This window comes from Chenopodium album, chromosome 12 (genome assembly GCF_948465745.1).
Source record: "Chenopodium album chromosome 12, dcCheAlbu1.1, whole genome shotgun sequence".
In the NCBI taxonomy this organism is placed as follows: domain Eukaryota; kingdom Viridiplantae; phylum Streptophyta; class Magnoliopsida; order Caryophyllales; family Amaranthaceae; genus Chenopodium; species Chenopodium album.
The window spans coordinates 29,379,660-29,523,838 of record NC_137845.1 but is presented as its reverse complement, the minus strand read 5'-3'; the positions used below and the strand labels follow the sequence as shown (position 1 = coordinate 29,523,838).

Genomic DNA, 144,179 nt, shown 5'->3' with positions numbered 1-144,179 from the left:
AAAATTCGATTGCAATCGAATAAATAATCGAACAAAATAAAGAAATTGTAAGAAATAAATTCGCAATTTCGATTTAAAAAAAAATTAACAAAGAAAATGAAGAAGAACGCAAATGGAGATAATAGTAACACAGTTTCCAATTAAATAGTATATGCATAATATGTTAATTTGAAAAAATCTATAGTTTGATTACATCCTTTTACTAGTTACAACCATTATTCTACTAAAACTAACATTATATTTACATTAACAACATATTAATAATGAAAAAAAACAGATTAATATGAGTAAAAATAAGAATAGAAATACAAAGTAAAAGATATTATTCAACAACACTTTATTATTGATATTATCACCAAAGTACGTACAAAATTATTAAGTATTTACAAAGTACTTAAACTGTAGTATGTATTCTCATACAGTATCAAAAAAGAAACCTAAACATAATACTCTTCATATCACTGTAGTATGCATTCTCAACTCTCAAGCCATTTGAAACATCACGTCGGAGAAGGAAGTCAAGTGTGAGGACAGCGGTGGCAGCGGTGAATCGGATAAAGGCAACGGCGGTGGTGGCATAAATAATGAAGGAGAAGAAGATGATGATGATGAGCATGATGAGGATGATGGGGTGGGAGTGGAACGAGGAAATCTACGGTGGAGGTGGGGCTTAATCATTATGTCGTAGATTATGTCTGCATGAGAGTAAAATATGGTCACGAAATTCTTTTTGGTTGACTGTATGCCACCCATTGTTTTGCAACAAGATTATATGGTTGATATATAGCTTGGATTTGTGGAAGGTAGTGGAATCTCGTATTCCTATGCATTGTTGCAAGAACCAAACATATAATCTTCTTTTTTTTGAAACAAAAACTTCAACAACTAAAAATTAAACTTGATGTTTTAATACGGTGAAATTTTATTTAAATAAGGGATGTAATTATCTCGAAAAAGAAATTAATAATTACTATATAAAATCATCTATAAAATAACAAATTAAACAAAAAAATTAAATAATTAACAAATTACGTGAATTCACTTACAATCTATAAATATATCCTAAAGTCAAAATCAGAAAGGGAAATTCTCTCTAGTAACCACAAACTTTTATTTTTTCTCAGTGGTGAAGTCTGAAACTTTTGATTATCAATGGTAATCACAAACTTTGTTAAATAATTTGTTAATTCTTTTTCCATAGTTTAGCAATTAAAGTGCAAAAAGACACAACTACCCCCATTTAATTAGCCCCAACCCCCCTTTCTTCTTCCTTTCTCTTTCCCCCTTTCTTCTTCCTTTCTCCCCGCTACTACTCCCTTTCCAGCCACTTGCGCCGTTGCCAAACACTCCCGCTAGCCGTCGCTGCCTTACCTCCCTTCCCCGCCGCTGCCTCACTTCCCTTCCCTGTATCCCTTGCCCCACCTCCCTCGAAAACAACTTAAATCCATACTCAAAATTAACGAAAATCGACCCCAAAAATCAACAAATTCGACCCCAAAAATCACCCAAAAATGAATCAGACCCTCGTCTCTTCCCTTAATTTTCCTTACTGCTCTTCATCATCAAAACCCATCATCACAAACAAACGAGCATCATCAAAACCCAGCATCGATCACAAATGAGCATCATCATCAACATTACACAGTCGTTCGATTAAGACATTTGATTTTGCTCTGAAATTGAAGCTTGCAGCTGCAAACTGAGTGCGACGGAGGCTGTTGTAAGACAAATTGGAGGCGCTGGTGATTAATTTGGCGGATGAAGGTGGTTGTAATCATGGTGACGAGGTGATTGCGGCGGTTAGATGTTGTTTTGCTGCTAACCATGGTAGGAGCATAGTAGATGGAGCGAGGGAGCAGAGGTGCTGCTGAATGGTGGTTGTAATCATGGTGGCGAGGTGATTTGATGGAGTGGATTTGGAGGTGATTTGGTGGAGTGGATTTGGAGGTGGTTGGTTGCGGAGGTGGCGAGGTGATTTGGTGGAGTGGATTTGGAGGTGGTTGGTTGTGGTGGTCCGACACCGTTGTTTAGGTCAATTGACGAAGCTGGTGGTGTGGGTGTGGTGGTAAATGAGGGATCAAGCTGGACGGCTCGGGGAGGGGGTTGGCAGTTGGCTGGTGGTGGGGAGGGGTTTGGATTTTTTTGTTCTTGTATATTTTTTTTTAATAATTTAAAGGGTACTAATGTAAATCTATTATTACTTAGCCAAGATTAACCCTAATTAATCGTTTAATGATGTTTTAATATCATTAATTAATGTTATAATTTGTTTAGTAATATTAATTTGTGATTACCGTTGATAATAAAAAATTTCAGAGTAAACCAGTGAGAAAAAATAAAAGTTAGTGATTACCAGAGAGAATTTCCCAATCAGAAATGACACATGCCATCTCCCGGTTAAAAATTTTCCCTCCTAAAGTAACTTATTTATTTATTTATTGTCAAAGCTTCTTAGAGAAGTATTTAATAAATTACTTATTATACAATAATATTTCTCTTTCTATTTGGTAAGTATTTCCATTTATACATGTTCAACAAAGATATTTTCTTTTATATAATAATATGCAATGATATTTTCCTATCTATAACTTTGTGACATAATCCATAGTTATTATTATTAGTCGTGTACTCGTGGTATGTATTTCTCCTTATGTTTTCTTTAGTGTAATATAATTATTTCATCCTATTTTGTAATTTAATATAAATTTTTATAGTTAAATAATAGTGTTAAATACTACCTTCGTTTTTTGAAAATTTGAAAAATTTATTTTATCACCAACTATTCCAAAAAACCTTAAAAATTACCACCTATTTACCCAATGGCGTCATAGTGGGCCCTACTATTCAATTTTCCTCCCTTTCCCTTTCTTTTCTTGATTTTTACCTTTTTAATAGCAAAATTATGGAATTGGTGTTGCATTGTTGTTTGGCATAAATAAAAATGGTGAATTAAAACCTTAATCGCCATACTAATCGCAATTTTTTCGCAAATTAAGTGAGAAAGAGAAGAAGAGGGAAGAACAAAGGTGAGAATCGAGATAAGAGAAGGGGGATAGGAGGGAAATTGAAGATTATGGCCCACTATGACATCTCTATAAAGGAGCTAGGAAAATAGGTGGTAATTTTTAAGGTTTTGAACAATTATTGGTGGTAAAATAAAAAAATAAAACTGTTGTTTACGGTTAACTGTATGCCAGCCATTGTTTTGCAACAAGATTATATGGTGTAGGATAGCCATTATATATATATAGAGAGAGAGAGATAGCTTGTTGAGGAAGGTGGTACAAAAATGGAGGAGGAAGCTTCTTTAGGAATCTGGCCGGATAAAAAATGGAGGAGGAAGCTTAGCTTGTTGAAGAAGGTGGAAAAGGAAACTAGCTTGTTGGGGAAGGTAGATTAAAAATGGAGGAGTAAGGAGGAGGAAGCTAGCTTGTTGGAGAAGGTGGATAAAAAATGGAGGAGGAAAAGGAGGAGGAGGAAGGGAAGAGGTGTAGGCGTCGCTCGAAATGCGCCTACGTTAAAGCATGTTGTGAATATGCTTGGCACTCATAGGAAGTGGAAATTGACATAATACGATTAGGGACAAATAAAGTAGGGAGCCGCCAAAAAGTTTTTAAGGAACTTGTAAACCGTTCACGGATCATAAAAGGCAACCACGAATAAGGGACAACGATAGGCAACAACGATTGACCCGTGAAGGTTACACCCCATTCATAATCCATGAGATTACTAACTCCATATGGTTCGGAACCACGAAAGGAGGATCGGGGATGATGGTACGAAGTGAGTCATGGAGTCATGTTCGCCTGTATTGGCCTCTACTCGATTCTTGTAGTGAAAAGTGATTCTTGCGATCTCAAAGGCATACAAACAAAGATTCAATTCGCTCCAAACTATTATTAAGCTAAATTGGTTGAATATTAATGCAGCATATAATTCTAAAATATTAGTGATCACTTGATTTAATAACAAGATTAAAAAGGAACCTAGACCGGTCGTCCAAATTATCTTATTAGGCGTGATTTTCAATTACATATTCCCTTTAACATGCAATATGGTGATCAGAAATAATAATAGAACAAAAATTAATATTGGAAGCAATTTAACAATAATAGCGTTAGTCAAATCGAATATAAAATAACCTAATCATGATACTAGCAATAAAAATAAAATAAGTAATTAAATTAATTAATTACTCACATAACGGCGTTCCTTTAAATTGCTACATCATGAATAAACTGTTAGTAACTTCAATAAATAATAAATCAAATGGAAATTAAATTAAATAAATGTAGATTTGATTTGGTCCAAACCCTCAGTTATTTGTACCTTTCACGCCTTGGTTTAAGGACAGAACCTTGGGTTAAGTATGGACTCCTTAGAGTGCTTAAGGGATGAATGGTGTAATTAGGAATATAGGTTTAAGGCTTAGAATATGGGAGAAAGAGAAGAGAATGATTTTAGGTGTAAAAGAGAGGAAGAGAGAATGATTTCATGCCCCGAACTGCAGAAAGGAGGGGGTATTTATAGGGAAAATGAGTAGGGGGAACACACGGAACCCTAAAAAGATAAAAACCCTAAAAATTAACACCGCGACACGGTGCCAGGCACCGTCAGACGGGGGAAAATCTTGTGACGTGGGGAAAATTTCTGTGACGCGGGACATATTTGACCTACGGGAAGTGAAAACGCGTGAAGGGTTTACGCGGAAAAGACACGAGAAAATTCCGTGACACGGCAGTGTACACCATGGAACGGTACAGTACACCGTGTCACGGTAAAAAGAAGTGCGCAGAAATTACACGGAACAGCCCCGTGTCATTGAATGGGCACCGTGACACGGGAAATTGTACCGTGACGCGGTGCAAAATCCCGTGGTGCGGCAATATTCCCGTAACAGGGTGGATTAAAAACATGGAAAAACGCACCGTAACACGTTTTAAATTACCGTGTCACGGCACCAGGCACCGTGCCACGTCATCAGGCGCCGTGACACGGTGCTTTTACATCGTGCGCGGTAATTCCAGTTTTTTACACGTTTTTAAAATCATCATAACTTTTGATCCATAACTTGGAATAAGGCATATAATATACCATTGGAAATCTTATCAAGTATAATTTCCAACCCAATTAAAATGAGGTCAAAATCATTTGTATATTTTAAGATATGGCCGTTTTAGTGGAAGGGTGTCGGTTTTGGGTCGAGTTTAGTGTTTGGCTCATATCTTTTTCGTTATAGCTCGGAATTGGGCTTATGATATATGGTTGGAAAGCTTATTTCAAGGCCTATACAATAAAATAATAATTGGATCAAAATTATAAGACTAAAAAATCAGTTTCTCTCGGTTTTGCGATGTGGACACGAAAAGTGGATAACAAGTTATGGTTTGGGGAAATGAGCTAGGAAATGGATTGGATTATGAAATGTATTGGATAGAACATGGATTTAAGAACTCCAAAGATTAAGTACTCAACCCAACCAATAATGGCGGTAAAAGGTGTTCATCATCGGGTTTGGTTTTGGGGAGACATTTTTAGGTGTCTACAAGGGGTCACCGGAGGATGGACTAGGATTTTATCGAATAAGCGTTTACAACATACTAATTTGTCATGGGTTTTTATCGAATAAGCGTTTACAACATAATAATGTTGTAAACGCTTATTCGAAAAAAATTTAGTACATGTTGTAAAAGAAGGTGGTCTCACGGTGGAGAAGCTTTTACAACATGTACTAAAATTTTATCGAATAAGCGTTTACAACATACTAATTTGTCGTGGGTTTCCAAAATCCATTAGCATTTTCGATGATTGGGCTAAGCTAACTAGGCCCTTTTCCAAGTGTGATATTGATACCGCTGTGCATGATATGGGCTCCCTTAAAGCCCCAAACCCAGATAGTTATCATGCCTTGTTTTACCAAAACAATTTAACGGGGCCAAGAAATAATTGAATAAATCAAAAAAGTACTTCACCCATTCTTAACCAAGGACTACGTATGGCTGACAAGATGTTTTCCTTGTAGTGAATAAGGGTTTCAAATCTAGGGCACTTGTCACATTTTTTCACTCTTTCCATGGCGTCTAAATTCATGCTCGGCCAGTATTACCTAGATGGGTAACTATCTCAACTAAGGCTTGTGTGCCTACGTGTGATCCGCGATGCCCCTGGTGGAGGTCATCCAGTACCACATGCCCCCTTTCGGGCGTAGCACATTTCAAATAAGGCTTTATAAATGATTTTTAAACAAGTCCTCTCCCTTCATCTCAAACCATGCCGCCTTTTTCTTCATCAGCCAACTCTACTTTGGGTCGTCCAGAAGAACTCCATCTTTGAGATAGGAAATTATTCCATTCAACCATGTGGAGCTTCTGTCAATGATTTGCACGGGCTCGGCATCGATACTCCTCTTTTCCTGACTTCCCAAAACATAGATCTCAAAGTATTACATGATGCCGAGGAGGCCAGCCGCTTGATGATTCTCGGACCGAGGGACTTATTGCAGCGTGAAATGTTCTAGGCTCTCAGCCTCATATTTCATCATTTGTAGATACTTCATCATCGTCAGATCCCTAGCCTTATAGTCACCATTCACTTGGTTCACTATCAATTGAGAGTCCGAACATGCATCAATTTTTGTTGCTTCGACCACCTTACACATTCTAAGGCCGCCCAAAAGGGCTTCATACTCGGCCTCGTTATTGGAGGCTTGAAACTAAAATCTCAAAGCATATTCAAACTTATCTCCTTTGGAAGATATATATATGATACCAGCGCCGCATCCGGCCGCTGTTGTACTTCGATCCACAAAAACTTTCCAGATCTGATCCCTCGCCGGTTGTAAATCTGGCCGTTTGATTGCTTTTCCCTTGATTGCTTTTCTAGGTTCAAATGTGATATCAAATCCTCTCAATTTTAAGGCCCATTTGAGCATTCGGTCGCTGACCTTTAGTGTCGTGAACGACTTCTTTAATTTTGGTCCGTGTAGACCACAATCGAATGAGCAAGAAGTATGACCTTAGCTTTATTGATTCCATGAACAATGAGCTGCCTATGTATATTAGCACTCGTCTGACCTTCAAATTGGAAACTTTCAAGATGAACATCATGGGGTCATTATGGGGGGCTTTTATTTTGCCTTGGTCGGCCTCACATATCGTGACCTCTAGAAAGGACTCGACCTTAACCCTTTCAGTGTGCATGACATTCCCCAAATTTCACGTGTCTTTCTTGTTCCCTTCATGGATGGTCCGCCTACAGCAAAGCCGCATCATATAACGGCCAGAAACCCTGAGTCTGTGCTATTTCCATTGTCATCTTTTTCTTTTTCTTTCTTCTTCTCGGATTTGTTGTCTGTCCGAGAGTAGGTGAACTTGGACTTTAGAACATACGAGTTGAGCATGCCCTTCTCGGTCAACTTAATCAACAACCTCTTCAAGTTGTTGCAGTCGTTCGTGTCATGCCCCACATCCTTGTGGTAATGACAGTACTTGTTCATTTTTCTTTGCTTGGTCGATGATAGGATAGATTCGTATCACCTAATCAAAAGAATTACCTAATTCCTCTAACTAAATCAAATAGGGAAGTAGGGTCGAATCCACAAGGAAACAAGTCCTTCTATTCCTAACTAATTAGTATAATCTATGTTATCAAGTAACCAATTTGTTTTTATGAGAATTAAACGAAGGAAAATAAATAAACTAAAGCGATTTAAACTAGGGAGAAATCAATAAATCAAAGCCTAGGGTATAGGTTCACCAATAAATAATATTCCAGTGTAAAACATAATAATCATTGCATAAATTAATCATATCATAAAGGGTTTTTTCTGCGTATTACAATCACAAAATTAATGTACCGGTATAAAATCGCGTCTCATGAATCTTGACTTTACTATTTATAAATTAACTTGCCTATTGAAACTAAGCCTAAAAATCAATTCTCATCTCTCGAATCTCGAATCAATATTGCACAAATAATACAATTAAACCTAGCCAAATCTAATTGCATAGCATTAAATCAACCAATAGGAAATTGATTCAAGCATTAGCAATAACAATAATAAATTACCCCTTCATATTTTTTATGGATCACCACAAACCCTAGAAATAAAACTACTCACACATATTAAAATCTAAACTAAGCAAAGCCATAAAACAAGACATGATTAATCAAAGCAATTAAATTACTGAAAATAAAAGGGAAAGAAACCGTTACCAAAATAAACGGAAATAATGAATTGCATAAACCAAAAGTGTTGAGAGAACAAGAGTATTAATCAAAAGCTTAAAACTAAAATCTGGAAATTAACTAATGAAAGACCTCATCGTTTCGCTAAACAAAACGTATTTATACTTAAGCTAACAAATCCTAATTTAAAGAAAATTAAAAGTCGCTAAACACTCCTCAAAAACACGCGCCCGGTCGGGCGCCATCTCGCCTGGTCGGGCCCGCCTTAGGCTGGTGGACTAACTCTCGCGCGCCGGATCGGGCGCGCCTCCAGGCGAAGGGTACTCCTTCACTATCTACCTCGCTCGGCTAGCCGCGCCTCAGGGCGAGGGATTGCCCGGTCGGGCGAGCTTTCGGTCATAGTGGACTTCTTCAATTGGGCTCTTAATTGCCCCAATCCGAATTTCCTCTTTAGGTCTTTATAACTCAATCTAATTCCTCGGTCTCTTCTTCTTCGCCGAGCCCTTAATCTTCGATTTGATTACTCTAACACGGTCTTAGGCTACAGAATATGGTCATGTGCATACGATCCTACTCCAATGCTCGTAGTGGCTCAAATAAGTCCGAGAAAATGCTCCAAATCTGCAATTTCCTATAAAATAATACCAAAACTACACAAACACTAGAAAACACATATTAGTAATAAAAGTGGCTCCATAGATCCAAAAATAATCCTAAATATGACCAAGGGACGGGGGTAAAACACTATATAAAATAGACATATCAGTCGGCCCTCCAGGGCTTCTTGAACTCGAACTTGTCTTTGATTTCCATCAAAATTGAATAACAATCTTTGTTGTACTCATACTGCGGCTTGTACATCTTGGCTTTCTTTGACTTGGTCTGTTAGCAGTGAGCCACCCGAACCTCTTTTCTTTCATTGTTTCCTTCCTTCTTTTTTCCGGCCAAGTCTTGCTGAGAAGATTGTTTATTCTCGGCACCCTTAGCCGACTCTTATGTTTTTTTAAGCAAAGAAAAATCGGCTGCCTCAATATATGATTCGGCCTCTCACAGAATACTTGCGTATGTTCGATTAATCTTTCTAATCAGATCAAATTTGAAACCATTGTTCTTTAATTCTCGGAGAAACTCTAAGTAGGCCATTTCATCTGGCAGATTATGAATTTGTGTCTTCTCCTTATTGAACCTTTGTACGTATGAACGCAACCTCTCTTTCTTTCCTTTGACAATGGTTTCCAAGTTAAGACTAGTCTTGCGGGGTGGTATATTATAGGAGAAGTTTCTAACGAACAATAAGCTGAGAGTTGTGATGCAGTTGATGCATCCAGCCGATACACTATTGAACCAATCTTGAGCCACATTTTTTAGGGTGCCCGGGAAGCATTTGTACCACGTGGCATCATCCACACATTGTAAGTACATCAAGTTTCTGCATAAGGAGATGTGTTCTTATAGGTTGCCCGTACTGTCATAGGCGCCCACAAGGCCACAAGTACACTCTTCACTTTAGTTGGATGAGGAGAATAAAGAATTTCTTAAGAAAACGGAGGCGGCTTGTCGCTAAAATTCAACAAGCGCATTCGCCAATCAATAGGCTGAGATTGTGCTGCCGATCCACCCAAGTACGCGGCCTGGTTTTACGGCATGCCATATTGCCTATACTACCCATACACCGGGGTTATAGGCAACAATAATACAACATAATCATGGGGCATCTAAAGTTGAAGTGGTTGAGTTAAAGGAACGGTAGTTGGAGTACGATGAGCTTGACTCCTGCTGGTCCTGGCCGAGTTGGTATGCTTGGAGAGGGTGTTGTTAGAGAATTCATCCGGCATGGTATGAGTGGAGGCAGTGTCAGAGTAGTGTGCCCGCTTCTGCCAATTGTATCGGATATAGTCTCTAGCATCCTTTTAGCGTTAAGACAGCTCATTAGGCTATCTGAGAGGCTGCTTGGTCTGCCCCCAACCGACTTTGATTTCTCAAGAAGCCTAGGCTAGTTCATCCGAGGCACCCTTAGAGAAATCTAATGTCTTCTGGACGGGGTATTCCCGGCATCCTTAGTGTTGGCCGTCTTGCCCTTGGGTTTCTTTTGAATGCCCTGTCCTTCTCTTCTAGGTAATTGTCTAGGAAAAGAGGGAATCTTACCCTCAAGCTCCTTTTGGAGCTTTTCCAAGGCGGCCTTCAAGGAAGCAGCCATGACAGGGGAATCCTCGGCCTCATGAAATGAAGCTTTTAGAGGATCGCTAGTGTTGATTGTTGCAATGATATTCTCTTCATGTCCTTCCTCACCAAGATCGGGTGTCTGACCATCTTTAGCCATTTCAGATGTATATCCCCACATACGGCGCCAAATGTTTCAGGGTTCTTTGGAATCTCTCGGGATACATGTCGTGAATACAACTAGATGGTCTTGGACACCTGCAAAAATAACGAATATTTTGGTTGACAGAATATTTGCTTCCGATGATCAAGTTAGTGACTGGAAAACGAAGTAATGTAGAGAGAGAAAGTAGAGAGAAGTTGAAGCAGTTTAATACTCTGGAATGATATGTCTTAATCCACCCCCTATCATAAATCATTGGGGTATTTATAGAGGTGGGAATGTGTGCCACTTTAGGGTTGGTACCCTAGAAAGGTGGGCTCTAATCAGGAGAGGACATGTGTCCTTTAGGGGCGCTGTTTTGGCGCTTTTCTCGGGATTTAGGCATCCTAATGTAAAAAGGCCTTTCTCTCATTCAGGTGCTCTTAGGGTTGCCACGTGTCATCTTCCTATAGGGATAGGTCGCCTTTACATTGGGCCACGTGTCACTATGGGATTGGACCACGTGTTGGGGTATTTTTTACCCTAAATATATATGTATGAATTTGTTCCTAAGTTTTCAAACCTTGACGTAATAAATTGAGTTTTCCGCGTTTAGCTTAAAAAAAGGAGTAATTCAAGGCTTGTTTATTTTATATATATGAATTGTTTATTGAACTCTTTATTATTGAGATTTGAGATCTTGAGATAATATTTTTTGATTTATTCTTTATTCTTAGGGACTTTAATCCTCAACCATTAAGTATCATGAAAGAGTATACTCTTTTCCTACAAAAAATTCAGTTCACAGTTTTTTTTTTAAATTTTATTAATTGATTATTTAGATTTGAGATCTTAATATAATATTATGTGATTTATTTTACATTCTTAGGGACTTTAATCCTCAACCATTTTGTATCATGAAAGAGTATTCCCTTTATTTAACATCGAGTAACCTCTTAATTGTTTATGAACTTGCATATAGTTATGTGGCATATTTGAATGTGTTAGGAGTAGACTTGATTCCCGAAACTACTTTGATCCATGATGAAACCTCAATTCACCCTACAACACTTGAATTTAGGCTTTTAAAAAATAATGTTTCGGGTAAATATGGGTGGGGGTCATTAATCAACTACAATAATGATTCTTTATGGAGAATATGGATTCCAGACGATAACTTCCTAGATAACATGAATTTTACTAAGGTTGTCCATAAGAGCACGTAGGTTTTACACTATGTCATTAGTAGGGATTTGACAATACAAGATGATGCACCTTTGATAGTGTACAGTAGTTGTAGATAAATTAAGTCTCAATATGATGATCCTAGTGAAAATTCTAATGTAACATGAAGTTTTAAAATTAACTAAGGGTTTCAGTATTTTCTCTGGATCCATTTTTGTGACATTGTCATTAGAGCTTTGGGTGAAATGCATATCAATATGTATGTCATTTCATGTAGAGGTGGTTGCACATAGCTTAAACATCTCAGTTATGAGTAAAAGGTATTTGGCTACCCTTTTTTTTAATGCATTTTTTCACTCCTATTATTGTTAATAGTGAGCAACTTCATGTACAAAGTGGACCAGCTCTTTCATAAGATAACAAACATGATGTTGTATAGTATTAAATGGGCTGAAAATTTTGAAGATGGTTGATGTTTGAGTACTAAATGGGATTAGTGTTCTTCCTTATGTACCACATTTACTAAAATCTAATTTAACTCCAAAGAACAAGCTAGAGGTGATAACAAGAGAAATTATTAGGGGTTTCGTTCTATTTGTTTTTTTGCTGCCATTCTCTGTCTCTTTAGTTGTAGAAAATCAATGTATGTAAGGATGGTGGACGGGTGGTGTAGATTGGGAAAATAAAGGAAGATGAAGTTAAATAGCAAAACCAGTATAATAATAATCACACATATAAATGAAATTAAATTAATATATAATCAGTGAAAAAATATTAGCATTAGAGTAGAATGAAGAAAATATAATGTATAATATATTATGAATAATATATAATATATAGTATATAATATGTTTTTTTTTTTATTTTTTTTGAGATTTTAACCCAATACGAAAGTGTGAATATTTTTAAAAAATGATTTAGAATTATAAAGGTGTTCACATTAGAGCAATTAAGAATTAATTTTGACTTAAAGCCACTTGTAAACACTCTAGATCAGATACATTATGTATCGAGAGATCAAACAAAGTTAAATACCATTAAAAGTTTGAAACATATGGTTAAAGGGATAAAAATATATATACAAATGACGTATCATTCAATTTGGATAATTAGAAGATTGTATTATGTTTTTACCTTTGATATTCTTGTTGTTTTATATATATAACAATAAATGTTATCACAAGAACCATTTAAGAGAATATCTAGAAAGGTTGTTAAATATTGGGAAAAATATTCGGCTAAGAATACACGATCTCCAACCATGGTATTCGAGTGTGAACCAAAGTCTATCAAAGTGTTATCATCAATAGAAGTTGTATATGAAAGGTAACCTAGAGAAACTATCAAAACACAATAAAACGAAATATCACTATACCCCATTTTGAAATTAATCTACAAATTACAAGTTCTAACTGTTTTAACTACAAGATGTGTGCACAATGCAACTCTTAGACCTACAACACTAAATTTAATGATATGATGGAAGAGTTGAGAAATACTTTCTCCGGTTTTTTTTTTTTTAAAATTGCACCATTTGGACTTTTACACTATTCACACAATCTCCTTTAACCATCTTTTGTGATTTATCATAGTCATATAAGATACCGTTAGATTATTCGTCTCGACATCTACTTTTCAAATATCATCTTTTTATATTTTGTACATAAGTATAATTAAAGATATTAATGGCCAATATATTGCATTAGTAAGCGTGAAATAACAAATGGTGCAATTAAAATAAATGGAGGGAGTATAATTTAGGGAAGCTAAATCAAGCTAGATAAAGACTGAAATTGTAACATAGATTTACAATCTATCATGTTCAACCTAAGTTAATTAGAGCTGATTATACATGATGAAATTAGTGACTTATTGACATTCATAAAATTTTGGTGGGCTAATGGTAAAGCAGTTATAAGTGCTTTATGAATTATAACATATCATACAAAAAATAGTCTAGAACTCTTAGAAGCCTTAGAAGCGATGAAAGGAGTACATCTTGGACATTCCTATCACAAGCTTTTACTCCAAAGGGCTTATGAGCGATGAGGCTCATGATACTTGGTCTTCTGATTGTATGAGAGTTACAAGGCTAATGGCTAACTCCATCCCGGAAGATTAAAAGCAGAAATTTTCTTCATATCTTTTGGATATGCTCCTCAAAGCACTTGAGGACGTTGTTAACTTGAGAGTCACCAAGAGTCTTCGTGGCAACTATGATGGACTTGTGTTTTATTTGACTAGGTCACTTTCAAACTTTAAGATAAATCCACTAGAAGAAGGTTTCCTTGCCAAGGAAAGGTACCAAGTATGGTCTAAGGTCTACAATGCTTGACTTAGACTCAGTATGCCCCTTCAACCCTACCCATATAGAGCTAGACTTGAGGGCTTGAACCCACATCACTTAGCTTACCTAGCCTAAAGAGTCACCATCTTGACTCTTCTCACATCTCTTTCCATCACCATAGCCTTTGCAACCTCACCTTAGTATCACTTTCACACACTTCTTTCACACATACATAGCCATATCATCTTTCCCTTAGGAACCCTTTATCATGAAATCTTGTTTCTCTACCGCGCATGCTTCATCATCTTTCAAGACAACATTCACGCATCGCATAATGTCCTTAGCAACATTTATATATCAATGTTTTGTAATCATACAAAGCATATCGTGCGTAGCTCCTTGACCTAAGCAACGTTCATTATGCAATAATCACTTCATCTATATACGTGCTTAGCTTCCAGACCTAAGTGACGTTCAAGATAGTTTCTTTCCACCATATATGATGCTTAGCTCCATGACCTAAGTTTATTCATCTATTGTGTCACATGATGTAATTGTTCTTAGCCTCCTAGCCTAAGAACATTCATCATGCATACATTATCTTCAAGAAAAGCAATTCAATTCGACAAATAGAATATTTATGCGATTTACCTTGCTTTTCTCTATTTGCTCGACAAGGAAGTTTAAAACTTCTTCCCTTTTTCATGTCCTTTCTTTTGGGGAAGTTCAAAAACTTTGTCAAAATTTTCTCATCGAGGGAAGTTCAAAAAACAAAACTTCATTTTTCACGTTTTTTTTTTTGGGAGAAAGTCAGTACCCTCCACTCATGACAAAAATGACGGAAAATTTTTTCTTTTTGCATTGTCGGTTGCTTGTGTCTGCACACACACTCAACCATACACATACACACACAATCACAAGTCATACACATGTCATGTTATGTCAAGTCAATCGCAGTCTATACGGGTCCTTTGGCAAATTTTATTTTGCAGGTCTCATCTATAGCCCACGTTCGGGGATAAGCGAACCATCTACAACCCACGTTCAAGGACAAGCGAACCATTTACAGCTCACGTTCGGGGACAATCGAACCATCTACAGCCCACGTTTGGGGACAAGCGAACCATTTACAGCTCACGTTCGGGGACAAGCGAACCATTTACAGCCCACGTTCGGGGACAAGCGAACCATTTGCAGCCAACGTTCGGGGACAATCGAACTATCATCATTTTTCAAACATTAGTGATCATCTCCCAAAGCGAAGATGATTCACGGCGCAAGGTTCGCGATACACAGAGACTTGCAATCTCATCATCAGACAAGCTTTTCCTCAGGCATGGAAAATTGTCGGTCGTTTCCACCTCTCAAGGTAAAGAAGTCAGCAATTATATCATCTATCAACTTTCCTTAAGCATGGAAAATATCACAACAATCTTCATCCGGTGGATTTCTTCAAGCATAGAAAACTACCAAACTCATTTGCCACTGATACACCGGTGTCAGATACTATTTAACATATTTGCCACCGATACACTGGTGTCAGATAAGCATTCTATCTCTTCTCATCTGTGGAACTAACATTTTTCTGCAGGTATCAGCGTATAAAGAGTAATTTAGGATCACAGAACGTCTTAAATCATTCTCCATCCCTATCGACTACTCCGACAATCGTTTTTGAAACTGACGTTTCTACAAACTCAATCAAAGTGGGGGCTTCTGTATACACCTAAAAATGTCTCCCCAAAACCAAACCCGATGATGAACACCTTTCACCGCCATTATTGATCGGGTTGAGTATTTAATCTTGGAGTGCTTAAATCCATATTCAATCCCAATAAATTTCATAAACCAACCCAATTTCTACCCCATTTCCCCAAACCATAACTTATTTTACTCTTTTCGTGCCTTTAAACCTAAAATAATTCATTTCGTGTCCCTTAAAATCATTCATTTCGTGTCCTTTTTATAAAAACGTCTAGACTAGTTTAATTTGGTCCATAAATGGGTCCAATTATTGAATAGTTAGATATTGCTTTAAAAGATCTTTCCAACGATATATTATAAGCCCAAATCCGAGTTATAACGAATAAGTTATGGCCAAAATACTAAACTGAGCCTAAACCGAACCTAAGCCCACCTTACCTACGACCTAATGATCATGTGGAGGGTCCAAAGGCTTTATCCCATTCCTAAAACAATTAGAATTAATTAGAAGCTTCTATAAGTTTCTAAAAGATCTTAATTATCCCTTTTGAAAAGATAAGATTAAAGAGTTTGAAATTGAATAAAACTCCTCTTTTTGAAAGTCCTAATTCTATTTGAATTGAAAGACATTCAAAGATAGTCATATATAATTTTCATGCCTTATAGTTTTTATCCAAATCTTATATGGTTGGATAGCTCTTGAAATTATCTTTTCAATGATATATTATATATTAATTCAAAACTATAACGAAAATGATATAAAAGAAATACGAAACTCTATCCAAAACTGACACTATCCCAATATTTGAGGTCATATCTTTTATTCTACAAAATATTTTAATCTAATTTCAATTGGGTTTGAAAGTAGACTTCAAGATCTTTCCAATGACATATTATTTATCTTATTCCAATTTCTGGATCAAAAGATAAAATAAAATCAAAAACCTCAAAAACTGCTGCCTATCGCAAGAGTTTTATTCCAATTCGAATTCGGATCTTTTCTTGATTCTTCAACCCTTATTTTTTCTTTATAAATAGAGGTCATATCACACCTTTTTCAATCATCAATAAGCTTGATCACCAAATCATTCTCTCTTCCTCTCTTATACACCACAATCATTCTCTCTTCCTCTCTTATATATACACCAAAATCATTCTCTCTTCTCCCTCTTTAGCCTAAACACTATCCTCCTTATTTACCCATCATTCCTTCCTTAAGCACTACAAGGAGTCCATACTTGATCCAAGGTTCCGTCCTTAAACCAAGGCGTGAAAGGTAGAATTAACTGAGAGTTTGGACCAAATCAACTCTACTTATTATTTAATTTAATTTTGTTTCAACTTGATTTATTATTTATTGAAGTTACTAACATTTTATTTATGATGTAGCAATTCAAGGAAATGCGGAAGGTGAGTAATTAATCACATAATTACTCATATTATTATTCTTTATTGCTAGTATCATGATTAGGTTTATTATGATTTGATTTGACTAATGATAATATTGTTAAATTTCTTCCAATATTAATGTTAATTTTATTATATTTATTGACCACCATATTGCATGTTAAAGGGGATATATAATTGAAAATTACGCCTAATAAGATAATTTAGACAACCGGTTTAGGATCCTTTTTAATCTTGTTGTTAATTGAAGTGATCACAATATTTTAGAATTATATGTTGCAATAATATTCAACCAATTTAGCATAATAATAGTTTGGAGCAAATTGAATATTTGTTTATATGCCCTTGAGATCGCAGGAATCACTTTTCACTATGAGAATCGAGTAGAGGCCAATACGGGCGAACATGACTCCATGACTTAGTTCGTACCATCATCCCCGATCCACCTTTCGTGGTTCCGAACCATACGGAGTTAGTAATCTCATGGATTATGAATGGGGTGTAACCTTCATGGGTCAATCGTTGTTGCCTATCGTTGACCCTTTATTCGTGGTTGCCTTTTATGATCTGTGAACGATTCACATGTTCCTCAAAAAAATTTTAGCGGCTCCCTACTTTACTTTGTCCCTAATCGTGTCCCTAATCGTATATGTTAATTCCCACTTCTTATGAGTGCCAAGCATATTCGCAACATGCTTACGTAGGCACGCTTCAAATGACGCCTACACTTGGTACGCCATTTAGCCCCTAAAAAGCAATTGAAATAATTAGTAGACGGCTCGATTATGATCACGATTAGTGATAGGCCTGACCACGATCATCTCACTTGATTTAAGCGCCTAAACAATGGCTTATTACAAAGCACAAGCACCGAGGTATTGGTTCACAAGCAAGCACAAGCGCTAAAGTACCCTGCTTATTACAAAATGCGTCGAGGTATTGGCAGAGCAAGTTACACCGAAGTATTGGGAAAGCACGCATTCAGCATAACAAAGCATCAGCAAACTGAGGATCGCAAGGTATCGAGATCTTAGACAGCTTTCACTAGGGTATGAAGGTTGTCAATCAAAATGATCGATTCAAGGTAAAGACGAGATTTTCGACGATGTCCCGAGGTACAGAGGAAATTGTCTATAGCGGCGAGGTACTGTCGTGGCGAGGCACGGCCACAAAACTGAAGATGGCGAGGTACGGTCACCTTCGACGGTGTTCTCGAGGAAATGTGGAAGATTGTAACAACAAATGAAGATAGCGAGGCATTGTCACCTTCAGATGGTGTTCACGAGGTAATGTGAAGGTCGTCACAATGAAATACAACAAAATTGGTTACTCTAGAGACGTGTGCTCGACGGTGCATGATACGCGTTTCTAACTCTCTTATCTATTTAACTAACGTTAGTTTGCAGGTATCGGCGTTACAAGAATGATTTAGGGTTGCAGAACGTTCTGAATCATCTCTGTCCCTTCGCTACTTTGACTTTTGTTTTCGAAACTTATGTTTCTCCAGACTCAGTCAAAGTGGGGGTTTCTGTAGACACCTGATTGTGTCTTCCCAAAAACCAAAGCCACTGATGAGTACCTTTCACGTCATTGAATATCGAACAAGGTGAAATGTTGAAGAGTCTCGTGAATTCTTCTGTTTTCTAAAATGTTTTAATAAAAATATGGAAAATTTTTAAATTACCACCCAAAAATGTATCCATTTTCAAAATAACCACCCGTTTAATTTTTTATTTTATTTTACCACCCCTTAAATTCAAAAACTATTCAGATTACCACCCATTTCAAAATTCTGGTGGATGTCTCTTATGTGGGCCCCACCTAATGACTCTTAGTGGTGATAGGAAGAAGATGATTAGTATTAGTGGCAATTCAGACAGCAAGCTCTTGGTTTTTTTTTTAGTATTTTTCTTTCAGTTTTAGGTTGTCTTGTACTCAATAAAATAGTTTAAGGGGGAGATGGAGTGAAGACAAGGCTGATTGTAATGATTAGGCATAGCCGTTCCTAGCCGTTGGGTGGGTCCACATAACAAAAATCCACCAGAATTTTGAAATAGGTGGTAATTTGAGTAGGTTTTTTTAATTTAAGGGGTGATAAAATAAAATAAAAAATTAAACGTGTGGTTTTTTTGAAAATGGATATATATTTGGGTGGTAAATTAAAAATTTTAAGTTGATGCTAAAAAGACACCTAAACTGGACAAGCTGTAGTATATCGGTTATAACTTTTGATTTGTGACTCTGATTGGGACGAAATCAACGACAAATGAAAGATAAAACTCTGGGCTACAGATCCCTAGGTGGCACGAGACGTAACTCTTTCTAGAACTCCGGCTATGATCAAAAAAAGTTGACACTTGTGAAGGATACGAGAATAAAAATCCGGGTTGACTAAAAAAAAAGCTATGACTAGACTCTATTAAAAATGAAAAGAATTTGATGAGAGGAAAATAAAAATAAAAATAAATCTAAAAAGTCAATAAAAAATGCACATATAAGCATATTGTCATGCATGATGCTATGAAGTTCGCAACCTAAAGTAAAGTTCTATGTTCCTCTATGGTCAAGCTTTTGGGTGTCAAAGGGTACCATGATTAAGAGTTTAGATGCGTTAGCTAGGCAGCCTCTCTTGAGGGTGTATGCCAACGGGCAACTCCGTGAGTTCGTGATGAAACCGAACTCGACTCCATGGTTTGGGTGGATTTAATAACTCGGATGAACCCTTATTGTCATGAACGTTTTCGGGTTGATTGAGCTTAAATCCCCCAGGGCTAGCCACATACGTAGAACACGTACTATTGTGGCAAAAATAGGTAAGCTAAAATGTATATGCATATGTGACAATGCCAATTAAATCGCACGAATACACTTCAAGAATCTTTCAAGTCTCATCCACTCATCTCAATTAAATACCGATCACTCAAATCGATAAATAACCAAGAATCCTCCCCAGTGGAGTCGCCAAATTGTGGGCGTCATTTGAAGCGTGCCTACGTAAGCATGTTATGAATATGCTTGGCACTCATAGGAAGTGGGATTAACATATACGATTAGGGACAAAGCAAAGTAAAGAGCCGCCAACAAGTTTTTAAGGAACTTGTAAACCGTTCACGGATCATAAAAGGCAACCACGAATAAAGGGACAACGTTAGACAACAACGATTGACCCGTGAAGGTTACACCCTATTCATAATTCATGAGATTACTAACTCCATACGGTTCGAAACCACGAAAGGAGGATCGGGGATGATGGTACAAAGTGCGTCATGGAGTCACATTCGCCCGCATTGGCCTCTACTCGATTCTTATAGTGAAAAGTGATTCCTGCGATCTCAAGGGCATACAAAAAAATATTCAATTTGCTCCAAACTATTATTATGCTAAATTGGTTGAATATTATTGCAACATATAATTCTAAAATATTGTGATCACTTCAATTAACAACAAGATTAAAAAGGATCCTAAACCGGTTGTCTAAATTATCTTATTAGGCGTAATTTTCAATTATATATCCCCTTTAACATGCAATATGGTGGTCAATAAATATAATAAAATTAACATTAATATTGGAAGAAATTTAACAATATTATCATTAGTCAAATCAAATCATAATAAACCTAATCATGATACTAGCAATAAAGAATAATAATATGAGTAATTATGTGATTAATTACTCACCTTCCGCATTTCCTTGAATTGCTACATCATAAATAAAATGTTAGTAACTTCAATAAATAATAAATCAAGTTGAAACAAAATTAAATTAAATAATAAGTAGAGTTGATTTGGTCCAAACTCTCAGTTAATTCTACCTTTCACGCCTTGGTTTAAGGACGGAACCTTGGATCAAGTATGGACTCCTTGGAGTGCTTAAGGAAGGAATGATGGGTAAATAAGGAGGATAGTGTTTAGGCTAAAGAGGGAGAAGAGAGAATGATTTTGGTGTATATATAAGAGAGGAAGAGAGAATGATTGTGGTGTATAAGAGAGGAAGAGAGAATGATTTGGTGATCAAGCTTATTGATGATTGAAAAAGGTGTGATATGACCTCTATTTATAAAGAAAAAATAAGGGTTGAAGAATCAAGAAAAGATCCGAATTCGAATTGGAATAAAACTCTTGCGATAGGCAGCAGTTTTTGAGGTTTTTGATTTTATTTTATCTTTTGATCCAGAAATTGGAATAAGATAAATAATATGTAGTTGGAAAGATCTTGAAGGCCACTTTCTAACCAAATTGAAATTAGATTAAAATCTTTTGTAGAATAAAAGATAGGCCAAATAGTGGGACGGTGTCAGTTTTGGATAGAGTTACGTATTTGTTTTATATCTTTTTCGTTATAGCTCGAAATTAATATTATAATATATCATTGGAAAGATAATTTCAAGAGCTATCCAGCCATATAATATTTGGATAAAAAATATGAGGCATGAAAATTATATCTAACTATCTTTGAACGTCTTTCAATTCGAATAGAATTAGGACTTTCAAAAAGAGGAGTTTTATTCAATTTCAAACTCTTTAATCTTATCTTTTCAAAAGGGATAATTAAGATCTTTTAGAAACTTATAGAAGCTTCCAATTAATCCTAATTGTTTTAGGAATGGGATAAAGCCTTTGGACCCTCCACATGATCATTGGGTCGTAGGTAAGGTGGGCTTAGGTTCGGTGTAGGCTCAGTTTAGTATTTTGGCCATAACTTATTCGTTATAACTCGGATTTGGGCTTATAATGTATCGTTGAAAAGATCTTTTAAAGAAATATCCAAATATTCAATCATTAGACCCATATTATGGAACAAATTAAACTGGTCTAAACTTTTTTATAAAAAGGACACGAAATGAATGATTTAAGGGACATGAAATGAATTATTTTGGGTTTAAAGGCACGAAAAAAGTAAAATAAGTTATGGTTTGGGGAAATGGGCTAGGAATTGGGTTGGTTTATGAAATGTATTGGGATTGAATATGGATTTAAGCACTCCAAGATTAAATACTCAACCCAACCAATAATGGCAGTGAAAGGTTGTTCATCATCGGGTTTGGTTTTGGGGAGTCATTTTTAGGTGTCTACACCAAGGAACCCGAAATGCTGAACCATGTCCACATAAACCATATATGGAGCCCAGGAATTGCATCGCTGAAGAGAGGAAGTCCAACGCGTGGCACAACATTCTGTCGCGACACGTCAGGCGTATCGCGTCGCGACAGCGTTATCGCGGCACGATAACTTTATTGCGTCGCGATAAGGTCGCATTTTCTGGATTTAAATCCCTTCTTCTTCCTTTTCGCTACTTGCCTCATTTTATTCGAGAATTCACTCGGAACTTCATCTTGCTCGTGCTCGTTCGTTTCTCAACCAAATTTGATGAAATTTGTTGCAAATCGACGCTCTTCATCTCTAGTTTGTCGATCTATGTAAGTTTTGCTCCAACTTCTTGCCCATATATCACATCTCAAAGCGCGTACGACGCGACGTTGCTGACGATCGGGTTCATTGCCATGGCTTGGGCAACCCTGACATCAGGCGGTTGTGCGAGCTTTAAGTCCGGGATAACCTGGAGCTTTTTGCGCTTTGAAAGTCCTACGGCTTGAATCCCTTCTTCCAGGCTACATTGGCGCTTCAGCCTTTGCAGTCGAGCCGTTACTTGGTTTGAGCGTTGGTGGAGTTCTTCTGGGACACCACCAACACTTTCCACTTTCCTTGAGGTGAGATGACAGTCACCCCTCTCGACTTCTCCATTATTACCGGAGTCTACTGCAGTTCCTCTCGGTAGGGATCTTACCCTTACTTTGCCGGAGGTTTACGAGCTGCTGGGTCCTTTTTTTGCATGGTTAGCCAATATTTACTTACTAATGGTGGTACGCATATGGGTCAAGCTATTTTAGCATGTATCATGGAGCAAATAGATGCTAGGAGAAATCCTATGCCATTAATTGTTGGTGAGACAATTCTTAGTTTAGATGAATTGAAAAAAGACCCTAAAGGTCCACTTCAAGGATCTCCAATTTTATTACAGGTAAAAATTAATACTTTCAATTGCAGAAATTAAAAATGCAATTTTGTAACAATAATAACAATTCTATTTTATTCGTGCAGGTTTGGCTAATGGTGTAATTCCCGAATATTTTAGGATTTTATATAATATATTTTATAAAAAAATAGTTTATTTTTATTTATTAAAAAACTTTCCTAATCTCATATTTTTATTTTTGTGTTCGGAAAGGTTTAAAACCCTATTTTAATTTAAATATAACTCTTTATTTTAAAGCATACATAAACTATTTTAAAACCTATAAATATTCTTAACCCTAAAAAGATATTTTATAAAAAAAAAGAAAAAGAAAAAGTAGTCGTTTTCCTTTTTCCAATGCGTGATATTTGTAAAACAAAGTCAAATTTGTTTCTTCTCGTAAGTTCTTATTTCATACTCCAATAACCATCATGTCTATTGATTTGTCTGATAATTATATCGTGGATTAATAGGAAAGATGCACGCAATTTGCAACGTAGCTGGTTTGTTTCTTGCTTTGAATTAAAAGTCGTACTGCGATTGTAAATTGTAGAAAGGTAATCAAACGGACTTCTTTGGAGATGTTTGATTAATTTGATTGTATTTCTTATTATATATAATCACACGGTCTGCTTTAATTTGGAGTTGTTTATATAATTGTTTTATATATATTTGTTGTTTGATTTGCTATTCATATATATGATTAATGTATATAATTATATGACTTGATCAAATTTAATTGTTTTGTTACTATTGTTGTATATGGATTGATTGTGTTATTATGCTAGGGTTTTAATTTTATTGCTATAAGGAGTATTGCTCTTGAGGTTTTAGGATTATTAATGCAGAGTATTATTTTTGGGTTGTGATTTAATTAATTTTGGGTAATAGTTTATTGCCCTATAAAAGTTGAGATATTCTTGTGAATTGAATTATTATGTTATTTGGGAACTTGTGCCAATATTGAGATATTATTTATTATCATGTGAAAGATTACTTGATCGATGTATGTGATCAAAAGATTGAGAATTATTATTTTGTTCTTGGTTTGAGGCTCGACGTTATATACGTACCTTAGTTCTTGGCATGTTGTTAAGAGGATGATAATCATGAGTTAAGAATGAGGTACAATCTTTATTTATTTTTCTATGGTCCCCTACAATGGGAATTGGCTCGTATGTGGTCTGGTTTAAGGTGTTTTCTGGTTATTGAGAGTATTCAACTTTTTATACTTATTGGTTTGTTATTCGAATTACCCATGTCCAAGGCTAGGTATAAAACAAAGAGCGTGGCACATTTATGGGACAGATGAGTTGAGTAAAGGTTCGTATTATTATTCGAGGTTGGACATAGTACAAAGTTTTTAACCCTTGAGGCGTATATGTGTAATGTAGTGTCCAACTACATTGTTTAAGTGATCTAATTATATAGATATTTTATTATTTATTGTATTCTGATATGTGATGATTATCAGCTTTTTGCTAACGTGTGTGTTGTTTTGTTGTGTTACTTGTGTTTGCGACCATGTCTTTTTCTTATGGTGGTCCTGCGACGATCTATTTTGGAATTTGTCCTTAATGGTGAGCAGTCAAGATTTTCTAAGCAGGTTAATTAAGTGATTGTATCTAAATGAGCTTAAGTGTTTCAATTAGTATGCTATAACGAGTTTGTAAAGTTGCATAAATAGCCCACTTAGTTTTATTGAGTTGTAATTATTGGGATTTTATAAGCCTTAGCACTTGACATGTTGTCGAGTGTGGCGGTGATACCTCCGATTTAGGTGTATGCTTCTGCAGTTTTATTTAAAGGTTGTTTATTTTTCCTTTATTTCTTATTTTATTATTAGTATGTGAATTGGGGGTGTTACAAATGGAAAGACTTGGATTAATTAGTCCTCCTGACAATATTCAAAAATACACTCCAAATTGTCTTGTAAGAAAAAAGAAGCGTTTCTCTTTGAAGATAGGTCGCTGGGAGTGGAGTAATATATTTGAAGCTCGCGACTTCTGTGTCAAGTGGGTCATCCCTTGGTGGAAAATTGAGAAGATGGTTGGGACCAGTGCTCAACCTGCCTGCCGTATTCCAAGTTTATCAAAGATGACCTTTTATTTCCCCTGCAAGGTAAAAAGACAATATGGCCTTACACAAACTATCTCTTCTGGGGACCATCGTAGACCCTATGAGCATCTTGTTTCGCACGACATTGAACGTTTTGATGATTATTGGTATGCTCGTCCCTTATGGGAAGTTGTCTCTGATAGAATTATTCCCCCTTTGTCTAGAGAAGTGAAGCAATGGTTGCTTAGCAGATCCCAAAAGGACAAAGGTAAAGCTCAAAGTACAAGTGCAGAGAAGACACATATTAAAGACCGTTTAGGTGACAAGATAATCCCTGCGAAACATCATCAAGGTTCAAAAGTTGAATTCAAGACTTCTGTTATGCCTAAGAAAAAGAGTATTGCTAAACGCAAGGAGAAAACGAAAACTGACTCTACAGACAAAAAAGTTTGGGTTGAAAAGAAAGTTGGGGTTTTTGTGCCAGGGGAAACTATTTCTACCAAGGTAGCAGTTAGATCATCTAAAGGGTTTGGTGAAAGATTTAAATGATAAGGAAGAAGTAGATAAAAATTGGAAAAGGGCTAGAAAGGAGAAGGTAGATTAGAACATTGCTTTGCTTTCAACTTATTAGACAGTTTTAAATTTTTTAGTCAATTTTATTTTTAAGCTTTATTTAATTCCATCAATAATGTAATTTTTATTTAATAATGCAATTTTTAAGCTTTTTTTAATTAAATAAACTCCATTTTAAATTCTTTATTTTATTAAAGCAATGAAAACAACTTGAATAATTCCGAAAAACGCTTCGAGTACGGAAGTCGAAATCTCCCGAAATTTGCCCAGATTACCAGCAGTAATTCGACGCTGAAAATCTGAATCCAACGTGGCGCAATGATCCTATTGATGCGACGTTGACGCTGACTCGGCGTGTTGATGCGGGCTGGGAGTGCGATATTTACAAAATTTAAAGTGGTCGCATCCCATAAAGGGTTGCCTACGTATCCTTGTTAAGGAATCAGGCCAAACGTAGCTCTTTTGAGTATAGTACTCAAGTAATCATGGGTAGAATTTCTTAAGTTGGTCAAGATTTGTCATGTTTGAGAATTTATTATCATCCATATCCGTTAGTTTTGCGGCACCTCCTGATAGGATAGTTTTGACGATGTATGGCCCGGACCAATTAGGCCTAAATTTGCCTCTTGGGTCTAGAACATTTTTCCTTAATACTTTTAACACCAAGTCTCCTACTTTGATGTTTCTCGTCTTGACCTTCTTATTAAAGTGTCTAGTCATGTGAGTTTGATAACATTGAGTATGATGTAGAGCCTCTAGTCGTTTTTCATTGAGTAGAATTAGCTCTTCATACCTTGCCCTCGTCCATTCAACCTCATCGAGTTTACTTTTCAATGCGATATGTAAGGAAGGTATTTCCAATTCTACAGGTTGTACGACATCCATTCCATAGACTAGGGAAAATGGCGTATTTCCTGTAGATGAACGGATTGATGTACGGTAACCCCAAAGAGCGAAATGGAGTTTGTCAGGCCAATCCTTGTAGTTTTCAGTCGAAAAAAGAGGGTTGAAAGATTAGAAAAAGATCCGAATTCGAATAAGAATAAAACTCCTTCGATGGACAACAGTTTTTACGGTTTTTGTTTTTATCATAATTTTGATCTAGAAATCGAAATAAGACAAATAATATGTCCTTAGAAAGCTCTTGAAGTCTAATTTCCAACCCAATTTGAATCAGATTAAAATCTGTTGTAGAATAAAGGATATGGCTGAAGTAGTGGGACGGTGTCAGTTTGGGATAGAGTTTTGTATTTCTTTCATATCTTTTTCTTTATAGCTCGGAATTGATATTATAATATATCAATTTCAAGGGCTATCCAACCATCTAAGATTTTGATAAAAATTATGAGGCACGAAAATAATATCTGACTGTTTTTGAACATCTTTCAATTCGAATAGAATTAGGACTTTCAAAAGAGAAGTTTTATTCAATTTCAAATTCTTTAATATTATCTTTTCAAAAAGGATAATAAAGAACTTTAAGAGACTTATAAAAGCTTCTAATTAATCCTAATTGGTTTAGGTAAGGCTCGATTTAGGCCCAGTTTAGTATTTTGGACATAACTTCCTCGTTATAACCGGAATTAGGCTTATAATATATCGTTGGAAAGTTATTTTCAATCCTCATCCAAATACACAATTATTGGACCTATATTATGGACCAAAATAAACTAGATTGGAAGTTTTTTATAAATAGGACATGAAATGAATGATTTTTGAAATAAGAAATGAATTATTTTTATTAAAACATTTTTAAAAAACATGAGAACTCACGAGACTCTTCAGCATTTCACCTCGTTCGATAATCAAAGACGTAAAAGGTACTCATCACCGGGTTTGGTTTTTGGGGAGACACAATCAGGTGTCTACACCGTGGCATCTAAGGACTCCTTACCGATATCATTGAGTTTAACCAAGATCAGTGTGTATACCTAGTATACCTTGTGTTTCTAGGGGAATATTGATGCCTTGCTTTGGCATAGCCCATCACTATGCACATTAGTTCGGTAAGTGTTATCTTGGAATGGCAAATTTGACTCGATTTTATAGGGACCTAGGGTTTCTATGTTGGTTGATTTAAGTGAACTTAATTAATCATCACAACATTTGAAATCCTAAACATGCATGCATCTAATATATCATTCATATATAAGCACAATTATATATATATAGAAAACATAAGTAAAAGATGCATTTGGCAACTAGCATAACCCCTTGAGTCTTTAAGGGTCTTCATTGCAATTTTATTGCTTCGTCTTCTAGAAAACGCCGTCTTCAAGACATCACCATCAATTATGCAGCTACTAGTAATCAAGACTAGGGCTAATCTAAAAATTAAGGTACAAAAATACGCAGCGGTTCGCAAACCGTATTTAGATTTACAAAAATACATAACGGATCGCAGTCCGTATTTACTATTTTAATCGGGTCCCACTAGTTTCCATTTCATAAAACGATAGAATATTCATTCCATTCATCCATTCACTATATGTGAATGACCCATGCATTTTACAACGAAAACAAGTAATAATGCAATAATACGCGTAGACTAGTAACTAACTTATGTGGTTAATCCGATTAACTCGCCTAATTAAAACTAGTCAAAGTTGTTAACCAATTATGTGTTTAAACGCGATAAAAAAAAATTAAACTAAATAACGAAGCTCCCACTAAATTCCGCATCCAACTTAATTAATCCGATTAATTAAGCCAGTAAACCCAAATTTTTCCAAATAAATTTTGCAAGTACCGATAAAACCCGAGGTTTAGCCTTATTTTAATTAAACTAAATAAGCATGTAAATAAATAGTTAAAACAGCAAAAGCTCAAAATTACATAGCCCCTAGGAAGCCCAAGTGCATAGCATTAAGCCTTTAAACTCGGTGTGCTAGGTACCAAGGGCTCGGGGTGCCTTGCGTGGGCGCACCCTGCGCAGCCACTGTCGCGCCAAGCATCTAGCACGTGGCCTACAACATCGTACGAAGTGCATTATGCTGCCCATGGCAGCGCGCTCGCGACGCATGGCTAGTGCAGGCTACAAGGGGCCTTGCTGCTGTGCGAGCTATCGCTGCCTCGTAGTAGCTCGGCTCACCATTAGGGCGCTCCCTCCTGCAGCACCAAGCGCGCACCAGCACGCACCAAGCGTGCAGCAGCTCTCGCACACACACGCGCACGAGGCAGCAGCCCAGTTGGCCGAGAGCATGCTCGGTGCTATTGTGCCTCGATTTGCGTGCTTGTGTCTCGGGATTTTATCCCGATTTTTGTGTGATATGAACAATTAAGTCTAAATTAATTTTAGAACCAACATTTGAGCAAAATGAAAATAAAAAAAGTCCAACTTAAATAAATTCAATTTTAGAGCACAAACCAAAATTAATTCAAGAACTATTCTTTAAATAATTTTTGGTTCAACTTGATGCTACAAAATTGAAGGGCTATTCTCACAATTAATTCAACCAAACATAAATTAATAATGAGATTTGACAAAATCAAAAGGAGTTGGAAAAATAAACATAATCATTCAATGAAAAATTCTAACACCAACTTGTGTACACATGAGAAATTACATCTTCCAATATGAAGATTAATTAAATTTCAATCACAAGTTTGAGCCTTTATGACTTTAATCAACTTGAAAAATGATTAAATCAAAATAGTTCAATATACAATATGGAATCTAGTAAGATAAATCTCCAACCAAATAAAATAATTAAAGGTTAGATCTTTAATACTTTAGAGCTTCAAAATTACAAATTTTTCACACTTGGAGCAATTGATTTGCAAAATTCTGAAAAATGAGCCAACCAATTTAACCACCAATTATAAATTTATAATCATGCTTATAAGGGCTTATTAATGCAGTTGATTAATGATGTAGTCATACACATAATCAACAATTAATATGCTATAAAAAAATCAAGGTTTAAAGATTTAAAATTTTTCGTCAAAAACAAAAACCCCTCGTAAATAGCATTTGTGGGTGGATTTTGGCTTCTGGACAGCCGTCGAAGAGAGTTAAAACTGATTTAGAACGTCGATTCCACCCAAAGTTCACTAGTTTTGGGTCGAAATCTGGGTTCTTGAGCCAAAATTAGAATAAAATCGAGATTAAAACTAATTAAAACGAGCTTCTAATCTAATTAGCAGGGAAAACCAGAAATTTAAATCCATTTAAATCACCTTAATTAATTATTAGTTACAATAACTTAATGAGCGCGACTCCGATATCACTGTTGAGTTTCGTGGTGTCTGACATCACGTGGAACAAAACCCATACCAAAATCCGCACACAAATTAAAGTAATTAAACATGCATATTGACAGGATAAAGTCGTATCACCTAGTCAAAAATAATTCCTAAGTCCTTTAACTATGCAAATAGGGAAGAAGGGTCGAACCAGAGGAACGAATCAATTTCTTCCTAATTAAATTAAATAATCTAAATTATTAAGTAACTAATTTATTGGTATGTAAAGAACTAAACTACGAAGATTAAAGTTTTAGGAGAAAATCAAGTAATAAAAGCCTAGGGTATAGGTTCACCAATAAATAATATTCCAGGGTAAAACACAATAATCAATTATCAATGCATTAATTAATCAGATCATAAAGGGCTTTCGCTATGTATTACAATCACAAAATTAATCTACCGGTATTAAATCGCATCTTTCGAATTTGACTTAACCATTTATAAATTAACCTGCCTATTGAAACTAAGCCTAAACATCAATTCTCATCTATCGAATCTCGAATAAATATTGCTAAACTCATACAATTAAACCAGGCCTAATCTAATTGCATAGCATTAAATCAATCAATAGGAAATTAATCAAGCAATGACAATCAACAATAATAAATTACCCCTTCATATTATTTATGGATCCCCACAACCCTAGAAAATAATCTACTCACACATAATTAAGTCTAAACAAATCAAAGCAATTAAGCAAAACATGATGAACCAAGGCAAATAAATTACTAAAATAAAAAGGTAAGAAATTGTTACCAAAGTTAACGGAAATAATGAGTTGAATTAAGCCAAGAGTTGTAGAGAGAGAAAAAAAGAGAGAAGTTTAAGCTTAAGAGAAGATTAAACTAATGGAAGAAAGATAATTGTATCAAAACAACTAAAATGTATTTATACAAAACATAAAAATCCTAATTAAAATCTAAGTAAGAAAATTTCCGGAATCAAGCTTCAAGACACACGCCCGGTCGGGCGCCAGCTCGCCCGGCCGGGCCCGCCTTTTTGGTTCTTAAGACTCCTCTCGCGCCCAGTCGGGCACGAGACATGGCGAGGCCAGCTTCCTCTGTTCTTCCGCCCCGCCCGGCCGGGCGTGCCTCAGGGCGAGGTAAGCCTGATCGAGCAAGGCCACTTGGGAAATGGTTGGCACTTTGATTAGGCTTGAAAACTCGGTCCAAATGCCTCGGTTTCTTCAACGTCGATCCCTAAATCACCGGTTGGTGACTCCAACCGATCTTAGGCTACGAAAGGTGGTCGTACTCCTCCAAAGCTCGTAGTTGCTCCAAATAATCCCGGAAAAATGCTCCAAATGTGCAATTTCCTACAAAATGCTACCAAAACTACGAAAACACTAGAAAGCACACATTAGCAATAAAAGTGGTTCTAAAGAGCCAAAAATACTCCTAATTATGACCGAGGGACGGGGATAAATCACTATATAAAATAGACATATCACATATAAATTAACTACCACATAATTAATTAACTAAGAGAGAGAAAGACAAATATACCTTTGACGCATGCTTCGCACTACTCGAGCTCTTACTTGAAAGCGTTCAAAGTTGCGCACTCGCTTAAGCCTCCAACGGCTCTCACCCTCGAGACCCGACCCGAACGGCCCCTACCCCAGAGCTTAGCCGGGGCTAGACTAAAAGATACTTAGAGTATTAGAACGAAAGTGTTCTCGCTTGTGGAGATCCTTTCAAGTTCAGAACTCAAGTGAATTTCCCAATTCCCCATTGTAGACACCAAATTTTGATCCTACTTTTGTAATTATCACTAATAATTATCTTTTATTATTATAGTATTCATTTTTTGCAAAATTACTATTATTTTGCTAAAAAAATTTATAAATTTAATAATGTTTGTTTTATTGTTTAAAACGAAGAAAACGAGTAATAATAATGATTTTTATTCATAATTCCCAAAATACATGTTACAATTTGTACTTTTAAACTACTAAATTACAAAATATTGAAGTACAGCTAACACTACATGTATTTTTACCCTGCTCCACCGAAGTAATTTTCGGGCTTTACTTGTGGATTAACAAGTAAGTTAATACAACCATTAGAAGGACCACTAGCCCCACAATGTACATGAAGTAAACCCTTATCATCTTCATGTCTTCCTCAAAGGTGAAGACAGGCTGATCCTCTTGGTTTTCTTGAAACATGGTGGCCGAGTTTAATGGTGGTTTTTGTTTGGTTTTTTCGGGTAAGGAGGAAGATGAAAGAAGATAAGAGTTAAGTAGTGAGTGGAGATTTTGGATAAGGTAGTTTCTTTTTATAGTAAAAAGTAGGTATTTTAGACCGTATTTTTATACGTATATGTATAATAATCGTATAGTATAAAGTACAATATTTTTTTGTCTCGCCAGGGGAGTATGTCATTTTCTTTATAAACAAACATTATTTACTCCTTTAGAGTATATTAAGTATATTAGTATGCTCACTTAGATTGTTAGAGCATTTTTTTTATTTTATTTAGTGATTTTTGCGATTTGTGCAATACCCTATTATATGACCAGTTTACCTATAAAGTTCACTACTCTAAAGACTCATGCCCAACCAATGTAGGGAAATGACAAACATTCCCACCCCTAAATAGTTACTCCCTCCGTCCCTAAATTACATTCCTCTTTCTCTCTATTATGTGAGGAATTAATGCTAGAAAGAGGAATGTAATTTAGGGACGGAGGGAGTACTACATGTTGTAGTGCTAAAGGAATACACTTGTTAAAATGTCATTGTCTTTTTATTCCACAGTTAATACTTGTTCCGATAAATACAAGTTCGGACCAAACCCGTCGATATTTATTTAGGTATTGTATGGATAAGAGTAAAAGAGGGATACGTATGGTTGGAAATGTGTAATTGTACGTGTATGGATTTTCATATGATTGTTAGATGAATAGTGTTGGCAGCTAAAAAATAGGATCGTGCTCTTCTTAGTTTCAATGATTTTTCTTTTCTTTGCTATGAATTCATTCTGACATTTACTTTTGGTTTTTTTTCGTTTGTTTTTTAATTTTTCTTTTTCTTTTTTGTTCTTTATCTTTTTTTTTTATGATTTGTTTATTCAGTTTAGTTTGTGTATTCTTTCGTCAATTTTGATAAACATATGTCAATAGTGAAATAACGTTACCTTTTTTTTTATCCCCCGCGATTAATATTGTATCCAATAAATTTCAAGTTGGATCAATTGTATCAATATTTATCTGACGCTAATTGGGACAGCTGGATTTCATACGCGTTATATATTGCATATCACTATTCAAAACACTATTTGACACTATTCAAACACTATTTGACACTATTCAAATAGTATTTTCCGTTACGTTAATTTGCGTTGCCGACGTGAATTTGGTCTTCTGTTTTATTTGTTTTCCTGTTGTTTTGATCTAGTTTTGTATCTTATATATTTTTTTTTTACGACTATAATAAGTATAAATTTGTGTTTTAGTAGAGTAAGGCAAGATAAGAGTTCATCTTTTTTTTTAGGTCATTCAGTCAAGGGAATATATTTTACTTTTGACCACCTTAAATTTATGTCATCTGACTTAATATTGTATGATTTTACATAGTGTATTTTCACTTTGACCATGACATTCTTATGATTTTATATGATTGACCTTACTTTATACTTTTAGTAAGAGTTATTATTTGAAACGCTCGTATTTATAAGGTTTTGTCGTATGTTTAGATGTTCTTGGGTAAAATTTATATGTACTATCTAATAAGGGTAGGGGTTTTTTTTTTACCTTTTTATATAAACTCTGAAATGAAATATTATGTCCAACCCTACTAGTATTGTAACCTAATGTTTTTGTGTAACTTTCAGAACTGACATCTCAGAGCTGATATTTATTTTATAAGTGTTGTTTTAGCACCTTGGTGAGTATAATAGTCATCGTATACCATGAGTATTATTTTTGAGTTGTGACATGACTTGGTCATATATTTTCTTTTTTGTAATACCATGGCATTTAGAACCTTTTTATTATGTGAATATTAGAGTTGATTTTATTACGGTATTCTTTATTTTATCAGTTTAGGTGTTGCAAAACAGATTAAGTAAATTGTTACATATAAAACGAAAGAATTTAATATCAAGATTCTCATTATTACCAAAATCTTGATATTTACCAAAATAATCCTTGAATTTTAATTTATTTAATTTTTTTTATTTACAAATTAACCCTTTTAATTTCCTATAAATACCCCCCTAATTTTCAAGTTTTAGACACACCAAAAATTTCCTACAAATTCTCTCTCTAAAAATTCTCTCTAAAAAATTTTACTCTAATCTTTGCTTTAGTTAAAATATCTCTAATTTAGCTTTGTTTTTAAGTTATTAGCTTATAAAAAGCATCTTATAATTAAGTTGTTATTGTTATTTTTATTTAAGTATTGTTATTATCTTTAATTCCTATAAAAAAAAACATAAAAATATTTCAAGTTCAAGCATTATTTTTCTTTATTAACCCTGTTAAAAAATATTAGTTTAATTTATTAAGTATTCCTAGTCTATATTAAAAAACCAAAAAAAAAGGGTTTGTTTCTCAAGATTTAGCTTTATTTTTCAAGTTTATTTTCTATAATAAAAAAAAAAAGTTCATTAGCTTTATTTTGCACTAATTTTTTTTAATATCTCAAAATTCCAAAAAAATATCACTTAGTCTCTTTTATTGCATTTTAATTAAGGAGTTATCATCTTTTCATCCTTGATAAACAAAAGAGGTTATCCAAAAAATTGCTACATCTAGCTCAAGGTATTATCTTTATTCCATTCTTAATTTCCTTAATTATTATTATTATGCTAACTAATGTGTTTCCTTCCATGTGATGATACCAATAGGGTAATGACGATATTAGGTGCTAAATTAGCCCTGAATCTTTCATTACTCCAAATTAGAAAGCCAAGCCTATTGGTGAGGTGATATGTTACAAAGAGGGGGGGTTAATTGCATTTTGCATTGCATCTCTTTCTAATGCATTTTAAATATGAAAGGTTAATACATTCATGTGTTTGTCCAAGATATATTTTTTTAAAATAATTTCCTTCTTAAAGTGAGCTTAAAGACCTAAGGAATTAAGAGTTTATTTCAAGAGTGAAGAGTTACTTACCACGTCCCAAAGATGGCCTATAAAACAACCCTTACGTCCAGAAGCAGTTCTATTTCTTTAGCTCAAGTGATAAAACTTTTCAAGAGATTTCCAACCGCATCTCACAATAATTTTTTCGATTTTTCTATGATTTTTAATGATTTTTTTAGTTTAAGCTATCAAAGAGATGAAATAGGCATGTTTTTCTCTTAATTTTTTTTTAAAAAAAAAATTGTATTAATTTATTTTCAAGAAACTAATGGTGTCATGGAACCTATATTACACTATATCATGTATTTATATTTATAGAACTTTACTTATTAAGAGTTTTAAGTAACTTTAAATTTTATCTAGAGATGACTTTAAAAATAAGAGTTTTTCACAATCTTTAATTCTAAAAAACAACGTTTTAAAATCTTTAATCTTATTTTAAAAGATGACTTCAGAAATAAGAGTTATTAATAAACTTTAATTCAAAATGTTGTTGTTTTAAAAAAAATCTTTAATATTATTTAAAAAATTACTTTTGAAATAAGTGATGTCTTAAGGACTTTAATTTTATTTTAAGACGACTTCAGAAATAAGAGTTTTAACAAACTTTAAATTTTTTTATAATTTTGTGAACCTTCTTATTTCAAACCCTTTCGCGACACAAGAATGAATCGTAACTTTGCTTGTTTGTTTTAATAATTAATGTTAGTTAATATAAGGTTATGGCCTCATTTCCAAACATGAGGTTAAGATGAATTATTTAGTTATATAAGGTTGTAACAATTATCCATCTCCATAAAAATAAACTTATATCCGATTATAATTACCCGATGGATTAATTGACAATCGGTTATTATTAAATAGTTTATTGTTCCCTTTTATTTGGAAGTAAGGCCTTGACAGGTGTCGTGTTTTATTTGGCCAATTCCATTAAGTCTAAACACATAACCTTAAAACCTTACAAAAAATTACCCTTGAGTGATTTTAAACCCAAAGTGAGATTATATAGTGAACCCTCACAGTTTCACTCCAAAGATACCTTGACCTACTAAAAAGTCGTCAATTGGGACGCATTTGTTGAATTGTCTTGTTCAAAAGACATTTTTGGTAATCACTAATCAGGGTGATTTTCTTCAACCAAGGTGGTTCATTTTACTTTTATGAGTGAATCCGTCAAAGATCACTAAAATCCCACTAACAAAAATGACGTTTATGTCAACTACCCAATTAAAAACCCAATGGGATTGGTTATTTAAGACATGGCATCTGTCCGAATTACGAAGGTTTTGATCCGTGAGTGAATTTAAAATCTCACTATGATCGGTACGTAGTGCAACTTTGGTGCTCAAACCTACCTTATATTAATTATTATATCATTTTTTTTTTTGTGATTAATATGTCTTAAAACTTGATTTTTAACAACACAATAGTAAGAACCCGTTCCTTAGAACGGAAGGGAAGACGAGTTCCAGACGTTCAATTCTCTTAACCTAAATCCCGAACCCTGTGCCTTATTTATTTTTATGGAGGTAATAGTTGATTTTTTTTTAGTTTTATTTCTTAAAATTGACAGTTTTAAAATCCGTCCTTATTCGGATAAAAATAAGGTGGCGACTCTAAGTTTTGTTTATATGTCTTATCAGACACTTAAATGGAACCTTTATAGACTAATCTTTGTCCACTAAAAACCAGATACCACACCCATGTTGGGTATTCATAGGGAAATCCCCTCAAGAATTTCAATCTCTTATCAATGTGGGAGAGTTGGTAAAAGTGCATTTTTCCATTTAATTTTAATTCAAAAATCAAATTAAAATGCAAGTGAATCAACAATCAACAAGTGTCACATGGTGACTATGGGAGTAGGTAAAGACCACAAGGAGGACCACATGGCCTCCTTGCTCCCTAAGCTAATCCTACACAAACCGGCTCACCCCATACACGGGACAAATGGCACCGCGCCAGCTGGCTTACGTGGCCCGCCTTAGGCGCCAAAGCTGCCTCGCTGGCGGCCTGGCCCCTTGGCTGGGGTCTGCCAGCTGATCGCATGTGCAAGCAGCTCGCGCTAGCACGCCACGCATTATTGCGGGCTGTTGGGCGCTGCTGCTCTCGCACATGCGCGCGAGGCCCAGCGAGCAAGGGCTTGCTACTGGCCTCGCTGCGATGGTGCGGGCTGCGCGAGCTAGCACGCCTAGCTATTGCTAGCAGCTGCTAGCGAGGCACAGCATGTAAGCTTGTGGCTTGCCTTGTTAGCACTGCTAGCTTGCGAGCTCGCTGGCAAGCACTAGCCAGCACCCTCATGGGGTTGCTGGCCCTTGCGTGTGGCTATGGCTAGCTAGCCTATATAGCCTAGCTCTCGATTGGCTTAGGCCAAACCGAGGCTAGGGCTATACTTTGACTTGTTGTTTGCTTAATTTCTTGTCTCGTCAAATCCTAAATTCGGCTCGACTTACGACACTCGGTTTTGACGCTCCTAGCTCGATATCCGACGTCTTTGTCCATAATACTCTAATAACTCATTTAATTCTTCGAATTAATTCGTCGTTTCGGTTCGGTTACTCGATTGGGTGTGACCCGAAGGGTTAAGTCAAGATTAAAGCTGTAATATTAATTATGCATTAATATTACTGATCGGAAGCGACCTCTAGCTAGGCATTCCAATCACTTGAGCTCATTGAATAATTAGCTTTCTAATCATTCCGAACCCTATATCTGTAACACCCTAGAAATTCCTTTCTTTTAAAATACCTGTTTTGCCCTATTTAAAACTTTAAATAAGAATATCTAAGACATTATCGCCACCGTGAAAACGGTTAAGGCAACTATCAAAGACACGCAGCGGAAGACTAATTTCAAAACAATTCAAAACAAGTCAACTTAAAAAGTCAATCAACGAAAGTAAAGTCCAACCAAAGTCAAACGAAGTAAAATATAATCAACTTACAACTTGGAACCATTATAGGCCCTTTTAAAACAAAACCGAACTCAAAACCCTTTTCGTTAGTCACGCATAATAATCAAGTCATAAATAAAAGCAATAACATATTCATATACTTATAGAAACTAGCATGATTCGCTCTTCACTCATTGACAGGGTAAAGTCGTATCCCCTAATCAAAAGTAATTCCTAAAACCACTAACTAAATATAGATAGGGAAGTAGGGTCGAATCCACAGGGAAACAAGTCATCTATTCCTAACTAATTATTATAATCTAAATTATCAAGGTAACCAATATTGTTATTGTAAAAAGGAATTAAACTACGGAGATCAAGTTCAGGGAGAAAAACAATAATAAGAAGGCCTAGGGTCACAGGTTCACCAATAATTAATATTCTGGGATAAAACATGACAATCAATAATCAACATTGCACAAATAACATGATTAACAGGCTCTCGCAATTTATTAATCAACATAGATCTAACAGGCTCTCGTAATTTACTAGATCTAAGTTCCTATTGAAAATAGCCTTTAATATTAAATTAACATCTGCTCGATTCATCAATTCAATATTGCTATACTTTTACAATCAAATCACATCTGCTCGATTTATAATCTAATTGCAAAGAATTAAAACAATTCAACACGAAATTATTATGCAATATCAAATATCAATAATAAAAAATTATCCCTTCATATTAATTATGGATCCCCATAAACCCTAGAATTAAACTACTCAGACATAATTAAATCTAAACTAAACGAAGCAATAAAAGTAGTCATGATAGAGTAAAGAAATAAAATAAATAACTGAGATTAAAAGAGAAGAAATCGTTACCAAAGTTAAAAGGAACAAGAGTTGTAGAGAGAGAAAATAATACTAAGAGTTTAAGAGAAGAGAGAAAGAGAAAAGTTGGAGAGAGAAAAGAGAGAGTAAGGGAAGGGAGAAAAGAATTCCCCCCTAAATTCGCTTAACAAAAGCGTATTTATACTAAGCTAGAAAATCCTAAGTTAAAACAAATTAAACGACGCTTAAAACATCCTCCAGAAACACGCGCCCGATCGGGCGAGGCACCGCCCGATCGGGCGCGCCTTTTTGATCGGACGAAGGGCTGCTGCGATATAAGTCTTCTTTGCCCGATCGGGCGCACTATCGGGCGGATCATCGAGTGGACCATCGGGCGAACACCTTTGGGCCGCTTGGACTCCTCGTTTGGGCTCGTAACTTGGCCCAAACCAAATATCCTATTTGGGGCTTAAATCATTTGGTCCAAATGCCTCGTCTTCGCACAAGTTGAGCCCTTATTTACCGGCTTGATTACTCTAACCGATCTTGGGCTATGAAAGATGGTCGTGCTCCTCCAATGCTCGTAGTTGCTGCATAAAATCCCGGGAAAATGCTCCAAAGGTGCAATTCCCTACAAAACTCAACCAAAACTACGAAAACACTAGAAAACACATATTAGTAATAAAAGTGGCTCTAAAGAGCCAAAAACACTACTAATTATGACCAAGGGACGGGGGTAAAATACTATATAAAATAGACATATCACTCATGCCCATTCATGAACATGCTTCATCACCTGTAAAGCTTATCTCTACTCGTTTCACTACTCTCCATTAAAAATGGGTCATTATAGGGCCAAGACAAAGACAAGGCCGACAAACACACAAAACACACAATCAGCAAAGCTGAGTACATAAGCGTAATTAGCACACTAACATATAATTTCCTATCAACACACAACTTACCTCGTTGCACCTGTTTTTTTTTCAAGCATACAACATTCAATAAAATTTCTCACTAGACACTACATAATTTAATTAATGTTAACTATGCATCGAGCGGGTTTCCCACTCAACCTCCCCCAACAAATTGAGGTTACTGACACAGGAGCTACCATGCCAGCATCATTAACCACTCATAGGTGGCGGAATTCCTGCGCATAATAATAATAAAAGGAATGTACAGCTTCCTGTACTCCGGTAGAAGTTATGATCAAATATAAAGTCACATAACTCCTCCCATATGTTCATACTCAAGGTATATACGTTCCAAGAGTTTTGGTGCATAATCTCTTTCACTTTACGTTATTTACAGATTATTAAACTTGGTGATGACTCTCAAACCATAACCACTCAATCAACAGTAATTAATCAATCAATCAAATATACCAATTTAATTCTTGAATAATTAGTGACCACATAATATTTAATGTTGAATCCTTTTTAATTCTACCTCGGTGCCAAATGACACCTTAAATGCGTAAAGCGCCACAAATCCTATCCCTCGGTGTTAAAAACACCTTAAGTGCACTAAGGCACCAACATACAATTTATTCCTCATGTACATAGACATTTATATAGCTCTTTCCTCATGTTTATAGCATCAATAAAAATTATATGAACCATAATAAAATTCTTTTTCAATATTCCAAACCAAATTAAATATTTAGTTTAATTAAACATGCTCTCTAACATGCCACAAATAAATATGTGGTTTATAAATAATATACCAAACTATTATTTTCCATTCAACAATCCATCACAAATAAATTATGCTTCGTAATCCAATCACCAATAACACCCAAATCATAATTTCCAATCCTAACCTAGCATGATATTACTTGTAATCAACCAAACACATTTAGCATGCTACTACATCTATATAATTATGTTAAGTACGCGAACGTACCTCAATTAAGCCTTTAAAGTATCCGATTACACTACAAAAGTTCCCGAACCAAGTCTCCTACATAAAGGGACAATAATACTATATTAATTAACCTTGTATACACAATTTCCAGAAACTTTAACTCACTTTAGATAACTTATAATAATCTGAAAATTATTTAAAAACCCCTAAATAATCCCCTCTTTAATGGGTAATTAAACCCTTTCATTAAAATCACAATTTTACTACTTTAAATAAAATTCTAGCAACATTATTTGATTAAAACTCCCCTAAAAACTCATCAAAACCATATCTTTATACTTGGGTAATACTCAAAATTAATGGGTATTCAAAACCCCCAAATCAATTTATAAAAGAACCCTAAAATCAAGTCTTTAATAATTTTAAAAATCCTAACTTTGATCATACAAAATCTGAAAATAAAACCCAACATAATAATCTGAATTTATAATTTAAAACCCTTAAAACATGGTTTTGATACTAACTAAACAAATTTTGAACAATTAAAATCAAAACCAATAATTAATATAATCAAACTAACTAAAATATAAAGAGGAGAAAGAAGAGGAAGGTTGCCGGCAAGGGGGGGTGGTCGCCGGCTGGGTGGTCGGTCACCGGCTGGGTTGGTCGGCCGGCGGCGGCAGCAGGGCGTGGCAGCAAGTGGGATTAAAATCCCACTCACCCAAATTCCTCCATGACTCACGACAAGTCCACCCAAAAGATAATGAAAAAAAAATATAAGGAAAGGAAAAAGAGGAAAAGAAAAGGAAAAAGAAAAAGAAAATAAGAAAAGAGAATAAATATACCTCCTTGACTTCTTGTGTGGGTAAATTTTGGGGATTTAAGGAGTATTTATAGTGTAGAGTAGGTTAAGGTAGGTTTGGGCTTTATAAAAATAATAGACTTAATGGATAAAATAATTGGCCAATATGTAATAATAAGATGATTGGGTTCACAATGAAAATGGGCTACATTCGGATTGATATTTGTTGACCCAAAAATTAAACCTTGTATTACTTAATCCTCTAATTAAAATAATTTGACCCAAAAATATATTTTACAAATAGATAAATAATTTATAAAATACATTAAAAATACAAGGTATTACAATATCGGAATAATACACTTGTTTGAAGGACACCATTCCTTTCACACCCCAAGCGCCACCCACCTATCGGAAACCTAGTTGAATACCGTCGATCAACATCCCCATTCCTTCCAGTCACCTTCGATCTACGCCTCCGCTCACTTGCGAATTTTTATTTGACCTTCCCAATCTGAAATTTAGGTCAAATAATCACTATATTTATATGTTCTACTAATCAAAAGCTAACCCCAAACTCAATTCTGGGTAATGAAGATACATCTGCAAAAAAAAAAAAATGACGAACTCGAAAATTTATCGCACATTTCTTTGATTTGAGATGGTGTTGGTGGTGTTAGCGGCGCCGCAGAAGAGAGAGGAAATGACTGCGAGGGTTGGAATTGGGTGGTTTAAGGGTTGCGGCGACAAGGGGGAGGGGGTTCAGCCTGTCGCATGGGAAGGGATCTTGGTGGTTGCGGTCGGCACCGGCTGGGAGCTGGGCGAGCAGGGGAGGGGGAGGGAAGAAGTGGGGGTGGTGGGTTTTTGTTAAAAAGGGGTATTTTAAACATATCTTTTTTCCCTCCCTAAACATTAACCATATTTAATATTCTTTAAAATAATTAACTAATGTTACCATTGAACCAATTTTATAAATTATAAATTATCAAAGATAATTTGATATTTTAGTGTTTACCATTGAGAAAAATAAAAACCTTAAAAGCGCCATTGAGAATTTCCCTTAATATTTTTAGGAAATTTTGTCAATTGTAGTAATTTAAAGTTTGTATTTTGCAAATTGCAGCCATTTAAAAAAAAAAATGCAAATTACAGTCAAAAAGTTCTTATAGATTGTAAATTGCAGTCCGTTTCAACTTTTTCATCGTTTTATGTATTGAAAAATACCTAGTTAAGGTTTTAGAGACCATTTTAGTTCTTAAGATTCCGAATTGGGCTTGGAATTAGCAAAAAAATAACGTAAATGCCTTGTTTTTAGAGCAAAAAATATTTGCCCACAAATCGATACATTTTAGTCACGCAAAACGAGGCTCCTACGTTATTTTTTAGCTAATTCCGAGCTCAATTCGGATCCTTAAGAAATAAAATGACTCTAAAACCTTAATCGAATATTTTTCGATACGTAAACCGATGAAAAAGTTAAATCGGATTGCAATTTACAATTTATAAAAACTTTTGAGCTGCAATTTATAATTTTTTTTCAATAACTATAATTTACAAAACACAAACTTTAAATGAATGTAATTTGTAAATTTTCCATATTTTTACTTTTAATTTAATAATTATCTATCCATGTCCAATGTCCCTGTAGCGAGTCGGAGCGTTAGTTAGCTTTCACGGTTTCACCGATAAACAAATGTTTAAATTTGTACTGTAAAATTATCGTGTCCTGGGAGTTTCAGTTTTACCCTGCTCCCTCTCTCCTCTGCTGAAGCATACTCCGAGTTCTCTCATTGAAGCAACTTTTCGGTTTCTTCTCTTCCATTGAAACGCCTTCGAGGATTTCTCTCCTCCATTGAAGCACCTTCTGAGATTTTAACCTTTGCGCTGCACCACCACTATCTCTCTTCCATTGAAGCGTACTCTGAGTTCTTTATTGAAAAACTTTTCTCTCCTCCATTGAAGCAGCTTTTGAGGTGCGATTTTTCTGTTTGTTTAGATTATTAAATTTCAATTTCATAATCCAGGGTTTAGTTTCACGCCATAGTATAGTCAATTTAGGGTTGGTGGATTATTAATTAAACTACTGGTTACGATTAATGAAGTTATAAAAAAAATTCTATTGTACGATTTTGCTGCTTTTCTATGTGCATATTATATGCTTGATATTCTCAAGCAAAAATAGTTCTTTGAATTTTCAAGCTTAATATGATAATTGAGTGTTACTAATGTGTTGGATTTTTCGAGCCTAATTGAAGCCACACACCGAGCCTTATTGACGCTATTGATGAGCTTGAATTTTGAGGCTTGTTGAGCTTTGATTTAACACTCTTTTTAAAGTAACCTCTGTTTTGTTGGTTTCCAATGTTGAAAATACCATAATTCCGAAATGGGGTGGGGGTTACCGGAGAAGTGATGGGGTTACCGGGAAGAGGTGGGGGTTCGGATGGGGCGGCTGCTGTGAAGGGGTGGGGATTTATTGCAGAGCTGCCCACAAATGGAAATAGTAACGGAAACTTTTCAAGTGGTAGCAAAACCTATAATTTTTGGTTTTGGGTGGTAGTAAAATAAAATAAAAATTTAGATGGGTAGCAAAAATCAAAGTGATGTATTTTAGTGGTAGCAAAGTCAAAATTTCTTTTAATTTAATACCCTGTCAAATATCAATTTCATAATATATGATTTCTTTTTACACTATCATTAATTTAATTGTCAGTAATAGTATAGTGAATTTAGGGTTCTTCTATGGTGGATTATTCAACTATTGGTTATAATTTCTCAAATTATGAATATTTATAATGAGCAATTTTGTTGATCGAATTTTGCTATTTGCATTTTATGTATATATTCTTAAGCAAGAAGAATTTCATGTGATTTTTCGAGCTTAATTTGATGATTTAGTTTAATTTGGATGCTAATGTATTGCAGGCTTTTTAATGTCTGGACGAAACTATGAGAATGAACCCTTTCTCCTTGGGACCCGGGGGAATGGGCCTGCTGAGGAGATTTTTAGGAAAGCCTTGTTAAATCCCGAGCCGCCCGAAAAATTTGCCCTTCAAACTGTTCAGGAAGCCATTAAGCCCCAGGTGATTTTTCTCCATAATATTTAATTGCATTTCTTGTTGATGGAGTTATTATTACTGCTATTTTGCTTTTTTAATCATTTTTTTTGATAGAAATGTTGGTTGGTCATGTATTTTTCTGTGTATTAGTAATTATTAGTTGTGTGTTTTGCTGAAGGAATACATATTTTCTCCATTGTGTGTTGATTATTAGCTTCCCTTCTATATTATTTGATGAAAAGAAGTTCAATATACTGAAAATTGGGAAAATTACGATGGTAAATTGTTATTGCTTTGTGTTCTATGTGTTTGCAATGATTTTATATATATCCATTAAATTGAGTTAAAATTTTATTTCATGTTTGTTCCTGAAAGTGTCTTGCGAATGAATAGCTTTCGGTATGTTGTATTTATAAACTTTATACTCCTTCAAGTCACGCTGATCAAATTAATAGTCACTTATGCTAGTTTAGGATGTCCGGAGAAGTTGATACATTTCCTAATATGTGGTTTATAAGTAGATTTTTCATTATGCCACCACACATATGAAGTGATGGGGAGAGGATGGGAATTAGGCAACCACCCAACTATTTCGTATAAAGATTGTCTTTGTAAAGTCTATTCATACACTTATTTCGAGGTATTGGGACAATGTTTTTGGATAGAAATAATATTTTTGGCAAATTGTTAAGGAGAGCATCTTATAAGGATATGACAACAATATATTAATTACCTCCTTTGCAGTATATTTGAAATACTTCCTCGGTATAAACTCTAGCCTCCATATACGAAAGCTAAAACATATACGAAAAAACAAAACCCTAGTTTTCTCTCTTTCTTCTCTCTCATAAACTCTAGCCTCCATTGTCAATTTTGAAGGGGCTTCCATCGGATTTCACCGGTGGAAAGCCCCAATCTTTATTTTCTTTTAAGTTTTTTGTTTCTTAGGTTACAATAATGTCTCCCTCAAAAGAAAGGGTTTATCTCTTTCGAAATACAAGGTTTTTTCGATCTCCTTCGAAAGACAAGGTTTTTTCGATCTCGTTCGAAAGACAAGGTTTTTCGGGCTTCTTCGAAAGACAAGGTTTTATTTGTGTTTAATTTGGTTTCCGGTTGTGCGGGGCTGCGATTGATTATGACTCGAATTCGGGTAAAGAATCAGCACAAGAATTTACTTTCTCCTAAAATTACGAAGCGACGACGGATCCACTCAAAAAGTTGTATGAGACAACGAATCGAGAATGTGCCGAATTGTTATATTCATGTATTTGGATTCTTAGCCCTTCCCCGGTTAATTCTTGTTTGATTTTGTTAAATTCGTTTTCTTGTCAAGTGTAGATGCCGTATGGCTTTATTTAATGAAATTTAGTGTCCTTTAGGACTTCTTTCAAAAACAAAAGAAATACTTCCTCGGTGTTTTGTAGTTGCTCCTTTTTCATTTTTACACTATTCGTACATACTACGTTGACTATGTTTTGTGATTAGTAAGAAGAAATATTGTCATAGGTTTATTATATTCATCTCAACTTGTACTTTTAATACTTACCGATATTTTAAGGTATGATGGTTGAGGTTGTACATTACAAAGCGCGAAAATGGAAAAGTTGCTACTACAAAGAAATTAAAAACTGAGGAAATGTATACCAACTAGTTGCTAATGCAAACATTTGGAATGGGGAACTAGTTGACGATATAATCTTTTGGATCGGGGGATGTAATTTGTCTTTGTTCAATAATTATTGCATCAACCAATTTGCTCTATTTCTTGTTTGCCAACATTTAGGCTCAACTCAATTCAGTATTAGGATGCTGTCTTTCTGATCTATCAGTGTTTGTTAAATAGCATTGCCTAGTAAATTTCATGTGCCATTGGCTTCTTTACGTTGTGTCTGAAGTTTGGCTGATTTCAGTTGAATTTGTGTTTTTTCAGAGGCAAACAAAGTTAGTTCTGGATGAAAATCAGCTGCTAGAAAACATTCTACGGACATTACTCCAAGAGTTGGTGGTATGGATGCATTCTAATTTTCATTTAAATCATGTTAGCTCCTTTTCGTGGCTCTTAAGACTGCATAATCTACACTTTATCCTCAATTTCTAATCAATTCAACATTAGTGTATTGTCAAATAGTTGCAAAGCTAACCAGCAAACGACTAGGCCATAAATCATAGATAAAATAATTGATTTTGATGCATTATGTCTCTGAAACTATTAGTTAAGTGTCAACATAGTTTATGGAATGATCCTTTACTCTTTCCCAGACACTTTCTGTGAACTGTTGGCATTATGGTATTCCATATTCCATGGGTGGACAGTGTATTTTTGTTCCAAAAGGAATACAGAACTATGTTTGATGAAATTTATTAATGCTGTATGTCATTTTATTTATTTTGTGAATATTACTTACATTGCATATATCTTTTTTTTTTTTTTCCTTCATTTTTTTTAAAATTTAATCCTTCAAAAAAGAGTGTTACAGAAGTTTGACTTGTATCCGGTGTCCTGATGCAGTCTTGTGCAGTACAGTCTGGAGAGCCAACCATGCATTATGGCCGTTCCATTGCTGACGGAGATCTTGCACAGGGTCAAATTCCTCGCCTTCTTGGTACGACCACACTTTTTCTAGAGATTATGATTTCAGATACTTGCATTCTTTTGTTGGAGTACTTTTCATGGCTGGAATTTGCCTTGAGTATTCTACTCTAAAGTTTGTAAATTTGTTAATTGTTGATGGACATCTGCCTTTTGACTTTGTTATCTCTGACATGTTTGCAACGTTAATGTATTGTGCTGCATTTTAGTCGACACATAGTTCAAGAAATGTGGTATCTATTTGGTGACATTTTGTGGCGGAGCAAATGTAACCCAAATGGACTTTTTGTTGGCTAGGAGAATGGTTAAGGGTCTTCTTGATTTTAAGGTGATACCAAGGGAAAGTGTAGTGACACAACATTAACTTATTGTCCTTGATATTCGCATTAAAATAGGTGTAAACTTCAAGGTGATCAGAGGATTAGAAGGCGAGCTTTTAAAGGGGCCAATGTTAAGGCTATGATAGATAAAATTTTTAAGATATTAATGGGCATAGGAGGAGGATCGGAACTCAACTTGGATAGGAAATGAAGGCTTGCATTTGTAGAGTTTCAAAGGAGGTTCTTTGGCAATCAAGTGGGAAATAACCAATGCACATTGCACAAGGACACAATTTGGTGGAATGATGTTGTTGACTAGTGGTTAAGAAGGAGAGGGAATGCTACTTGGCCTTAAGAAAATGCTGAGATGAAGAAACTTTTGGAAAATGTGAGGAAGCAAAAGTTAAGGCAAGAGAAGTAGTTAGAGAGGCTTGAGCTAAGGTGTAAAGATGTTTATGAAAGTTCAGGTTCGAAGGATGGTGAGAAAGGGATCTTTAATAGAGTTAAGAGAAGGCAAGTGCTGGCCTAGGACCTTTGTATGGTGAATTGTGTGAAGGACAAAAGCATAGGAATTATTGTTAAAGGTGGTGAGACTTAGGAAGATGGAGGTAACACTTTGATTGAGTTTTTAATGAAAGCCCTAGTGGGTGCTATAGGAGACAACTCAACTCTATTGAAGATCAAAGATGACTTGGATTGAGGGAGTTAAAAAGGACATGGTGAAAGTGAGCTTACTAGGTTGTATTAGATAGAAGTGAATGGAGGAGAATCTTCTTTGTGGATGATCACATGTAGTAGACTCTCAGTTCATGTAATTGACATAATCTCTTAGGAAAAAGGCTATGGTTTTGTTGTTGTAGTTAAATGTCAATGTATCCTTGAACTTTTAAAATTTGTTGAATAATTTTCGCCTTTGTAAAATATAAGTCCCCTTTGCATGTGAATAAACAATTATTAATTTTTGATGCTCTTTAATCTCTCCAAGCCATATAGTTTTAAGGCTTTAGGAAAGTGTTTCCTGTGAATTTAATGAAGATGGAGTGGACTATCAACAGTTTTTATCCTTATAGGAGGATTACAAATCAGTTTAAGCACTATTTTCTGCTTTTATAGGAAGGAATCATGTAATTTCACTTAACTGCAGAAAGAAATTGGGATTTAACTTATGAGATAAGAAGGAACATTGAATTTTTTACTTAATGATTTGTTTTCTCCTTGACCATGCCTGGTTTCTCATAAGTCAATACTTGTGTGTTCTTTCACAACAGATATTGTATTGTATCTTTGTGAGAAGGAACATGTGGAGGGTGGCATGATATTTCAGCTGTTGGAAGATTTGACTGAAATGTCAACCATGAAGAATTGCAAAGATATTTTTGCTTACATAGAGAGCAAGCAAGACTTACTTGGAAAGGTATTTCTTGTGGTGCACATTTGTAATTATGTTATGGCTTTTTTCTTATCATTTTGCATCACTGCTTAATTTTGTTTTGATGAATGTTGTGGTTTAATGAACAGCAAGAACTGTTTGCCCGTGGCAAACTTGTGATGCTGAGGACATGTAATCAACTGCTTCGTCGTTTGTCAAAGGTTCTAATATCTGACTTATGCTGTATTACATTGTTCTTAAATTTGTCACAACTCATATGCTTTGTATATGGTCATTGATTTTGTAGTATGAGATCGTTAAGGGGAAAAAAAGGCTCTAGTTGTTTTCTATTATGTGTGATTTTTGATTTATCTGTGACCTTAACTACTGCAAATATGCAAACTGACTAAATATTCGTTCTTCTCGATGCTTCTGTTCTTTGCCAGCATTGATTTGTTCTTCTCCATGCCTCTGTCACTCTTTGCCAGTATTGATTTGTACTTGTTCCACTATAGCATACTTGCCCCTGCACTTATTTCTGAACCATACAAGAACAGCTTTCTGAACAAAACTGTGAGTTGGATGTTCATTTAGGATAAATCTTGCCCCAAATTCAGCAGGTTGCCACTTGGCCAACCACCTCACCGTACCGGTGTCGATACGACGCGACCTGGGTACGGACAGGAATCCGGGTCGGACGCTTGAGAGAAAAAGTGGACTCGTTGGTCATAAACCCTAGATCTAAAATAGAAGAGCAGAATCACAAAAAAAAGAGTCTAAACCTTGGGGCTTTTGTTCGAAAGTGAAAGGCGAGTAGGCCAACACTAAGAGGTTGCCTGTTTTCATTCTCAGCGATGGGAGGCTGGTTCTTCTGCTTCTTCGACCATGTTTAACTGTGCAATTTCTGTTTTTTTTTTTTTTTTTTTTTAAAAAAGACAAGGGTGGGGTCGGTAGGGAATAGTGGGTGAGGGTAGGTGGAGGACCTCACGTGACTCCTTTACTTGATGTTTTCTTTTCTTTTCTTTTTATTTTATTTTATTTATTCTCTTTTTCTTTTTTTTTTTTTTTTAATTCTCCTTTTCTTTTAAATCTTTATTTAAATCTGAATAGTTAATACAAAATACTTTTTATTTCTACATTAACTTTTCTTACTTTGTTTTTTTCTATTGCTGTGTCCCCGAGTCTAAAATTTGAATTTGGACTCTTTTAAAACGTGCCCACGGATCCTTAATTTTATAATTTTCCAAGTCTGATACTTGGACCCATACCCGAGTCCGACACCGTGTAATGAACTGACTTAAGGGAGGGTATTATGGGTACTTTAGTATGTGTTAGTAGTTAGCAATTTGGTAAATCTAGTATTATTAGTTTAGTAGTTTGTACCCTTAGTATGTATAAATAGGGAGGGTAGAAAGAAGAAGGTAAGCAAAAATTGGATTGAAAACTTGTTGAGAGTTGTGACCTCAAGTCACTCATTTTAGAGAGTTGTGAGCTAAACTCACTATTGGAGATTAATAGCCTTAAGCTATTAAACCTATCCTTTGTAATCCTTCCACCATTATCAATTGTTAGTAAAGCTTCCATCTTTCTTATTTCTTCTTTATAAATCTATTTACCAAAAATCAGATTATTTAGCTAATCAAAGAACCGATCTTTTCTCTATATTTTGCTGTTATTAGTGTGAGTTATATCAGTTCATTACACACCCGTACCGGAGTCTGAGCATCTTAGCTTGCCAGGCATATGATACAGGGATTTGGATAGCATAATTTGTCCCAAAGGTCCAGGTTCCTGAGTGTTCTGGTTCCCAATAGCCTGATTTTATTTTCTGTATTTTGTATTGCAAGGATCCAAATGACAATTCTTAAGTTTATAAGGCTAACTGGCAGGCATTATTGTGCAAATTTGACGGTAAAATGGTAAGGACCTGGTGACTTGGCGAGTTTGTTAGACGTATAATAATATAGTACTCTTGTTGCAGTCAAGCAAAGTATAATAATTTGCTTGATGTGAAGGAGACTATCTTAGTTTTAAAAAGCGCGTCTCAGGGTGAGCACAATGAGGCACCAGTACTATCACTTTACCCAATGATGCAGTGAAAACAGTGAGTTGCACTTGAAGAGCATGAGACACAACTACGATATCCACCCTATTATTCTCTTATCTATTTATATGTCTAATCCTTCTGTTTCGTCTTCTATTTATTCGATTCTTCTTTAAAACCACTTCCCTGTAAAAATTAAATATAATAAAGCGATTCTTGCAATAAAAAAATTGAGGCCAAATGATCTATATGGTTTACTGCACAAAGCGTGCTTTATGTGTGTGCTATGCTCTCCTAGTCTAACCAGTTGCACAACAGATTCCTTGTGCATTTAAAAAACTAAGTGATGGTTTGTCTTGTATGCTAGATTTAGAATAGGCTTATGATCATGCTTCTTGGGACTTTTTAGATGGCAATTCTATAATTGGTACTTTTGTTAATATATGTATTTTTGCAAATGGAGGGAGTGGGCTCATTTGTGTATTTCTACAACCCGTTTTTAGTGTTAGACTATGGCAGCCAGCAAGTTTCTTTTCAAGCTATTGTGGATTGTGCCAAGGTGATCCAGTTTCTCCATTTCGTTTCACGTTGTGACTTGTGATGACATCTTAGAGTAGATTGGTGGCATAATTCATTGAGGATGGACTTTATGGGCATGAGTTTATTTGATCCTAGCTCTTATTCTGCACATGATTTTCTTTATTGTTGTTTTTTATTATCTGGTCCTAGCCCTTATTTTGCATGTGATTTTCTTTACTGATTTTTTTTATCCCCCCCTTTTTTTCTTGTAAATACTTTTTAGGAAAAAATTGCCCGGAATAATCCGACCTTTGCCTCATCCGCCTAAAACAATCCCACCTTTTGATTATTTTTTAATAATCCGACTTTTAATGTCAATCTGCTATAATGGTCCCAACAGGTCATTTAACTCGTTTTAGCAAGTTACATGGCATGTATCGGCATCTGATTGGTCATAAAAATAAAATAAATATAAAAAATAATAAACAATTATTTTTATTAAAGAAAAAAATGAAAAAAAAGTTATTAATTAATTAATTAAAAAACTACCCCCACCAGCCCAAACGGCTACGCAGCCCCACCTGTCCCTGCCTAAGCACCGCACCAAACATCTTCCCCCCCTTTTGAACCGCCGACTACCTCCCTCCTCACCCTAAAACCACCAACCACCCTCGAAAACCCCTTCACCTTCCCCGTCCCGATCAAAATTACGAGCCCTCCTCTCCTTTCCCGTCTCGATTTCAGCCCCTTTCCCTCGTCACGGTCCTGATTTCGGCACTCTCCCCTTCCCCTGTCGCGATTCCGGCCTTCCTCTCCTTCCTAGCCTAGATCCTGGCCTCCCTCTCCTTCTCCCGCCCCTATTTCGACCTCCCTCCCCTAGTCACCTCCCCCCCGTGAACAATTTCAACCCCCACTCACCATTCCCGTGAACAATTTTGGCCGCCCATTAGTGGTAGCTTGTCTCCGTCTACATTTTCGACCACCCGTTGACTGCAGCTTCAATTGGTGGGGTTGGGGCTACGTTAGGGTGGCGGGGCTGGAGGTTGCCGTTTCTTTATTTTAAATGAATCATGTAGTGACACGTGTATTTTAAACCCAATTTTTTTTTTTTTTTTTTTTTTTTTTTTTTTTTTTTTTTTTTTTTTTTTAACCGGTCACTTGGGACCATTTTGAACGGATTGATATCAAAGGTCGGATTATTAAAAATTAATCAAAAGATTGGGTGGATGAGGCAAAGGTCGGATCATTGCCGGCAATTTTTCCTACTTTTTATGTAAATACTTTTTTTTTTCCCTACTTTGACTTTTCTTACTTACCTTAAACTCTGTTTCATTTTCAATTGCCGTTGAATCTGACTCTATAAAAACGTGTTCGCAGATCTTTAGCTTCAAAATTATCAGAGTCTGACTCTTGGACCCATACCCAAGTCCAACACCCGCACCCCGAGTCCAAGCATCCTAGTCGTGAGTAATACCCCATGGTGTCTTCCACTTAAGAAGGAACTGGACATCTTTCACTTGCAATTGTCTTTAAAAGATGGTTAAATGTCAAGCTGCTTTTTCTCATGATATTTGTAGATATATAACAAGCTTTAATAATTGATATTAAGTTTACATCACCTCTGTATGATACAAATTAAAGAGTTCCTGGAAGCTTCAGCATCACATAAAATATACTTTAATTAGATTCTGTAAAGTTGGACACTGCTGAGAAATTTGCCATTACTTCTCTTGTGGATGTTTTTGAAAGTTGGCTGGTGATTTTTTGCTTATTTGCCATGCAGCGGTACTTTAAACACGTTTATGTCTTAATGAATTAAATTTGAACTTTGAAGTAGCTATTTTTATCACAGATGAGAAGTGACTTCTTACAATTGATTGTGATTGTTAAACTATTGGAGTATGAATCATTGCAGGCAAATGATGTTGTATTTTGTGGACGGATTCTTATGTTTCTGGCACATTTTTTCCCGCTGTCTGAGCGCTCAGGTTTGTGCGTGTCTGTTATGTTGGTCTTGACACCGTGGATTTACCTAACGTTCTTTTTGATGTATACAGCTGTGAATATTAAGGGAGTCTTCAATACATCCAATGAAACAAAGTATGAGAAAGAAGCTCCAAATGGTATTCCCGTACTCAGAAGCACTAAACCTTTATGTTCTAAGTACACAGAAGCTGATGGATTTTTTCCCCCTTCATTCTTCTTTAGGCATTTCTATTGATTTCAACTTCTACAAGACGTTCTGGAGTTTGCAGGTGAATACTGAACAGTATATGATTTATAGCTTTCTTGAGCAATAATACATTTTCTTTGTTGGCTGAGACATTCTTTGCCCACCTTATGAATATAATTTTTTTTTGGTATAGATCCTTTTTGAGTCATGTAGTTGAACTAATATCAGAAAAATTATATCAAAGATGCAGCTAAAAGTTGTGACGCAAGTCTAACTCTAGGAGATGAGGACAAATTGTTAGCACTACCTCGGTGCAGTAAATAAAATTGCCCGCTAACCAAAAAAAAGTACAAGTTTCCTGAGTTGCTGAAAAAAAAACGTACTAGACTACTAGAACTGAAAAAAAAACCCGAAGTCTGAACCCCCCTAAATTGCTGAAAAAAACATACTAGAACTGAAAGTGAAGACTGGCATCATCATGAAACTTCAGTATGCCAATGAGATATTTTAATTGGAAAACATTGACTTGAAGTTGAATTATAAGATTGATATAATTGGAGATGTTTTTGTAGGCAATAATTTCCAATTCAGGAGTTAGCTTTGAGCATCTGATTTTTTATAGGCCTCTTTGTCTTTCTTAGGATTTCTTCCTTATTTGAGTCACGAGAATATTAATGTGATTTCAATTTATAATGTTTAGATTGGGGAGGTTTATTTACTGTTCCTGAAGTTTTCATTGTTATTCAATAATGTGCGAAGCCTGTAAATTTAACAAATAACCTATCATCAATGCATTGGTTGGCAATGACTGAAAAATTGGAGTAGAAGATTAGAAAATATGAAGTCAGATATGAACTATGACATGGACTATCTTGTCCATGCCCTTAATACTAGGACTTGATGCCTTATTAGCATTTTACCTTCCATCCTTTTGTACAAAGACATCTTGTCTTCAGTTTTGTGCTTCTTTTTCTGTCTCTAATATTGAGTATTATTTAAGGTATCTAAGTCAAAGACTTGCAAGACACTCCATCCTGTTAAAAACAGTTGTTTCCAAGTTATACAAACTACTATTGAGGCAGATTGCTGAGTGGATACTGATTCTGGGGACTTCGCTATGAATGCTAAGATATTTTATATCAGGATGGATTAAGCGAACATCTTTTTGCAAGAAAATAACAATGATATTCACTTAATTGAATTTGGAGTAGTCTTGAGATATGACTTTTGACTCAATAAGGACGAGATTTTAATAATGTGAATGTTCATCGAGGTATACATTTGTCCAAATTTTGTTGGAATATGAGCAAAGCCATCTGTTATTTGGGTTTCAGATTTCAAACAACAGAATCTAATTTTCATTCATTAAGTTAACAAATTCTATCATCTTATACCTAATTAATCCTTTTGTCCAACCAACTTGTTCTCTTTGTAAACACATGCCACTTTTCGTTGTCAAAGAGCTGACATGGAATGTCCCAAAACACATCCTACTTCCCGTACTATTTTCATGGACTAGCTTCTTTACCTGCATTCGTTTGCCATGCGGGAACCCTTATATATTTGGTACCACCCTCAGGCAATGTCCACCTGCATGCTGCTGCTTAAAATGATGCAATATGATGGATTAGAAGTTAAGCCAGTTCAAGTTTAAGAATGTTCACAATCTAATTTCAAGTTTAAGTACTGTGTAATTTACATTACTCTGAATAATTGATTTGATAATTTTTTTGTGTACATCTGTCTTCTTTGTTTATAAGCTTGTTTTTTTCCCATGCTTTTCAGGAGTACTTCTGTAATCCTCCATCCTTGACTGTTAATCCTACGAAGTGGCACAGATTTACATCAAGCTTATCGGTAGCACATGCATATTCAAATTATGTTGTTTTGAAGTTTATATTAATTTTTTCTTACAAAAATTCATTTGATGTTGCGGTGTCATTTGTGCATCTCTTTGATTGTTCTTTATTAGGTTGTTCTAAATACCTTTGAGGCTCAACCCTTAAGTGACGAAGAGGGAAATGCTAATAATCTCGAAGAAGAGGGGGCAGCTGTCAATATCAAATATCTGACCAGTAGTAAACTGATGGGTTTGGAGGTAAATTTCTTCACCAAGTTTACAAATTATATGGACTAGTGGTTAACATCTTTTGCTGTGATTAAATGATTTGAATGTTTCTTTGCTGCAGCTGAAAGATCCTAGTTTCCGGCGTCATGTTCTTGTACAATGCTTGATATTGTTTGACTATGTCAAGGTAGGTAGGTACTTACTCTTGGCACTGCTTTGAAGGCCATTCAAAAACGCTTTTGTGAGATTATACAAAGCTTTTAATGCTTTTATCCTTTGGCATTTTTAATGAAGTATGTGGAGGAAGATCAGTATGATTTTTATGAATGAATGAAGTATTAGCTGAGTAGATATCTCATGTAGTTTACATAATGTTTGGAGCCTTCCCCCCCACCCCCCTCTATTTTCTGTTCTTTGGAGAGGAGTTGGGGTGTTAGGAGGGAGAGGGGAAAGTTTTCAACTTTGCAGTGTTTGTCCAATTTTAAAGGACTCGAGATAAGTCAATGCTCATTTTGACTGATTGCTGATGATCTACTGGGTATGATATATGAAATGTTCATGTTGCTGAAAGATTAATCTATTGCTAGTTTCAGCAAATATCTATTTCCCATCTGACCTTGTTAAACAATCTAAGCATTCATCTTTCTGCACTTCATCAGTCCCTGTATTGCTTTAGTTTTGTCAAACCTTCCTCTCTTTTTCCAATTCTTTTTGTGAAATAGGCATTTCATTTTTATTTGCATCTCTAATTTAAATACCCTTTTGTACTTAATACATATCTGAATGTGGGTCATCTTTTAATTACTTGACTATTTGTATCTCCACCCCCCCCCCCCCCCCCCCCACCTTTTTTTTTCTTTTTTTTTTTTCATCTTTTCAGTTACTCTTCATGTGTTAAAATAAGCTTTAAATGTTGAGGGGCACTATTTGGATCTTCATGTGATAGGATATATGGGCTTTTGATTGTAGGAAACAATCTCTAGGCCACTAGGTGCACTTTGAGGTTGGACTTTTGTACCTTTTCTCCATTCTCAAAGTGTCTAAGATCTAACCGGGTTGGATCACCTTATCACCCTTGATAGTTGGGCCCTGGTAGGCATGTTTCATGTATAAAGAATATATTACGTTTAATACCTTCTATATTAGGTAAGAACTGTTGTATGATTCAAAACATAGATGGTTTGTAGACATAGAGAGTACTGTGGGAAGCTTTGACTCAAAGTCCATATTTGCAGATAACATTTTCGGTACCATTTTGATTTTCGTGCAATGTTTAGGTCATCTTGATAATCTTTCTTCTGGCTAAAAAAGCATGGGCAATAGATGAAGATTGTAATTCATTTGTGGATTTCAATGCATGGTTTAGTACTTTTTCTTCTACTTAAATTTTGCTTTCTCTTACTTTTTTGCAGCCCCCTGGAAAGAGTGACAAAGATTTACCATCAGAGGCAATGGTTAGTATCTGTTGATACTTGATAGTTGTTGTAGTCTTTCCTTCTCTTCTACAGCTTTAATCATTGATATCTGCAAATGTTGTCATACGAGGATTGTAGATGGGAAATTGAATCATACTTCGTTGTTCTTAGGTGATTGTTACACTATTCACATAATATACTTTAGACGACTTAAAGAAAAACATAATCATGTGAGGTCTTATAAAAAAATATGTATAATTTTTACAAATTTTCTTTTTTTAAGAAAAATGTATTATTTGCAAAGTCTGTATTGGTAATTATGAAAGTCATACTGTGGTAAATTAAATGAAACAGAGGAATTATTTCCAAAATTACTATAGCTGTTTGGGTTGTTTCAGTACATGAAATAGAATGGGAAGTGGAAATAGGGTCTGTCGAATGAGGAACAGACTTACTCTCCAGATTTACTATTTCCATTTCATTATAAGAATATTTACCTCTCCAAAAAAGAGGAGAAATATAGAAACTGTTTGGGGTTAGCTTAATAAAATGAAAAATATATCAAGTGTAGCAATAAAAATGATCTTAGGATGACTGGTTCTTTGATAGCAGAAAATCTTCTGGATGCTTAAGTACCACAAAGAGAATGATTATACATAAGCTAAATTGAAAAGGTACCATGCTGCTGAACATTACTCATCTTTTGCTAAATTTATTAAGATTTTATATTTATTAATTTTTGCTGTTTAACCTCACTGTAAAAAATTTACTTGCTATTTTTATTGATTATTAATCTAATTTTTTTTATTTTTTATTTATTTTATATGTAGTAGCTCCATTTTGGCTGCGCACATTTCAATGCACAATTTTGATCCTTTATAATTTGAATTGTCAACTAGTGAAATTTATAAAAAGTTGATATATGTATGTCATAAGGGTTTCCACTTCCCAGTCTGATGTTATCTTTGCAATATATATGCTGTCATTTTATGTAAACTTAGCACTAATGTTGCTTCTTAATTGATGTTAATGATTTCATAAATTTTGTGCTGATTGTAGAAAGAAGAAATAAAGACTTATGAGGAGCGTGTAAAGAATCTTCTCGAAGTGACGCCTCCTAAAGGGAAAGAGTTTCTCTGTTGCATCGAGCATATTCTAGAACGTGAAAAAAATTGGGTGAGTATACCATGGCCCCTCTCGAAAATCTTGACTTAGCTTGTATTTCTTACTTTTTATTTTAATGATTCGAGTGAGGCACCAGTAAGGAGCCTTGAATATGTGCAAAGTGATGGGATTGTGAGAGGTAAGGGAAGAATTAAGAAAACTTGGAGGAGGGTGGTTACATTAATATCAGGATTGAGGAAAAATATGGTGTTGGATATGGCAAAGTGGAGGGAGAAAATCTATGCCTAGGTTATAACTTTTAATGTATAATAATTATATATGCTTGTAATAATTTATGTTTTTCAAAATTTTTTTTTTTTTTAAATAAAATAAAATTATGCCTAGGTTATAACTTGTTATTTTATGCATCTCCATATATTTCTTATCTCAAGGTTTTCTCAAACTTATTTTTATTTTATTTATTTATTTATTTATTTATTTATTTATTTATATTCTCCCTAAGTCCTTTAGATTATTATTGCAAATTTTTGATCCATTTTTTTTTGTTTTCATTATATACTTCTAGTTCTCTTGCTCACTATGTTTTCTCTTGTTTTCTTCTACTTCCATTTTATTAATTGTCTTTCTTTGATGCACATTCTTATGACAATTCATGTTAGTCCTGACCCCAATCATTTTGGAACTAAGTCATTGTTAATGATTAAAAAGTCATTGAATCTCTTCTTGCTCATTAAGGATCCTTTTTTTATTTTATTTATTTTTTTATATTTTACTTTGAGTTTGCAGCCTCACCGCCTCATATCCATTTCTGTCTTCTGACAACCCTTCCCACGTTCAGCCCCATTTGGAGGGGCAAATGTTCAGATGTCGAAATGTATGTCACCTATGTGATAATCTCTACAAAAGAGAGTTTGTTCATATCTATTTTTCTTTCAGGTTTGGTGGAAGCGTGATGGTTGCCCGCCATTTGAAAAACAACCCATGGAGAAGAAGGTAGATGGTACAAAAAAACGGTAAGTAATTATTTGGAATGTGATAAATTTTAAATGTTCCATCCTAGAGCAGGGATCATTGGCTAAATTTTTGTTGTGATCAGCCAAATTGTGGTCAATCTTGATAGGTTTTCTGTATCTATGAAGATATTATGTGCATTTGTTTCTTGTGACAAGGGAGAAGGGGAAGCACTTGTTGAAAAAACTGCTCTGATTTAGGTTTTTCTGTTGCAGTATATGGCTATAAATACACTGTTTACATAAGAATTTCCTCTGTTTTTTTACATGACCCATTAGATTTAGGCACACATATCAAGTTAGGGTGGAAAAGAATGTCAAAAGACAATTTTACCCCAGCCCACTAGCTTTGCCAATTAACCCCCACCCCCTCCCCACTACTGACATTACTAGCAGCTAAACCACCTACACCGCTAGGTCTGCCACCACAGCCACCTACGCCACCATCCAGACCATTAAAAAAATAGCGCATTCCTTCACTGTCCAGGTCACCGCCATATCATGCTTTTGATTAAACTAATAACCCACTATCTCTTATATTTTTTATTTCCACAACAAATCTAATGTACACAATGTTTTACTACTCTCAACTTATCTTCCTAAAATTTTGTTGGTCAAAAAGATGCATTTAAATAAAAACAGTTATTTTGTTTTTTTTTTGAGAAAGTTGCTCTATCTTTCAGCATAAGATATTCTAAGAAATTAGATCAAGTTACTGTGGGCTTTTCTGATGGGTTTATGCTTATTTTTGAATCTAAGTGGTTAATTTTGGCTGTACTTTGAAATGTTTGAAATATTCTGTCCCTGCAGTCGACCAAGGTGGAGATTAGGGAACAAAGAACTTTCTCAGCTGTGGAAATGGGCTGATCAGAATCCGGTCTGTTTGTTACCCACACATCTATCATAATGTTGCGGAGTCTTTTATATTGCTGGTTTATTCTTTTTGTCTGATTTTTGCTATACTTGAATCTGCATCTTCTTTACAGAATGCTCTCACTGATCCAGAGCGAGTTAAGACTCCCGCTGTCACAGATTACTGGAAACCAATGGCTGATGATGTAAGTTCTCTCTCTCTCTCTATATATATATATATATATAATTCTATGTATTTAAGGTATTATGAATATTACTTCTGCTGCATAAGTGATGAAAATATTGATCTGTGATAACAGATGGATCCGTCTGCTGGTATAGAAGCTGAGTACCATCACAAAAACAATAAGGTAGCTTACACTTCTCGTATGATGAGCATAGTTGAGATTAAAATACTTCATGTTTTAGTTTCGTTGACTGAGAGATGATGCACGTAAGTTATAATTTATAGAGTTACGGGTTATTTAACTCTGAAATTGATATTATTAGACTAATGAGAGTGCCTTGAATATACTCAAATGGTCACGCTCATATGTGATTTGCAAATTGCCCTTTTTGACATGATGACCAAGTAAGGATATACTCACTCCGTTTCTTTTTAGTCGACACATTTTAACTTTGGGCATTATTCACATACGTTACTTTGACTTTTTGTGATTTATTCTTAATAAAAAATAGTCATGTGGTTATTAGATTTGTCTAAAACACGTCTATTTTCCAAACTTTTGTTTATTGTAAATGAAAGATATCATTATATGAAATTATCCATTGGAAAATGTGCCTAAATGAAATGTGTCAACTAAAATGACATGGAGGAAGTATTGCGTAATGTGCCCATTCTGATCCCAGAAAATACAAGATAGAACATGAAGCAAGGTCCATTTGCTTAGTGATGCATGAGCATCATTTTTATATTCGTTGAGAATATCTTAATATTAATTTGGTGGAAATGATTAGGTTGTTATTCAGCTACCTGGCTGTTTATACCTCAATTATGGTGCATGTTGGTTGATATTAAGCTATTAAAAAAAAGTATATCAGATTGAGATTGCATTTGGAGGTATTTGTTTCAATTTTTTTGTATAGTGGTTGAACACTGAGATTAGGCAACTTTGCAGAGTCATATCTTTTCATATACAAATCATTTGAAAGTGAGAATATTTGGAGATGAAAGTAGACATCAAGAGTTTTCATGTAAATAGTCATACATGCAACATGGATAAAAATAAGAAGGAAAACTAACTCTAAATAGCCAAATTCCAATCCAGTGATTTCTGTTTCTCATAGCCAAAAATAATGTTTCCTCACACACACACACACACACATCCTCCGTTCTTTATCAGTTGACGTGTTTCATTTTGGTGCTCATTTCAAAGAAATGAAGAAAGAAAGATATATCAAAATACCCTTCATCTCGCTCCCTCACACTACCCCACTTGGCTGTATTGTTCGTCCTGCAACTGGACCAAAACAGACCTTCATTCATCTGATTATCCATTTCCTATTCTCTCCTCTTAAGTTCAAGCACACCATTAAGTCCCACAAATTGATACTAATTATATCAAAATTAGTGAAAACCTACAAATCATTTCAAATTAGCTTAGAAACTTATGCAAATTTCAACAAATTAAGAACAACACAAAAGTTAAAAAAATAAAACATCAATTCAACAAGTCAAGGTTTTTTAACTTATAAATTCCATATCCCTCAAATGAAATTGTTTGATGGAAATTAGAACTTTTTTTTCGGTCACTAATATCTGGCTTCACTAAACTTATAAGTTTGGTCGCTTCATTTGATGAGTGGCGAAGGTGGAGATTGAGATGGACATGTGGAAGAAATTTAGTTTTATTTCTTTCCCATAAATTTGTAGTCAGAGCGTGGGAGATGAAGTCATATAAAGTTCATATATTGTTTATGATGTTGGAGAATTTTGAAGATAGAAAAAATGATTGATATTATTCATTTTGATTTTGGATTTGGGAATTCAAAGATGATGGTAGATGATTTAGGTAGGTGGGTGGGTGGTTGGGTGTCGGTAAAAGAGGAGAGAGGGGATAAAGAGGAGTTAGAGAGAGTAATGGAGAAGAGATAGAGTGGCTCTGTTATGGGGAGGGGAGAGGAGGAAAATTGAGGGTAAAAGACCTTATCAATATAATTTTTAACAAAAATAGAAACGTATGAACTAGAAAAAACTTCCCAAAAAGGTATACGTGTCAACTAAAAAAGAACGGAGGTAGTATATAAGAAGCTACACATCAATTTTGTCATGCAGTATAACTCTGTTTGGTTATAAGTTCTTACAGTATAACAATTTGGAAAATTCAATACGAATAATCCCATTTTAGGAAACATCCCTGAACAAATTAACAATAGGATTCCAATATTGTCCCATGGGTGAGAACTTATGATGGGTGAAATGGATTTTCTGTTGATTCACCTTTACCACAAACTCTAGAATAAAAAATAATAAAAAAAAACTTTCTTCAAATGTTGTAGGTAGATGGTGGAGGGTAAGGCTGATAGGCATGTAAAAGATGAGGGTAGAGGGGGGGGGGGGGGGGGGGGGGTAGAGTTTTTAAACTTATTGAAGACAAACCGAACATGAACTCCATCTATTGTTAGAGAATCTATACGACAGCATAAAATACTTGGGATAACTTTGAGGGTTTGTCTACCTTTGGATTGTTTATCTTTTGTGGACTAAATTGGGATTATTATTGTGTTCCAACAATTTTGTGACCTCAAATTCCCAAAAACAAAAAAAAATCCTAAAAACTTTGGTTCACAAATCATGATCTATGATGTGAATCATTTCCAAAAGTCAATAATTTGCCCTTGTAAAAGGTTTACAGCCTTGGCCATGACAGGACACATGATATAATCATAATGCCATGGATTTCTTGATAGCTTGTAATCTAATTTTAGCCAATTGTTACATAATCTGACAATTATTAAAATAGTATTAGGGTTCTAGTTCATGTAGCTTCTTGATGGGGACTTGCTTTAGTTGTAATTATCTTTTGATGACTTGATATAAGTTGACTGTTATTCCTCTTGTGGACCTTGGGCTTGGGTAGAATCCTTTTGTTTTTCTTTACTTATATTTTATCCTCAGGGGAAATAATTGTCTTTTAACTTCATTAATCCTTGTTTTGCTAATTTCTTCTTTATTTACCTCCATAAATCAAACAAAAAATAACCCTTAAATGTCATGTGGTGAATAAGTTGGACCTATTATGTACCTTATAGTTTAGCCATGGAGTAATTTTGTCACTCGTGGTTCATTTACTGGTTGGGTTAACATGGATCACTTCCCTAAAAATAACCCAACCTTTACTTCATTAGTAAAGGTTGGGTTACTATGGATCACTTCCCTAAAAGTATTGCAACAAAGTGTGGTAGCGTTACTTCATTAATTTTGCATACTGATTATTCATTTGTCTGTGCAGGTTTATTGTTGGAAAGGTCTCCGTTTTTCTGCACGGCAAGACCTGGAAGGCTTTTCTAGGGTATGTTTTGTAGCCTTTTATTTCTGTATTTAGAGATTAAAACCATCTTTGTAAAAGAATAATGAACCCAATGTGTTTCATTTGTAGTTCACAGAATTTGGCATTGAAGGGGTTGTGCCCCTGGAACTCATGCCTTCTGAAGTAAGGTCCAAGTATCAGGCAAAGCCAAATGACAAGTCTAAACGTGTGAAGAAGGATGAAACTAAGGGTTCTGTACCTCCATCTGAAGAAAATCAGGTATTTTGACTTGCCATATTTTTAATATGTTTGGGGGTTCAGTATGTACTTGTAGTACTTCATATGTTGGTTTAAATGGGGAATACATTTTTTGTGGAAATTATTTATGGAACAATTTATGTTCCGATGTCACATATTGAAGTAAAAGATAACAACAATTGCCATGAACATATGACATTTCCTGAATTTCCTGTAATATTTATATCCAGATGTTTTCTGAGTTGTGACTTTCAGGTATTCCTTATATACTTATTAAATCTTTTTTTAAATGTTTCCAAAATTATATAGACTATAAACTCTGTGAGTGAGATGGATGGCGAAGGTGGGCAAAATGATCTCGATGCCCCAGCAGCTGCAATGGACCTGGATTCAACACCTATTACTGGAAATAATTCTCAAGCTGGCACCCCCACACCAGATGATTTTCAAAAGCAAAGTTCTGAATCCCCAGATGCACAAGAAGCTGGAGAACTTGACGCTGAAGCTGATACTGAGCCAGGGTTAATTGATGGAGAGACAGATGCTGATGTTGATCTAGACACAGTAGGCTGATTTTGCATATCTAGATGCGAGATCCTCTGGGCGTTTTCAAATTATTAAAGACTTTGAAGGTGGTGGAATTGCTGAACTGGAACTGCAGTCACTGTTTCACATCCAAAATTTGAGAAGCTAGAATGACTTAGTACGTCCATTATTCAGAGAGCTTTAGCTAGCTGAATGGAGCATGGAACTTAATTTATTTATTTTCTTTTTCGGCTTTGCTTCCATTATGAGTTTTAACATAACTAGTTTCTCTACACACTGTATATTTTTGCTTTGAGACACTATTGTAATACTAAACAAGGGGGTAATATGTAACCCCAATCTTTTCAATTTTGTCATGTCATTTATTTATTACGGAGTAGCTTTTTATTACACGAGCTAAAAAAACAAACAGATACACTGATGTTCTCGTAATTTATACTCCATAGGTAAATTCATTGATTGTATTCGTAATTTCTTTAATTATTAGTGAAATTAATGGTCCTTTTGGTTTAAACTCTATTTTACTCCCTTATTTTCATTCGATGTGACGAACAAACGCCCTTGCTTTTAACATCTATTGATGCTATGTGACATCCTATTTTGAGTACTGCCGTAGATTTATCAAGTACACACTTTAACTCTTCTAATCAGAGTCTTATTTTGTCTTTTACTTGTGTTTTCTTTTGTTTTTTATGTTTTCATTTAAAGTATTTCCTTTGTAACATTTAGGATTTTTCTCTTTTTAGTAAGAAATATTGGACTTTATTACCCTTGTTTCGCAAATTATATGCTCGAATCGTGTTCACTTTTCTATGTGAAATTGTACCATTTGTAATATGTTAAAGGGTTTTTAAGATTCATTATTACTTTCTCTTTCCTCTCTCTTCTGTAACCTCATTCTTGTTGTTTACTTTGTTCATCCCACATCTATAATATTTTTTATTTAAATGGAATTGTATTTCCAAGAACTAAACTAATTCTAATAAATCTTTACTTTACACAATTCCTTAATAATCGCGCATAATTCAAAACTTCAAAAACGAAGGGAATGGAGCTATATGAGTTTCTGGCAAGCTGTCACATTTTCTAATAATAGTAGTAGGCTTAAATGAGATAATGAGTAGAAAATCTCATTGAAAAACTCAGCCTTGATCTCGGTAAAGCTCATTTATGTTTAATTTATAGAAGAGCTGAGCTTACTGATGTATTTAATCTCTTTGATAATTGACCTTGAACACGATTACAAGTATGCTAATTCATAAAAGTTCCGAGATTACAGTCTAAATTTTGATGATCAAATTCATATCTTCATTAAAATAAAAGCTCGTTCTATTCATTTAAAAGGTCATTTGATGTTCTATTATTAACTATTCAGTTTGTAACTTTTCAACATTATATTTTCTTTTTGTTTTTAATTTAAAGTATTTGGCTTATCAAATAGATTAAGAGATTAGAACCTTAACTTGATTATGAGAAATGTAAATGTCAAAAACACAAATCATGCTTATGAGATAAAGGTCGTTTGTGATAAACAAATTATCTATGAGCCATTAACAAAATATGAACATGACCTCAGTTACAAGACTGGACAGCTTGCCTTTAATTTACATGAATATGGTAGTACTCGGCTTGGTTTTTACCCCCATAACTTCTAAACATCAAAAGAGTTTTTGAATTAAGTTTCCTACACTCCATCATATCACATAATCAATTATTACAAAGAAAAAAAGCACAATCAAGGCATTCTTCAATACTCTCAGCATATATATTTTTTTTTTCTGGTGTTTCATCCGGTTTACCCTTTAGGCTAATCTGAATTCGGAGATCAGTTCTGGGTGGTTAGGTTCCAGTCCCCTCCCAATTGTTGTTGCAGAGGATCAAACACAGGTCATCTCTACCAAGTGCAGTCCCAATCACCACTACACCAACAACCAATTGATATACTCTCAGCATATATGATATATCCAAATCAGCTTTAATTTATTCAAATGAAGCATATATTCAGAATATTACTGTAATTAATTCTTTATAAATGAAATAACACATACATTTCTATAATAAATTTTCGGCATTGCCCTAATTAACGCCGTACCATAATAAGCTCTTGTTCATTGATTTCCACTGTACCACAATAGACAATCTATAAAGTATGAACATTACAATAACAATAAAATGTACAAAATCATAATTTGTAAGTTCAAATACAAAAAATTAAAGACCAGATAATCAATTGACTAGCATATTTTGCTGGTTGTTGTACACAACTATTTTGTAGCAGGAAATCTGTACATTCATCTCTTGACCTCTTTCTACTTTTTATTGCACAACATCGTTCATTGCCTTCATCAAAAACCGTGTTCAAAAAAATCAAGTCGAGTATTTCCCTCACATCCCTCGTACCAAACACCACCTCGTCTTCAACCTCAAAATCAACATCATAAAATTTATCATGTACCATCTTTAGTAAACCAAAAACCCTAGCAAGTTCCGTGTCGATTTCCTCCTCTTGTTCCTTAATTGGAAAAAATTCATAACGACTAATTTTAACAAGATTTTCAGTACAAAAATCTCCCCAAATATTTTCGGTATCATCCACAATTAAAACAACCCGTTCGTGTGACAACACCACGTCCAACCTCTTTTGCCTATACTTTGTACAATCTTGCTTAGCAATGACCCACGAAAGCCTCGGAAACCCGGCTTTAGACTCAAGTAACCCACGCACATCTTGTGCACAAACCTTATCAGCCATAGTATAGATAGACAAATCAAACATCGAACTAACTTGTTTAATAAATTCATGTACACCTGGCCTTAACTTCACGTATCGACAACAACTTAACATATTGTACACATCTTTTGTACACGTTAAATGTTGTTTCTCGTCCAAAGTAACTTTCTTGGTTAATCTTGAGTGAATTAACGTGTGATCCAAGTCAAGTACTAAGTGAAGCTTCTTGGATTGTAACAAGTGTCGTAAATTATCGTCTCGAACACGGTCGACTTCTTCGAGGGTGAGAGCTAATTTGGGGTGAATGTAGCTTAATGGTGTAGTGATGAGACCATTGCCACAAGCAATGATGGGTAGGTTGCATAATGTGCATTTTTTGTCAAGAAATGATGGATGAAAGCATAGAAAACTATTGTTAAAATCAAAATCCATTGATTTATTTTTCTATAATTCCATTTTTTTTTTATTTTGTAAATGATTTTTTTATTGACAGCATTTCTCTTGATTGTTTTTGAAAGGGTAGGGTTTGGTTGAATTGAATTTTTCGTTTAGGGTTTACATAAATAAGGGTTTGCCGTTTGTTGCCTTTTTATTAGCTCTCGGTTTTTTTTTTTTTTTTTTTTTTTTTTTTATTTTTTATTTTTAATTTTTTTTTATATATATATCGTTTGGGCCCAAGCCGTGTTTTTTTTATTTCTTTTTTGTTTTTTAATAAGTGTACTGTACTGAATGAATTCTATAGAAAATCCACCCTAAAAAATTAATGAAATGCCAGTAAAAGAAATACGGAGTAAATTTTATCATCACCCAAAAAAAAAAAAGAAAAAAAAGAAAAGAAAAGAAAAGAAAAATAATAATATCAAATGTTTCTTCAAAAATAATACTCCCTATTAGAGGTGGCCAGTGGGCCGGGTTGGACCCAGCCCACCCTGACCCGCACGGCTGGTGGGTCAAATGGGTCCAGCCCGGATCCGACTCGGCACAACCCGGCACAACCCGTTTGAAAAGGTGGGTGCGTCATGGGTCCAAAAATTCTAGGCCAGCCCATTTCGACCCAGCCCATTTTGACCCACATGATTCGGCCCAACTCGTTCAACCCATTTCGACCCACGTGATTCGACCCACCCAACCCACGAACCCACCCAACCCGACCCATCACGCACGGCCCACCCAACCCACCAACCCGCACAACCCGCCAGCCCACCCAACCCGCCAACCCGCACAACCCACCAACCCGCCCAACCCGCCAACCCGCACAACCCGCACAACCCGCCCAACCCGCCAACCCGCACAACCCGCACAACCCGCACAACCCGCCCAACCCGCCTAGCCTAACAGCCATATTCCAAATAATTTTCAAAACTAACGGCTACTTTTTTTTTGAATTTGATGAAGAATGTTAACGGCTAGTTTTTTTGTATTGTATGATCATCCCCTCAATTTTTCCTATAAATACCAATTCCATTTCATTGAAATTTCCACACAACTCAAGCTTTCTTTCTCTCTTACTCAAAAATTCTTAATTGTTCTCAAATTCTCAAGTGTTATTTAGTGTTATATAGAGTTTTATTTTTGTTAAAAAAAAATCTCCTTACTATTATTATTAGTATTCTTAAGATTCTAAAAAAAAAAAAAAAAAAAAAAGTTCTTCTCCATATTATAATTAGTAATCATAAAAAAAAAAAAATGGGCTCAAGAGGAGGAATGGGAAGGAGTCAAAGTGGTGGTCGAAGTGGTGGCCAAAGGAGTGGTGGTGCAAATTTTTCGTATGAAATTAATACGGAAAATTTAAACCAATTTGTCAATGAATATGGAGATTATGGTTTAGGAGATGGGCAAAATATTCAAACGTCTCCACCACAACATTTCTCCCACCAATCATCGAGTTCAACTATGCCACCTCCATCACAACCAACATCTCAACCTTCATCTCAAGGTAATTTCTAATTTAATTTTTATTGTTATGAATATTTGAAAAAAACTATTATTAATGATTATAAAGTTCGTTTAGTTCCAATTTTCTATGATTTATAATTACCATGAAAAATGCGTTTAAATAATTATAATTAAAATATTTAAAATTTAAAAGCTTATTTTCATGAATAGCGTTTAAAAATTAATTTCAATAATTTGATTTATGAAAGGTGGTGGCGGTGAAAGTAGAGGTCGAGGACACACTTCTTGGGTGTGGAAACATTTTGACGGTGTTGACGTCACACCCCCGGGATGGCAACCCGGTCAACCAAAGAGGTTCACGTATACATGCCTAGTTTGCAAGGCGCTAGGTGCAAATGACAAGTCATATAGTTGGAAAACGGGAGATGGAACCGGAACCTTTAGTCGGCATTTGCAAAATAAACACGACTTGTTCGAAAATGGCCCCCGTCCTTCGGGGGGTAAGTTGCCCGTCCAAACACAATTGGGTGGATACATGAGCCATCTACCAGGCGGAGGTACACCTTTCCATTATAATAAAGATAGAATGATTGATGAAATGAGTACTTTAGTTATTGCTAATGAATACCCTTTTAGTTATGGTGAAAATGCAAATGTTGAGCATTTTAATAAAGTTGCATTACAACCTGCATTTACTCGTGTCCCCCGAAACACCCTAAGACGTTATACACAAACTTCTTATTATAAATATAGGAGTGGTTTGATTGAATTATTTCGTACTTTTGATGGTCGTGTTAGTTTTACAAGTGATACATGGACTTCTAGTATGGGCGAACCTTTTCTTTGCATTACTGCTCATTGGGTGGATGATGATTGGTTTATTCAAAAACGTATACTATGTTTTCAAGCTATGGAAGAAAGGCATACCGGTTTTAACATCAAAGTTCGTATTTTGGATTGTTTAAAAGAATTTCACTTGAATAATAAAGTTTTTTCTTTGTCTCTTGATAATGCAACTGCAAACACAAAGTGTATTGACTATTTGAAAAATGACTCCGAGTTGCATTTGTTGTTGGGTGGTAGTCTCTTGCATGTTAGATGTTGTGCTCATATTTTGAATTTGTCTGTTCAAGAGGGTCTCGCTGAGTTGCAACCATTGCTAAACCCAATTAGAACAGTTATAAAATGGATTAGGATAACTCAGTCAGTTAGACGAAAGTACATAACTATGTGTAAAGAAAGAGGTCTTAAGAAAAGACAATGGTCTATTGATACCCCTACCCGTTGGAATTCTACTTTCAATTTGTTGAATGATGCTATAAAGTATCGTGATATTTTGACCCAACTTTACAACGAGACTCGTGTTGATCCTACTGAGTTATTAACCGAAAGTCAATGGACTAATGCTTCTTTTGTTCGTGATGTTTTAAATGCTTTTGATAGTGCAACTCATATTTTCTCTTATATCTACGAGCCTAACATTCATTTAGTAGTAATTGAGTGTGTTAAAGTTGTTCACACCATCGAAGAGCATATGAAGATTGATGAACTTCGTCCCGTTCTTGATAGCATGAAACGTAAGTGGCATACTTATTTTAGTGAATTTCCAATTATTTATGGAATTGCTGCTATTCTTGACCCCGGTGTCAAAGCTGAAGGTTTGGAAAATCTTTTAGAATTTTATTATACAAGTTTAGGAATCGATTATGATGTTAGTGAATATATTAACAAATGCAAATCTGTTTTGGGAGACCTTTATGATCATTATGCATCTATTTATGGTTTTGATTTAGCTACACCAACTAATACTAGTACTTCCGATTCTAGATTTGGTTTTCTTGATAAAGTTATGAAAAAAAATCACAAAGCATCTACATCATTCTCATCATCATCTTCTTCAACACTTGCTATTAATGATTATTTGTCATATCAACATGAGACCAACAACAGCTTTCAAATTATAAAATGGTGGCAAGAACATCAAAAAAGTTTTCCTATATTAGCGAGAATTGCAAAAGATATACTTGCAGTTCCCGCTTCATCAGTTGCTTCCGAGTCTGCTTTTAGTGCAGGTAGAAGAGTGTTAGATGAAAAAAGATCTCGCTTAACTCCGGAAAGCATTCAAATTTGTGTTTGTAAGAAAGATTGGGATCAAGCTGAAAGAAGAACTCAAGGTTTAAAGCAAGACGAAGACGATGAAGATGATCCTGTGATGATATTGGAGTCGTCAACGGATGATGCAGCTTCCGGGGATGATGATGCAACAAACATGGGTGGCTAGAAAAGTCTTAATCAGGTACGCTAAGAACTACGTGGGCTTTGATTCTTTCGGGATACGTAGGCAACTTATTTTTCGAAAATTAGAATTTAATTGAAAAATTAAATTTTAATTTTCTAAAGATAGGTCCAAGCCCCCCTTCCTCCCCCAAATTCCAAAATAAGTACAATATAAGAACTACGTTGGCTTTGATTCCTTATTTTGTGATATAAGGATACGTAGGCATCTTAATTAAGAGCAAGCCATCAAATTGTTAATTTTGTAAAAATTAAAACATCACACACCCCATTTAGCCGTTTCACCCACCCGACCCTAACACACGAACCCACCCGACCCTAACACACTAACCCAACTCAACCCAAACCCACCCTTTGACCCACCCTAACCCATGAACCCACCTCGACCCACCCTAACCCACCTCGACCCACCCTTTGACCCACCCTAACCCACGAACCCACCTCGACCCACCCACGACCCGTCTAACCCACGAACCCAGCTCGACCCACCCACGACCCATCTAACCCACGAACCTAACCCTAGTGTGTCCAACTTCTCCGACCCAACCCACGACCCGGCCCACCCTACCTAACGTGTGTCGTGTCGTGTGTCATGAAACCCCAACCCGCGACCCACCTAACCCTAACCCAGCTCGCACGACTCGCACGGTGGACACCTCTACTCCCTATCAACTATATCTGAAGAGAAATAAATAAATTAACAAATAAAAGAGCACTTTCTTTAATGAATGCTACTAAAGATCCAATTTTTAGATTACAACTAGTTTTTGGGTCCGGACGATGTCCCGAATTATTATATGAAACTAACTGATCATTAATATACATTGTAATTTATGATTTAATTTTCTCTGAATGAATATGTGTTTTTTTTTTTTTAAAAAAATAATTAAAATAATTTTCTTTGAATGAAAATATATATATATATATATATATTATTTTTCATATTTATAACATGGTTGACAATTAGCTTAGATGACTAAATAATCAACTTTATTGTAAGTGGTTTGGGGTTCGAATCCTCTTGAATTAGTGTTGGTTGATTCCTTCCCGCCGTTTTTTGTTTGCTTGCTTGTTGGCAAGCTCTATATCGACTTTGGCTATTTGAGGCAAATTCGAAAGCATATAGGTGGAATCGGAGTATATTGCATTATTTAGGGAAATAGTTCCAAATAAATATGAAGTACGAAGTAGTAAATAATAAGCTCTTTCAACATTCTAAAAATTTAATACATATAGATTTGTAAAATTCCCTTCTCTTTTATTTTGATTGATTAAGGCCCTATTTTTTCACATTGATCTAAAATTATTTTTACTAGATTGAACTTGTTTAAACTGAAATTAAATAATTTTTGTTGGACTCAAATAATTTTTACTTGTTTTTTAAAATTACAGATTTTACTGATAAAATCTCATTTCTACTTATCTAAAATTATACGGAGTATGTAACAATCCACTCAACTAGATCATTGCTCGGGCCAATAACTCATTACAACAAATTTTTAAAATATTAAATTTAAGGCAGAATAGAGAAGTCAGAAATAAATGTATTCTAACTGCTTGTTTGGATACACTATCAGGAAGGAAAAGAAGGGAAGGGGTAGGGAGGGGAAGGAAGAGAAGGGGAGGGGAGGGGAGGGAAGAAGAAATTAAACCTTCCTTGTTTGGATAAAGGAGAAAAGGGAGGAAGGGGAGGGACATTCACCATTTTTTATTGGTTCTTAATCTGTGAGTAGCTTGCAATCAACATTATACTAAATTTTACAAAAATTATATTGCAGATATTTTTATTATAATTTAAACCTGATAAAAAAAATTGATAAAAAAAAAAATTTGATAAACGTCATTAAAATCAAGCAAAAACAGATAATTTAATATCTCATGCTATTCCCCCCCCCCCCCCCCCCCAAAAAAAAAAGTACATTAATCTAAAATATCAAATTGATTTTCAAAACAGATTTTCCAAAACTGATCTTCAAACAAAAATCGAAGATATATATATATATATATATATATAAACTAGATGAAGCCCGTGCGATGCACGGGTCGATCTATTTTTTTAAAAAAAAATATTTTTCATATTTATGTGATTACATTTGTTATTTTATTAGCTATACGTAATATATCATTTTCTCCGTATTTGTTTTAAAATATTAGATAAAATTCCTAACCTCAAAAGATAATATTTCGTATTTAATTAATGTAACTATTAAAATCTCATTTGTCAATTATGCTTATGTGTCACTTGAATTATTTATTGGATATAACTTTAATTTATAATCCTACGTGGCACGTTAACTAATCTCAGGTGGCATAATCCTATCGTAGCGTTTTAAAAATATTAATCCTATGTGGCGCTCTAATATTTTTTAAAAAATAAAACTCCTACGTGGCGCTCTAAAATCTCGGGAAAAAACTCCCCTTTATATATATATATATATATTAGATTGAAAATTGAATAAATATTAACAATGAAGAAGAGCAGCAAATCCCTAGAAATTGGAGGATAAAATTCGTGAGAGGCAGAGTATAATAACATGTTGCATCATTTGGCCTTTATCTTGAAAATTCAAGAAATTGAAACAGATGAATTAAGAATGTCAAAAACCCTAGAAATTTGGGAAAAAAATCGTGAGAACAGTATGGAGGAGAGAGAAAATAATAGAGGAGATTCAATAAAGTACTCCAGTTGAATGTTAATCTATTGTTTTCCTTCCAAATCTTTTCAAATTTGGAAGGATTTTATACTTTAACAATTAAACAAAACTTTCCCTTCATTTCCCTCACCCCCTTAATTTGATATCCAAACAATGGATTTCATCCCCTTTCCTTTCCCTTCTCTTCCTTTCCCTCCATTCCTTCTTATCCAAACAAGCTGTAATTGTTTAAGGTGAACATGGAACTACCAAAGAATTGGTTTATGTGGAGAGATTAAATCCTATAATTGTTCGAGAACGTTATTGGGGAATGACGAAACAATCTAAACTGTTGTTATGTTTAAACTGTCAAAAATGCGACATCTAAAAGATCAGTTCTACTCTCTTTACTAGCCAAAGTCTGCAAGAACAACATTACACTTGGCTCTACAAAGTGAAAATTTCACAGCATCAGAAAATGATAATACATACAAACATGCAAGCGGACTGATAAACGACACAGCCTGCATTTCTAAGGACATTTTCAGTGCAGTATAATAACTCCATTGGCATTTTGCACTTCGAGATATAATTACTAATCTCATCTCAACGTTGGAGTGACGCATTTGGTGGCCTTTGATCCGTCATTGTCTTTTTTCAAGAATAATACACCAATTTGATTTATCAAAGAAGCGATCCACAATCACAGCATTGCTTATTCCAGAAACTAAGCTGCAAATTCAAGAAATTGGTCAGTTACTGAGAAACAGTGAGAAAATTACACCTGGAAAGGAAACAGTTCGGAAAATGTATCAATCAGGGAAGCAGGGAATCCGGTAAAAAAAATGAGAATGGAGCAATCTATACATAATTGACATGCAGAATTACAATTTTCATAATAGGCTAAAATTCGTTCTGAAAGATACTTATCAAAGAATATTCACACTACCAGCATACAATGATCCAAACACCTGTGCTAAAAGAAAACGGCTCCATAATGCTTAGGCAAGCTGGAATTTCAAATTCATAACCAACATCGTTATAAGGATACAAAGCAACAGAGAAATAGTCTCTGAAAGATGGACATACTTAAAGGCAGACTTCTTCTGTCTATAAAAAATTCAAAAGTGCAAAAGCATGCAATGAAACATGTAACCATAAACGAAATACTGTTGTATATGGGTGGAAACAAGGAGTCCATGTCAAACACGCTCAAATGGAACCATAACAAGAACCGGTAAAGCCAGTGAAGCACTTTTACATACTGAGAAGAGGATACTAAAAGGATACAGGATTACAGCCAAGAAATTTGTGCTAGACCAGATTTTCGGATAGAAATGGTTGAGATTAATTTATATAGACGCAATATAGAACCACAAATGAAACCATATGGCATCAAAAGGTAAGTGGCAGAATTAAGTCTTACAACTTCAATAGAAATTACTCCTTCCTCAAAAGCTTCTAAAAAAGTTTCGTATTCCGTAATATCTAAATCCAGGTCAGTAAGGTTTTAAGCACATCCACCGATCTCATTTATGATTCAGAACCCAACATTTGATGTGCCCAGTGGCCCATATTCAACACCAGGAGTCAGAACCCAAAATTAATGTGCCTAAAAACTAAAACATACTGAGCAGTTGGTAACAATTAGCTTTGCTCAGTTTTCTATGCTCAAAGTATAGGTATTTTTTGTAGGATAATCCTGCAATTTGGTGAGCACAGGTATAGCTGAAGACGTAATTTAACAAAGATAGGTGGAACTTGGAAGAATATATCAACTAAAAAATTAAATTAAAATGATCAACACGTCAGTTAATTACTTACTCTGCCAATAACTTTGAGCCTAGCTGACCTTTTTAAGGTAAAAAGAACATATGTTCGACTTTGATTTTGTTTTCAACAGTCTACTTGGCAGATAGTAAATGGTGGAAATTGTAAAAATTTATTTACAATTTTGCAAGAACAGTCTCACATCAGTTAGATCAGTGTGTGGCAGTGTCCACAGTAAAGATTGTCTACACCTTAAATCTCTTTTCCTTCATACCATCCAGCACCACTTCAACCACTTCAGAAGTGGTATTGAGTAGAAGTGTAAATACATGAACTGGAGCTGGAGTCCAATTAGGTCATTATCATAAAAGAATTATAAAATTTTACTTACAAACCACAAAACCAGCCTAAAAAAGTATGCTCTTCAAAGTCTGCAAATTGTTGTTTACTTGTTCTTTAGAAAATCTAGTTAGAGGACCTGTAAAGAATACTTAGCACAACAAAAGTTAGAGTCGATCTTTATACCTTTTTAAGTCTGCAAATTCATGCTATTTACTTGTTTTTCAGGAAAAATATTAAGTTAGAGGACCTTTAATGAAAACTTAGCAAACCAAAATATGGAGTCGGGTCCCCCCCCTCGCCCTTAAATGTGGAAGAAAACTAGCTCTAAAAAAGACATAGAAGGAAAATCAGGTTTTACAAAATCTAGTTACAGGACCTTTTAAGTTAGGTCTTTAAAAAAAAAAAAAAAAAAAAAAGAGACCTGGGGTTTCATCTCAAAAAGGAAACTAAATTTTACATAGCTGAGAAAGAATCCATTTGGGTGTTCAGGCGAATGAAACTAAAAGTGTAAGATGATCATAGATTCATATTGAGTTTGCAATATCAGTGGTCATATTTTTCTACATGCTCATAGTGGATGGAGATCCATACGACTAAACCTACAGAACCACATAATAGCCTCATATATATATATATATATATATATATATATATATATATATATATATATATATATATATATATATATATATATATATATTTATGGGGCTGTAGTTCAGTCTCTTAGCTTATACCTCTAAAAAGAAACAAGTAAAGACCAATCAAAGATTCCATTTTCAAAAAACCTCGTATAGACATGATCTACTAATAGTAAGGCTTGTTCCCACAACTCATGGTAGCTCTGCAATATACTTGGAAACTCTCAGATCAGTTCTCAAGCTGTTCTTTGCTCTTGCACTACCTCTCCAATTACTGGAACTGACAGCTTTCGAGTTGCCTTGCCAAAATTCAAACAGGCTCATCATAACTTTATTCTGATAGAATCTAGTAACAACCACTCCAAGTCATCTACAGTTCATTCCTAAAATATGGGTCAATTACCAACAACCACTCCAAGTCATCTACAGTTCATTACGATCTTTTAATTGCAAAACCACACTCATTTTAAAATTGGCAAATATCTGTGTTTACCAAAATCTAAGTTAGATTCTATTAGAAACTACAATTCCATTTTTTATTTTTGTAAGGATTGTTAATAACTACATATGGAATCACTGGTTTGTATACAATTTAGTATTTACTATATAAGGTCATATTAACTATCCCATTATTGCTTTTTTGGATTGATTGAAACATTTTATCAAGCTTTGATTCAGATTATAATTAGCTCAGATTTTCAGTTAGAGGATGTGCACATAACCAAGCAACAAAAATGTTCTCCAAAATTGGAAATGCAGTCAATCTTATTCACCCATACAAAATGGATACCCAATGGATAAGATTTTGAAGCTAAAAAAAAAAAAAAGACAAACAAACAAACAAGGTTCAACTGAGACCAGCAAATTTGTCAAGCGCATGGTTTTAAATCTCGGTCGATCAACGCATTGCAACCGCATTGTAAAGAAATTTGAGCTTACCACGATCGCAACCGCATCCGAGATATAAGAGTATAAAACCATGACTCAACCCCAAGCTCACACAGTAGCAGTATGGTTCTAGTTGAAAAAAGGGCTGCTTCCAAAGAGTAAAAACCTTACACCCATGAATTCATGATACAAGAAACAAGGTTGGAGATTGATGTAGGTTGGTAGCTAAATTATATTGAACTGAGCCGAGAGTTTCGAGGTCTCAAGTGTGAAGAAAGGAGTTTTTAACGACACCATACAATGGTGAGCACATGGTTATATCTGCTTACTAAGTGTTTTGGAGTCCCCAATATACAGGTCAAATGTCTCAAAAACATAATTGTTAATCAAACCTTATGTTCTTCAAAATCCAAGACTCTAAATCATGATGTCTCAAGTGTTTCAACTGCATATGTTGATTTGGCCTTAGGTTGCTTTCAGGTTACTCAAATGGTTAAGGCTGATTCTTTTTTACTTCAGGATTGGTGGTCAAGATGTTTAAGACTTCAAAAGGGGAAATGATGGAGCTAAGTAACACAAAGTCCAAGGTATCTTTTGACATTTGTTCAACGCTCAAAGTCAACAGCTTTTATATAATTATATTATGGTTGTTTTTGTTTGTTTCTAAAATACAGAAAACTAGCAATTTTAACATTGAGTTATATACATACTCTGCAGGACATGCAAGTACCTATACAAGTTATTTTATACCCCACTTATGCTACATTATTTTCAAGAATCCTCAAGCAGAATTGAATTCAGTTTGAAGATTGTTTCCTTTTTGAAAAGTTTCTCCACCCTGTTGAGGTACTAATTAGAGTACAGAAAGCAAGTTACATGTCGTAGCCTAGACAATGTGTAACAATACAGCTATCTATATTAGACTTCAACCATTCACATACAAGCAAAACATTGAAGATGAATGAGAAGTTTACGGCACATTATGGTCAAGAAATATAAAATGACATAACCAAACGCAAGAGCATATCAAGAAATTTGCGTTTACCTTTCAAGTTCACCCTCACTAAACACATGATAATATCGGTTATATACCACAGCACCCTTCTTGTCATCTTTTCGTGCCAGGCCATTTGCAACAGCGCAAGCAGAAGAACCACTAACTTCAGCACGATGATAAGGTAAGTGCCATGGAACAAAATACTCTTGGTTTTCTTTACATCTATTGTCAATAACAGTCGTTGATGTATCATTTCCTTGGCTGTTTATCTTCAATGTTTTGTCCAGCTTTGCACCAAGGAACTCACTGGAGACTTTCAATGACACTTGAGAATTGTTCTCCTCACTTTCAGGGATGCTTTTCAAATTAAATGACCGGGGGCTATTGACACGAGGACTACCTGGTCCAATCCACTCATCTAGGTACCTACGAGATAACGGTGTCCATTTACTCAACAAACCTGGGTCCTCTTGCTCGACAGCCCAGACTGTTATTAACACTAAACCTCCCTTTCTAACAACTCGAACTAGTTCTTCAATAGCTTTTCGCCTCCTACTTTCAGTACTCAGGTGATGTAACACAGCAATGGATATTGCTGCATCACCAAAACCACTTCTATATGGCAAATTTACAGCATCAGCAACCAAAGCTTCATGCCCTCTCTCGGCACATATGCTGACTAAAGGAAAACTTATATCACATCCTACAAAAAAGCATTTAGGATTGAAACCCAAGTACTTTCCATTTCCACATCCAGCATCCAGGACAAGGGATCCTTGTGTCAAGGAATCTAAAAATGATGCAACCTTTGGCCATTTAGCAAATCTGGTTGAACTGAAGTGGGGAGCAATTGCATCATAAACCTGATGAACATAAGTCTTCTCGATTTCAGGGGTGTATTGAACACAGTTGAATGACAAACCCTCCTCACTTGTCACTTCAGATGGTTGATTTTGAGCTTCACCATCCGATGCAGCAGTCGAGAAAATAGAAGGACGGCCAGTCCTAATATTCTTCATTGTATTGTATTTAATGGAATTAAACTTACAAATAGATATGAAAGGAGGTAAGTGCAAAGCCCAACATATCAGATGAGAAACTCTTAAAGATTCTATGTGACCAAATATCATCACCTGAAACATGAATACATGATTACAAGTTGCTTGGTTTGACTTTACAAGAAAAAGATGAGCACATATACAGCAAAATGAGATTTGTAAAAATGTGAAACATAATCACACTATTTGAGGAAGTGATTAGGTGTAGGACGAATTAAGCTATAGGGCACATTCAACCAATATAGAGTGCATTCACAATATAAGTTAATTGTAGCATAACCAAAATTGATTTGGCAGTTTTGAGTTGACAACCAAACTTCATCTAACTATTCTAATTCACATTGCACCATAGTTAGTATATTTGCTTCTAAGAAAATCCATCTAGAATCAAAGTACATAACACGTATAATTCTATTCTATACGTAAAATTTTCAAGCTTTCTAAAAGCATAATTAGTCTCGCTAGCCCTACAACATAATCTCATCATACCAGGGAACAAAGGAGGAAGGAGCGTGCATTCATACCTGCACCAATTCCCTCGTGATACAATACTACGACCCTAATTCAGAAAAAATGAAGATTGTTTAGGGTTTAAATGCGGCTAATCTGACTATTAAAATGGATCACCCTCCACATGCTCACTTGACTACTATTCCATTATTCAATTCGCCTACAGGCAGACGTGACTAAACAACATATGAGTACATTTTATCAAAGATGCAGGAGGCAGCATTCCCCCAAGAGAAACATCTTTTCCTCTAAGCTACACCCCTAGATCCTACCTAAGGAGCTTCAATAGTTCTTTTAGCTTACGTTAAAAATATCGGAGTAGCAAGAGCTCGCGTATGCCTACCCCTCGACAAAGTTCGAGTCACCAAGGTTCCTTAACTGCCCCCATTTGTCTTTCCCCCAAAAGGGCATAGAAATACAGCTTCAATAAGGCCAAACAAAGAGACTACACACATAAAACCCTAGTTACAGAAATTTGGCAGCTCAAATCCTAGCAAAGATCAGTACAAAGCTTGAATTTTGTACTATAATTTAACAAGAAAACAGTAAATTAAACTCAACCCAATCACTAATATAATTAAATCCCAATTTCCAATCAGTCTGTACAACTTTTGAACTGGCAAACAGGAATTCGAATCTTAAATAAATAAATGAGATTTGAATTCAATACATCAAAGAAAAAAGAGATTCAGAAACTCCAATATAGCATGTTTTATGAAAAATGGTACAAAATTGAGAAAGAGAGTTACCAGTTCAGGGAAAAGTGGGGTAGCAGCAAAGCGGAAGTGTCATGGCAAGCAAAGAAACAGCAAACAGTTGGTACGAGGGAAAAAGGGTGTTTTTGGTGTTTATTGGTGGGTAGGATATGGGAGAAAATACAAGTTTTCTACTGTGTAATATTATTATTGTTAGTAATAAAATTAATGATGTAAGAAAGCAAATGAAAAAAAGAAAAAGAAAAAAAGAGAGAGAGAGAGAGAGAGAATGCACGCATGTAGTAAAGTTGGACGGTTAAATACTACTCCCTCTATCCCCAAAATTTCGACCCTTTTAGCCTAATTTTAGTCCCAAAATAATCGATCCATTTGCATTAACATACCCACCAATCTACAACAATATTTGTGCAAAATTAGCTTTTCCATAAAAAATTTTGATTTTTCATGTATCTATACTTATATATTAAAAAACGTTCCTAAAAATGTCAATCTCAACTGCTATTTGTCGCTCCCATTTTACCAGGTAACGCTCCCTTTTTGACTTGAATGGACCACTATGCCCTTTATGCAATTTGGGTTATAAAAAGGACCTTGTTCCCCATTTGGACACAATACATGAAACGGTCCCCTTACTTCACGACATTGTTGTCCCGAGCTTCCCAAAATCGGTCCCCACGACCATGCAACCAAATCGGTCCCCACGACCACCTAAATTTTCTATTTTCAAAAATCGTTAAATTTGCCGACGGGTCTTGGGTCATGGACGGCGAGTGGAACATACGTACGCCGGAGAATGCGTCGGATCATTCTGTAAGTTTTTTTATTTTTTTTATTTTCGGTAATTAGGACATCCGCCTAAAATTTCCGGATGTCCTAGGTACATCCGCCTAAAATTTCCGGATGTACCAAGGAACATCCGGAAATTTCAAGCGGATGTACCTAGGGACATCCGGAAATTTTAGGCGGATGTCCCTATAATTTTTTTTTTTTTTTTTTTTTTTTTAAGTACGTTTATTAAGTTTTTTTTTTTTTTTATGTATTTTTTTTTTCGTGGTCTTGTGATTATTGTCGTGATTTAGTATTTGAGAATTAATGTAATTTTGTTGTATTAATATGATTATTAGTAATATGTTTATTTTTTGTTTCATTATTATTATTATTATTATTATTATTATTAGTAATATGTTGATATTATTGTTGTTGTTGTAGTTGATATTATTATTGTTGTTGTTGCTGTTATTTTTATTGTTGTTGTTGTTGTTGTTGATATTGTTATTATTAATTAGTAGAAATATAATTTTAATATTAATATTAATATTATTAATATTGTTATTATTAATTAGTAGAAATATAATATTAATATTATTATTATTATTATTATTGTTATTGTTATTATTATTATTATTTATTTATTAATTAACGTTATGGTCTTATAAATTGTTTTGTAGTTGTTGTTATAATTTTTTATTATCATTAATATTGTTATTGTTTTGTATTTGTTGTTATTATTATTAGTATTGTTATTAGTATTGTTATTATTATTATTATTATTATTATTATTATTATTATTATTATTGTTTTTATTATTTTTATTATTTTAATTATAATTATTATTATTATTATTGTTGTTTTTATTATTATTATTTTGACATAAAGCATGTTTTGTTTAATTTGTATAGGATATGGAATCTGAGGAAGGCGGTGACGGTGTGAATTATAGTGGGAATTTTGTCACCGATACGTTTTTTCCTACATTTGACGATGCTGTTACATGGGCTGATGGTGTTTCCATAAAATTGGGATTTATATTGGTGAAATCGTCTTATAACAAAACCAGATATGGTCGACCGTATCGGTATTTGCGATGTGATCAGTCACGAAGGAGCAAGCCGAGAGATTTGGAGAACGCGATACGGAAGGACACCAAAACCAAAGCTAATGGTTGTCCATTCTACATCAAGATATATTATGATGTCAGCACCGAAAGTTGGAAGATCATTGCGAAAAATGATCACACCGGGACACATAACCACCCAATGATTGTGTACCCAGAGGGTCACCGTAAAGTGAGCGGATTGAGTCCGGGTGCAAAACAGGTTATGCGGGACATGACAAAGTCCAAGGTTGCTCCCCGTAACATCATGTCCACTATTGCCGAGCAATTTCCTGATGATCATCCAAACATCCGACACATTTACAATTGCCGAAATGACTTCAGGATGGAGATGTCCGAAGGAAGAGGAGTTGTTCAGCAATTTCTTCATCTGGCGAGAGAGAGTAAATACATTTACTGGTTCACGAATGATGATCACAACGTTTTGCAACATGCATTTATGGTGCACCCGATCATGGTCAACATACTCCGCACATACCCACATGTCATAGGTATGGATTCTACTTACAAGACCAATCGATATAACATGCCTTTCTTTGAGATAGTAGGCGTGACACCGACAAACCAGAATTTTCTAGTTGGATATGTTTTCATGCGCGACGAGTGCACGGCTAGCTATCGGTGGGTGTTGCAGAGATTAAGGGAGTTGATTGGGTTTGATAAAGAGCCATCTGTATTTATTTCAGACCGTGATCTTGGGCTATGTGCGGCTTTGAGAGAAGTCTTTCCAGGGACGTCACATTTACTCTGTCTATGGCACATCAACAGAGATGTGGAGGCTAAGGTGACGAAGATGTTTGGAAACAAGACGGTTGGTGTCAGTTTTAGAGCTGGGAGATGGTTCAAAATCGTGAATGCAACAACACAGGCGGAGTATGATCGTGCTCTAACTGCCATGCAAGTGAGGTGGGGAAAATATCCGGAAGTGATTCAGTATGTTCAGAGAACTTGGCTTTGTCATAAGGAGAAATTTGTGAAATTTTGGACGAACCAGGTTCTTCATTTTGGTAACACCACCAACTGCAGAGTTGAGAGCCAACATTCAGCAGTGAAAACTTGGTTAGAATCATCCACAGGTTAGTTGTATTATTTTATTAGTTGTTCTTGTTGTTACGTAATTGTATTAATTGTAATTGTATTTGAATTTACTAATTAGAATCATTGGCAGGTGCTTTGGATACCGTATGGGCCCGAGTCCATTGTCATATCGGTAATCGCATCATACAAATTCGTAATGACTTGGAGGCATCAAGGTCTAAAATTGGCCAGATGTACAAACAGTTGCCACTGTCACGTATAAATGGCAAAGTGTCTCAACATTGCTTGAAAGTTCTGGATAACGAGACGAAAAGGATGCGGGATTTGAGTTACCAGGTCCATGAACGGTGTGGATGTGCTATGCGTCTGACCCATGGTCTTCCATGTGCTTGCCAGATACATGAATCGATAGTTGCACAGACGGGATTGTATAGCAGCCAAATTCATTCTTTCTGGAAGACACTGGTTATTGGTTGTGATGGTGTTAACATTCCTGAAGTACACAAGTGTCCAGTTTATATGTATTTGCTTTTAATCTAACATGATATGCAACAAAACATCAAATATAAAATAAAATAAGTGTCCAGTTTATACATTACATTTTTAAAAATAAAATACAAATAAGTTCATAACATAATAAAAATAAAACCATCACTAACAGAACATCTAATCAAAATAATCTAAAGTCCCATTTTTGACTTCCAATCAAATACAAGTTGCTCAGTCATTGTTCGAGTCTCACTTGACATTTCAGGATACTCAGCTAGTGCTCTTTGGTGAATCTCCATGGACCGACCCATCCACTGCAAATAAAACAATAACATATTATAACACAAAAATTAATAGAAGTCATTGTTAATATAATAATAAGCATTAATACTTACGTAATCAGTGTTAGTCCGCTCAGGCAGGTTGCTTGTAACTCCTGGACCTGGAGATACCCGTGGGTGAGAAAACCTGTACAGCCACTGCATGTAACCTGGCGCAACCGAAGGAGCTGCAGCACTAAGCCTGGGTAGGGCACCTAAAACAACACTCTGAGATACCCCAGGGACAAACCGGTTCCACATCACAGCTGTCATCTCAGTCGGGAAGTCTACCCGATACATCTTCAAGTTAGTCGGCCTCTTGGCCTTCTCTGGCCTGATGATCTCGCGGGGAATGCCTTGCACGAAACCAAGCTGGCGGACCACTCTATCAGGCATGTACGGCTCAATGATGTTACGGTACTGGATGCAGCCAATGAATAAAGTGGGGGGCACTCGTAATGCAGGATCAGCTCCGTACGGTAGCCAGTTCACCTCACGGTCAGTAAGCGCATCAATTCTAGTACGAAAAGCTAACAGGCGCTCCAGGTTCTTGCTAGGACATCCCGCTCCTACATCCCAAGCAGACGCACGAGGCATTTGAAGGTCCCGGGTCAAGGTACCCTGCTGTGGCCAAAAGCACGGAAAGTACTCGTAAATCCACGCTTGCAGAAGCGTGAGACAACCAGCAATCGAATCAGCACCTTTCCGTGATGCCGTGCCCAGTTGCCGATACAAGTAGGCCAGTGCAGCTGTTCCCCAAGCATACTCGTTAATAGGGACATCCGTGTGACATAGCTCATGGAGGAAGGAAGGATGCGTACGGTTACCACTCTTGTCTACAAACAGTGTACCTCCAAGCACTAACCACAAGTATGCATCAAGCTGCTCACTAAAATCCCGGTCGACCGCCAATGTCGACTCAAAAATCTTATCAGTCAACACCCCACTACCCTGCCAAATGGTCTTTGTGCCGCAAACCTCAGACAGATCATCTGGAGTCATATCCATGGTGACCGAGCACTCGTCCCGTAACACGTCCGTGCTAGGAGTAGTGGACACCATATTGCCTGCAACCCGTAACCCAAGTATGTTGTACACGTCGTGCAGCAAGATCGTAATCTCCCCAAATGGCATGTGAAAGGTGTTCGTATCTGGCTGCCACCTCTCAACAAAAGCAGAAATCAATGGCCAATCAAGTCTCTTAAACATCAGGCCGGGCAAGTGAGACAACCAACTAGCATCAATCTCCGCAATGTCCTCCACAGATTGACGGCCTTGCCAAGTACACAAGTCAGAACATAACTTTGTCCTACTCAAACAGCGTAAAACACTACGCTCCTGCTCCATCCAGATATACCGTGCCACGTGACCGCCAAAACTAGGGATAACTGACCCATCCTCAGGCCCACCCGGCATCGGTTCCTGCACTAACCATGCCTCTGCAGAGCTGGAAGTAGGCTGACTCGACCCACTACCAACAAATCTCCCAAACTGACCCCTATATACCATATGGAAATCCTGAGGGTCCTGTTCTTCATCCCGGTCACCAGCATGACTACCCGAACATTCGTCTTCCTCGTCAGATATGGGTGCTCCACTTGCAGAGTACAAGGGCCGACTACTACCAGACTGTTGGTCTCTCGACCAACCACTAGTAGACCCGTATTGCTGCTGCTCGGGCTGAACCGGTGAAGATCGAGATGTCTGTCTCCTAACAGACGCATTCAGACGTCGTGATATTGCATGTCGAGCACCAGAACCCTCGATCTACATAAAATTAAAAAATAATCCGATTTTAGTAATAACAATAACCATAATAACAATAACAACAATAATAATAACAACAACAAAAATAATAATAATAATAATAATAATAATAACAATAATAACAATAATAATAATAATAATAATAATAATAATAATAATAATAATATCAACAATAATAATAACAACAATAATAATAATACTAACCATAACACTTCAAAATAACAACAAAAATAACAAAATCCAAAAAAAAAAAAAAAAACAAATTAACAACAACAACAATAACCTTAACATTAATAATAAAAACCTAATATCAACAAAATAATAAAAATTATCATATTTTTTAAAATATAATAAGCACAATAATAACAACAACAATAATAATAATACCAACAATAATCACCATAACACTTCAAAATAACAAAAAAAAAACAAAATCCGAAAAAAAAAATTAACAATTTTATTAACGGGCCAAAAAAAAAAAAAAAAAAAAAAATGGAACTTCCGCCCAAAATTTCCGGAAGTTCCTTGGAGGATCCGCCTGGAATTTCCGGATCCTCCATGGAACATCCGGAAATTCTGGGCGGATGTCACACTTCCCACTACTACATTTTTGATCAAATGCGACGGTTATAGAATATCTAATGCAACGACGCTTTTATTTCCGTTGCATTAGATAAGCCTAATGCAATGGCTTATACTAATACATGTCTAATGCAACGGATTATGCAACGGCTATAATATGCCGTCACATTAGATAGTCTAATGCCACGGCTATAAATGCTAGTACAACGGTAGAGTGTTTCCGCCTCATTTTTCCTAAAATTTTCAAATACCGCCACATTTTTTCCTAAAATTTTGAAATACCGCCTCAATGTAAATCTCTAAAAATAAAAGAATAAAAGAAAAGATAAAAAAGAAAAACAACCCATTTATGCTCTTCTTCTTCAAGAAAAACAAACCCCATATCTGCTCATTACACAAATTGTTGAGTAGCTACTAGCTAGAGCTTTTATTAATCCCAAATTCTTCAATTGCTTTTAATAATTACTTAATTATCTCCTTTTAAGCATTGTTTTCAATTGTTCTTCAATTTCCACTTAATAGTTTCACAAATTAACCCTAAGTTGTTCAATTGCAGATAATTTTGAACACCCTCTGCATATTGATGTGACGATCAAGTGACGGAGAATGGCCAACTTCTATTTTTTGTCGCCCTGAAATCTGTTTCGCTACATTCAATTATCTATTGCCTCCATCTACATTGCCGACCCGTCGCCTTCCAGTCTTCCACCATGGTAAGTTTAGAAATTGTCCAATTTGCGAAGTACGGAGTATGTGTAATTCTGGGTATTTGTTTAATTTTTCTTGATTTTTGTCAGTTTTGATTGAATAATTAGAGTTGCCATACTTAAAAGTTCTTAATTTGTGGCTGGTGGTCATTGTTAATTGTTTTTATTCAAAGGTTTGACAATTTGGGGGTTTTGCAAAACTACCGAGCAAAGTAAAAATGAAAAATAGATTTGGTTCATCCTATTTAATTTCATGGAAATTTATTTTTAGAGGGTTTCTATTGAATTTTGATAATATGAGTTTAATTAGTGCGTAGAAAAAACTTATTGAACTACAAAATTTTAGTTTGGCCCCTTTGACATGTTATTTGCTTTCGTTTGATACTGGAGTTAACCATTAGAGTACTTGCAATTAACTAAATAATGAGTAGTATTTCATTGTTTTATATATGCTTGATTTGAGTAGTTGCAGTCTGCTAAATAACAATGATTTTCTTTTGGTAATTATTGATTACTTTCTGTCGTTTTCACTGTCGACGAGGTTCTTTCCCCTCCTTTCCTCCTACATAGATTTTTTTTTTTTAAAATAGTTCCTCCTACATAGATGATACAATTGAATATGATAAAACAATATATTGTATAATGATTAATTGTAGTATGTATGTGTGGATAATGTGTACATAGAAAAATTCTTTCATCATTATTCGTCATTAATCTAGGGATGAATTGGGTAGTGTCTATGAGAGTAGTCCAAGTATATTTTTATGTTTTTGATTCTATCACTACCAATGCTTTTCTATTGTTAAAATAGTGTCCAATTTCTTCACTTTAATGCTCTGAATTTTAACTGTATCTTGGTGGATCCGTATAAATTTTATGTCTTGTATTCTATTATATTAGTTATGGTTGTTTCTATAAAATTGGATGGGATATATTAATTATGTATGTTGCTTATTTATCAATGATTGAAGACTGTAAAAAAATTAATGCAAGGCATAATGTTTTAGAGAAAAATTGTAATTTTCTTCTTAACATGTTATGCAGGGACTATAATTGATGACATCAACCATGGTATACATGTGGAGAATGGCTTTCAGTTTATTATGGTGGCGGTTCTTGCTCAACCTCAAACTAATGTCACAATTTTGTTTTTGAAGAATAAACATTTAGTTATAGGTGTTGTTCGAACATTATTTTTGTTTAAGTCCGAAATTGTATATATGTACTATTGATTTTTTTATATTTAATAAAATATCTATTTAATTTCTCAAAATTGTCAATAATTATATAGTTTCTTATATACTTAGGTTTGCATATACTATATTGTTTCCAAAAAAAAATAATTATATATTACCAATATATAAATATATATATATATATATATATATATATATATATATATATATATATATATATATATATATATATATTCAATACATAAAATATTGGTCGTCGCATTAGCTACCTAATCGTTGCGTTAGCTTTATTTGATCGTTGTATTAGCTAAATATGGCTAATACAACGGCTATAAGGGTGCCGTTGCATTAGATATATAGCTAATACAACGGCACTAGTGTTACCGTCGCGTTAGGTCATTTTGCCGTTGCATTAGGGCTAATGCCACGCCAGCGGATGCCACGGTATGGAGGCGTTGCGTTAGGCCTATGACAACGGTTTGAGGGCTCTAATACGACGAATTTAGGCGTTGCATTAGGCTTAAAATGTAGTAGTGTCCGCCCAGAATTTCCAGATGTTCCATGGAGGATCCGGAAATTCCAGGCGGATCCTCCATGGAACTTCCGGAAATTTTGGGCGGAAGTTCCTGGGATCCGAAAATAAAAAAAAAAAATTACCTCGTCTCCACCATCGCCGCCGCCGCCTACGCCCCTGCCACCAGCGCCGCCGAAGGTCCTCCCTCCGAATCTCAGCCTAATCCGCCTCGAATCACCCATTTTCTTTTGTGTTTATGATGATTGTTGTTTTTTTAAAAAATTAAGAACAATTTTGGAATTTTTTTTTTTTTTAAAAAAAAAAAATTGTTTTAGAGAGTTAGAGAGTAAGAGAGTTTGAGAGTAAGAGAGTTAGAGAGAGAAGTAAAGAAGTGAGAAATGTTGGTCGGGAAGGAAAAAACCGTATTTATATATTAGGGATAAAATTGGAATTTCAAGAAAAAAATGGAGCGTTACCCGGTAAAATGGGAGCGACAAATAACAACACTCATGTCAATGTGCCACGTGTATCTCATTCTTGCACCAGCATAATGCCATATCATCGTTCAATATGCCACGTGTACCTCTAGCATTTTTTTGTTTCATGTCATGGTTAACCAAAAATGCATACCATAAGGTTTGAACACAAGACCTCATTGAATGAAGACCAACTTATTACCATCCAAGCTATAAGCTTATGTTGTTCTCTCTATGCACATAAATATATAAATACAAATTAGAAATAAAAGCAAAAATTATTCAAAACTATTTATTATTGTTATTGTAATGCGAGTATTATAATTTTCGACAATAAAAAAATTCTTTCAAGCTCTTTGATAATAAATATGATAAAAATACTCAAAGTAACACCTGGAGCAACGCCTGGGCCGAACACTAGTTTTTATTACTTTATATCTCTACTTTTTTACAAATCCCATATACATTTATCTTTCCAATATGTTTTTATTTCTTTTTATTTAAGTTTCTTAATAACCGCGAAATCAACCCAAAAGGGTCGAAATATTGGGGACGGAGGGATAGTAATTTAGTGGACATGAAAGTCCAAGGGAACTATATATGGTGTCATACGACGGTAGGTATTGACTTTGTTACCAAGCATTAACTTACCAAAGTAGGTGGGAATCGAAAGTTGAAGCTTGCCAGGAAAGTCTTGGTAATTGCTATATATGTAGAGCATGTTGCCGTGAGGAAGAACCTTACTAGAAAAAAGAAGTAGAGCAGCAATAATCTCAAAGAGAAGGAGATATATGGCTCTAGTTGTGAGGGAGGAATTGACAGAGAGAAAAACACAATATTAGTGTGAGGGTTATTTTAGGATTGTGTAAGTACCATGTTGAGGGTACTAGTTTAGACTATCGTAAGAATACATTATATCTAATATTATAATCATAGTGATGGTCATTGTACTCCCGAAATTATTGCTAGTAAAGTTGTTTTCGTTCGTGGTGATCCGAACCATGGTTTTTCCCCTTATTGAGGAGGGGTTTTCCACGTAAAAATCTTGTGTGTTGTTTTCTTGTTGTTCCGTATTTTATTATTCTTCCCGATATTGTGTTTATCTACTGCCCCGTCCCCAACAAATAGTATCAGAGTCGAGGTTAGAAGATCCATCGTAGAGGGAAGAGCAACGCTTAGGGGAAGAACTGATAAAGTACGATGGCCACGAGTGCACCAAAATTTGAAATTCCCTTGTTTGAAGAGAAAATCAATTTTAATTATGGTATGGAAGAGCACCATTGAAGACATGTTGGTGCAACAGAATTTAGATGAAGCTTTAGAGAAGGAAAAACCCGCAAATTTGGATGATGCCGCGTGGGAATCTAAGAAGAAGAAGGTAGTGCGTACGATCCGTTTGGCGATTGCTTCGGAGATTAAGTATAATTTTCTAACTGAGACAGATCCAAAGGTCTTGTTAGAAAAGTTGCAGAGCATTTATGCTTCAAAGTCATTAACCAACCGATTGTGTTTACGCTGGGAGTTGTACCAATTAAGGATGGAGTGGTACAAATTTGCAAAACCACATCAACAATTTTGCTCAATTAGTGTGCAAGTTGCAGAATGCTGATGAGAAAATTCCGGATCAAGAGCAAGCCCTCTTCTTATTAGCTTCACTACCTAAGTCCTATAGGCCGATTGTGCAAACATTGCTTGTGGAAAGGGAGAAGATTACTCTAGATGAAACAATAACAATTGTGAGGGAGAATGAGCGTATGATGACACAAATTGATAGAGGTGTCTCATACAACCATGATCAACACTCGCAGTGAAGGGTTTCGAGAGAGGGAGGAACAAGGTAAGGAGAGATGACCAAAGGAGTAGATCGAAATCTCAGCTGAGATTATAGCAACATTGAGTGCTATTATTGTCATGAGAAGGGTCATCTACAGTTTAATTGTCCAAAGGTAAAGGAAGATTTGAAGACCTTGAATCAGTTTCAAGGGAAGATGGGCAAAACGAAGGTGGATGATGAAGGTGGTTCCTCTAATAATGTTTTATGTGGTGATTATAAGGAGTTGATGTTGACTCACAATTATAAGGAGAGTGTGACTCAAGATAAGTGGGTGCTAGATTCGGTTGCTTCGATATATGTGTGTCGAGACAACTTGATGTTTGTGTAGGAGTTTATAGGTACTATAATGCGGAAAAACATGAATCATATTCATAAAGAACCTATCCCAAGATCGCATGCATAACACACAAGACACATAATCATACCTTTGAAGCGTGATCTCTACGAAGCAATTCGACTGGAAAATTAGGGAGAGAATAGAGCCCTAAGCGTTGCTCCTCTACTTAGTCCATGGGATTTGAACGAGCCGTCCACTAGATTGGTCGAGTGAAAGGGAAAACCACGATCACCACCTTTAGTGGACTAACCGACCACCACAAACCACCACCACCAGGAACCACCAACACCGGCGCCGAGGGGGGGAGAGTGCTGAGAGAGAGAGAGAGAGAGAGTTTGAGAGGGGTTTGGTCTTGTGTTTGCTAATCAGGGTTTAATCAAACTGATCGCTGAAATGTTCTATCCAAAACCCTAGGCACCTAGTCTATATGTAATCCTATTATAATTAAACTAGGTTACGAAGCCCAAAAACCCGCCATATCACTCCATATGACCAACCATACTAGGGGATGAGGCCCATCATGGGCCTCGTCCTCTCGTGCTCAATCTAGGCCCTTTGTGTGACCTTATAGGATCCGTCCAATTAGTCTTTGGCCTATTTTACTAGACCAAAGGTCATTAGTACCTCTAGCTATGATATAACGACGACTCAAATGAACGAACTTAATTATCTCCATAATTTGATCCATTTATATATGTAGTAATTGCACACGACGAAGACATAAATCCTTCAATCTCCCACTTGTCTGAGAAAAGTGTGCAATATTCAAATTTCTTAAGTCAATGTGTGTTGATTTGATAATATGATTGCATCCCATGTTGAGATCATATTAATCTACAAATCGTTTCTTGAAATCTGAGTTCGAATTACAAAACCAAATAATTACTAAGTAATGCATTTGAACGCGGCCACGTATTTTCTGAATTCTCCCTCTTCAAGCGGCCACGACACATTCCCTAATTTAATAGATAGACTCAATCTAATCTTGTAGCAACAAAGATCCCACTCAAATTTTGAAGTAACCAGGAAACATCCTTTATAATCTCCAGTTATGGGCAGACGTTTAAATGTACCATAGTTAAATCAATCATTGAATAGAATCAATGTTCCACTCATGTCAAAGGAATCCACTAATATATCCGGAAGTTCTATACTTGAACTTCAAATTAGGTCAATAGTTCAATCATGCATCATTCATGCATATCCAAGTGATTGATCGAGCATCACTATGCCCTTATAGCCCATGAAACTGCGCTATCCAATCAATCTTACATGCTAGTCCATTTATTGAAATCATTTTGTCCACTTTAATGATTTCGAATTAGGAACTTAAACAATATATGAATTTTATTCATCTGTGGGGTTTCATTCACCAGGTCATCAACCTGATGAGCCCATCAATTCATAATTATTTTGGACATTTTATTTCATTTCCAAAACCATAATTAAATAAGAGAAATAAAATTTCTGTTTAAAAATACTTTTGCAAGTATATGTATTCCTTATGTAATATGTTTTGAGACAACTTGAATTACACAGCTTGCTACAATCCAAGACTTTAATATGACTCTCATACCTTAGTCTGTGGAAGGGGTTTAATAAGTAAATAAGCGATATTCTCACTCATAATAAAACTTTGCAGATCATGACATCTTGCTGGTCTATGATCTCATAAACGAGGTGATATCTCATATTTATTTGTTTGGAATTGTGATGTGACCATGGCTCCTTTGTTTTGGCAAAGGTGTCCTTTTAGTCATAGGACAATTTGATCCAAACTTCCTCTTTAACTACTCTTACTGTAGCTAAATACACGTATTCTGACATTGAGTATGCAACAGTTCTGTAGACACCAAATTGTGTCTCCCCAAAACCAAACCCAGTGATGAGTACTTTTCATGTCATTTGATGGTCGAACGAGGTGAAATGTGAAAGATTCTCGCGATTCCTCTGTTTTTAATAAAAAATACTTCTTTCTGTTTTCAAAAATATTTCTTTTCGTACCTTATTTATGAAAATGTCAAATCCAATTTAGTTTGGTCCATGATATAGGTCCAATAAATAGTATAGTTGGATAGGGCTCGAAAAGAGCTTTCCAACGATATATTATAAGCCCAATTCTGATGAATAATGAGGAAGTTATGGCCTAAATATTAAATTGGATCTTAAATGCGTTTTATGGGCGACCCAATGATCAAGCGGAGGGACCATTAATTATCATTCCTAAAGTCATTAGGAATTACTTTAATTTTCTAAAATAATCTAGAAGGTTATATTAAGTTCTAAAGAGATGAGGATTAATAATTATATTTTTAGAAAAGATAAAGAATTTTAGTTGGAATAAAACAAGCGTTTTAAAGGATTTAATCTGATTTTAAATGATAAGGTACGGACTCTAATTATCCAATTGTATTGGAAAAAGGATTCCGTATGACCAAAAATTATCCAGCAGCACTATCGCGCTGCGACAGGTCCATCACGCCACGATAGGCCTGTCGCGCTGCGATGGTCTTGTCGCGCCGCGATGGGTGCAGTTTTACTTCGATTGGAATTCAATCTTCTCTAATCGTTTCCGGGTGTTTTTCTCTATAAATAGGGTCGTATTTCCCCGTTTTCAATCATCAACTATTATCTTTCTATTTTCTCTCTCTCAAAGCTACAAGCTTATTCCTTCTCCCCCTTTCTAAGCCTAGCCTTTTTCAAATACAACATTCGTCCATCACGAGATTTAGACACACCTAGCCAAGCTCGAAGTTGCCTTCGCCCTAAACGTGAAAGGTTGATAATTTCTGAGGGTTTGGTCCCAAATATTATTTCAATTCTTTGATTAGATTTACTGTTTAATATTTTTATTGAAGTTACTAACGTGTGTATTCTTTTGATAGAAAGAGATACGAGGCAACAAAGTAAGTAGTTTTATTGTTATTTATCTTTAGAAAGCATGCTTAGATTATTTTAATTCCTAGTATCATGTTAGGATGTCTTTATGATTCCTAGTATTGTGTTTAGGTTGTGAACTAATATTCCTAATATCATGTATGTTTCTAGTATCATGCTTAGGTTTCTTCCTATTTCTTCTATCATTTTAGTATCATGTTAGGGATAAAGCTTTGATCATTATTGTTTTGTGACATGCTAGGATTTGTTATTAATCTTGTTAGTATTATGCCTATGATCTTGCTAATATTATTATGCTTTTATGAGATTGAGATTGTTATGACGATGATTTGTTGTATCAATATTTGTATGTTGCTTGATATTATTGTTATTGCTTGGTCACGCCCCCTCTTGCAGGTTTAAAGGGAATTTGTACTTGAAATCACGCTTAATAAGATAATTAATAATTTTATTTAGGCTAATTAATTCAAGTGATCGCCAATAATAGATTTATTTGTGCATTAATATTCAACCGACATAGATTAAACAGGTTTAGGGTTAACCAAATGATTTTATGTTAGTCAGAAAGCGCACATGAATACGAGAAAAATAAAGTAAAGGCCTATTTAGGGCAGGTTCAATCTCTTTTAGGTTAGATTTGTACCTTCATCCCCGAATATCCAGTCATGGTTCAAGACCACTATGGAGTTAGTGATCTCATGGATCGTGAAGAGGTGTAACATTCACCCTGTGAACGGTTTACAAGTTCCTAAAACTTGTTGGCGACTCTTTTTCTCTAGCTTCCTTCCCTTTGGACGCCACCATGCTTAAGTGTATGATCACAGTGGGACTCAAGTGTGGAATGCTTGAAATTCCCTACAGTTTTTGGCGACTCTACTGGGGAGGATTTCTATTTTAATTCCTAAAATTTATTTTGGCAATAATTTAGAATGAGTGGATGAGACTTGAAAAGTTCTAAGTATTCATGTGCGTAATTTTGATTGACATTATTGGCATAAGCATAAGAAGGCCCGCATTGGATAGACCATCCGTAATGCGTCATAAACATATGCTTTTTACACATAGGAAATTTGGGAAATATCTTTCACAACTAGAATCGAAAAAACGCTGCGAAAATCGAAAAATTCTAAGAACACAGAAAACTGCTGAGGCATGTAGGAACCGTCGCTGAGAGAACAGAACCAATCGCAGTGCGATGGCTCTATCGCGACACGATGGCAACATCGCGACGCGACGGGGCCATCTCCTCGCGATGGTCCCTGTTTTCTCGCACCATGTTCTTCCAATACCGAGCCAGGCGTCTGCCTTCTTGCTCTGACCGGTTCTAACGCTGTTTGGCCGATTTTACTTCCTGATTGAGTTTTTCTCTCTTTTCTAAAACCCATATGTGTTCTACATATGGCCATAACCCTCTGGGAATTCACGCTCCATCTACCAAATCGAATGCTCATTGCAACGAAGAGTACATCCGAGTTTGTGAATTCACCAAACCATGGAAACAAGTTTAACTTGCAGGGTCCCATCCATAGCGCCAATCCTTTCAAAGGTAAGGCTTCTGCACGATGCATTCAGACACATAACCATGGACCTTATTTTTTTTAACTAACCATAATCCTTGAACTTTAGAGAACTAGAGCCATGGTTAGGTTTCAAACTCATTGCATCATATTATGCCTACTTGACTACTTGTGCATTTCTTGCTTGTGCATAACTTGTATGTGTTTATGTTAACCGTTTGTTTGACTTGTGTATAAGTCTAAATAAACTGATTAATGACTATAGGACTTTGATTAATTAATTAATTGATTAATGAATTATTAAAGTTTAATAAAATTGAATAAACATGACTTAACACGACTATAAGCTCGCCCTTTTTAAAGCAGAACGCTGGAAACAGGTGCAGACTGACGTTTCAATAATGACACGGAAGTCTGGCTTGTGGCGCGACACACAGGTGTCCATCGCGACGAGATAGCAATATCGCGCCGCGATGGCTCTGGCGCGACGCGACAGTTTCATTGTTTACGCGATGGTCTTGTTTTCTGTTTGTGTCTTCGCGCCAAGTATGTTTAATTAACTTATTATTAATCGAAGTCTCATTCCGTCCTTAATCGAGTCTAGACACATAGTCCCATGGTCTTACACAAGTGTCAAAGCATGCCACTTTCACTCACTATTCTAAAGCACCCACTTTATGTATGTTTCACTATAACCATGTATAGAGAGTCTTGTGTGTGCGTGTTTTCCGTCACTTTTTTTTAGGGGGGTAAGTCGGATATTAATCCTCCCAACATAACCATGTTGCTTAAACCATTAAACTTGATTCCCAAAAATGCACCCCATTTTTTGCTTTTTTGCCTTTTAAAACCAATAAAAGTCAAAGTCAATTTGAATCGAGTCATTAAAAATGAATTGTTAGTTTAATATTACAGCGCTTGGTCAAGAAGAGAAGGACGGTTAATCAAAGATAACACCTTCGTTCAAGTTCTACTCTTCGACAAACCCATCAGACATAGAAAAATGTTTGTACTAATGGCTTCCCAACAAGAAGTTGATGAGTTGAGGCAATACATGACTAACTTGACTGAGATGTTCAAAACTCTCGCTCTTCAAGTTAACGACCCTACTAGACAGCAACAGCTTGAGCGTATGGAAGAAAGCTTGAGAAAAATTTCCAATGACTACAAGTTTCAGGGAATTAGCTCACAAGGAGTGTCGGTGGACAAAGAATTTCTTCCACATAAGTTCAATGCCAATGACATCCCTAGATTCAAGCTAACTGACAATCCCTATTTCCATTTAAGAGCTTTCGAAACTATAATGAATATCAAGGGGATTGATAGGAAAGTTTTCCATTCGCTGTTTTCCCTATCTCTAGAAACCATTTGTCAACAATGGTTCTTTTCCCTAGAGAAACAGTAGATCTCTTCTTAGGACTCTATAACAAACGCTTTCATTGATAGATACAAGTGCAACATTCAAGTTGAAACTGACCATAGAGAACTGGAGATGTTGAAACAAAAGGAGAATGAAGGATTTACTTCCTTCTTCAACAAATGGAGGGAAACTTCTTCTAAGATGGTCGAGGTTCCTACTGAAAAAGAATCTGTGAGGTTGTTCATCAAGAACCTCCAAGAAAAGTACTCAAAACATCACAAATACCAAAGCAACTTGAGTACTTTCAAGGCCGTCTATGATATAGGAATCGATATTGAAGACGACCTTGCAAAACTAAAAACTGCTAGCAACTCCAACAGTGGCTGGAAAGGAAAGAAAAACGACAATCCTTCATCTTCCAAAACTACCCACTCAAACAATGTTGGCACCTTTAACTTGAATGAGGTCCTTACCATGAACAATCAAGGGCAAAAGAAGCCATTTAGGAGGAACTTCACACCTATTGGCATGAGTTATGACACGGCGTTTGATCGACTTCATGCTAAGGGTCTCATAACTTCTATTGGACCTTTCGGAGATCCACCAGTCAAAAGGAGGACGGCTAGTTGGAACCTCAATGCACATTGCAAATATCACCAAGGAAGGGGCCATCTCACTGAGAATTGCTGGAAGTTGAAGGAAGCTATCCAAGACTTGATTGATAGCAACAAACTTTCATTGCCTCCTGCAAGCAAGAAGCCAAGTATTAATAACGCTCCACTTTCAGATTCCTTGGCAATTTCTGATGAGGAAAACCATATTGATCCATCATCCCTCATCAAACCAATTGAAGAAACTCATGCTATCGAAGAAGAGGAGGAAACCTTTTTTGATGCCATGAGTGATTAACCCACAGGAGAACAACCTGCCACTAAAGAGGAGGTATGGATCCTCATAAACACAATGAGGGAGGCAATAGACATATGTCAAGAGGCCCTCGACCATGCAAAGATGGTTCAGAACAAGCGTGTCATTGAAGAAATGATGCCCACAAAGACTACTAAAAGAAAGTCATTTTCTTTCAATGTAGTCGAACCACCCCAAAAGAATAATAAGGAATACACACCTATTGGGACTTCATATGCAAATATGTTCAAAATGCTTTTCGAGAATGGGAAGATCAAACCTCTCGAGCCAAGACCATTTGAATCGCTGAAAAGGACAGATAGGTTCTACTGTCCATACCATCAATCATGAGGACATAGCATAGAACACTGTTTCAAATTCAAGGACCTAGTCCAAGGATTGATTGACAAGAAAAAGTTAGTTCAAATTTGGCTAGAAAAGGATGTTAGCATCAATGGAGTTTGGAAAAGCGATGATGAAGATGTCTACCTCAAAGATGTACAAGAAACTCCACTCTCCACGATTTATCCAGTCGATGATATTTGGGATGAACAAGATCAGGGAGAATGCAACTTCCCATCACGAATCAACTCACTCCTACCACTCAACAAGTCCCTATTCTAAGTATAGAAGACAACGATGTTGTCAACAATTGAAAAAGACTAAGGTAGAAATGAATGTATGAAAACTCCTAGCTACATCCTACGAGCTTAGGCTCGTAGTGATAGATGCCTTAGCAAAAGTAGGGATAGATTTAGAAACCTCACCTGAAGGTTTGGCTAACTTCCTTACTAGTGATCTTCCTAGTCCCATCAACTTGATCACCTTTTCTGACAAGGATTTACCTCCTGAAGGTGATAAGCATAATAAAGCCTTGAACCTCACAGTTGTTTGCAAAAGAATGAACGTTCCAATGACCCTCGTGGATAATGGATCGACAATTAATGTTTGCCCACTTTGAACCGCGAGAATGTTAGGAATAAGAGATGAGGATTTGGCCCCATCAACACAAGGAATTAGAGCTTATGATAACCCTCGTCATCAAGCTCTTGGGACCATTACTATGAATGTCACGACAGGAGTCATTGAGTATGTTACTACTTTTCAATTAGTAGATATTAAGGCTTCTTTTAACCTATTGTTGGGACGCCCTTGGCTTCACGACCTTAATGCCGTCCCTTCATCTCTTCACCAACAAGTCAAGGCTGTAGTTGGAGGAGTTCCTGTCACAATCGATGCTTCTCCTATGAGGATCAAAGAAATTGATAAACCGCTCATAAATGTGGAACACGATGAGAATGATGAAGACTTATGGGGCTTTAATGCCGAAGAGGTTTCTTTTATTGAAGAAGATGAAAGGACCCTTCTTCGGTACGACCTCCATTCAAACATGATAGTCAATGGTATTCTCAGAAAACAAGGACACTTTCTTGGAATGACCCTAGGAAAGAAGAAAGAAAAAGCGAAGCAAATGGGACTGTCTGGCCTCCCTAAATTAGATACTTTTGGACTTGGTTTCGAACCGATTCCGGAAGACTATAAGCGAGCCCGGGAAAAGCTCAATGCACGGAGAAATGCTCGCACAAAAAAAAGGCTATTCCAATGGATCAATACCCCCTCACTCTGAATGGACAATTCATAAAAGATAGTGAAGATTATCCATGCCACGAATTCCCCGAACCGTTTGTCAAAGATGGGATAAGACAACTAGGGTTCAAGATATTCTTGGACTATAATTTCTTAGATGAGATCTCAACTCCCATCTACAAGGAGCAAGCACCCTCATGCTTCGACTTCAACGTTATGGGTCTCCTCTTTGGGTACGAGAAAAATGAGCCTGAGCGTATTGACGATAATTCTGCGCTTATCCAAACGGTATTACAAAGTGAAAACTTTGATACCAAGAAGCTCATTACTCCGGCAGAAGGATTAGTTCAGGGATGGTAAAAGACTGTGAAGGTGACTATGCCGAGTGGAAGAAGAATCTCCATCACCACAGGACAAGGAACAATGTTCGATGAGTTTAAGTCATATGAGTCTGAGTCTGAGTTTGAATTCAAGTCTTCTGTAGTCGAGTCTTCTAAGCCTTTTATAGTTGTGTCTCATTCTATCCCTTTTAGTTTAGAACCTACTCCTAGGATAGTCAATGGTCAAGTCCCAATGGACGTATCTCTTTTCGATGTAGTAATTTCAGAATTTAATAGCATGTCTTCTTCCGCTTACTTCTCGTGTCATTCTCTCACCCAAGATGATGAGCATTGCTTTGCTAACAATGAAAACGATAAAGAAATAATTAAAGTAGTGGAAACACTTGAAAATAAAACACTAGTAATTGAAGACACCGAAACGGTTAATATTTCAAAAGATCCAACTATTAAAAGAGAAGTTAAAATTGGTTTAACCCTTAATCAAGAGGAAAAATCTATTTAATAGATCTACTAAAAGAATTTATCGATGTTTTCGCTTGGTCTTATGAAGATATGCCAGGAATAAATAGAGAAATTTCTCAACACACTATACCACTAATCCCAGGAATGAAACCTGTAAAACAAAAGTTACGTCGAATGAAACTCGACGTGGCTCTTAAAATAAAAGAAGAAGTGCAAAAGCAAATAACTGTAGGTTTTATCAAGGTATCCAAATACCCCGAATAGGTCGCAAATGTGTCGACTACAGAGATCTAAATAAGGAAAGTCAAAGGATGACTTCCTTTTACCACACATCGACATTTAGTAGATAATACAGCGAATCACGCGCTTATCTCGTTTATGGATGGATACGCAGAATATAACCAGATTCTCATGGCTGAAGAAGACATGGAAAAGACTACCTTCATAACACCTTGGGGCACTTAATATTACACGGTGATCCCATTCGGGTTGAAAAACGCGGGTGCCACTTACTAAAAAGCAGCGACTGCTTTACTCCATGACATGATGCATAAAGAGGTTGAGGTATATGTGGACGATATGATTGTAAAATCAAAGGATCGTCTAGGGCACCAAATAGCCTTAAGGAAATTCTTTTAGAGATTAAGAAAATATAACATGAGGCTAAACTCAGCGAAGTGTGCATTTGGAGTCACCTTAGGAAAACTTTTAGGCTATGTCATTAGCTCTAGAGGAATAGAGATAGATCCAACTAAGATCAAAGCAATCATGTCAATGCCGTCGCCTAAAATCGAGAAACAAATTCGAGGATTTATTGGCCGGTTGCAATACATAAGTAGGTTCATATCTAAACTCACTACAATATGTGAACCAATATTTAAGAAGCTTAAAAAGAATGTACCAGTAATATGAGACGACGAGTGTCAAAAAGCCTTTGATAAAATCAAAGCCTATCTCGCTAATCCTCGTGTATTAGCACCTGTGCTTCCAGGAATCCCTCTTCGATTGTACCTAACGGTTACCAAAGAGACAACGAGAGCTATACTAGCACAAGAAGTAGAGAATAAAGAAAACGCCATCTACTACTTAAGCAAAAAAATGCTCGAGTATGAAGTTCGCTACACACCACTTGAAAAATTGTACCTCGCATTAGTATGGGCCACAACCAAGTTAAGACACTACATGCTTGTCCATCCAATGTATGTAGTATCTCAAATGGATCATCATAAATACCTCTTTGAGAAGTCTACACTCAACGGGAGAATATCTAGATGGATAGTCAACTTAGCCCAATTTGATGTAAGATTCATGCCTCAAAAAGCTTTAAAGGATCAGTGGTTTCAGACTTCTTAGCAGATTTCTCGATTGAAGATTCGACACCAATGCATGAAAACGATTTTCTTGACGAAGACTTAATTGTCACAGAAGATGATACTTGGACATTATACTTCGATGGAGTCTCAAACCAGAAAGGATGTGGCATAGGAGTATTGTTAGTATCACCGAAAGAAGAACACGTCCCAATCTCAATAAAGTTAGATTTCGACGTTACCAACAATGCTGTGGAATATGAAGCATGTGTGGTAGGCCTTGAAACCGCTTTGGCATTGGGAGTGAAGAAACTACACATATTCAGAGACTCTTCTCTCATCATCAACCAGATCTCCAAAAGATGGAAAGTAAGGAGTGAAAGTTTGGCCCCTTACCAAACGCACTTAGAAACCCTTACCGACCAACTCGAGAAGGTAGAATATACATATTTACCAAGAGAAGAAAATCAATATGCTGATGCCTTGGCAAGACTAACCTCGATGGTTAGAATTCCTAAGGAGATTGAGCAAATGCCTTTAACAATAGAAAAAAGGCATAAACCAGCTTACATTTAAGCCATAAAAGGTGATGAAACCATTCAAGAAGAAGAAAAAGAGGAACCTTGGTACACCAACATCCTTAATTATGTCGCAAAAGGGGAATATCCACTTCATGCTGACAAGAGAGCAAAACGCACTCTAAGACTTTTGGCTTCCCAATTTGTGCTCATAAATGATAAGCTACACAAAAGGGTACCTAAAGGAAGAGCTCTCTTATGTGTAGGCAAAAAGGAAGCACAAAGAGTGATGAGAATAATTTACGAAGGAGCATGTGGAACTCATATGAATGGCAAAATGCTGGTCCAAAAGATAATGCGCCAAGGGTATTATTGGACTACCATGAATAGGGATTGCCATCAATATGTAAAGAGATGCCTTAAATGTTAATATACGCAAAATTGTAACACATTCCACCATCTCTACTTTACACCTATACATCTCTATGACCATTCTCAACATGGGGAATAGATATCATTGGAAAAATCACCCCTCCCAGGACAGGAGACCATGAATACATCCTAGTTGCAATTGATTACTTCACAAAATGGGTTGAAGCAGCATCATATGCGAAACTCACTGTAAAGCATGTAGCACTCTTCATCGAAAGAAACATTATATGTCGATACGGAGTCCCACATGAAATGATAAGTGACAATGGAACTCACTTTCAAGCAGAATGTGAAGAATTACTGCAAAAATACGGCATTCAACATCATCACTCTTCTCCATACAGACCTCAAGTAATCGGCGTAGTGGAAGCAGCCAATAAAAACTTAAAGACTATCATCGAAAGGATGACGGAAAACTACAAGGATTGGCCTGACAAACTCCATTTTGCTATTTGGGATTATCGCATGTCAATTCGCTCATCCACAGGGAATACGCCATTTTCCTTAGTATATGGGATGGATGCCGTACAACCTGTAGAATTGGAAATACCTTTCTTACGCATTGCATTAGAAAGTAAACTCGATGAGGTTGAATGGACAAGAGCAAGATATGAGGAGCTAATTCTACTCGATGAAAAATGACTAGAAGCTCTACATCATACTTAATGCTATCAAACTCGCATGGCTAGGCACTTTAACAAGAAGGTCAAGACAAGAAATGTCAAAGTAGGAGACTGGGTGTTAAAAACATTAAGGAAAAATGTTCTAGACCTAAGAGGCAAATTAAGGCCTAATTGGTCTAAACCATACATAGTCAAAACCATTCTATCAGGAGGCCCTGCAAAACTAACTGATATGGATGGAAATGAGTTATCGAACATGACAAATCTTGACCAACTTAAGAAATTCTACCCATGATTACTTGAGTCTTATACTCAAATGAGCTACGTTTGGCTTGATTCCTAAGGAAAGTATACGTAGGAAACCCTTTACGGGGCGTGACCACTTTAAATTTTACAAATGTCGCATGCTTACATCAGCACGCTGAATCAGAGTTAGCATCGCATCAGAGTTAGCACGCTGAAAGGAAAGACTGTCGCGCCGCGATGAATTTTAATTTCCAGCGTCGTAATATTTTTGTCATTCTGGACATGTTTCGGTGAATTTCAGAAAATTTCGACTTCCGTACTCGAATTATTTTTTCGAAATTATTTCAAATTGTTTTCTATTGCTTAAAATTTTTATATAAAAGTTAATTTATTTTTTTAAAGCCGAAAATTGCATTAATAAATAAAGTAAAATTATTACATTATTGATGGAATTAAAGAAAGCTTAAAATAAAATTGACTTGAAATAAAAATTATTTAACAAAAAAAAAAAAAAAAATGGAAGTAAAGCAATGCTCTAGTCGGCCTTCTCTTTTCTAGCCCTTTTCCAATTCTTGTCTGCTTCCTCTTCATCATCCATCTCTTTCACCAATAGGGATCCCTTAGATGATCTGCATACAATTTTAGTAGAGATAGTTTCCCCCTTGGCCATTACACCAATCTTTTTCTCAACCCATGCTTTCTTCTCTGTAGAGTCAGCTGTTCTTTTTTCTTTTCCTTTTGCAATACTTTTCTTTTTAGGCATCTTAGGAGTCTTGAACTCAACTCTTGAACCTAGGCGATCCTTAGGAGGAATTTTCTTATCCCCTAGGCGGTCTTTAATATTCGCTTTGTCCTTATTCAAGTTCCGAACCTTGTTCTTGTCCCTGTGAGATCTGCCAAGTAACCACTGCTTCACATCTCTAGACAAAGGAGGAGGAGCTTTGTGGGACACAACTTCCCATAAAGGCCTAGCGCATCAATACTCATCAAATCTTTCCGCATCTTGAGAAACAGGAAATTCATAAGGGCGGCGAAGATCTCCCGAAGGAATGGTTTGAGCAAGACCATATTGTCTCTTTACCCTAGAGGGGCAATAAAAAGTTAGCTTTGATAAACTTGGAATACGACAGAAGGGTTGAGCATTGACACCGATCATCTTCTCAATTCTCCACCAAGGAATGATCCACTTGATGGAAAAGTCGCGACTTTCAAAGATCCTACTCCACTCCCGACGCCCCATCTTTATGGAGAAGCGTTTCTTCCTTCTTACAAGACAATTAGGAGTATATTTTTCAATGTTGTCAGGAGGGCTAATTAGCTCTAGCCTTTCCATTAGCCAAATCTGCAAAAATTCAATGCAATAAATTATTATTACTATACAAAGTTATATATTTTTTATTTCTGTAATTAAAAATATTGATTTACAAAGCATTGTTTCTCCAACGATTAGTGGCATGGGATTCCTCCCGACATCCACTTGCTCCATGACACAAGCTAAAATAGCTTGACCTTTATGCGTGCTGCCATTAGTGAGCAAATATTGGCTAAACATACAAAAAAGGAAAGCCCTTCTCTTATAAACATAAAACGATTCTGACTTTGGTCTATTAACATAAAAAGATGCAAATTTTTAAGATCAACTTCAGTGCCGTCAACTACGACTTTCAAATCATTTCCCTTGAGTTTAAGAAATCGCTCAAAATCTTTGTAGTAATATTCATCCAACCTAGGAATTACTGCGAGATCTAGAGAAGGGAAGCCAAAGATAGCACCGAATTTTTCCGGCATAGGGGAAATTTCATCATCTCCTAGTCTAAAGCAATGGATATTGGGATCCCAATATTCTAAGGCGGTATGAATAAAATCTATGTCAAGATCTACCCCCTTAATACCATATAAACCCACCAAATAAAAAAAGTCAAGATCTTTTCTCTCTTTAGACGTCAAAGAACGACACCACTCACGGGTTGTATCACAAAATTCCTAGCCATAACTACTTTATTGGGAATAACAAGCTAAAATTTTATTGGTTTGAATTGTGCTGGAATCGGCAGATTTGGGGGCTATTTATAAACAGAAATCGATGCAGATCGAATTCCAGTCGAATTCAGAAAAAACAAAACCATCGCGCCGCGACAGCCTTTATCCTCTGTGATAGAACAACGCGCTATACTAAACGTATTCTTTTCGACTTTGGCTCAGATTTGTACTTTGACTTTACGGTTTCCCAACCCCTCCAGCCTTATTCAATTTTATTTTCCATATTGATTATTTTAAGTTTAATCAAGCTTATTTTTAGTCAAACTTCATTTTATTTTTCATTTTTTTCTTTTGGAGGAGAAATTCAGATACCCTCCAAGATAATCAAAATAATGACGGAAATTTTTGCGCAAAATTTATCACAATATTTTCACACACACATATGCACATAAAATAACATAAAATGAAAAATAAAACTGCAAAAGATAAAACTACATAGTAATACTAATATGTATATACATCGCATAAGAGTCAATAACATACAAAGTCCTATATAGTCAAAATAAATAAACACAGGTACAACTATGGTGCCAAAGGACGAATACCAAAGGTATCATAAAACTGCAGAGTCCGCGGAGTCACTTCCTATCCAGCGCTAGCCTCCCTAGTCGTAGGAATCGAAAGAGTAGGACCAGCCCATCCTGGCTCACCCTGTTGAGGCTCCTGCCACTGTGGCTGCTGCGACGACGAGCCAACCATGTATGTCCCACCGGCCGTGAAAGGAGCGAGTACCGGTGTACCCTGACCAGGTGGTCTCATCGCCGTACCCTCGGAAGAAGAGACAGAGTCCTGTAAGACAATAGTGTGATCTGACCCCTCGTGACCGTCCCGGTTCTCCACTGAGGTACGACGACGTCACAATCCGGATCTCTCCCTCCTACCCTCTGGCCTCAAACGAGTACGAGACGGAGGAACAGGCTGAAATCAAACGGTAATCCAAGTTAAATAAGAAACAGAAATGCAAATACAAAACAAGATAAGAGATATACCTCTCTCGCACCACCATCCCGACGGCATGATGCCTGATGGCTCAACCTCACCAGCTGATAACGAAAGGTGTCCATAGCTCTCGCCATCCTCGTCATCACCTCGCGAGTAAACTACAAAAAGAAAAAGGATTAGAAATTACCAAAATATACATACAAACAGAAATAGGAGATAAACCTACCCAAGTCTGACATCGAGGGATCGATCTCTCCACTAGATGCCACTCCTCAGGAGCTGGGGGTATCATCTCCTCGACCGGCCCATAAGACCCCTGATAAGCGATGGAGATGTTCGGAGGTACAAACTCCGCAGCCTCAGCCTCAGCCTGCGAAAATAAAAGATTACTTACAAATTAAACATCACTGGGGGCTACCAAAGTAAAAATCAAAAGATACAAGAACATACCTCCACTTCCTCCGATATCGAAGGTGGTGGAGCCAAACGCGGCAAAAGCCTCTCAGCATAGTATTGGGTCGAGTGGCTGAAACTTTGCCAATCGACGCCAGCTGGCGACGAATCCATAAAAGTCCTAAGACTCGCCTGATCCATCATGTGCTGTGGAGGACGAGTCGGAACGATGAAGAACGCGAACGAGTGCTGAATCGCAACCCTCTCGCCCAAATACACCATAATGTCATACGCCCCCGGAAATAGCGCTACTGAGCTGTATATTGAACAGATCGCGCAGGAGCGTCCAATCCAACCCATGAACGGAAAACAGGCTCTGGATCCTGTAAAAATTGATATCCGTAAGGCATAATCCTACAAAGAAAGATAAGCGGAAATAATGATAAGTGATTCATACCGCTAGAATCGACTCTCGCACGAGTCTGGTAGCTACCATGCCAGGATAACGACCCCCCCAACTAGCAGCAATGGGGAGCCCTAAAGGCAAAGACCTAGCTAGAGACAGGTCGAAAAATAGTCGTAGAACAAATCCTGTAATAACAGGAAAAAATCAGCAAAAACTAGCTAGCACGGAAAAGTTAATTAGAGGAAAACGAGAGTATACCTCTACGATCCTCCAGAAGCTAGAGAGGGTGACCTCCTCACTATAGCTCCGATGGCGACAAGCGAGTCGTAATCCAAGCAGGAAGTCAGCATAGGCCAAGCTGGCCCAGTCAAAAGTCCCGACCTATCTAAGGTCGCGAAGAGCAGGGAGGTAGTAGAGCAACGCTCGGCTACCCTTGTTAGGGGAGAAGCTCCCTGACAGAAGAATCAGAACAAAGATGCGCACCCACTTCTCCGGGGTGGTCGCATCATCTTGGAAGGCCGCCATTAGCAAAGACCGACGAACAGATCGACCGCTCTGCTGTCCCGCTCTAGACTCAGCACGAGCTCGGATGACGATAAGATCTAACAGCTCTTACACCTCTGGTGAAGAAAGAGTAAGATCCCTACCAAGAGGAATAACAGTCGACCGGAACTCCAATCTTGTGATAACAGAGAAGTCGAGGGGAGTGACAGTCATCTCACCCCAAGGAAAATGGAACGTGTTGGTGGTGTCCCAAAAGAACTCCACCAGAGCCCGCACTAGGAAATGACTCGACTGTAGAGAGTGAAGCGCCTGTGTAGTCTGAAGCAGAGGAGTCAAATCGTATGACTCCCAAAGCGTGCGCAGCTCCACGTTGTTGCGAAAGTAGGTGTCGTAGAGATGCCCAACGTCGCTGTTGTCTGAGCCATGGCAACGAACACGATCATCGATGATACCACGCCGAATGCGCTCCAAAATGTGAAAGGTGGGCGCAAAGTACAGAGTACGGTTGTAGGCGTCGTTCGAAGTGCACCTACGTTAAGCATGTGTGAATATTCTTGGCACTCATAGGAAGTGGGAATTGACGTATACGATTAGGGACAAATAAAGTAGGGAGCCGCCAACAAGTTTTTAAGGAACTTGTAAACCGTTCACGGATCATAAAAGGCAACCATGATTAAGGGACAACCAAAGGCAACAACGATTGATCCGTGAAGGTTACACCCCATTCATAATCCATGAGATTACTAACTCCATATGGTTCGGAACCACGAAAGGAGGATCGGGGATGATGGTACGAAGTGAGTCATGGAGCCACATTCGCCCGTATTGACCTCTACTCGATTCTTATAGTGAAAAGTGATTCCTACGATATCAAAGGCATGTAAACAAAGATTCAATTCGCTCCAAACTATTATTAAGCTAAATTGGTTGAATATTAATGCAACATATAATTCTAAAATATTGTGATCACTTGATTTAATAATAAGATTAAAAAGGAACCTAAATCGGTCATCCAAATTATCTTATTCAGCGTGATTTTCAATTACATATTCCCTTTAAACATGCAATATTGTGATCAATAAATATATAATAGAATAAACATTAATATTGGAAGCAATTTAACAATAAATTGTTAGTCAAATTAAATAAAAATTAACCTAATCATGATACTAGCAATGTAAAAATAAAATAAGTAATTAAATTAATTAATTACTCACATTACACGCGTTCCTTTAAAATTGCTACATCATGAATAAATTGTTAGAAACTTCAATAAAAATATAAATCAAATTGAAATTAAATAAAATTAAAAGTAGAGTTGATTTGATCCCAACCCTCAGTTAATTATACCTTTCACGCCTTGATTTAAGAACAGAACCTCGAGTTAAGTATGGACTCCTTGGAGTTCTTAAGGAAGGAATGATGTAGTTAGGAACATAGATTAAGGTTTAGAATATGAGAGAGAGAAGAGAATGATTTTTTGGTGTAGAAGAGAGGAAGAGAGAATGATTTCGTGCCCCGAACTACAAAAATCAGGGAGGTATTTATAGGAAAAATTACTAAAGGGAACACACGGAACCCTAAAAAGATAAAACCCTAAAAATAAATGCCGCAACACGTCAACTGTATGCCGTGACACGACAAAATATGCCGTGACACGGTATAATTTAGTTTGACTGGGGTAATTTGGGGTGACGCGGGACAGAAGCAGACCTAAAAGATAAAACGCGTGAAGTCTGACACACTGGGAAAACACGGGAAATTCCCGTGACATGGTGCATGTATCGTGACATGGCAGAAAATGCCGTAACGCGGCAAAGTCCACTGTGGCGCTGCACGTGGCGCTGTATCACGATGTTTTATTTTTTCGAAATGCAGTCGAAAATACACAAAAAATGCACCGTGACACGGAGTAGAATACCATGTCACGGCAATATGCACCGTGCCACGTCAGCCTTTGCCGCGTTGCGGCATTTTAGCTGCTGCGCGGTAATTCTAGTTTTTTTTACGCGTTTTTAAAACTATGATAACTTTTGATCCGTAACTCGGAATAAAGAATATAATATATCATTGGAAATCTTATTAAGTATACTTTCCAACCCAATTAGAATCAGATCAAAATCATTTGTAGATTTTAAGATATGAACGTTTTAGTGAAAGGGTGTCGATTTTGACCCGAGTTTAGTATTTTGCTCATATCTTCTTCGTTTTAAATTGGAATTGGGCTAATGATATATTGTTGGAAATATTATTTCAAGGCCTATCCAAAAAAAAATAATAATTGGATCAAAATTATAGGGCCACAAAATCAGTTTCTCTCGGTTTTGTGATGTGGACACGAAAAGAGGAAAACAAATTATGGTGTAGGGAAATGAGTTAGGAAATGGATTGGTTTATGAAATGTATTGAATGGAAACATGGATTTAAGAACTCCAAAGATTAAATACTCAACTTGACCAATAATGTCGGTGAAAGGTTGTTCATCATCGGGTTTGGTTTTGGGGAGACATTTTTAGGTGTCTACAAAAGCCCCCACTTTGACTGAGTTTGTAGAAACGCCAGTTTCGAAAACGATAGTCAAAGTAGTCGATAGGGACGGAGAATGATTTAAGACGTTCTGCGATCCTAAATCACTCTGTATACGCCGATACCTGCAGAAAACTTTAGTTCCACATATAAAAGAGTAAAGGGATAGAATTCTTATCTGACACAAGTGTATCTGTGGAAATATGTTCGATAGTATCTGAAACCAGTGTATCGGTGATAAATGAGTTTGGTAGCTTTCTATGCTTGGAAAAATCAACCGGATGATGTTTGTTGAGATACTTTCCATGCTTGAGGAAAGTCGACAGATGATTTTGGCAGGTTTCTATGCTTGAAGAAATTCACCGGATGACGCTTTCCATGCTTGAGGAAAGTCGATAGATGATTTTGGCAGGTTTCTATGCTTGAAGAAATCCATCGGATGACATCCATGCTTGAGGAAAAACTTATTTGATGATGAGATTGCAAGCCTCTGTATATCGAGAATCTTGCGCCGTGAATCGTCTTCGCTTGGGAGATGATCACTAAAATGATGATGATTCGATTGTCCCCGAACGTGGGTTGTAGATGGTTTGCTTGTCCCCGAACGTGGGCTGTAAATGGTTCGCTTGTCCCCGAACGTGGCTGTAGATGGTTCGCTTGTCCCCGAACGTGGGCTGTAAATGAGACCTGCAAAATGAAATTTTCCAAGGGACTCGCATATGCTGTGATTGACTTGACCAACTGACTTGACCAAGCTTGACTTGACACGACATGACATGTGTATGACTTGTGATTCTGTGTGTATAAGTATGATTTGAGTGTATGAGCAGACACAAGCAATCAACAATGCAAAAAGAAAAAAATTTCTGTCATTTTTGTCATGAGTGGAGGGTACCGACTTTCTCCCGAAAAAGAAAGATGCGAAAAAAAAGTTTTGTTTTTGACTTTCCCTCGATGAAAAAAATTTGAAAAAGTTTTTGAACTTCCTCAAAAGAAAAGACATGAAAAAGGGAAGAAGTTTTGAGCTTCCTCGTTGATCAAGACGAAATGAATTGTATGGATTGCATTGCTTGTCTTGAAAATATTGTATGCATGATGCATGTCCTTAGGCCAGGAGGCTAAGGAAAAATACATCATGTGACACGATAGATGAATGAACTTAGGTCATGGAGCTAAGCATCATTTATGGTGTAAAGCAACGATCTTGAACGTCACTTAGGTCTGGAAGCTAAGCACGTATATAGATAAAGTGATTATTGCATAATGAACGTTGCTTAGGTCAAGGAGCTAAGCACGATATGCTTTGTATGATTACAAATCATTGATATATAAATGGTACTAAGCACATTATGCGATGCGTGAAATATTGAATATTGCTCAGGTCAGGAAGCTAAGCAAGTATACAACATTTCTTCTAATGAATGTTGTCTTGAAAGATGTTGAAGCATGCGCGGTAGGGAAACAAGATTTCATGATAAAGGGTTCCTAAGGGAAAGATGTTATGGCTATGTATGCGTGAGTGATGTGTGTGAGAGTGTTACTAAGGTGAGGCTGCAAAGGCTATGGTGATGGAAAGAGATATGAGAAGAGTCGAAATGGTGACCCTTTAGGCTAGGTAGGCTAAATGATGTTGGTTCAAGCCCCCAAGTCTAGATCTAGATGGATAGGGTCATAGGGATAAGCATTGGATATTCTTTGACTCGATCATGCATATGAATGTGGCCGCACCTCAATGTGAGGTTGCCTACGTATCCGTTAGGAATCAGGCCGAACATAGCTCTAGCCGAACTTTACACTAGTGTGTGTACACCTCAAAGAGGTCTTTCAAGGTGTGTAATGGTTAAGCTGATGGTTTAAGGAAGAAAGGGGTAAAAGGCTCAAGACCCGAGAGAAGCCCCCAAGATATGCAATTGTGTATTTGAAAATTTGGACTTTGCAAGTTTTATTTTTCATATATTTTTCTTATTTGAATTCCTTTTTTTCATTTTTTTTTTCATTCTTTTGAATCAATGTAGGCAATCTCAGATCATGCGGTCCATCACTCACTTAGAATTCATGTTTCTCAGGCACGGTACCAAGCACTCGATGAGAGACGCAATTTGAGACATGTTCATATCGAAGACATTGGAACACTTGCCTTTAGACATTGTTGTTTTTTTTATTTACTTATTCTTTTTTTTTATTTGAACTTGCTTTCCGACTGTTACACAAATTGCACACCTTCCCATCCCAGGGTTAAGTGAATGTGGGTTGAATAAATAAGGTTAACCGTTAGACAAGGCTTAAAGTGGTTGACGAAGAAATGGATATGTGATTGAATGGTTAATAGGGAATAACAAGGTTGCAAAGGTGCTTCAAGTCATTGGTGTACCTTGTGTTTAGTTCGGTAATTGATTTTTTTTTTGAATGAGTGAATGAAAAATGCTATGATCGAGATGTAAAGGAAATATGCTCGAAACACATGAAACATATAGAAATTTAAAATGGAAAACCTATGCTAGATATGAATGGGGGAATGGAGATGAATGATAAAAAGAAATCATGGAATCTTGCACGAAGGATCTGCTGTGTGCCTTGTGTTCATTACTTCTTGCCGCCTGGAGGGACAGGAAGTTTGTTTGCATCCACCAAGTCTTGAATGACGTCCTTCAAATTCCAACATTGCTTGGTAGTGTGGCCCCTTCCTTGATGGTACTTGCAATGGGCATTGGGATTCCATTTGGCGCTCCTTTCTTCAGGTTTTGGCTCTGGAAATGGCCTAATAGGTGTGATCAAGACTTGACCGTAGAGGCAATCAAAGGCCGCATCATAAGTCATTCCTAAAGGAGTGTAAGTTCTCCTTTTCTTGGGCAACGGAGCATCAAGAGCTAACAATTCATTGAGATCAACTTGGCTTATATTGTTGGTAGTATTTTCGTGCTTAGAAGACGAAGAAGAAGGAAGGTCGTTCTTCTTGTTTTTCCAGGTGTTATTGTTGTTACTACCAGCAGTCTTTATTAGCTCATCCTCGATATTGATGCCGATGTCATGTACAGCTTTGAAAGTGTTCAGTGGAAGAAATTTGAGATGTTCCCTATACTTGTGAGTCAGATTTTGGATAGAGAGGCGAACCATCTCTCTTTATTTAGGAGGATCTACCAAGAGTGAAGTCGTTTCCCTCCACTTGTTCAGATAAGCGGTGAAGCCTTCATTCTCTTTTTGTTTGACAATGGAGAGTTCACGTTCAGAAGTTTTGGTTTGAATGTTACACTTGTAACGATTCATGAAACTGTGGGTGACATCTTGCCAAGTCGCAATACACTTGGCATCTAGGGAATAAAACCATTGTTGGCAAGCATACTCTAAAGAGAGAGGGAACACCGTAGGGAAGAGTGTTACGTCCAATCCTTTAAGAGCCATGGTTGCAGAGAACGCCTTTAATTAGAATATTGGATTGTTAGTAGGCTCGAACTTTTGAATATCAGCAGTGGAGAACTTTTCAGGGAGCCTGTCTTTCACATCCAAAGGAGTGGGAGGCTGTTCCACATAAGTGAAATCCTCAGAAATCTTACTCATCTGTTCCTTCAATTTGTCAAGGGTAGAAATAGTGACCTTGTTTTGTTCCATAGTAGTGACCCTAGTGGTAAGGGTTTTCATCTGGCAGATAGTGCCTCGATGGATTTGTTGATGTTCTCAATATCTTCCTTAGTAGCCATTGGAACAAACTGAAAGTAGTTTGAAGGTGAACGCCTCTTAGATCTAAGAGATTGTTTCAGAGATTGTTTCACTTAATTGTTTGACTCATTTCTCAAAATAAGAAAGGAAGGGGAAAAAAATGGACAATTGAAAACATGTGAGAAAAATAAAATCTCCACTCGTTTTTTTTATTATGACGAAAAAAAGGGTGCATGAACCTAGTACACGATTATAAACGACATGGTGCACGACTCGAGTTGGAAAGTAAAGAAAGTGTGTGGACTATACTTGACTCGTGAGTGATTAAGTGATGTTATAAGACTCGTCGTATGATCGTATGGCTAGACATGTGAACAGTAACAAAAATGACTGACGCGAGGACCAAATTAGCACAGAAGACTAAAAAAAAGCTGACTGGACTTATTCCCTGGGCACCGTGACACGGCGAACTGTACTGTGTCGTGGTACAACTTGCCGTGACAAGGCACTAATTGCCGTGACGCAGCACTGATTGCTGTGATGCGGCATTTTTTGCCGTGGCGCGGTGATCAGTTCCAGGTGTTTTTGTGTTTTTTTTATTTTTTATTTTTTTTAGTGTTTACGCTAATTACTAAGTGAGTACGGTCCATTGGCATTAGTTAGTCATAAAATAAACCACCATAGACAAAGAAAACTCGTTAAGGTTAAGATCAAAACGATCACACATAGGGCACGTAGGCACAATGAAGCAAAGAAGAGTTCGCAACCTAAGGTCAAGTTCTATGTTCCACTATGGTCAAGTTTATTTGGTGTCAAAAGGGTACCATGGTTAAAAGTTTGGACGCGTTAGCAAGGCAGCCTCCCTTAAGGGTGTATGCCAACGGGCGGCTCCGTGAGTTCGTGATGAAATCGAACTCAAATCCATGGTTTGGGTGAATTTAATGACTCGGATGAACCCTTATTGCCATGAGCGTTTCTGGGTTAATAGAGCTTAAATTCCCGGGGCTAGGACGTATGTAGAACACACACGTTTTTTTCAGAAAAATCGAAGGAAGCTGACTGTGAGAAGAGAAATAAAGCCACTGGAAAGATTTCAAGACTGCCGCGACGCGGCAGAATCTACCGCGTCACGGTGCCCTGCGCCGTGACACTGCAAGCTCTGCCGTGGTGCGACAGTCAGAAAATCTGATTGGTGCCCCTATTTTCTTCGTTCATGACCAGGTTATCCAATTTTTCCTATGAGACAGACCTGAAATACGACGTTAAAACGTCTATGCATATGTAAAAATGCCAAGTTAATCACAGGAATATTTTCAAGAATCTTTCAAGTCTCATCCAATCATTTTAATTAAATATCGATCACTCAAATCGATAAATAACCAAGAATCCTCACCAGCGGAGTCGCCAAATTGTAGGCGTCGTTCGAAGTGCGCCTACGTTAAGCATGTGTGAATATGCTTGGCACTAATAGGAAGTGGGAATTGACGTATACGATTAGGGATAAATAAAGTAGGGAGCTGCCAACAAGTTTTTAAGGAACTTGTAAACCGTTCACGGATCATAAAAGGCAACCACGATTAAGGGACAACCAAAGGCAACAACGATTAACCCGTGAAGGTTACACCCCACTCATAATCCATGAGATTACTAACTCCATATGGTTCGGAACCACAAAAGGAGGATTGGGGATGATGGTACGAAGTGAGTCATGGAGCTACATTCGCCCGTGTTGGCCTCTACTCGATTCTTGTAGTGAAAAGTGATTCCTATGATATCAAAGGCATGCAAACAAAGATTCAATTCACTCTAAACTATTATTGAGCTAAGTTGGTTGAATATTAATGCAACGTATAATTCTAAAATATTGTGATCACTTGATTTAATAACAAGATGAAAAAGGAACCTAAACCGGTCGTCCAAATTATCTTATTAAGCGTGATTTTCAATTACATATTCCCTTTAAACATGCAATATTGTAATCAATAAATATATAATAGAATAAACATTAATATTGGAAGCAATTTAACAATAAATTGTTAGTCAAATCAAATATAAATTAACCTAGTCATGATACTAGCAATGTAAAAATAAAATAAGTAATTAAATTAATTTATTACTCACATTACGCGTGTTCCTTTAAAATTGCTACATCATGAATAAATTGTTAGAAACTTCAATAAAAATATAAATCAAATTGAAATTAAAATTAAATTAAAAGTAGAGTTGATTTGATCCCAATCCTCAGTTAATTATACCTTTCACGCCTTGATTTAAGGACGGAACATTGGGTTAAGTATGGATTCCTTGGAGTGCTTAAGGAAGGAATGATGTAGTTAGGAATATAGGTTTAAGGTTTAGAATATGAGAGAGAGAAGAGAATGATTTTTTGGTGTAGAAGGGAGGAAGAGAGAATGATTTTGTGCCCCGAACTGCTGAAATGAGAGGGATATTTATAGGGAAAATGACTAAAGGGAACACACGGAACCCTAAAAAGATAAAACCCTAAAAATAAATGCCGCGACACGTCAGCTATATGCCACGACACGGTATAATTTAGTGTGACGCGACGTAATTTGGTGTGACGCGGGACAGAAGCAGACCTAAAAGATAAAATGCGTGAAGTCTGACACACGGGGAAAACACGAGAAATTCCCGTGACACGACGCATGTATCGTGACACGGCAGAAAATGCCGTGACGCGGCAAAGTCCACCGTGGCACGGCACGTGGCGCGCGTGTCGCAGTATTTTATTTTTTTGAAATGCGGTGGAAAATACACAAAAAAGGCACCGTGAAAAGGTGTAGAATACCATGTCCCGCAATATGCACCGTGCCACGTCAGCCTTTGCCGCGTTGCGGCATTTTAGCTGCTACGCGGTAATTCCAGTTTTTTACGCGTTTTTAAAACCACGATAAATTTTGATCCGTAACTCGGAATAAGGCATATAATATATGATTGGAAATCTTATCAAGAGTAATTTCCAACCCAGTTAGAATCAGGTCAAAATCATTTGTAGATTTTAATATATGGTCGTTTTAGTGAAAGGGTGTCGATTTTGGGATGAGTTTAGTATTTTGCTCATATCTTCTTCGTTTTAAATCAGAATTGGGCTTATTACATATTGTTGGAAAGATTATTTCAAGGCCTATCCAACCAAATAATAATTGGATCAAAATTATAGGGCCACAAAATCAGTTTCTCTCGGTTTTGTGATGCGGACACGAAAAGAGGAAAAGAAGTTATGGTGTAGGGAAATGAGCTAGGAAATGGATTGGTTTATGAAATGTATTGAATGGAAACATGGATTTAAGCACTCCAAAGATTAAATACTCAACCCGACCAATAATGGTGGTGAAAGGTTGTTCATCATCGGGTTTGGTTTTGGGGAGACATTTTTAGGTGTCTACAACGCCTGTTCCACTCAGGGAACTCCCCAAGACTGGTGAACGTACCCTCGCCTGCGCCGACAAGCCCGTCCTCTCGGTGAACCCCACAAGAGCGTGATTCGGAACCACGACGTCGATCCATACTAATGATGTTCCAACATAAAGGAAGTAAATTAAAAGGTTCTATAGTATCTAAGGTTCGCCTAGCCGTATGATACTATGTTCGTAAAAAAAACAACGTATGTAGTATTAAAACAGAGCATGTTTTTGATTCAAGCAATAACAGCATTTCGGAGAAATCAAACAATTTCTTACAATATTATAGCAAATATTATGACAAACTAAGCACAAAGAGCAAGCAAAAACATGAAGGACAAGCCACATTTTGCTCACGAACTCAAGGCGCCCAACAATGGAAAATCGTTCGTTTCTTCGCCAAATTGAGTCAAAAAAAGTCTCAAAACACTCCTAAGGTGATATACAAACATATACAAGCAATTTAATGACAAGAAATTTGATAAACAAAGCAAAACAAGCAAGAACAAATTCGGATTTTTCGAAAATTCGCAAATAAACATGCACGAAATTCTTCCAAATTGAGAAGAGTTGGAGCAAAACTTACATGGATCGGCTAACTAGAGATTAAGAGCTTCGATTTGCAAGAAATTGGAGCGAATTTGGTTGGGAAACAAGCAAGAATGACCAAGGTGAAGTTTCGAGCGAAATCGAACGAAAATGAGCAGCAAACGGCGAAATAAGGAAGAAGGGGTTTTATTCCGGAAAACGCGACTCCATCGCACCACGATGAAACCACTACGCCGTGACAGAGCTGTTGCGCCACGACAAGACTGACCCGTCACGATGACACGTGGCAGCGCACGTCGGATTCTCTATCTTCAGTGATACAATTCTTGGACCCTATAAGTAGCTTATATGGACTTTAAATCAACATTTTGGGTTCCTTGGTACACCAGTTAGCCCCTATAAGCAAATTAAAATGATTATTAGTCAGCTCGATTACAATCGCGATAAGTGATCGGCTTGACGACGGTCATCTCACTTTATTTAAAGCGCCTAAGTGTTGGCTCATCACAAGCACCGAGGTATTGGTTCACAAGTAAATGCAAGCGCCAAACTACCGGCTCGTTAAATTTACAAACCTTGCCATCTTCTAGCTTTACAGGCCATAAGACAAAATGAATTATTACATAATGCATTCAAATGAATTGATCAGAAAGCAACACAAGATAAAAGCACCTTTAGGATTTAAAAACATTGCGTTTTTTTTAAATATAAAATTGTAAAAAATAATTTGTTAAACAACAAAGACGTTACGGTAGCAGGGGACCAGAAGTCCCATAAGTAGGTTAATAGGAAAATATAAAGTATCCCAACCAAGATTTAATATCCTACGAAAACTTGCATAGAACAAGAAAAGGAAATGGACTACTTTGTCTCGCAAAACTCTAGTGTTGTGGGCATATTATTCCAATTTCCAAAAGATCCTATCATTTCTTTCCTGATCAAAAATAAATAAAAAATATACAACCACAAGATAGGCTTGCTTTAAAAAAAAAATAAAAAACAAGATAGGCAAGGGGTGGAACTTTGAATTGAGTCTTCCTCCATTTAATCCTATCAAAGGTTGCATTGCTAATCTGGAAATGTGTCATGACATATTACACAACAGGTCAACTGTATCAGTGTCTCCCAAACAAGTTTCCTCCCTTTACATACAGATAGTTTCTAGTTTTTTAAACTTTAATGTGAAGCCTTTTTCATTGCCTGTGATTTTTAATACACACAGCATAGTAATGTGTTCCAAGTGATAAATCCAATAATTCCATACTAAAAAATTTTAATGAGAACTTTTATGGCTTGTAAAAGATGTACCTAGTAAGAATTGCACTACAAGATATTATCACAAGTCCGTCCCACCCACCAGTGTTGTTTAAGGATCCATACTGTGCTCACATCTATCTAGCTGCATGGAAGACAGTTTTAAAAGTGGTTTCTAATGTTAGTCATCATCAAATTTGATGTGATTAAACTACTTTTGAAGACGTATGTTCTTCCTATCTTCCGTCCTATTTGTTCTACAGTGTCTCATTATTGGCTAACTAGATACTACATCAACCTCTAGACTAAAAACAAAAGACAAGTTAGCATTTACATGAAAGTATCAAAACATATTTCACTGGTAGGAAAGATTTTCTCTAACTAGTACTGTAGATTTAAAATTGTATATGCATATGATTCAGTCAGATACCTGCACAATTAACTCAAAGATACAAAACTTGTTTCTCAACTATAGTAGAGCTACTTAGATAAATAAACACAGTAAAATCACTAAAATAAATTATTTATTGCAATGAGTTCCTAAATGTCCAATGCAAGAAGACATTTGATAGTATGTAATGATAAAATAGCCTTTTACAAAGACATGCATACCTTCTGTTTTTAGTAATACAATATCTTCTCCTCCACCAACTTAAAGTGGAGGAACAATGAGAATGCCTTTCTTTAATTGCTTCAATTTATCCTTTAGCAAGCAAATCTCACTCGGATACTTCTTTATAAGTGAATTCTTATCAATTATCTGCTCATGGTGAAATATTTGTCAGCAGCTTCAATATACAATACATTTCAAAATTGAGACAGATAAAATATACCTTATTATGTGCTGCTTGGATTTCAATACATTTTGCACGATGTGCAAACTTCAAAGTGTTATGTGTTTCCTCTGTATTAATTGATGCAGGAGTTACAATGCTAATGACCTGTACATATAAACCAGAGTATAAATACAAATCAGTCCAAAAAATATGATAGCCTCCTACAACCCAAAGCTCATAATCATCAAATGATGATGATTCACAAGAAAAGAGGAAACTCAAACTTATCGAAACATGCCCATAATCACTCAATGAAAAATGAAGAAGCCTAGTCGATTTGGAATCCCTGTATGCTATATGTGTAGACCTCCCTTCGGTTAATTTTGATATGACCTGTTTTAATCATCAGTAACCAACAATTAAGAAGATTCAACGGATAACACCATTAGATATAGAAATTTTTAAAGTATGAACAATGAGAAACCAATGATATGGCATGAATTTAAGTTTTTTTTTTCCTGCAGTCATCAAACATAACATAAAAAAAAATGCAACAAACCAGGAAGAGGCTAAAAATTAATCAAAACCTTAGAGCATTGCCCATATTACCATTTACAAAAGGTATGGTGAATTATGTCCACCCATAGAAAACTTCTAGAAATCTACACTTTCACAGCATAGAAGCACATGTTGCACAGAAGAAAATTCCCTCTCCACTCCATGAGTGACCTAAAAATGTAGTTCTCCCTCCTTTTCGTAATAATCGCAAATTTGCAACACTAGGAATTGCACAAAATTTTAGGAAAATTATAGGGAAGAGGCCAAAGCAGAATTTATATTATACAAAGTGTAGCTAGTGTGGATATTTAATTGTTAATTGAAGAGAAAAATACTAATAATTAAAAAAATAAAAAATAAGTGGGGGTTGGTAGAAGAGATAAATAATAAAATAGTATGGGTCCTTACCAAATAAGGAAGTGTAGTAATTTTTGTGAAACACATGTAAAAGGAAAGTATTGCGATTATTATGAAACAAAGGGAATAAGAAACAAGGACCAAACTTCACTGCTATTGAAGGTACATTAGTAGGCCATGCAAATTTTTGTGAAAACATTAAAGGAAAATTTGCCAATTACTACCATGATTAAAGCCATTTTGAAAATTACTACCGTGAAATAGAAATCTTGTGACTTACTACCACAAAAACTTTTAAAAGTTTTATTTTACTACCAAGCTCCACTTTAACTCAATTATGACGTCATTAACTCAAGTTTAACCCCTAATTAGGCAATTTAACCACCAAAATAAAAAGAAAATAAAATTAATCTAACCCATGGTTACCCCCATTAACCCAACCCAAATTTTCTCTCTTTCTTTCCTATACTCTGACTTTGAACTCCATTGATGAACAGTCTGCAAGTGACAATTACTCTCCAAAAATATATTTTCTTTGCTAAATTGAGCAGACAGTGATGCGATCAATGAAGGAGAGAATAGGGACCATTGAAGGAGGAGGACCCAAAAAGAATGATGTTATAGTAGAGTGTCTCTTTGTATTGTTTTCTACATCAAAATCTGGACAAGTTATGAACCTTCTTCCTGGATTTTCTTTGGTCTAGGACTTCATAATTGAAGCCTTTAACCCACACATACATTTCCAACCCATTGACCTTGTGCCCCTAAATATCTTCATTTCACAAGTATAAAGTACAAAAAAATCAAACTTGCATCACATATTTTGTTTAATTCATAGTTTAATTTAAAGAAAAATATAATAGTAATAAAAAAACCCTAAGTTGCAAAATCCCTAAAAAACGTTAAACCCTAGAATCGAAAACAATAAAAGTTTAATTTTTGATAGGAAAATTAAACAAATTCAACGTTTACTGGATCGATTAGAGGATAGATGGGAAGAATTAGTGGTCAATTTAGAGAAACAACTTTAATTTGAGGGATTTTACAATTGGTGAAGAAGGAGAAAGAATGAAAAAGGGGAGGTTTAATTAGTTAAGTTAGTTTATAGGGGTAACCATGGATTAGCTAGATGTGTTTTTTTTATTATATTTTTTATGTGGTTTAATTGCTTAACCAGGGGTCAAACGTGAGTTAGTGACGTCATAATTGAGTTAAAGTGGAGCTTGGTAGTAAAATAAAATTTCTAAAAGTTTTTGTGGTAGTAAGTCACAAGTTTTTTATTTTGCGGTAGTAATTTTCAAAATGGCTTTAATACGCAGTAGTAATTGGCAAATTTTCCAACATTAAACTTAATTAAAACCATTTCCATACAAATTCTATATCTTCATGCTAGGATTTTCACAAGCTTATAGAAATATACAGAGATGTACAACACTTAAATCAAGAAAGGCCAATCAATATTCTCCAACTCTTTAACTTGGGCATCTCAAGTCTCGACTGATAAGGCTTCATTTGTTTCAATGAAAAATATTTTTCCATATAAAACATTTTTCATAAGAAAGCACAATTGTTAAATAGTTTTCTTTTGTTTTCTTAAAAGAAAAGTTAACAACAAAATGGAAGTGGAAAGGAAATAAATGGTAAAAGAGCTGTAAGGGAGTTAAGTGAAACAAGTGGCATTGCTTCCTTGCAAAAGAAAAACGTATTCCACCATGGGAAAGTTAATTGTGAATATTGATTTCCACCCCTTAACTAAACATAATGGGAAAAAAAAAATTTCCTCCACCTTGGGAAAGTTAATTTTTCACCTATTGGAAAAGTTCTCATGTTATCTTTTAGAAGCATTATGCCATTCTTAACTTCTTAAAATGGCTATAAAGAATCATCAATAAGGGTAATGTCCCGATCTCAATACCAAAGATTGCTTCCCTAATCTGTGCCAGAAAATTTCACTAGTCCATTTATAATCCTCATTAAAAAAGGAATCCAACCTGTATTAGAGTGTGGTCAACCAGATCATCCAAAGATAAAACTCTAGTAGATATTAACAATAACAAAGCAATAGCCAATTAATCTCTCATGATATAATCCTCATACCCTCATTTACCTCAAGTTCCTCAACTATGTCAAGCAAATCATCACCTTGAAAAACAAACTTGACCAATATCCCTCTCTTTAAACCTCCATCTTCTATCTCTGTCATGTTCACCAGAGCCCCATTAAAATTCTCAACAAGATAATAAGAACAATGGGTCAAAAAGAACTAAAATGCCAAAATGATGGTACCAAGTTGGTTTGAGCTAATTAGTATTGATTAACTTGACTCACTCATTAGTAGATATCTAAAGAGGGAGGGGATGCAACTGTACATAAATTATGAAGCATAAGTTACGCTTCTTATGTCTGGATTTTAGGCTGCTTATATTTGAAAGAAAGACGTGAACAACCCACTAAAACAAAGATATGTGTTGTAAAAATATGGGTATACAATGGAAAGAGTTAAAAGAGAGGGGGGGGTGAAAAGAAGATTTACCTTTGCCCACAGCCAATCTGTCTCCAGGTAAAAGCAGTAAAAGGCTCCACCTTGGTGAAATGCAATGCAAGCATGATTTGAATGAAAATTAACATGCTAAAAACCCCAAAAATCCAAGAAATTGTGCCATGGTCACTTGAGCATTTTTATCTTGATGATCTTGGACCAAATGGGTGCTACACTCAGTGTAATAATTGATCAGCTACAGGCCCGAGAAATTTCTCTTCCCTGGTGGCACCAACCGACTATCCAATCTGCACCTTGATCGCCACATCACTACTAAAGTATCCGTGGAAATATGGTAGAAGGTTTGTTGTAATGAAAATTCCATCTCTTGATGATAGGACATCATTATATTCAACAATTGGCCGAACTAAACCCTTCCAATAAAGTTCACTCCTACATCATTTTCCTCTTCTCTTTACCACCTTAAGATAATACCAGAACTTTTTAGCAATCTCCTGATTATCGAACACAAAGAGACAACTAAGAAACCCACCACCCTTTACAACCTCCATTAGAAGATAAAACTGATGACCTAGAGCGGGAAACATTGCAGGGTTAATTAGCTTTTTTTCTATATTGAAAGTACATATTCCAACAGCACGGTCTACGCTATTTGTACTAAAAATATGAATCCGAGTAAAGTGGAGTGTCATCTGAGTGAAATCCGGTATCATTACCAAACAATTTTTAATTGGGCATAGAAATGGTTTGGTTAATGTAGCATCTTCATCTAGATGACCACCCTCTAGATTCTCCTCCACCAGACCACCCTTTAGATTCTCCTTTACCAAATATGGGCAGATCTAAGTTCAAAGCAATAGGGTATTGACCCCACTTGTCTTTAACTAAAATTATATGAGTTAACTATGTGAGATATATATAATATTTACGCGGTTACACATAATTTGTTATTTTATAATAATTTCACATAATTTGTTAATGCATAAACACTTTTAATATTTCATATTTTAATAATTATTTTTATTTCAATAATAACATCGATGGATTACACAAGCTTGAATTAAATATATATAATATTATATAAACACATTAAAGTTACCGTATTAATTATAAAAACATAGAAAACTTTTATCTACACTGAAGTAATTATTAATAAAACAAAATTAAACCCATAATTATTTTCATAACAAAATACATTTTTATTTCTTCCTTTATTATATGTTCTGTAAGTCATTAGAAAAATGCATTTAAATAGTTTTTTAATGATTCATATAATTAAATTTATTTTATTTGAATCAAGTTAATTTTTATAATATAAACCCACTTATAAAAGATGCTAGATTCGCCTCTGCTACCAGACCACCCTCTAGATTCTCCTTTACCTGACCACCTTCTAAATTTTCTTTCCCATGACTACTTGATGAGTCTATTTTTTATATATATTTTATTCCCCGTCCTGTGGTCATATTTGTGCTTTTTTGAACTCTATAAAGCTATTTTTGTTACTAATATACGTTTTCTAGTGTTTTTGTAGAGTTGGTATTATTTTGTAGGAATTTGTAGATTTATGACAATTCTTGAGCTTATTGAGCCACTACAAGATATTTATGACCGGATTTTTAGCCCAAGGCCGAGTTAGATGAATTTAGTTCGAGGATTAAGGGCTTGATTAGTGAAGAAGTCTAAGTTTTACAAGCTACTATTACGGACCAAACACTATAGAGAACTTGGACTCAAGTCAAAAAGCCCAAGCCTAAGGAGAAGCAAAGCAGCCCAGCTTGTTGCGTTGCTGATCGGGCCCGATCGGGCAAGGCTTGGCCCTGTCGGGCGGATATCTTCAACGGTGATAGCGTTAGAATATTTTTGCTATTGGGCCTATAAATTCTTAGGCTTGCTTACACCTGATGGGGGAGCTGGTCGGTTGTCATAGTTTTAGTGGGAGTAGTAGTTTAACTTCCACTAAAACTCCTCTTATATTGTTTTTATAAAAGGATTAGTGGTATGTAGGAGGAGAGCAGCTTTTCATTTGTTAGTTTTGTTTCCTTTAGGCAGTTTTATTAGATTATTTACTTAGGATTATTAAGATTATTGCTCTGTAGTATTTATTCGCTTTTCGTCAATTTTGTAGTATTAGTCGACTTCTACTAGTTTGATTAATATTGTTTTCTTTAAGTTCTTCTTATTAAGTTTAATATTAAAATTTCTTTTAATCATGCTTTCTTTAATTGCTTTGGTATTAATCATGTTTTATTTATTTGCCTTTTGGTTAGTTTATATTTAAATATGTGCAAGTAGTATAATTCTAGCTTCTTGGGGGATCCATAATTAATATGAAGGGGTAACTTATTATTGTTGATTGTTAATGCTTGATTGATTTCCTATTGATTGATTTAATACTATGCAATTAGATTAGGCTAGGTTTAATTGTATGAGTTATGCAATATTGATTCGAGATTCGAGAGATGAGAATTGATATTTAGGCTTACTTTCAATAGGCAAGTTAATTTATGAATGGTTAAGTCAAGATTCGAGAGATGCGATATAAGTCTGGTAGATTAATTTTGTGGTTGTAATACGTACCGAAAGCCATTTACAATCTGGTTAATTTATGCATTGATAATTGATTGTTATGTTTTATCCCAAAGTATTAATTATTGGTGAACCTATGACCCTCGATCTTTTTGTTATTGCTTCTTCCCTTAGTTTAATTATTTTCGTAGTATAATTCTCACAATTCTTCCTTGTTTTTCTTGATAATTTAGATTATAATAATTTATTAAGAATAAAAGAACATTGTTTCCCTGTGGATTCGACCCTACTTCCCTATCTATTTTAGTTAGTGGTTTTAGGAATTACTTTTGATTAGGTGATACGACTTTAGTCTGTCACCACCCTCTAGATTCTCTTCCCCATGACCACCCTTCGGTTCCTCATCCCCACCTTGACCACCTGGATTCTGTGTGGGACGAATGCGGACGAGTTCATACGTCCCATAATTGTCTAGTCGAATCCGATAAGGTTGATTTAACCCTCGAAACAAAGCATTAGATACTTGAACATAAGATGCTTGATCATTTTGGTATAGTTGGTTAAACTCTACCGTTTTTCTATGATAGGTTTGTGTAGTTCTCTAGGGAACATGAACATGAAGATCCATGCTCAGATTGAAATCAACATATTAGTTACTAGTCACAGCCACATAATTATCAGTCACATTATTAATAGAGCAAAAAGTAGCAGCAACACTATATAAAGTTCCGACCATCATGAAAGCAAATGAATGTAAGCCTATACTAATCACAATATAGTAAGCAATTATAATAATAATAAACAAATTATAATAAATCAATCGAGTCTCTTTAACCACTATATAGCTATACTAAGCAATCTACTGATGATGACACTAAAGCCTGTCAACTTATGTGAGTCAAAATAACATGATCCAGAATAAAGGTGTCAAAACCGAACCGATCCGAAAAAAATCATCCGTTTTGAACTGTAACCGATCCGATTTGACCCAAGAAATTCAGGACCCAATTCCGATCTGTAACCGACCCAAACTTAATTCAAAATCGAATTTAACCCGATCTGAAATTAACCCGGCACCGATTTGACCTGACTTGAACTCAACCCGAACCGATATGACCTGACTTGAACTCAAATCGAACCAATTTGACCCGACTTGAACTCAACCAGATCTGAAAATGACCCGACAAAGACCCGATTTAATACGATCTATTTTAACCCGAACTGATATTAACCCGACACGATTTTAACCCGATTCGATTTTATCCGGCGATACTTTTAAACCTAACCTACTATTGACCTTTTTTTCATGTTCTTATACTACTATATATTTACAAATTTACTAATTATTAATAAGTTAGAAAGTCTAAAACTATAACAGATACCTTAAACAAATTGAATTAGTAATAAAGCAACTAATAGTACTTATAGCCTCATGAGATTAAACAATTGAAGAGTATGATGTACCTTAAAAATAGGACATTCTTTTTTGTATATCACTACTTATGTAGAGATTTGGCTGTTGCAGTTTGATTTGGGCTCGCCTATTTCATTAGTTTGGTTTGTTGGATTTTGATGTAAAACCAATCTGATGCTTTTCTTAGGCGGTGAGTATTTGTAGTTTGATTAGGATTATAAATCCTAACTCTATAAATACTTTGAGGTGTTAAGTTTTTTTTTTTTTTTTTTTTTTTTTTTTTTTGACGTAGATATTAGTAGTAGATTAGTTTTAGGTAGTTTTAGTTTTGTCTTTTATTCAACTTTTCATACGAGTATTACTAAGCTTTACTCTTGATAGGGGAGAAAACTAGGTCGTTGACTAATCCTCCCTAAGCCAAACAAAATTTATAATCACTTAACAAACCTAAATACAAGTATAGAGGTAAATCAAGGGTCGAACCCAAAGGAACGGTTATGTTCAAGTGCTTTCAATTGGGAGCCTAAGCTAGGTCGAAGTCGGAGGTGAAGAGGTAACACTAATAACTAACAAAACAAACAACCAAATAAATAAAACACTAGAGAATGGGGATCAACAGGTAATCATAACAATTGCAACAACTTAGGAATAACATGCCAATCAATGGTTGTGAAAACTAATGATAAGAGCTATCAATTGGAATCAAAAAGCTATCTCCTAATTGTTAAACTAGTGGTCTCTACGAATAATAAACTAGGAGAATCACAATCCAAACCAATCGATAATTGCAGATCCTAAATTAATGGATAGTATCATTAGAAATCACAATGCAATCTAGCATAATTCTCAAGGCCTAATCAAATTATACACATGCAAACTTACATTAATCACTTTAATCTCAACAATCAATCAACACAATTCCCAAATTAATCACAATCAATCAATCATACAAGTTTCACCTAATCTCTAGCCAAATAACTACTCAAGAATCATTATCTAATCAACAAGCAACTAAAGAAATCAAGAATCAACAAAATATGAAGAACAATTACACTAATTAAGATCAATCATCAAAACCAAATCAAACAAACATTAAATTAAACCAAGCAATAAAATGAGATAGAGTTAGAAATGCTCATTGATAATAGAGAAGATCTTCAACATAATTGTCACCCTTGTATCATCAATCTCTGAAATCACCATTGAAATCTCTCACTTTATCTCTCTAAATCTACTCCTAAACTAACCCTAAAACTAGAGAGAGAAACTCTCAACTAAGATAAAATTATGATCAAAATTATGTCTGAAAACTTCTTACAAAAATCGGGTTAAAATAGGTATTTACAAGAGGCGCGGAAATGAAATCGAGCGAAATCGAAAATAGGGAGGAGCGCCCGCGCAGGGGACATGCGCGCCCGCGCTCTTCTGGGTTTCTTCGACTTCTTCGCCGCTTCGTGCGTTCACAAAAGGGTCTTCGTGCGCTCCACTTGATTAACATTAGGGGTGGCAGTTTCTAAGGGCCTCCACGGTGGGTTCAATACCATTTTCCATGAGAGCGCGGCTTGAGAGCGCAAGAGCTAGAACTTGGAGCATCCACTTCCTTGCATCTTGAGCTTTCCCAATACTATAAGTTTGCTCCAAATGCATCTTCCAACTTAGTAGGCCGCCAATATCAAGACCCAAACCTTGTACAATACCTACAACCACGAAAACAGAGCAAATAAAGGAGAAAACACTAGAAAAACCATAAAAACACAAAATAAGAAAGAAAAGGTAAGAAAGAAAGCTATGAAAAGAAGGTAAAAACAACCTAAATACTCATCAAATGAGTTCCATAAATGGCACTCATCAAATGCCCCTAAGCTTAACTTTTGCTCGTCCTTGTTTGTTATTGGTCGACCCTTGACAGCCTTTATGCTAATAATGTACACATTAGTTTCCAACTAATGTGTCTATTGAGACTATTGTTTATTACTTCATACATTTTAGAGAGAATAATTACGTGACTCATCATAGCATTTAAATTTGGTGATATAATAAAATTAGAGCTAGTAAAAGTTGATCCAGTCAGATATTCACTCGACTTGAACCCGGCCTGAAAATAGCGGGTTTGGGTTAAATTCTTGTTGTGTGAGTGACATCAATTTTTAATCATTTATGCTTCAATGATGTAATTAATGTCATTTCCTACACCCGTAATCCAAATCTGTGTTGTTGGTACAAGTTTTTCCTCTTGTGTGCGTCTTACACATAGTTGGTGTTATTATGGCCAATTTTTCCTATATATTACAGTATCACTTCTATTTGATGTTCTTAATCAAAAATATTTTTGATATTTAAATTATTGGGAGGTTAGTCTACAAGCATTTAAAACTTTGCAAATTGCAATTGCATTGTTGCTATATTAGTAACTAGTTAAATTAATTATTTCAACTTTAAAAAAAATTAATTGGTCAATTTCGTCATTAATATTCCATCCATTTGAAATATTAGTATTTGGGCCAGATAAATTAAAAATTAAATAAATTATGTCAAAGACTCTGAAGTCATGAAATGGGCTATGCTCGCATACCTAACCTTGTCAAAGGCAAGCCTATACTCTATTTTATCTCATTTTATGTGAGAACCATCATCTATGTGATAACCAATACCAGCTATTAGATTATATGAAATTCAACAGCTGAGATTAAAATACAAAAATGCCTAATAACCACTACTCTGCTTCAACTTTCTCATTTATTCTCTCTGCACAACAAAGTTCCACAATTATCAATGGCGACTGATTAAGCAATTTGAAGGCTTGACAATTTCGATTTCATCTTCTTCTTCACAAGTACGAATAACTTCGATTAAAGAATTTGACGGCTCGATAATTATCAAGGTTTGTTCATCTTTTAAATTTTGATTTTACTACTCTGAAAATTTTGAATTGCATCAATTATTGAAATTTTTTGAATTTCATGAATACAATGAAAAACTTGATAGTGATTCTAATGATCTCATATTAAAATTATCATCAAAAATTAAGAAATAATATTCGATTTTAGTAATCGAGAATTTTTTATTGTTCAGATAATTTTTTATTCTATTGCATTGGTAATTTTGAATTCTACTGTTGTAGACACCCATTTGTGTCTCCCCAAAACCAAACCCAGTGATGAATACCTTTCACGTCAAACCATAATCGAATAAGGTGAAAGTGTGAAAAGTCAAGTGTTGCGGTTAGTTTTTATTAAATTCTTCTCTCTCTATTTTTGAAAATGACCTTATTTATTTGAAAACGTCCAATTCAGTTTATTTTGGTCCATGATAAGGGTCCAATAATGGTGTAGATGGATGGGGCTCGAAAAGACCTTTTCAACGATATATTATAAGCCCGATTCCGATGAATATTGAGGAAGTTATGGCCAAAATACTAAACTGGGCCCAATATTAATTGTTATTCCTAAAATTATTAGGATTAATTATAGTTTTCTAGAAGTTTCTAGAAAGTTCCTTTTAATTCTAATATTGTTAGATTCAATAATTAATTATTTTTAAAAGATTTTTATTTGGAATAAAATATGGTTTTATTATCTTAAAAATATATTTTATCTTCTGTACGGATTCCGTAGATCAAGTTGATTAAAGATCGGATTCCGCGTGAAGAAAAACGCGCTAATATAGGCTGTCGCTGCGCGACAGACCCTGTCGCGTCGCGACAGAGTTAATTCCTGGCGACAGCGTGGAGTTTTATTCCTTATCAAATTCTATGTTTTTCTGGATTATTTTCATTATAAATAGCGTCCGAATTCCTGTTTTCGAAAATCATTCAGAATCCTCTACAAACAATATTCTTAATTCTCTCTATTCTCTCTATTTCTAAACTACCTTTTTACATACAATATTCCGCATTCACAAGACTTAGAGTTTCTTAGCCAAGTTCGAAGTTGCCTTCGCCCTAGACGTGCAAGGTTTGATAATTTCTGAGGGTTTGGTCCAAAACTAGTCAAAACTTTATTTAATTTGATTTTAATTTGATTATTTAATAATTCTTTATTATTTTCATTGAAGTTTACTAACTTGTGTATTTTGTTATTAGAAAGAGGTACGAGGCTTAAAAGTATGTAATCTTATTACTCTCTTTCAATGTAGAAAGCATGTTTATTATTGTTTAATATTCCTAGTATCATGTTAGGATGTTATTTTATGATTTCTAGTATCATGTTTAGGGTGCCTTTATCCTTTCTAATATCATGTTAGTACCATGTTAGGTTTAAAGCTTTGATCTTTATTGTTTAGTGACATGCTAGGGTTTGTTATTAATCTTGTTAGTATCATGCCTAGGATCTTGCTATTATTATTAAGCTTTATTATGCCTTATCATGATTATTATTATTGTTTATTATGTTGCTTGATATATTTTATTGTTATTGCTTGATCACACCTTTTATGCAGGTTTAAAGGGAATTTGTACTTGGAATCACGCTTAATAAGATAATTAATAATTTGGTTTAGGCTAATGTGATTTTAACTCAAGTGATCGCCAATAATAGTTTTGTTTGTGCATTAATATTCAACCAACATAGATAAATAGGGTAGGTTTAATATAATGTTTGTATGTTATTCGAAAAGCGCACATGAATACGAGCAGAACAAAGTAGAGGCCTATTTTATAGGGCGGGTTCCTTCTTTTGTAGATTGGATTCGTACCCTCATCCCCGGACCCTGTTTGGTTCAAGACCTTATGGAGTAGTTGATGGTCCTTTTGGATTGTCTTTTGGGTTTACAAGTTCCTAAAACTTGTTGGCGACTCTTTTTGCTCTTTGTCTTTCCCTTTGGAACGCCACCGTACTTTAGTGTATGATCACAGTGGGGTTCAAGTTTGGGGTTATCATAATGCTTGAAATATTCCCTACAGTTTTTTAGCGACTCCACTGGGGAGGATTTCTATTTATATTACTGAAATTTATTTAATTTTGGCAGTTATTTAGAATGAGCGGATGAGACTTGAAAAATTCTAAGTATTTCATGTGCGTAATTTGATTAACATTATTGTCATATGCATTAAAAGGTCCTCATGGGAGTACCCCATGAGTCAATCCATAGGAATTTTACACGTAAAAAATTTGGGAAATATCTTTCATGACTAGAATCGAAAAGATGATGCGAAATCTGGAAAATTCGAAGGACACAGAAACTTGCCAAGGCATGTAGGAACTAGCGTCTAGAAAACAGGGCTTGTCGCCCGTAAAAAGTTTCTGTCGCCTGGCGACAGTTCTGTTGCCTGGCGACAGAAGCTTTTTTGCGGCGATAGTCCCTGTAGTCTGGCGCCAAGTTCTTCCAATACCGAGCCAGGGGTCTGTCTTCTTGCTTTGACCATTTCTAGTGTTGTTGGCTCGATTTTGCTTATTGATTGAGTCATTTTCTCACTTTTCTGAACCCATATGTGTTCTACATATGGAAATAACCCTATGGGGGTTCCTGCTTCACCTGCCCAATGGAATATCCCACGATCATGTGCAAAGTTCAGATTTGGGTACGTGTAATGTTTGTGAATCCACCAAACCATGGAGTCGAGTCCGAGTTCATCTCGCACTCGCGGAATCCTGTCCATTCGCTCCAACCCTCCCGGTAAGCTTGTGTGCAATGCATATGGACTCTTAACCATGGACCTTTTTGACTTAACCCATATCCTCGAACTTTAGAGAACTAGAGCCATGGTTAGGTTGCAAACTCATCTTGTGACTATGTGAACTACTTGTGCACCTTTGCTTGTATTTATTATATGTGCTAACCGTTTGTTTGACTTGTGTTAAAGACTAAATAAATTGACTAATGACTAAAAGGACTTTGTCTAATTAATTAATTAATTTTGAATTAATTAAAGGCTAATAATTTAATCGATTCGACCTAGTACGACTTTAGGCATGTCCATTTAGAGTAAAATTACTGGAAACAGTCCAGATTAATGTTCCAGCAATGGCGCAGGAATTTGGACTGTGGCGCTGCAGTTTAGCGTCTGTCGCCTGGCGACAGTTTTGTCGTCTGGCGACAGGCTCTAAACCGTAGCGACAGTCCTGTTGTTTTTAGCGACAGTCCAGTTCTTTTGCTCGAGTCATCACGACGAGTTTAATTAACAGTCTACTAATCGGATTAATCAGTTTGTTAATGGTTCAAACCATGTTTAAGTCTTTAATTGAGTTTAGGCACTTAAAGTCCCATGGTCATACACTAGTAGTCAAAACATGTCACTCACATACACATAAAGCACACACATAACATGTTTGTCACATTATGACCATGTCTAGAGAGTCTTGAATGCGTGTTTTCCGTCATTTTTTTTAGGGGGGTAAGTCGGATATTAATCCTCCAATTTTTAAATTCCCTTAAAATATATACCCCATTTTTTCACTTTTTCTTTTAAATCTTTTAAACATAAAGTCAAGTCAATTAGAGTCAAATATTAAAACAAATATGGTTTAAATTACAGCGCGTGGTCAAGAAAGGAAGGGCGCTTAATCAAAGACAACACTTTTGTTCAAGTTTTACTTTTCGACAAACCAGTCGGTAGGAAAAGGAAAGCTAAGAAGGCAATGGCTAGTCAAGAAGAACTTAATGAAGTCAAGGGACATGTAGCCAACTTGGCTGAAATGCTGCAAAACCTATCGCTGCAAATAAGTAATCCTGAAAAACAAAAACAAATGGACCTAATCCAGGAAAGCTTGGGCAAATTTTCCAGCGACTTTAGATTTCAAGAGATTAGCTCCCAAGGGGTCTCGGTGGATAAGGACCTTCTTCCACAAAAGTTCAATCCCAATGACATCCCTAAGTTCAAGGCCATGGATAACCCCTATTTTCATTTAAGAGCTTTTGAAACTGTAATGAGTATTAAGGGGATAGATAGAAAGGCATTTCATTCTGTATTTTCACTATCCTTAGAAGCTGTATGTCAACAGTGGTACTTTTCACTTGATAAAGAAAAGACTTCTAGTTGGGAATCTATTGTGAGCGCTTTCATTGAAAGATATAAATGCAATATACAAGTTGAAACCGATCATAGAGAATTAGAAATGCTGAAACAAAAAGAAAACGAGGGTTTTACCTCCTTCTTTAATAAATGGAGGGAAACCACTGCAAAAATGGTTGAAGTGCCTAGTGAAAAGGAATCCGTCAGGATGTTCATTAAAAACCTCCAAGAAAAATATTCTAAGCATCTCAAATATCAAAGCAACTTAAATACTTTCAAAGCGGTATATGACATTGGAATTAACATTGAAGATGACCTTGCTAAACAGAAAATTGCTAATAACAACTCAAGTAGTGGCTGGAAAAATAAGAAGAACGACAATCCTTCTTCATCCAAATCTACCCACTCAAATAATGTTAGCACTTTTCCTCTTAATGAAGTATTGGCAATGAATAATAATCAAGGACAAAAGAAACCATTTAGGAAGAATTATACTCCTATTGGTATGAGTTATGACACCGCATTTGATCGTTTACATGCAAAAGGTCTTATAACTCCTATTGGACCATTTGGAGACCCACCTGTCGAAAGGAGAACGGCTAGCTGGAACCCAAATGAACATTGCAAATATCACCAAGGTAGGGGTCATCCTACAGAGAACTGTTGGAGATTAAAGGAAGCCATTCAAGATTTGATTGATAGTAACAAGCTCCCATTACCTCCTGCAAGTAAGAAGCCAAGTATCAATACTGCACCGCTATCGGATTCTTTGGCTATTTCCGACGAAGAAAACCAAGAGGATCCATCTAGTCTCATAAAACCTATCGAGACCATTGAAGAAGAAATCTTCGAAGATGCTCTCGAATTCTCCGGTTAGGAACCCGCAACTAAGCAAGAAGTATTGGCATTGACATTAATACTTTCGGAATTAAAAGAATTAATCTCACAAACCTTCGAGGCCATAAAAGAGAAAAATGAGTTGCTTAAAAATAAACCTCCTCTTAAGCCAAAGAAACCATTTTCCCTCCAAGTAATTGACACTCCCAAAAAGAACAGTAGGAAATATACTCCAATTGGGACATCATACACAAACATGTTCAAAATGCTCTTCGAGAACGGAAAAGTTCAACCTCTCGAACCAAGACCATTTGAATCACTGAAAAGGACAGACAAATATTATTGTGCATATCATCAATTAGGAGGACATACAATAGAGCAATGCTTCAAGTTTAAGGACTTGGTTCAACGTTTGATTGATGAGAAAAAGTTAGTTCGACTTCCACAAGATGCCATGATTAATGGAGTATGGGACAGTGACGATGAGGATGTGTACCTTAAAGACATTGAAGAAACTCCTCTATCAACAATATACCCAGTAAGTGACATTTGGGACGAGGAGGATTCACCCATAGATGTCCTCACTAGGTCCGGAAGAATACAACCTCCCATTTCAACACAACCCATACCTTCTATTCAGCAAATTCCCGTGCCTATTATAGAAGACAACGATATTGTCAAACAGCTAAAAAAGACTAAAGTAGAAATGAATGTATGGAAACTTTTAGCCACATCTCGAGAACATGGAGTCGCAGTCATGGATGCACTGGCTAAGGTAGGCATAGATTCGGACACCACTCCTGAGGGACTTGCAAACTTCCTCACGAGCGATCTCCCAAGTCCAATTAATTTGGTCACTTTTTCGGATAAAGATCTACCACCGGAAGGTGACAAACACAATAAAGCTCTAAACCTCACAGTCATATGCAAAAGAATGAATGTCCCTATGACTCTTGTGGATAACGGTTCAGCAATTAATGTGTGCCCACTTAGAACCGCAAGAATGTTAGGAATAAGAGATGAGGATTTATCCCCATCAACCCAAGGAATAAGAGCCTATGATAATTCACGTCGTCAAGCATTAGGGACGATCACTATGAATGTAACTGCAGGCGCAATTGAACATGCTACTACATTTCAAGTAGTAGATATCAAGGCATCTTTTAACTTGTTATTAGGACGCCCTTGGCTTCATGATTTAAAGGCCGTCCCTTCGTCTCTCCATCAACAAGTAAAGGCTATAGTTGGAGGCGTTCCAATAACCATTGATGCTTCATCTATGAGGATTAAAACAATAGAAAATCCACTAATTAATGTGGAACACGACGAAAACGATGAAGATTTGTGGGGCTTTAGCGAAGAGGTCTCCTTAATAGAGGAAGATGAAAGGACCCCTCTTCATTATGACCTCCACTCAAACATGATAACAAATGCTATCCTAAGAAAACAAGGACACTTTCCTGGAATGACTCTAGGAAAGAAGAAAGAATTAGCTAAACACATGGGCTTACCTGGCCTCCCTAAATTGGATACTTTCGGACTTGGTTTTGAACCAACCCTCGAAGACCTTAAACGAGCCCAGGAAAAATCAAAAGCACGAAGAAATGCCCGTATACAAAAAAAGGAAATACCCATGGATCAATATCCTCACTTTCACTAGTAGAAAAATACAAAAAAAACACCGCTCTATGGCCACCGGTTTTTGAAAACCGGTGGCTTAAAAAATGGGCGGGTTAGGCTAATTCACATTGCCACCGGTTCAAACCGAACCGGTGGGCTTTACCATTTATGCCACCGGTTTGAACCCGTGGCAATTAGCAATTTAAAAAAAAAAAAAAAAAACAAAAACGCTCCCTTAAATACCCCAAACCCTACCTCAATTCACTCTCCCAGCCGTCCCTCTCCTCTTTCTCTCTCCTGCTCCCCCTCTCTTCTTTCTCTTTCTCTTTCATTTCTCTTTCTCTTTCACTCTCAGCCGATCTTCCTTCTCTTTCTCATCTAATCTCCTCCTTCTCTTTCCTTCTCTTTCGATCTCCTCCTTCTCATCTCCTTCTCTTCTCATCTCCTTCGTCTCCTTCTCCCTCTTCTCCTTCGATCTCCTCTTTGAGTTCGTGCACCATCATCAAGACCACAACGAAGACATGCACAACGAAGACATGCACGAGGTTTGTGATTAATCAATTAATTCTTGGTTTTTGATTTTAAATTCTGGGTTTTTGTTTTTTGATTCTGGGTTTTTGTTTAATCAATTAATTCTGGGTTTTTACTCGATTTTAATCAATTAATTCTGGGTTTGTGTTTTGGGTATTTGTTTCATTACTAGTTATTGATTTTTTTGGGTTAATTAGTCGATTTTGGATTATTTTTTTTTAGTGTTTTCGTATATTTAAATCGATTTTTAATTGATTTTAATCGATTCTAAGTGGATCTCCTTTTGAGTCCTATTCGATTTAATTCTTGGTTTTTTCATTTTTTTTTTAGTTCGTGAAAATCAGTTTATTTTTTTTTGAGTTCGATTTAATTCTCATTTTGTTTTTAGTTCTCGTTTTGAAAATCATTTTGATTTTTTTTAGTTCGATTTAACTCTCGGGTTTTCACTAATTCCTAGGATTTTTGTTTAATTTTTTTCTGGTTTTTTTTTCTTTTTTTTTTTTTTCTGGGTTTTAGTTTTCTGGGTTAATTTTCTGGGTTTTTGTTTAATTTCTGGGTTTTGTTTATATTTTGTGTGTTTTTTCTGGGTTTATTTAACCTATTTAAATCGATTTATGGGTTTTTTTTTTGTTCTCAGCTTATACAGTTGTTTTTATCTTTTTTTCGCAGCTTTTTTTTTTTATTTAATCGAATTTTTTTTTGATGCAGGTGTATTGATTTGGATGTAGATGTTAAATCGAAGAAAAAAGATGCAGGATTATTGATTTAGGTGTTATATGGTTGTTTTTTAATTTTAATGTTGTAATTTTTTTTGGTTTTTATTGTAAATTTGTTTTTTTGGTTTTTAATGTTGGAATTTTAGTTTTGTGTAATTTGATTAATTTAGTTGTTTTAAATTTGAATTGTTGTGAGTAATTTAGTTGTAGTTATTAATTTGGTTTTATCACTCTTAAAAAGTGTACAATTATTAGATACTATGAATATATATGTGTTTTTACATATAATTTACATATATGTATAATTTCTGCTACAATTGAAGTGAAATAAATGAAATTTTTTTTTTTTTTTTTTTGTTTTTTATGAACATTATTGCCACCGGTTAACCGGTGGCAATACTTTTTAATACCGTTAAAAAAAAATTGCGGGAAGCAATTATTGCCACCGGTTAACCGGTGGCAATAATTGTTTTTGCCACCGGTTTTGAACCAGTGGCTTTCTAATAATATTATTGCCACCCCCCACCTGGCCACCGGTTCAAAACCGGTGGCATAGGGGGGTTTTGAACCGGTGGCCAATTCATATTTTCGTCTAGTGTTTAAACGGGCAACTTATAAGAGAAGGAGAGGATTACCCTTGTCACGAATTTCCTGAACCTTTTGTTGTAAATGGTATAAGGCAGCCTGGATTCGAAATCTTTTTGGATTGTTGTTTCCTAGACGAGATCCCAGCCCCAACATATAAGGAAAAAGCACCCCCTTGTTTCGACTTTAATGTCATGGGACTCCTCTTTGGAAGGGAAAAGAACGAATCAAGATATCCGGAAGATGATTCTTCACTCATCCAAGCAGTTCTCCAAAGCGAAAATTTCGATCCCTCGGAACTTATCACTCCAATAGCAGATCAAGAGCGTGGATGGCGCAAGACGGTGAAGATAGTTACTATAAATGGAAAGAAGATTTCAATAACTATAAGGCAAGGACCAATATTCGAAGAGTCGTCTGAGTCAGAGTCTGAGTTAGAGTCTTCCCTCGTCGAGTCTTCTAAGTCTTTAGTTGTAGCACCCTCACCTTCTCTTTCTACTCCTAGGATAGTTAGCAATCAAGTCCCGACGGACATCTCTTTATTTGATGTAATGATTTCCGAGTTTAATAATATGTCTTCTTTCCCTTATTCCTCTTGTTTTTCTTTATCTAAAGATGACGAGCATTGCTTAACTAATGATGAAAATGACAAAGAAATAATTAAAGCAATGGAAACACTTGAAAATAAGACACCATTAATTGAGGTTACAGAAACGGTTGACATCTCAAAAGATTTAACCATTAAAAGAGAAGTTAAAATCGGACTGACGCTAAACAAAGAAGAAAGAACCGATTTAATTAATCTACTTAAAGAATTTATCGATGTATTTTCTTGGTCATACGAAGATATGCCAGGCATTAATAGAGAAATAGCTCAACACACTATACCATTAATTCCAGGAATGAAACCTGTAAAACAAAAGTTACGTCGAATGAAACCCGACGTGGCCCTTAAAATAAAAGAAGAAGTACAAAAACAAATAACTGCAGGTTTCATCCGGGTATCCAAATACCCCGAATGGGTCGCCAATGTTGTCTCGGTTCCGAAAAAAGATGGTAGAGTTCGAATGTGTGTCGACTATCGAGATTTAAATAAGGCAAGTCCAAAGGACGACTTCCCTTTGCCACACATCGATATTTTGGTAGATAACACAGCAAACCATGCACTCCTCTCATTTATGGATGGATACGCAGGATACAATCAAATCCTCATGGCCGAAGAAGATATGGAGAAAACAACATTTATAACGCCTTGGGGTACTTATTGCTATACGGTAATGCCATTCGGGTTAAAAAACGCGGGTGCTACTTACCAACGAGCAGCAACTGCCTTACTTCATGATATGATGCATAAAGAAGTGGAGGTCTATGTGGATGACATGATTGTAAAATCAAAAGACCGCCAAGGACATCCAACAGCCTTAAAGAAATTCTTTGAAAGATTAAGAAAATACAACATGAGGTTAAACCCCTCTAAATGTGCTTTTGGAGTTACCTCAGGGAAACTCTTGGGTTATGTCATAAGCTCTAGAGGAATAGAGATAGATCCCACCAAAATTAAAGCAATCATGTCCATGCCACCGCCCAAAACCGAAAAGCAAATTCGAGGATTTATTGGCCGGTTGCAATACATAAGTAGGTTCATATCCAAGTTAACCACGATATGCGAATCAATATTCAAAAAGCTTAAGAAAAATGTACCAATCATATGGGACGATGAGTGTCAAAAAGCCTTTGAGAAGATCAAAGCCTATCTTGCGAATCTTCCCGTATTAGCCCCAGCACTCCCCGGAATACCCTTAAGACTATACTTAACCGTCACAAAAGAAACAATGGGAGCTATGCTCGCACAAGAGGTAGAAAGCAAAGAAAATGCTATTTACTACTTAAGTAAAAAAATGCTCGAATATGAAACACGCTACACCCCATTGGAAAAGCTGTGCCTCGCGTTGGTGTGGGCCCCAACTAAATTGAGACATTATATGCTCGTGCATACCGTTTACGTAGTCTCACGAATGGATCCCCTAAAATACCTATTCGAAAGATCTACACTTAATGGACGAATCTCAAGATGGATAGTAAATTTGGCCCAATTTGACATAAGGTTTATGCCTCAAAAAGCAATTAAAGGAGCAGTTGTCTCGGATTTTCTAGCAGATTTCCCAATAGAAGATTCAACACCCTTAGAAGAGAATGAATTCCCGAACGAAAATTTAATGATGACAGAGGATGATACATGGACTCTATATTTTGATGGAGCCTCAAACCAAAAGGGGTGCGGCGTAGGAGTCTTATTAGTATCACCTAAGGAAGAACATGTCCCTATATCCATCAAATTAGATTTCGACGTCACCAACAACGCAGCTGAATATGAAGCATGCGTGGTAGGCCTCGAAACCGCTTTAGCCCTAGGTGTAAAGAAACTCCGGATATTCGGAGATTCATCCCTAATTATTAATCAAATCTCCAAAAGATGGAAGGTTAGGAGTGAAAGTTTAGCTCCTTACCAAACATATCTGGAAACTCTCACCGATCAATTGGAAAAAGTGGAATACACTTACCTACCTAGAGAGGAAAACCAATTCGCCGACGCCTTGGCGAGGCTAGCCTCAATGGTTAGAATACCTAAAGAAATTGAGCAAATGCCTTTAACCATAGAAAAAAGGCAAAAACCAGCATACATTCAGGCCATAGAAGACGACGAAGTAATTCAAGAAGAAGAACCAGAGGAGGAACCATGGTTCATAGATATATTGAATTATGTCACCAAAGGAGAATATCCTCCTCATGCTGACAAAAGAGCGAAAAGAGCATTAAGACTCTTAGTTTCCCAGTTTGTACTCATAGGAAATGAACTACACAAAAGGGTACCTAAGGGACGAGCTCTATTATGTGTAGACAAAAAAGATGCTCAAAGGGCTATGAGAATAATCCATGAAGGTATATGCGGAACACATGTTAACGGCAAAAGGCTAGTCCAAAAGATAATGCGAGAAGGATATTACTGGACTACCATGAATAAAGATTGTCATCAATATGTAAAAAGATGCCCAAAATGTCAAATTTATGCAAATTTGCAACATATCCCACCATCTCTTCTCTACACCTACACTTCACCGTGGCCTTTCTCTACATGGGGAATAGACATAATTGGAAAGATTACACCTCCCGGAACAGGAGGCCATGAATACATCTTGGTTGCAATAGATTACTTCAGAAAGTGGGTGGAAGCACAATCATATGCTAAACTCACCGCCAAGCATGTAGCACTCTTTATCGAAAGAAACATAATTTGTCGATACAGAGTCCCACATGAAATGATAAGTGACAATGGAACTCATTTTCAAGCAGAATGTGAAGAATTGCTACAAAAGTATGGTATTCAACATCACCATTCTTCCCCGTATAGACCTCAAGCAAATGGAGCAGTTGAGGCCGCTAATAAGAATTTGAAAACGATCATTGAGAAAATGACGGAAAATTATAAAGATTGGCCTGACAAACTTCACTTCGCATTGTGGGGTTATCGCACGTCAATCCGAACATCAACAGGAAATACGTCATTCAACTTGGTATATGGAATGGATGCCGTACAACCTGTAGAGTTAGAAATACCTTCTTTACGCATTGCGTTAGAAAGTAAACTCGATGAAGTTGAGTGGACTAGAGCACGATATGAAGAGCTAATCCTACTCGATGAAAAACGACTAAAAGCTCTACATCATACTCAATGTTATCAAACCCGCATGGCTAGACATTTCAACAAAAAGGTCAAGACCAGAAATATCAAGGTTGGGGACTTGGTATTAAAAGCATTAAGGAAAAATGTCTTAGATCCGAGAGGCAAATTCCGGCCTAATTGGTCTGGACCATATATTGTCAAAACAATCCTGTCAGGAGGCGCGGCTAAATTAACTGATATGGATGGTAATGAATTTTCAAACATGACAAACCTTGACCAACTTAAGAAATACTACCCATAAGTACTTGAGTAAAATACTCAAGAGAGCTACGTTTGGCCTGATTCCTTAAGCAAAGGATACGTAGGCAACCCAGACAGGGTGCGGCCGCTTTAATCTCTTCAGATTCTGTATCTCCGAAGTAAAAAACTCATGTCTGCAAAATTTCAAAACTGGCGCCAAACGATAGTCTCTGTCGCCAGACGACAATTTTGTCGCCAGGCGACAGAGCCCAATCGTCAGCGACAGTGCATCAGATAGCAGCGCCAGTCTTCTGCGAGTGTCTAGACCACTTTCGCATGTTTTGGAAATTTATTCGACTTTCGTACTCGAATTAATTCTCCGAAAAATAAATGTTGTAATCGTTTTCATTGCTCTAATTGAAAGTTAATTAAAATAAAAGCTGAAATTTTATTGATTAATAAAGAAAGGACATTATTGATAAAATAAAAGCTGAAAAATTAACTAAAACAAATTAACTTTGTCTAATAAATCAAAAGAAAAGCAATGTTCTAATCTTTTTTCTCCTTCTTCATTCTTTTCCAATTTGTGTCTTCATTCTCTTCCTCTTGATCCATAACCTTCGCTAGGAGACAACCGTTAGAAGATCTACACTCTATTTTAGTATAGATAGTTTCTCCTTCCGCTAGGACTCCATGTTTCTTCTCTACCCAAGCTTCCTTCTTAGTAGAGTCGACTTTTCTTTTTCCTTGATTCTTCTTGGCACTCTTCTTTCTAGGCATAACAGGAGTCTTGAACTCAATTCTTTCCCCTAGGCGTTCCTTAGCAGGGATCTTCTTGTCACCTAGACGATACTTCACATTGGTCTTTTCAATTGTAACTTGAGGTTTTTGGAATCTTCCATCAAGCCATTGCTTCACTTTATTTGATAAGCAAGGTGGTTCCTTATGGGTAATCACCTCCCATAAGGGCCTACCACTCCAGTATCCATCAAAATGCTCAATCTCTTGTGACACAGGAAATTCATAAGGACGGCGAAGATCTCCTATAGGGATGGTTTGTGCGAGACCATATT

The 144,179-nt window shown here is 36.0% G+C and overlaps 4 protein-coding genes across 5 annotated transcripts; 3 read left to right on the top strand and 1 right to left on the bottom strand.

Annotated features, from left to right (window-relative positions):
* Positions 1-43,173: 43,173 nt before the first annotated feature.
* On the top strand, positions 43,174-64,808 carry LOC145572280 (THO complex subunit 1-like). Its single transcript, XM_081631277.1, has 21 exons — positions 43,174-43,428; positions 44,381-44,538; positions 46,445-46,519; positions 47,024-47,117; positions 48,693-48,838; positions 48,943-49,014; positions 53,272-53,344; positions 53,414-53,479; positions 53,565-53,611; positions 55,315-55,386; positions 55,502-55,627; positions 55,719-55,784; positions 57,010-57,051; positions 58,072-58,188; positions 59,074-59,150; positions 59,958-60,024; positions 60,134-60,205; positions 60,320-60,370; positions 63,473-63,532; positions 63,620-63,769; positions 64,058-64,808. The coding sequence occupies exons 2-21, from the start codon at positions 44,389-44,391 to the stop codon at positions 64,319-64,321; spliced, it is 1,887 nt and encodes a 628-aa protein (XP_081487403.1). The 5' UTR covers positions 43,174-43,428; positions 44,381-44,388; the 3' UTR covers positions 64,322-64,808.
* Positions 64,809-67,634: 2,826 nt separating this feature from the next.
* LOC145572278 (uncharacterized) lies at positions 67,635-71,284 on the top strand. Of its 2 annotated transcripts, none has more exons than XM_081631276.1 (3): positions 67,635-68,961; positions 69,170-69,478; positions 70,994-71,284. In XM_081631276.1, exons 1-3 carry the CDS (start codon positions 68,712-68,714, stop codon positions 71,200-71,202), a joined length of 768 nt encoding a protein of 255 aa, XP_081487402.1. In that variant the 5' UTR covers positions 67,635-68,711; the 3' UTR covers positions 71,203-71,284. The 2 variants fall into 2 exon arrangements, with proteins under 2 accessions (XP_081487402.1, XP_081487401.1); XM_081631275.1 differs by having other exon boundaries at positions 70,952-71,284.
* A 2,950-nt stretch (positions 71,285-74,234) lies between these two features.
* LOC145572277 (tRNA (carboxymethyluridine(34)-5-O)-methyltransferase-like) lies at positions 74,235-81,039 on the bottom strand. The gene is made up of 3 exons (XM_081631274.1): positions 80,802-81,039; positions 78,533-79,617; positions 74,235-74,581 (listed from the first exon to the last, which is right to left on the bottom strand). The coding sequence occupies exons 2-3, from the start codon at positions 79,612-79,614 to the stop codon at positions 74,494-74,496; spliced, it is 1,170 nt and encodes a 389-aa protein (XP_081487400.1). The 5' UTR covers positions 79,615-79,617; positions 80,802-81,039; the 3' UTR covers positions 74,235-74,493.
* A 1,870-nt stretch (positions 81,040-82,909) lies between these two features.
* Positions 82,910-88,797, top strand: LOC145571097 (protein FAR1-RELATED SEQUENCE 5-like). The gene is made up of 3 exons (XM_081630183.1): positions 82,910-83,738; positions 83,831-83,956; positions 88,610-88,797. The coding sequence occupies exons 1-3, from the start codon at positions 82,910-82,912 to the stop codon at positions 88,795-88,797; spliced, it is 1,143 nt and encodes a 380-aa protein (XP_081486309.1).
* Positions 88,798-144,179: the final 55,382 nt, after the last annotated feature.

Bases quoted from the DNA above. Each gene is read 5' to 3' on its own strand.
- LOC145572280 (XM_081631277.1), top strand. From the start codon at position 44,389: ATGTCTGGACGAAACTATGAGAATGAACCCTTTCTCCTTGGGACCCGG. The intron at 46,520-47,023 runs GTATGGATGCAT...GTCCTGATGCAG, and splicing joins CATTACTCCAAGAGTTGGTG to TCTTGTGCAGTACAGTCTGG. The intron at 63,770-64,057 runs GTATTTTGACTT...AAAATTATATAG, and splicing joins CTCCATCTGAAGAAAATCAG to ACTATAAACTCTGTGAGTGA.
- LOC145571097 (XM_081630183.1), top strand. From the start codon at position 82,910: ATGTCCACTATTGCCGAGCAATTTCCTGATGATCATCCAAACATCCGA. The intron at 83,739-83,830 runs GTTAGTTGTATT...AATCATTGGCAG, and splicing joins TTGGTTAGAATCATCCACAG to GTGCTTTGGATACCGTATGG. The intron at 83,957-88,609 runs GTATAAATGGCA...CATGTTATGCAG, and splicing joins CAAACAGTTGCCACTGTCAC to GGACTATAATTGATGACATC.
- LOC145572278 (XM_081631275.1), top strand. From the start codon at position 68,712: ATGGGCTCAAGAGGAGGAATGGGAAGGAGTCAAAGTGGTGGTCGAAGT. The intron at 68,962-69,169 runs GTAATTTCTAAT...GATTTATGAAAG, and splicing joins ATCTCAACCTTCATCTCAAG to GTGGTGGCGGTGAAAGTAGA. The intron at 69,479-70,951 runs GTACACCTTTCC...ATATACTTGCAG, and splicing joins GAGCCATCTACCAGGCGGAG to TTCCCGCTTCATCAGTTGCT.
- LOC145572277 (XM_081631274.1), bottom strand. From the start codon at position 79,614: ATGATATTTGGTCACATAGAATCTTTAAGAGTTTCTCATCTGATATGT. The intron at 74,582-78,532 runs GTAAACGCAAAT...TTGAATTTGCAG, and splicing joins AGTGAGGGTGAACTTGAAAG to CTTAGTTTCTGGAATAAGCA.